Source organism: Gadus morhua, chromosome 20 (genome assembly GCF_902167405.1).
Source record: "Gadus morhua chromosome 20, gadMor3.0, whole genome shotgun sequence".
Taxonomy (NCBI): Eukaryota; Metazoa; Chordata; class Actinopteri; order Gadiformes; family Gadidae; genus Gadus; species Gadus morhua.
Genome location: NC_044067.1, coordinates 19614088 through 19758266, shown reverse-complemented (window position 1 = coordinate 19758266; position 144179 = coordinate 19614088). Strand labels below are relative to the sequence as shown.

The 144179-nt window shown below is 43.1% G+C and overlaps 5 protein-coding genes and 1 pseudogene across 7 annotated transcripts in view; 4 read left to right on the top strand and 2 right to left on the bottom strand.

Annotated features, from left to right (window-relative positions):
* Positions 1–39466: 39466 nt before the first annotated feature.
* Positions 39467–55749, top strand: LOC115533448 (uncharacterized protein C21orf62 homolog). Its single transcript, XM_030343983.1, has 3 exons — positions 39467–39603; positions 39801–39975; positions 50818–55749. The coding sequence occupies exon 3, from the start codon at positions 50882–50884 to the stop codon at positions 51716–51718; it is 837 nt and encodes a 278-aa protein (XP_030199843.1). The 5' UTR covers positions 39467–39603; positions 39801–39975; positions 50818–50881; the 3' UTR covers positions 51719–55749.
* A 532-nt stretch (positions 55750–56281) lies between these two features.
* faima (Fas apoptotic inhibitory molecule a) lies at positions 56282–60286 on the top strand. The gene is made up of 5 exons (XM_030344114.1): positions 56282–56391; positions 57263–57407; positions 57627–57855; positions 58674–58723; positions 59242–60286. The coding sequence occupies exons 2-5, from the start codon at positions 57294–57296 to the stop codon at positions 59389–59391; spliced, it is 543 nt and encodes a 180-aa protein (XP_030199974.1). The 5' UTR covers positions 56282–56391; positions 57263–57293; the 3' UTR covers positions 59392–60286.
* Positions 60287–60892: 606 nt separating this feature from the next.
* LOC115533556 (protein mono-ADP-ribosyltransferase PARP9-like) lies at positions 60893–65308 on the bottom strand (annotated as a pseudogene).
* Positions 65309–67542: 2234 nt separating this feature from the next.
* On the top strand, positions 67543–95013 carry LOC115532944 (protein mono-ADP-ribosyltransferase PARP14-like). Of its 2 annotated transcripts, none has more exons than XM_030343045.1 (16): positions 67543–67756; positions 68023–68123; positions 69140–69428; positions 69552–69776; positions 76616–78228; positions 78346–78573; positions 78685–78900; positions 79047–79119; positions 80583–80729; positions 81683–81745; positions 91724–91900; positions 92158–92361; positions 92703–93314; positions 93445–93590; positions 93774–93948; positions 94345–95013. In XM_030343045.1, exons 1-16 carry the CDS (start codon positions 67576–67578, stop codon positions 94623–94625), a joined length of 4731 nt encoding a protein of 1576 aa, XP_030198905.1. In that variant the 5' UTR covers positions 67543–67575; the 3' UTR covers positions 94626–95013. The 2 variants fall into 2 exon arrangements, with proteins under 2 accessions (XP_030198905.1, XP_030198904.1); XM_030343044.1 differs by having other exon boundaries at positions 69137–69428.
* A 4251-nt stretch (positions 95014–99264) lies between these two features.
* On the bottom strand, positions 99265–103659 carry LOC115532945 (protein mono-ADP-ribosyltransferase PARP9-like). The gene is given in 9 exon segments (XM_030343046.1): positions 99265–100143; positions 100449–100611; positions 100826–101268; positions 101372–101441; positions 101672–101887; positions 102325–102555; positions 102771–103199; positions 103202–103413; positions 103416–103659. Coding segments are annotated over 9 exon segments (2283 nt in total). The 5' UTR covers positions 103645–103659; the 3' UTR covers positions 99265–99853.
* A 16318-nt stretch (positions 103660–119977) lies between these two features.
* Positions 119978–144179, top strand: part of LOC115532943 (protein mono-ADP-ribosyltransferase PARP14) — a 26503-nt gene continuing 2301 nt past the window's right edge. The window contains exons 1-13 of one of the 2 annotated variants that reach the window (XM_030343043.1): positions 119978–120188; positions 120455–120555; positions 121153–121441; positions 121565–121789; positions 127283–128895; positions 129009–129236; positions 129348–129563; positions 129710–129782; positions 131269–131415; positions 132367–132429; positions 142506–142682; positions 142842–143045; positions 144069–144179. The exon at positions 144069–144179 is cut by the window's right edge and continues 501 nt beyond it. In XM_030343043.1, the coding sequence (XP_030198903.1) occupies positions 120008–120188; positions 120455–120555; positions 121153–121441; positions 121565–121789; positions 127283–128895; positions 129009–129236; positions 129348–129563; positions 129710–129782; positions 131269–131415; positions 132367–132429; positions 142506–142682; positions 142842–143045; positions 144069–144179 (3628 nt within the window). In that variant the 5' untranslated portion in view covers positions 119978–120007. Of the gene's footprint in view, positions 120189–120454; positions 120556–121149; positions 121442–121564; positions 121790–127282; positions 128896–129008; positions 129237–129347; positions 129564–129709; positions 129783–131268; positions 131416–132366; positions 132430–142505; positions 142683–142841; positions 143046–144068 lie in introns of both variants that reach the window. The other variant, XM_030343042.1, reaches the window with a different exon arrangement.

The window sequence follows — 144179 nt, the reverse complement described above, 5'->3', positions numbered from 1 at the left end:
AATAGTTCCGCCCCCACAACATTTAGGCATTAGTTCATTGCATAAGTCTTTACATGTAAAATGGTTGAACAAGTTGTCATAATATGTCAAGCATATTTCTATACATTAATTCAATTAGACTTTTTTTCAAAATCGGTCCTCAATTGGTCAAATGCTACCAGGTGAATCTTGAGTTTGGTGGATCTCCTGAACCATGAACTGGCAAGTATATATATAGCTTGAGCACAACACAATGTTACATTGTCTGACAATGGAATGACAAGGAATTGGACATGGTCAACAGCCAGAGAGAAGAAGAAGAGGAAGAGGAGTGAGGCTGCCTGAGAATTTGTGGCCCAACAGACAGGAACGTCAGGAGGTGTAGGAAAACTGCACTGTAATTCCTACAGCAATGCATGCACAGTTTACCCTAAGGAGATTTTCCTATGTTCACATTTCTAGCAATGAGATGATCTGTCAACCAATTACCGTACAAACAGTCAAAGCGTAAATGTGAATCTTGTCCAGTCTCTTGCAATCAATCTCCCACATACACTAAGGTGTAACTTACAATTTACAATAATTGTCTTCAAAACTTTAGCCATAGTTTACATCCAGAGTACACTGTTATATTGACAACATGACTAAGCAATTTGACTGTCTTATCCGTACACAACGACACAAGGACTTGTCATTGTGATGGCACTGACATGTTCTTTGACACAGATATTTACTTTTGAGAAACAAACTGAGGATTTTGAGCAAGAGACTGGCTTTTGCATGAAATCCTTGGTGTTTTTCTATTTGTCCGAATTGTTTTGAGAAATGCACTTGCTGTTTTGCAAATTTCAATTCTGATCTGAGAAATGTTCCAAAGCGACTGAGAAAAACTGTAATAAATGTTTTCGAAGTTCATACGTCTACATTTTAACAAGCCTATAAATCTCTAATTATTACACCTAGACAGGACTGCGGCCCAGCAATGTTCTGTGGTTTTCTATGAAAAACACTGCCAAGCAGATTGTGTTTCTTTGATAGAATGTCCTCGAAGAATGGATGGTTTGGATTGTTTCTATATTTGGATTGAGATCCATAAATATTATTCAACACAAAAGTGGCAACATTTCAAATAGGCCAGCATTAGGCAGTGGGACAAATACAAACAAAAAAACATTGGCTACAAACAAACAAACAGGATTAAACATGATTACATGATTAGAGACTATGATCAGTGTCATTCAAAGAAAATAGTTTGTTGCAGCTTGAGAGCCAAAGTAAACATAGAGATCATCTCATACATACTCAGAGTGCATGTAAACATGGTTTGGCTTTGAACCCGTTTATACAGGTTTATACTGGATAGACGTTATGAGGCTTTATTTGACATGAAAAAACCTTAGCTAATATCTTGTAGATTCTAATCACTTGGTTTCTTCTTCTAACCACATCTCCCATATAATTAGGACAGTTTCTCTTCTTAAATGTGTTCAATGAGAATTTTTTAACTAGAAAAACAACGAACAAAGTAACACTCTGGGTATTTTAGTCCCAGAGTGCAGAGCTGCATATTCTAAATCTTGCAAGAGCGAGAGCGCCAGTTGTATAAAAACTACAACCACAACTCTTCCCTCTGCGTCCTCATCCCGCTTCTTCCTTGCCCGGTGTGTGTGTGTGTGTGTGTCTGTGTGTGTGTGTGTGTGTGTGTGTGTGTGTGTGTGTGTGTGTGTGTGTGTGTGTGTGTGTGTGTGTGTGTGTGTGTGTGTGTGTGTGTATGTGTATTTGCTATAATGCTTCTAGCATGTACTTATTCCCCCTTTTAGCGTGGCATTTTATATGGCTGCCAGAGATTGGCAAACTAACTCTCTCTCTCTCTCTCTCTCTCTCTCTCTCTCTCTCTCTCTCTCTCTCTCTCTCTCTCTCTCTCTCTCTCTCTCTCTCTCTCTCTCTCTCTCTCTCTCTCTCTCTCTCTCTCTCTCTCTCTCTCTCTCTCTCTCTCACACACACACACACACACACACACACACACACACACACACACACACACACACACACACACCCTGAATGCTCCCCCAAGTTTAATAGTTTAACAAAACTTTACAGTTTTTCTCGATTGTATACACACAAAAAATGGAACTATGCACACGATTCTGACAACAAGTCTCCAGAATGCTAAACTCTAGTAAGCACAATTCCACTGTTTTTACATTTTTGCAAAAACTCAAAACTCAAAAGCACAAATCTCATCATTTAGCACACTTGGTTCCCCTGGATCACACTGGCCTTTAAAACGCAACAACTATATATATATAACTACGTATCTACCTATATATACCATCAAATCATAGACGATAATTTCGCCGGGGACGCTTGGGACGAGTTTTCTTCAAGATTAATTTTGTACCCCAAAACCCGATTTGAATTATTAAGTATTATTTTGGACAATGAATGAGGTATTAATACCAATACTCTTTGGCTGGGACGATGTCAACATTGGGTATATGGAGCAGAACATAGTGGGTCACACTTCGGCACTTCCGCATTTCCTTTTTCCCGCAACGATAACACCAGCTGTTGGAGGGAAGGCTTTTTCTTTGCTTAATACACTAGTTACAGAGTTTTAGTGAGCTAATGTAAAAAAAAGAAATGCGCAAATGTTTTACATATGTATGTTACTCAGTGTTTTTTTTAATCCTCACTAGTGCCGAAGATAAAGCTTTTCTTTTAGTAACGACATCGCTACTGATTTCTATCTAGTGCTAGCTGCTATCAGCTGGCTGGCTGCTGGCTGTCGGCTGATTATCTATCTTTCTCCTGAAATAGGAACCTGGATTTGAATCATAATTGTAAGACTGCATTAACTTAGTTTACATCAGTAAACAATCTCCTAGAGAGCACAGTGTTCTGTACTCCTCCTCATGCCTCTTCCTTTCTTGATCTCTACAGTTGGACCTTGATGCTGTGACAACGGACAAGTCTTCTTCCTCTGTCCTTTTTCCCTTCCTCTGTTCAGTATGTTCAGTGTTGTTAAATCATTTCTGATTTTTTTATTTACTATTAGTTACTGTTCTTATTGTGTTCTTGTTAGTGTGATGTTTGAATAAACTTGCCTGTTGCAATGTTGGTATAATTTTTGTATAATTACTGTTTCAATGTGACCCAGACCATATTTCTCATTGAACAAACATGTGTAGCTTATAATGTGTTGCAGGGCAGAGAATTAAATTCAAGGGCTCAAAACAAACCCATCTGTAAAGATCAGTGAATGCATAGAAATCAATGACAAGTGGTGTAGATGGTTTTCTCTCTGTGCAAGGTCATTAGCCCATGACCTAGTAAGTCCTACAAAAAAAATAAGTACAGTAAAGCATGTTTCAGAAATCAGCCCATTAAGATAAATGTAGTTGTCACACAAGCTATTGTTAATTTTTTGTCATATGGAATTATTTCAGGTGGGAAAATGCCGTGAAATGCACAGTGCATTCAGGATTAGGACTGATATATGTCGGTTTAAGCCTAATCAATTGTGTTTTAATGTCTTTAGCATTCATATAATTGCAGTCTATTTTTTCCGTAGGCTACTCTGCTGTTGTCCTTGATGGGGATATATTTTAACCCTTTTTAACACAATTTTCCTGCGACATTCCTGCGTCTCCCCCTCCTACGGAGCCCATTTCAGCACCGTGTCAGTAGACAGTTACAATCCTACGACGTCGTGAGTGCAGCGAATGCGCGTTCACGTTAAGAGGAGTTTCGGGAAACACGACAAAGAAATTATCGATGGATCGCAAGATTCATCGGGAAAATGATCGTACGAGCGAAGATCCATCGTTATCGGGAAACGGGGCCCAGATCATTTATGTTACGCCCCCTGGTGGTGACTCATTTGAAGGGCGCAACATAAGGTAACAGACGTAGGGTGAGGGTGCAGTGGCACAAAACCGCGAAACCAGGTATCACACAATGATATTTATTTACAAAAGAAAACAAGCAACCCAGGGGTCAAGGAGGACCAACAGTGGCACCAAAGGAAACAAAAGGAAATAATAGTTAGTTTCTAACATTTCGTTTTAAGAAGAAGAATAAAAGATGGAAGTAATGCATCACATGAATTCTTTCATTCAAAATGGTTCATGCCTAAATCTTATCACTATTTTGGGTATTGTTTGTTATTGTTAAGTGAAGCCGAAATGCCCAGTGAAAAGAGGAGGATTCAGGAGAGAGAGAGACAACTAAAGGAGGCAGCAAAGATGAGCACATCACTACCCTGTCCGAAATCCGAAATCAGTGTGGTCAAGAGCAGCTGTCTGACCTCCTCCTGCTGTCCATAGAGAAGGACATACCAATCGACAAAGAAGAGGTTCTGAAGGCTTCTCTTTTGAAGCTTTGCATTTTTAATATGTCAATTTGGAGAAACTTATCAGTGACTTGATAGGATGTTGTTTAATTATGTTTGTGTTCATGTTATGTTCTTCTTCAAGTCATGTTTTTCTGCATTATCGTTAGTAGTAGTTATTTCAGTGTTTTGCTTATTTGTATTAATATACTAATGAAGACCCTTTTATTCTCAGTCCTTCATATAGCCTGTCAGTTTTTTTTTTTTTGGGGGGGGGGGGTGCCCTTTTTTGCAGGTCAGAGCAACTGCCCCTCAAAATTCCTGTGCACGTCCCTGAAGGGGACTATATATCAGGTGAGGGGAAGCTTGATTGCTGATCAGGAACAGGTGGGGCGATTGATGAACTCAGGGGTAGATCTGCGAAAAGTGACAGGAGGGAGACAAGAACACCACAAGACAGAACCAAACAAGACATGCCTACAAACATACAGCATACATAACCCCCAGACGTAACACTCCCCCCCATAAAGAGTCAGCCCATGGCTGACGATAACCCACACCATCCCCATGCAACCATATTCCATCATTGTTCCCCTTTTACAAAATAACAACCTGCAACAGGCTAAACACGAGAAAGGGCATCAGCAAAAACATTATCTGCGCCTTTCTTATGGCGGATTACTAAATTCTAACTTTGCATAACCAGAGACCACCGCATTAAACGGTGGTTGTGGTTATACATACAGTGCAGAAAAACCAGTGGGTTGTGGTCTGTGTATACAACCACAGGCTCCACACTAGCCCCCCCATATACCTCAAAGAACTGCAGTGCAAGCAGTAAGGCCAACGTCTCCTGCTCTATTGTAGAGTAGCGTGTCTGGCTGCTGTTGAACTTCTTTGAGAAGTACCCTACAGGATGGACCAAACCCACGGAATCCATCTAGGTTAGAACTGCACCTGCCCCAACCTGACTAGCATCAACTTCAATAGAAAAGGGTTTATCAAAATTAGGAGCGCTAAGGACTGGGGCATTGCACAAAAGGGCTTTACAGCTGCAATGTTCTTCTTGGAAAGAGGGGTCGAATCCAAAGGAATAGCTTTAACGAGACTTTATTTGTATAAAGTATTTTCGGTATGGTAAACTGATGCTCTGAAGTAAAGAGAGATTGAAGATGTGTTCTAAGCACGTGCGAGAGTGTTCTCCTAGCTGATCCTAGCCACAAACCCACGTATGTCTAATCGCTGCCGAGAGAGCTCTCATGTTTTCGTGGCCAGGTGGTCTTCTTTATGGACTCAGCGAGGACCGGAAGACTTGGAGAGGAACCGGTGTGACGTAATCCTCGGTTTTCCTCGCCTGGTCTGTGATGCTGCCCTCTGTGACTAAAGTATCTATTGCAGCCTTCAGTAATGTCCTGCTTTCCCTTGTGGCTATGTGTAGTATTTACGGCTTATATATTTGGTCCTACCCCCTATTGGTTAAGTGAGGGAAATACAGCTTGTGTTCCTAAAATACGTAACACAGCTTTCAAAAGCTGTCTGACACCTATCTGACCACACAAAAGACACTAAGGGACTGATCGGGTCAGAGGGGCTGCAACCGAGGAGAAGTTCCTACAGAACCCTCTGTAGTAACCGGTCATCCCGAGAAAACGGCGCAACTCCCGCCGTGTGGTTGGCACTCGGAAAGATGTGATGGCCTCTACCTTGGCCTCAAGGAGACGCACTTTTCCACCGCCGACCTGTTTTCCCAAGTAGGTCACTGTTGCTTTTCCAAACTCACATTTGTCCAAGTTCAAGGTCAGAGAAGCGTCTGCCAACCGCTGGAACACTGTTCTCAGTGAACCCATGTGAGCAGACCACTCTCTTGAGTGTACCACCACATCGTCAAGATATGCGGTACAGTTGGGCACATACCCCAGCACTATAGTTACTAGCCGTTGGAATGTTGCCGGAGCATTTCGCATTCCAAACGGCATAACTTTATATTGGAGGAAACTATCAGGTGTAGCAAAGGCAGATATTTCTGAGGCTCTAGGTGAAAGTGGCACCTGCCAATAACCTTTCAAAAGATCCAGTTTGGTAACATAGGAGGCGGACCCAATGGTATCTATACAGTCATCAATACGCGGCATGGGAAAGGAATCAGGAATTGTGACCGCATTTGCCTTACGATAATCCGTGCAGAAACGGGACGTAGTATCAGGCTTTGGAACCAACAGACAAGGGGAGCTCCATGGACTTGCACTCTGGTGTGCCAAGTGATGCTCCAACAAATAATCAACCTCCTGCTTCATCACTGATCTCTTCACTGTGTTCACTCGGTAGGGATGCTGCTTAATCGGCTTTGCATCACCCACATCTATGTCATGTTGCAGCACAGTAGTGCGAGTTGGAACATCTCCAAATAATAATACATTTTACATTTAATTTAGAGGCGCCTTTCAAGACACCCAAGGTCACCTTACAGAGCATATAGTCATCATACATTTTTCAAATAGACAAGGAAAATTATGAATGAGCCCCACCATGTCAGCTTCCTGCTCTTTACTTAAGTGTGGCATTAAGGAAGGAAGGTTCAACAACATCTCAGAGTTAGATAACCGAGGACTTTGTTGTTGGACCTTGTGACCGTTCAGACCATCCTCATCACTCACTGTGAGCGTAGTTGGACTAGAACTCACAGCTGCTGGCACCGCAGCTCCCACAGCGGCCACAAGGGGCGCACTGCGTCTCTCAGGCTGCATGTCGCCTCTAGGATGGTAACGTTTTAACATGTTTATGTGACACACTCGAGTTTTCCTGCGCCTATCAGGAGTCCTGACAACATAGTCAGTATCACTTAACCTCCTCTCAATAGAATAAGGACTGAAGAAACGAGCACACATAGAAGAACAAGGGATGGGAAGTAAAACTAAAACCATATCATCTGATTGGAAAGAACGTTGGAGTGCCTTTCTATCAAACTGCCGTTTCATGGAGCTCTGAGCAGCTGAGAGACTCTCCTTAGCGACACTACAAGCCTCATGCAGCCGCTCTTTAAACCTGCTCACATAAGACAACACATTTCGTTTGGCGTGTTTGGTGTGTGGAGACTCGTCCATAAGCTGCTCCTTTAACACCCTCAATGGGCCTCTTACTGCATGGCCAAACACCAGTTCAGCTGGGCTAAAACCCAGTGACTCTTGAACTGTTTCTCGGACTGCGAATAGAGCTAGGGGAACACCTTCATCCCAGTCTCTACCGCTCTCCAGACAGTACTTACGCAAAACAGACTTGAAGGTCTGATGCCACCTTTCAAGGGCACCCTGCGACTCAGGGTGATAAGCACTTGAGATTCTGTGAGAGATGGACAATGATTTTAACACCTGTTCGAATATACCTGAAAGGAAGCTAGTACCTTGATCGGTTTGTACTATCTTAGGCAGTCCAAACGTAGAAAAAAACTTGATCAGAGCTTTTACTACAGACTGAGATGTTATCTTCCTAAGAGGAATAGCCTCAGGATACCGTGTAGCTAAACACATAATCGTCAACAGGAACTGGTTACCAGACTTTGTTTTCGGCAGGGGACCAACACAATCTAGCAGCACGTGCTCAAACGGCTCCCCCATAGCCGGAATCGGGTGAAGTGGGGCAGGTTTAATAAACTGATTAGGCTTCCCTGTAACTTGACATACATGACAGGTGCGACAGAACCTGGTTACATCCCTCTTTAACCCGGGCCAGAAGAAGTGCTTTAAAACTCGGTCATAGGTTTTTGTGATCCCTAAATGTCCAGACCAGAGATGATCATGAGCCAGAGATAAAACAGACTGTCGATATGATGTAGGCACGACAACCTGAACCACATAACTCCAGTCATTCTCGGAATCCACCCGAGTTTTCCACCTGCGCATCAGGACATGATTATCAACAAAAAAAAAGACACTTCCTTGTTTCTAACCATCTCTGGAGCAAGAGCAGAGGCAAAACATTGGGCTAGACTAGCATCTTCCTTCTGAGCCATGATAAGATTACCACGAGTCATAGGCAACTTAGTTGTCTCAGAGGTAAGCTTATCCTACTGAAGCGTTTCTTGGTCACTCGTCTCATCAGAGAGGCCAAACCGCGTGGAAATATCTGCGTTTTCCCTTCGTGTAAACGGGGCCCAAATCTATCCGGACCTATGCGGTTTCGTGTTAGGATTCATGTGGACTCCTGAAACGCAAACGATGACGTCATTAGCCCCCCACCAGCTGGGGGACGTCAGAGTGGCGTTGAATTTTTTATTCATTATTTTATTTTTATTATTTTGTAGCTTGAAGTAAATCCCCTTGATACATTTAATTACCAACTGTACATTAAAAAGTCTTTCTGCTCAATTTAAAATGTTGAATCTTATGACTAAATGTTTGTATACAGCGCGCAGGTTGCATGCGTGCAGGCTTGATGCGCTCCACTTTTTTCTGTGGAGAACCAGCGCCTTGAATATTTACTAGAGCGTTTCTACAGCTCGATGCGGTTTCGCAATGACTCTGTCTTTACGGAGATATTCCTGAACCACATAAAACGGAACCGGATCGTTTTCGCCTGTTTCGGCTCTGTTAAATGATGTGTTCTCATAATGTTATTTAATTTGTTAATAATATACCCCTATATTATGTGGATTGCAGCCTATTTTTGTATCCAACTTTATGCACACCGATGTGATTGGTTGTTTCATTTGTTTCTGTATAGAAGTGCATTCTGGGTCATTGACCGTTAGTTAAGACTAAGCACATGCCGTGGCTGCTGATGATGCACCGGAGCTGTGAAGAAAAAGGAACAGAAAAAGGAAGAGATGCAAGACGTGATTCTTTATCAACATGACAGACGAACATGAAAACGCAACAGGTTATGGGCCCAGATGTGATACAAGAGGAGGAAGATGGCAAAGGTTAGTCTTCAACGGAGATGAAAATAACTACAAACTGTGGGAAGTGAGGTTTTTCGGCCACATGCAAATGCTCGGCTTAAAGGACACAATACTCTCAACGGATGATCCAGATCAAGAAAAGAACGAAGAATGCTACGCGGAACTAATTCAATTCCTGGATGATAAAAGCCTATCGTTGGTGATGAGAGAGGCAGCCGATGACGGCAGTTAAGCCTTGCAAATATTAAGGAGCCATTATGCCAGCCAGGGTAAGCCCAGAATTATTGCCCAATACACAGAACTCACTTCATTAAAAAAAGGAGTCGGGAGAAACTGTGACAGACAACATCATCCGAGCTGAAAAGACAGTCACTTCGCGAAGAAATGCAAAAGAGGTGATAAGTGACGGGCTGATAATAGCCATGATTCTGAAGGGACTTCCAGAATCATATAAACCGTTCGCCATTCATACGACGCAGAGCAGCGAGAAATTAACGTTTATCCAGTTTAAAAGTAAACTACGAAGCTATGAAGAGACAGAAAAGTTAGACACTAAAGCAAAATCGGACAATGTAATGAAAGCAGACATGTCGTCTATCGTTTGCTATGGATGTGGAAACCGTGGCCATATGTCAAAAGAGTGCCGCCAAAGAAGTGCGCCAAAATGGTGCAACTACCACAGAAGCTCCACACACAGTGACGAGACATGCAGGAGAAAAACAAATCACAAAGATAATGTCAAACAAATCGCGGATGGACAAAAAGACCAAGAGGAAGAACAAACCTTCGTATTCAATGTCAGTCAAAAATTCCTCCCGGACAATATTTAAAGTAATGGACTAATGGTAGATTGTTGAGAAACATCACACATCATCACTGAGGAAGACGCGTTCGCAAAATTTGACGAGACTTTTAACCCAAATGCACACTACATGGAGCTAGCTGATGGAACCAGGATGAACAACGTGGCATTGAAACGAGGGGACGCAGAGGTGTGTTTGCAGGACAGAGAAGGAAGATGCAACAAGGTCACACTGAAGAAGGCCTTATTCATACCGTCATATCCACAGAGCATATTCTCTGTGAAAGCAGCTACTACTAATGGAGCCATGGTGACATTCCAAGAGGAACGAGATGAACTGATTCACAAAGATGGGACTGTTTTCCCCATAGAGGTGCACGAGAGACTGTACTACTTGAAAACGGCAAATAACAAACGATGTGTTACAAATGCAGTTAATGATATGATGTCCACTGACAAAGTGAGTTTATCTTTTGATGTCAAAACATGGCATGAGATTTTGGGACACTGCAATATTAATGATGTGTTAAAATTACCAAATGTGGTAGAGGGTATGAAGATCACAGGTAACACCAAGATAGACTGCAATGTGTTCACTGAGGGAAAATTCAGCAAAAGCAAAAATAAGAGAGCCGATGCAAAAGCTAGTGCGCCCCTGGAGCTGGTACATACAGACTTAGCAGGCCCCATTGAACCAACTTCCCGAGATGGATATAAGTATGCTATTTCATTCACAGATGATTTTTCAGGAGCGGTGTCAGTTTACTTCCTTAAAACCAAAAGTGACACAACCCTAGCTACAAAGAAATTCCTTGCAGACAGTGCGCCATATGGCAGGGTCAAGTGTAATAGATCAGATAATGGCACTGAATACACAAGCGATATTTCTCAGTCACTGTTAAGGGAAAAGGGTATAAAACATGAAACGTCATCCCCATACTCTCCCCACCAAAACGGTACAGATGTCTCTTATTAGAGAAAGGGTTACCGAAAGTATTATGGCCTTATGCTGTACAACATGCTTCTCATGTTCGAAATAGATGTTACAATGACAGAACTGAAAACACCCCATATTTCATGTTAACAGGGAGAAAACCAAATCTGTCCAAAATGTGGGTGTTTGGATCTGATGGTTATGCTTACAAATATGACCATAAGAAACTAGACCCGAGAGGTGAAAGAGGGATATTTGTAGGACACAGTAAAAACAGCCCGGCATACTTGATCTACAACCCACACACAGAGAAAGTGTCAAAACACAGACTGGTGAAGTTCATTAAAATAAACCGTATTGAACAACAAACACAGACTGAATACGATTCAGAAGTCCAGAGTTACGAAGCCAAAATCCCCAGTACTGAGAATAATACTGATATGACACATGAGGAGAATCTGAGCACAGATTATACAGATGAGTCAAATGTGATGAAACAACAGAGAATGTAGTTCTAGAATCTCATAACAGTGCAGACCCCGAACCTTGTCATAGTCAAAATCTTCACCAAAAGAGGGAAAGAAAACCACCAAAATATTTAGAGGACTACATTACAAATGTTGATAATACAGATGTATCCCATGTATGTATTCATTATTGTTACAGGGCAGTACATGGAATCCCCCAGAGCTACATTGATGCCCTGAGGTTACCTGAGGGGCCAGGATGGGAACGGGCTCTGAAGGAAGAGCTCAACTCACTTAAAGAAAATGACACATTTTAACTGATGCCAAAGGGTAAAAATACAGTGGGGGGAAATTGGTCTATGCCGTTAAAGAAAATGTTGAAAAGGGAAAAATATTTAAAGCAAGATACGTTGCAAAGGGGTACAGCCAAACAGAGGGCATAGACTACCATGAAACATTTGCTCCAACAGCAAATCTTACTTCAGTGAGAGCCTTAATGCAGGTAGCAGTTCAAAACAACTTAATTGTCCATCAGATGGATGTGAAAACTGCATACTTGCATGTGTGGGACTCTGGTTAAGCTAGGCTATAGTATTGGGCATTATGGGAAAAAGTTCATTGTTCAGTGCCGGGAAACATCTACACCCCCTGTATATTTTATTTGAGGTTTTGCTTATTGATTTATTTTAAGTTATGCCGTGACTGAATATGTACATGCAGAATGAAAGGAATTAAGACATAGTAATTGTAGAATTGTCAGGAGTTATGGGGATGCCACATACAGGCACATAGGGGCAGCCCGTGGGGGGTCTTAGTAGTCCTGACTGTAGAGAAAGTTAGCTAGAGAGCTGCATATGGAGAAGTGTGGTTATCCGACCGTATGTTTAATGTGTTACAGGTGAGCCTAATATGACAATTTACTGTGTATTCTTCATCACTATTATTATCATTATTTTGCATGCGTCTTAGTGGTCCTGACTGTAGAGAAAGTTAGCTAGAGAGCTGCATGGAGAAGTGTGGTTATCCGACCACCGACGACAATAAATGCCACGAAAGATCATCCCATGTCTGATTAATCCAACCATAAGTGTGCTACACATGCTCCAATAGATGAAGAGATTTTCTTAGAACAACCACAGGGTTTTGAAAAGACATCTGAGACGGGAGAAAAATTAGTTTACAAACTAAAGAAATCCATTTACATACTAAAACAGTCCGGAAGAAACTGGTATAAACTTCTAAATTATAATTTAGAAGAAAACAACTTTGTGAGAAATGTATCTGACCACTGTGTGTACAGAAAGCAAACATATAGTGAAACTATCATTGTGTTAACCTGGGTGGATGATTTTATCATCGCAGCTAGCAATAATGATCTGCTCAGCAGGTTCAAAGACACTATGCAATCCCAATTCAAAATGAAGGATTTGGGGAAAATATCTTGCTTCTTGGGCATTGATTTTGAACCAGAGGGAAAATAAATAAAAATGAGTCTGAAAAGGTACATCCTAAAATGTTTGAAAAGTTTGGAATGTCAGACTGTAAACCTAGATCTTGTGACCGGGTACACGTGTACACGTGTAACCGCTTAGTAAATCATAACCGTTTAGGAAAAATCAGGTTGCGAAAACTGAAAAAAATATATATATAATTAAATCAAAAATAACACATACTATTTAGCAATTAATAAAGCTACAAATGTTCCACTTGGACAACATTAAGGATTTAATAAATGCACGCGAAAAATGTTGGGTAACTGAACACCGGGCATTAAGGTGCGGCCACACCAGACGCGTATCTCACGTACCTCGCGTATAAAATCGCCATTTTTTCCATAGGGAACCATTGGTTTACGCGCGTATGAGACGCGTACACGCGTTACACGCGTAAAAGCAACATTTTACGCGCGTATGAGGCGCGTATATTTACGCGCGTAACGCGCGTAAAGCGCGTATATCGCGTACATTTCAAGAGTTCAAAAAATTGAACTTTTTACGCTCATACGCATGACGATTAGCCGCGTTGCCCAATCAGCGTTGAGCTTGACCCGACGTCACTGGCAGTGAGTAGTGAGCTTGGACAGAAGCATACGGCCGACATCTTTCTTTATTCTGTGTGGAAATAGTAACATAGTTACGCCATTAAATGCTTTTATGGAAACATTTCTAGCGAGAAATGTGCATTTTACTTTCATAATGTTCGCTCGGTGAATGTGAAGGATGTTTGGTTTGATAGTTATGACGAAGAGGGAACGCTCCGTTCACTTGCATGGACAGAGTCTCTGGTTACTAAGCAACCTCAACGTCTTGGCGGACTATATATCTGCTGATCAACACTACGAATGCTGGAAACACACCAGACACACCATGTGAAGTTATTTAACCCGATTATTGTTATTTATATCCGAGATTATTTAATCTAACCCGATCTAAACTCTATCGCCCAAACACGGCGGCGTTTGGGTTTCCTACCTCGGACTCCAGCGCAGCCACGGCCGACAACTTTCTTTATTCTGGGTGGAAATAGTAACATAGTTACGCCATTAAATGCGTTTATGGAAACATTTTTAGCGAGAAATGTGCATTTTACTTTCGTAATGTTCGCTCTGTGAATGTGAAGGATGTTTGGTTTGATAGTTATGACGAAGAGGGAACGCTCCGTTCACTTGCATGGACATGGACTCATCTAGGCGAGTGACGTAAGCGCGTATGGCGCGTATGGCGCGTATGCGAACATTTTTGACACAAAATGGTCAAGCAACATTTTACGCGCGTATCTCGCGTAAAAATTACGCGAGATACGCGTCTGGTGTGGCCGCACCTTTAGGCTACGTCATGTAATGTGTAAGTTCACGGTTCCAGTGCTGGCCTCACCGTGCGTTCACACCAAACGCGACGGGGCGACAAGATCCCATACAAAGTGAACGTAGAGGCGCGTATCGGGCGAATTTTTCAGGAGAGAAAACCGGCGACAAGTTTTGATTTGTCGCGCCACACTTTTCCCGTGCACAGGTGAGCGCATACACGAGAATTTGTTGGGCGAAAAATTCGCTCAAGTTCAAATATTTGAACTTTGACGCGAATTTCGCGTGATGACAGCCAATCAACGTTCAACAGCGTGGCCACTGAGTCACATGTGTAACGTAACAGCCAATCAGCGTTCTACCGTCAAACTCAGTGCAGTGCAGTCCGGGGTGAACTGCAGCATGGAGGAGAAAGTAAATGTTGCCGTTTGCGACTCCCGGAGCTCTATATATAATATAATAGTATGCAGGGCTCTCAAGTTTTGAACTGAGTTCAGAGTGAGATTTTAGCGGCAGGGGGGGGGTATATTAACATGTGAATGCATACAAATGTGTCCACAGACATGGTGACTAATGTATGATAGTAAGCATTATTGGCCCTTAATACTAGGGGTGGGGGAAAAAATCGATTTTCAGATTTTAATCGATTCTCTCTAGAACGATTCGTTCTCGATTCAGAAAGGTTCATAATCGGAATTTTAAAAATGAAATTAGTTCGCCTGCTGCAACATTCTGTTCGCCCGCTGCAGAACGCAACAAAAAACTCTCCTCTCTGCTCCGCTATACACGCATGCGCACCAAGCGCACTAAACGCACATGTTGAATGTTTATAAACAAAGTTTAAGCGGCACCAAAATGTCTGCCATGGAAAGCCCTAGACCTATACACATTTTGGATTCTATGAGAATAATGGCAAGTTGGACAAGACCTACACAATATGTAAGGTCTGTAGAAGTCAGATTAAATACTTCGGAAATACCACTAACCTGTACAATCACATTTCGCGACACCACCCAGAGTTGGGAGGTAAAAAGGGACCCGTTCCTGATGGCAGACCCAGCAGCCAGATGACTATAGAACAGGCACTGGGACAGCTGCCACCGAATTCGGAGAGGGCACAACGGATAACTAAATCCATTGCAAAGTTTATTGCAGTGGATTTAAGGCCGTATTCAGTGGTGGAGAAAATGGGTTTTCGGGAAATGGTTAAAACACTGGAGCCTAGAATAGATACCTTCTCGGCGATTCTTTACTGAGACAGCAGTACCCACGCTGTACAGTGAAACCAAATCCAGAGTTTTGGGCACTTTGGTGGAAGCGGGTAGGGTAGCTTTAACTTGCGACGCATGGACATCAATTGCCACGGTGTCCTACGTTACCATTACTGCGGATTTCGTAGACAAAGATTGGCAGCTCGTGTCACTGGTGCTCCAAACAAGAGCAATGCATGAGAGTCACTCTGGCGCAAACGTGGCTGAATTGTTAAAGAGGGTAGCAGATGAATGGCATCTCAATGACAAAGATTTAGTTTTAGTGACAGACAATGCCGCTAATATGGTTGTTGCAGCCCAACTTGGTGGGCTTCCGCACGTGAGGTGTTACGCCCACACCTTAAACCTGGCTTGTCAGCGAGCACTCAAGCTGCCGTCTGTGTCCAGGCTCCTGGCCAGGATTAGGAGAATTGTTTAGTTTTTCCACCGGAGCACCGTCGGCGCATGCGAGTTAGGAGAAAAGCAGAAGCTGCTGGGTCTGCCATGCCACAAACTCAAAACAGACGTCAGCACCAGATGGAACAGTGCCTTTGAAATGGTGGATCGCTTTTTGGAACAGCAGCCTGCTATCTGTGCCACTTTACTCTCTCCCCAGGTGAGAAAAGGACCATCACAATCTGATCTCTGCACTCTCAATGAGACCGATGTCGCCAATGCAGAGCATTTAGTTAAGGCCCTCAAGCCAATGAAGGATGCTACTACGCTTATATCAGAGGAGAGTAGCCCCACTGTGTGTTTGATTGCCCCACTGCAAGCTCAACTCTGCCAGGAAACGACGGGCAACATTGCAGAGTCATCAATTACCCGCGATATAAAGAAGGCGATCAATGAGGACCTCAGCAAAAGGTACACGTCTGACCTAGAGAGAAGAACACTTCGTTCAGCTTCTGCTCTGGACCCGAGATTCAAGGGACTGCCTTTCCTTTCTGAAGATGATGTAGCGGAAACATTTGGAAGAGTTGTTGCTGAAGCTGCATCACTTGAGGTAAATTTCATTTTATTGTATGTAGCATTATTGTACGATTTTAGGCTGGCCTACTTAATGCATAATACGGGCTCATGTATTGTCCGGAGGTCATTATCCAAAAATATTTCCCGACGGGGCGAACAGCACCCCGACGCGCAGCATACGACGGACAATACATTATCCCGAACATTATAGCCTACGGTTACTTGCCAAAATGATAAAAGACATTCCTCCCAAACACCTAATTTTAATGATTTAGTTGCCGTTTTGTGATTTCCGCTAAGAAATAAATAGTTCTTCAAGCAAATAGAACTTTTAAGTTCCAGGCGTTGCGAAGAAAGCCATTACTTGCTGACTTCAAATTACAATGAGTCTGTTACATTAAATGACCGTACCACTTTCGGAATTATATGAAATATGTGAATTAGAGGCACAAAACACAATATTGAATAGATATTGAACAGTAACCTAATACCTAATTTATGGTTTGACTTGTTTTATTTCGTTTTTTATTTTATTTTATTTATTTCTTATATGGTTAGGATTGGAGATATTTACATTATATGGCAATGTAAAATGAGGCTACTGTGGTGATCTGTTCTTATTGTGTTTACCTACAGCAACAGGTAAGAGTGGAAGAACATGAAGTCACAGAGGGCACCCAACCTACAGAGGAGCAGAACCAAAGCTCCCCCCCTGCCAAGAGAAGAGCACCATCCTCTTTGTTGGAGAATCTGCTGGGGAATACCTTCTCTAGTGCAACTCAGCCCATCTCTGCCTATGCTCAAGCTGAGGAGGAGGTTAACAAGTTCCGTGGTGCTCCACCAGTTCCTCTCTCTGAGGACCCTCTCAGCTGGTGGAGGAAAAATGAGATCATGTATCCCCTGCTCTCCAAGTTGGGCAAGCGATACTTTTGTATTCCGGCCACCAGTGTTTCTGCAGAAAGAGTGTTCTCTACTGCAGGAGATATTGTGACTGCCCAGCGGAGCACACTCACACCAGAGCATGTAGACCAGCTCCTGTTTTTACACAAGAACTTGCATATGCCATGAGCTTGTTTTCTTTGTCAGATCACAACACTTCATTACTTAGATATGTTAACACATTTCACCCCCTTTTCTCTGGCAACTTTTGTTTTGTGTGCTAAAGATGCAGAGACACTGCCTCGTTTCTGTGCTTTGAGAACTATGTATATATGCTATTTTGTTGGTCCAAGTTGTGTTTTGCTATTTATACAGTGTGAGATGCAGTTAGCTCTACGTTAGCCTAATGATTGGGTAGGAATATTGCCCTCAATTTAATGTTAGTCACATGAATATGAGAACTTGCATATTCCATGAGCATCCCCCAGTTATTAACTGGAAATGAAGCGCCTTTAAAATGCAAGCGCCATAAAGTAGCGTATTATTGTGTAGCATTATTTTCTTTCTCAGGGACATGCTGCTTATTATCAAAAATAAAAGTGGCATATTGTGTTTGAAGTCTTATTCTTATCATTGACTAAGAGCAGCTTTTTCTTTAATAATTTAAAAGAAAAATTAATGTATTTACAGTTTAACTAGGCTACTTCCATATTGTGTTGAAATGCAAGCTGCATTGGTTATTGTGTTGTCGATAGAAATTCAAATTTGTGACAAAGATATTTTTTCTTTTATAAAAAGGTAATTCATCTATTGATTTTTTTGAGCAATGCAATAATCGATGCAGCTTGCATTTCAACATAAAATGGATGTGTTAAATTTTTTTTTTTTTTTATTACAAAATCGATTTAAAATCGATAATCGATTTTAAATCGAATCGTTGACCTCTGAATCGATTTCGAATCGAATCGTGAGGTGCCAAGAGATTCCCACCCCTACTTAATACTAATATTCAGAAACAACACTCCCTCAAAAGGCTATTGTTTTAAGCAACACTAGTAGAGGCATATACTTTCCCCTGAACTTTTAAACGTTGCAAACCTGCATTGCAAAACAGTATTGTAACGACCTGTGTTCTCATCAAGTGTTCGTTCTCTTCCGGGTTTGTGCAGGGGGATTCTGGGGGCGCATGTTGTTGTTATTGTTGTTGTTCTGGGTCCCTTGCTAGTTATTGGTGATGTGGATGATCAGTGGGGTTAATGGGTTGGGATTGTTCATTGTTGTGTGTTGTTCTGTTGTGTGTCGTTGTTGCCACCATCACCGAGAATGACTTGTGTTTTAGTTAGGTGTGCTGTTCTATGTACGTGTTGCTGGGTTAATAAAAAGGTGGTCTCTGTAGTCAAGCGGTGTATGAGGCGCATTATATATTAATGTGGCATTCAGTCCAATGCTTAAAATATATCTGTGGCATTCAGTAGATGCTATGGAAAAGTGTGTAAAGTATGACCAAGTGTTTCTCTCTTTTCAATAGATAGAACTTTATCAATCCCCTGCAGGAGAAATGTGTTAATGTTTGTCCCTATAAAACAATTATGGTAAAAAAATAAATACAAAACATGACGGTAACTAAGTAAGTCAAACCGTCCAATCTGAAGGCTCTACTTAACCACTCCACCTTTCTCACTTCCACCAATGCAAAGCAAACAGAACTGAGTAGGGGAGGGCGTAGCCTAATTAGTTTGTGAACGACCCAGGGAAACGCAACGCAAATTCAATGTGAACATGTATGAGGCTTTAATAAAATCCCCTACGATTTTTAAATTCCGACCCACATTTCTCTCCAAAAGAGGGCATGTCCGGGCAAAAGAGGACGTCTGGTTACCCTATGTACGGGAAACCCATTTGATTCCTACCTGTTCCACTTTTAAATAGCGGCCGAAATTGGTGGGAGCTATCCTGGTAATTTTTCTCTGCGTGAGAAATACGAAGTGTGGCGTGTGAGCGTGTGCATGGGTTGAATTGCGTGTGACTCACGCCGCATGCGTGAGAGTTGAGAGCCCTGAGTATATAATATAATATTTGTATATATAATATCAGTGCCAAAAGCCCTGTGCGCCTCCGGATGGCCGTAGCGCGGGGAGCTCTCATAGGGATTGGGCTTCTCGGGGTTTGTTTACCGGCGTTGCTATGTTTCCGGTTGTGTGTTCCAACGGTTTATTAGGTAGGCCTATCTAATAAATCTGTCTATTCAAGACTTCATTCACTGCCTCTTCCGTGGTCATTAAAATATTATGAATATACTGCGTCGGGTCCTCCGACGTCTCCCCCTCTTCCACAAAAGGTAAAGACATGCAAAGGTGGTTATCTTGTTGTGGCGCGACAAATTCAAAATTAGGCCTACCTAATAAACCGTTCGTGTTTTTTTTTTATCATTGCTTTATTGGCCTAATCTGAGGAGAAATCTATGCCATAAACAGAAATATTATAGGCCTTTATTACACGGGTCATCTCAATGGCGTGGAAGGCTTCGTTCACTTGCATGGGTAGTAGTCCGGTAACTTGTCAACCAAAGACATTCAGCTGACTATTTCTCTGCAGATCAACACTACGAATGCTGGTAACGAATTATAAATTGTAAAAAGACACACCATGTGAAGTTATTTTTTCATTTTGGCAAGTAGCCGTGTAATAAGCGGGATAATGTAGCCTATAGAACGTCGCCGGTCATTATCGAAAATAAGCCCCTTCGGGGCGAAGCAAGACACCTCCGCTGTGAGTCGGTGTCCTGTTCGCCCTGTTGGTGCTTATTTTTCCCGATAATGACCGGCGTTCTATACATTATCCCTTAGCCTACATATATATTTAGCAGAGTATAGATACGTAGATAGAACGTGCACGGGCCGGGTCGGGCTTGATTCTCTGGGCCCGATCTAAACTCTACCCTCCATTGGTCGTGTAGCGCGACTGCGGTCCACTTGAAAAATAAAAACGGTTAACAAAAGAAAAGGGTTTGTGTAACCGTTTACAATTTTTTGTAACCGTTCACACCCCTAAGATCTACCCCATGTGAGCTAAAGGTGGAGAGTGACAGCAAGGAGGAGGACAGCAACAATGAGGTGTTAAATCCAAAAGTATACAGGGAAATTGTAGGCAGTCTGATTTATGAGATAACCTGTACGAGACCAGATATAAACTGGATAGTAAGTAAACTTTCACAAACACTGGCAAAGCCAAAATCAGAGAACTAAGAGGCTGCCAAACATGTTTTGAGATACCTAAAAGGTACTTATGACTACGAATTATGTTTCATTAAAACAGATGAGGACTTAAAACTAATAGCCTTCAGTGATTCAGACTGGGCATCTTCTGTGGAAGATAGAGGTAGCACTACAGGATACTGTTTTAGTTTAACCAAGCAAGGCCCTGCCACCTCATGGAAATCAAAGAAACAAGCCACAGTAGCATTATCAACGTGTGAAGCTGAATACAACGGCATGGCAAACACTACTCAGGAAAGCATGTATCTAACCCAACTGTTAAATGGTATGGATAATAAAGTCTACAGTTGCACTAAGATCCATGGAGACAATCAGGGTGCCATCGCACTAAGTAAGAATCCAGTGCACAGACAGAGGTCTAAACACAGATGTAAAATATCACTTCATTCGTGATGCACAAAGGGAGGGCAAAATAGTCACTCTTTACTGCCCATCAGAAGACATGGGGCCTGTACTACGAAGCTTGATTAGAGGGTTAGCGAGGTATGTTGAGCGCAAAGCCTGGGTTAGCTGGACCACGAAAGTTGATCTCTTTTAGCATCACTGTATCACCATGGTGACTTATGCTCGCAACCAAACCTGGTCGGGAGCAGGTTTTCATATCCGGAGATCGGCTACTTATATCGGCGTGCGCAGCTTCCTAGCCCCTCCTCTGACAATGGCGTCACCATTTGTGGGTGCTCTCGTGGACCTCGGCGTACTAATGCTGCTATCCATTTGGATGGTACGCTGGTACGAACGACCAGCTTCAGCGAGAACGTGACGTATTTGCCTTGCTCCAGCCTTCCAGTTTGCCATTTGTGTTTCTGTCGAGCCACGAGGGGGAGTAGTAGCAGGCTAGTCATCATTAGCAACATAGCCTCTTTAGCAAACCAGCTTCAAAACAAAACTTTACATTGAATTGCACGCAAAGCAAGACCGTGCAATGCATATATTGGTGACCGGATTAAAGCAGCAATGAAATCAAGTGTGTAAGAGGTTTTAAAAACGACATTAAAACCACCAACGTGGTACAAATAGAAAGAAAATACATCTCATCCCCCATTAACTATGGGCGCAGCCATCTTCTTTGCGAGTTGTACAGCTCTGCTCGCTCTACTTTGAAAGCGACGAGATACAACGACCAAAAGGGGGCGTGCCTCAGTGAAATGCCGCAAGAAAGCTGGGACATTTGCGACTTTACCACTTCGTAAATCCAAATGGATAGCAGCATTATCATACAGTCGTCTCTCCGGAGACAGAGGGTTTTTCGGGACAGAACCGATCCCTTGGCATTGTCTGACGATATTCTTACTGTGGTAAGATGGCCGCCAGTGGTGACGTTCGACTCCATTGGCCAGCACCGCGGACGAGGCATCTAGTTAATATATCTATGCCTATGGCTGCTTCCCCTGCTTCCCCTCCTTCTCCTCCTCTACTTCTTTCCTTCTCCTTCGTTAGGTTCTGGCAGGCTAGACGTTGCAAAGGCGCATTACTGCCCCTACAGGCCACAAATAGAAGTTCGAATAGCTCACAAATCTCAAGAGACAGATTTTTTACGCGACGGGTAATATCGTCGAGTTTAATCTCGCGAGATCTCGTGGCACGGGATCTCGTCACACCCCATACTTATTTTTACCTTTTGCGGAAGTGGACGCTGTATTACTGTATAGGCTGTCTGTATTTATTTGTATTGTGTAACCTGCTGGATTATGAAAGTTAGTTTGGGGTCAATAAAGTGTCTGTCTGTCTGTCCGTCTGTCTGGGGGAAAATGCCATGAAAAATGTGCGCACGGTGCTTTCAGGATTAGGACTGATATAGCTTATGTCGGCCTAGGCCTAATCAATCGTGTTTTTTAGTATTTGAAGCATTCATATTAGTCTATTCTTTTCATAGGCTACTCTGCTGTTGGCCTTGATGGGGAGATATTGTTTTGCTGCCATGCAAAAATAGTTGAATCCAACAACATTCCTGCGTCTCCCCCTCCTACAGAGCCCATTTAAGCAAAGTGTCGGACAAGTTTTGGGAAAAACTGACATTTTTTACGAAGGTTCGAAAGAATGATGGGCTGATGGGCCTCTTAAGCCTATCAGTTAGGCTATTTGGCTCCCCATTTCATCAGTGTCTTTCTCTATGGCTCCCACTCACTCCTTTCCACTGTGTATTTATATCGATTGAACAAGAGAGGATGTAACGATAACTCAACGAAAATAAAGGCTCCATGGCTTTAATAATTTAAATATAATTGACTTATAAAGCGTGTAACAAGACACTGAGATGATCTGGCTGGCTGACTAAAAAGGCACTGAAGTTGGAACTTATAACACAGGAGGTCTGGCTTGCTGACTAAAAAGCATTGCGATCATAAAAGGTGACCATCTGAGAAAAGCACAGATCTGACAATAGATGGACTCGATCCGACAACCTCTTGCCTACAGAGTAAGCGTCTCTATCCATTCGGATTCACTGAAATATATCTATATGACGCTACAACTAATAACAAATGAGAGGAGAAATCGTCTCAAGCAGATCTGTGCTGAACTTATTTGGTCTGCTTGTCTTGTTCAGCGATTGGGCACAAACACTTCAAATGCATTGGCTGAGAGAAAAGAAGGGCGGAGATTATTAGCATACTAGAGAGACGCCCTATTTTACGCGCGTTGTGATGTGCACAAACGTATGGAATGCCCAGGGCCACTTAATTCGACGTTATTTTCGCCTATCAGCACGCGTTCTGAACAACTTTACTATGGCAAGCCAACCCCGCCAGAAACCGCCATCATTTAGTCGCGTATCACCTTCATTACGCCATTCCTTTGTGATGTGCACAAACGCAGCGTATTTTACGCACGGTTTGATGTTCAAAACGGCGCTTTATACGCGCGCTCTTGAAAGGCTTAATTGCGGCGTAAAAAGCAACGCTTTTTTGCGCATGACGGCATAAAATACACAGTTTTTCTACATTTTACGGCGTAATGAAGGTGATGCACAGCTAAATTATGGCGTTTTCTGGCGGGGTCGGCTTGCCATACAGAACGCGTGCTGATACGCGTAAAATAACGTTGAATTAAGTCGCCCTGGGCTTGCCATACAAAACAGTGTTTTTTGCGCGTGCTCTTGAAAGGCTTCATTGCGGAACAAAAAAAGCGGCGCATTTTTGCGCATGACGGCGTAAAATACGCTGTTTTTCTACAGTTTACAGCGTTTTTTACGGCGTAATGAAGGTGAGTAGTGACTAAATGAGGCCGTTTTCTGTCGGGGATGGCTTGCCATAACGCAAGGCCAATGTTTGCGGCTGCACTAGCGTTAATGCCCGTTAGCTCTGTCACCAAAGCTCCAACCACTGACTGGCAGTGAGGTCGCGGCAGAGACGGGCAATGCTGCTGCCCCGGGCCTCTCCATTCGGAGAGGGGAAGCCGGGCAAGACGCCCGCTCCTCGTCGCGGTCGGAGTCGTCCGACTCCGAGCTGACAAGGAGAGAGAGAGGGCATCGTCGAGCGGAACAGTAAAGTCGTCGGCCCATTCAGCAATGGCGGCGGCAGTCTGTCGTCCGACGGCAGCGCCGCACAATGCCGAAGCAGACAGAGCGGCGAGAGCGCCAAGACGGCATGTTCATGCCCAAGGCAGCCCTGGCACACCTCATGGCCGCCATACGGCAAGATGTAACCCGTGTTACATGTCTTGCAGATGCTGAATCGTCTTTGAGTCCATAATATCTATTTATTTACATCAGTATGCTACAGGATCGTCCTGAAGAAAATGGGAGCAGAACGTCCGCCGGCGCCCGCGTATATTTGCGGACCCGCGGACGTGATTGAGGCCCACGCTGTTGGTGGGCGGGGATTACAAATTTTTCAGTGCTACGGCTCACGCCTAGGGATAACCCAAAAGCCTATACGACATAGAACGCCAGCTTCTTCGGTTGCTAAGCGACGTCAACGTCTTTGGCTAACTATTTCTCTGCTGATCAATACTACGTATGGTAACAAATCAATTGTAAAAAGTTTTTTTTTCGTTTGGCAAGTAGCCGCTCATAATCGAAAATAAGCCCCTTCAGGTCGAAGCACCTCCGTTTTGCGTCGGTGTCCGGTTCGCACTGTCTGAGCTTATTTTCATAAAGACCGGCGTTCTATTATCCCACTTAACGTCAATATTACTCTGCATGGGGAAGGGAAATAGCTTTATTTGTAATTACAATATTATGCTGCTGTATTTTCAGAGACTCCCACAGATATTTGAGTTTGCCGCTTTCATGGAAGCCAGAACTCTCTCTATGGGAGCTCAGCTCCCACTGGCTATATGTCTTTTTACACTGCCAAGCCGGTTCGGTCGCAGCTTGGCACAAAAAACGGCAGCATGATGCATGTCTAGTAGCCTATGTCTTCTGTCATTGTGTACGGATAAGACAGTAAAATTGCTTAGTTATATTGTCAATATGACAGTGTACTCTGGAGGGATGTTCTGATGTAAATTAGGGCTAAAGTTATGAAGAGATTTATTGTCAATTGTAAGTTACACCTTAGTGGGAGATGGATTGCAAGAGACTGGACAACATTCACATTTACGCTTTGACTGTTGACAATCTGCTGTAGGAATTACAGTGCAGTCTTCCTACACCTCCTGACGGTCCTGTCTGTTGGGCCACAAATTCTCATTCTCACGCAGCCTCACTCCTCTTCCTCTTGTTCTCTCTGGATGTTGACCCCGTCCAATTCCATGTCCTTCCATTGTCAGACAATGTAACATTGTGTTGTGCTCCATATACTTGCCAGTTTATGGTTCATGAGATGCACCTTTGAGCTATTTAAGTAAACTGGTTGATCGTTGGTTGATCTAACACTTCACACATTTCACTTCCTTAGAGAGGGTCAAGATTCACCTGGTAGCAATTTAGTCCAATGAGTAATCCAATGGAAATGTATAGAAATATGCTTGACATATTATGACAACTTGTTCAACCATTTTGCATGTAAAGACTTACGCAATGAACTAATACCTAAATGTTGTGGAGGTGAGACTATACAATAGAGACCCATTGCAATACATTTTGATCAACATGACATAAGCCATTGATAATGTTGGAAAGAGCCGAGAATCGTACATAATCATTTGCATGAATGTACCAAAGCATTTGTAACTTGTAGAAGGAATGAAAAACTTCTATTTTGATGTGCAGAAGTGACACAATGATGTGAAGATTGAACAGGTAGTTTTGAGAATTTCAATTCTGATCTGAGAAATGTACCAAAGCAACTGAGAAAAACTGTAATACCCTTATTATACTACCAAAGAAGTGTCTGGCTATTTCTAGCCTTTAAGTGGTTTAAAACAGCGATTTAGTTTTTACCATAACACATGCCCCCATCATTCCAAGTTTATAGCGTTTTGGTAGAATCGGCTATAAACAGCCAACTTAAGAATACGTCTACATGCACTTTTTTGCTCCCAAACGAACATCCCATTTAGTTATCATATAAATAATATCCCAGATCCATTTTACACAAGATTTCTCCTTTAATACGCGCAGGCTTGATGCGCGTATTTTTTTTCTGTGGAGAACCAGCACCTTGAATATTATTTACCACAGGGTTTCTTCAGCTCAAAGCAGTTTCGCAATGAATCTGCCTTTACGGAGATATTCCTGAGCAGCATTAAACGAAACCGGATTGTTTTCGCCCGTTTCGGCTCCGTGTGGACGGGGCCTGAGAGAAAGATATATATATATATATATATATATATATATATATATATATATATAGAGAGAGAGAGAGAGAGAGAGAGAGAGAGAGAGAGAGAGAGAGAGAGAGAGAGAGAGAGAGAGCATAATAAAGAGGGACAGAGAGATAAACTATAGAGAGAAAGAAAGAAAGAAAGAAAGAAAGAAAGAAAGAAAGAAAGAAAGAAAGAAAGAAAGAAAGAAGAGTGTCGCGTCAGACTAGGTCTGCAGCGTTTTGGTTTGAATTCACAGGAAAAATGCAAGGGAAAAATTAAAAACAGAAAAATGAAATAGAAAAAATAGGTGGTGTGTTAGCCGCGGTAAATGAGAGTTTATCAAGATTTAGAGAAGCGCGAGTCAACTAATGAGTGTCAGCTGTCCGCGGTTCTACTGATTTGGTTGTGCTGCATTCAGCTCACAGGTGCTTATTTATCTGGTTGGCGTTTAGTTGGTGAGACACACTGGTGAGAGTAACACGGAAATTAAACTGTGCTTGCTCTCAGTTTGGAAAAAGTGCTGTGCAGGAACGTAACGCTGAAAATTGGAGAGGCTGCCGGTAAGCGCTTGACTCGTTTGGTTGGATTTGTGGCGTATACGGTCGGCATTTTTGGAGCTTGGCGTTTGCAATGATTGTCACCATTGTAGTGTTTTAATGTTGGTTAAAAACGGGACGAAAGCTTAATGGGCTGGGCGCATTGCATCTGAGACTTTGCAGTCTATTAATTGTGGTCCCAGCGAAATAGCTGTAACTCTTTTAACCACGCATCTCCAGTTGCGCACGGGCGCTTCATATTTCATAGTGGGGTTGCTCATGTTCAATCTAATGTATACTCACTTTGCACAGGATTATAGCATATTTGCACATTTCATCCATGTATTTGCATTTTGCTCATTTATTGCATTTTGCACATTTATTCAAGTGACAACTAACTACTGATCTGTGTATCTTCATGTCTGTTTATCTTAGGTTTTTTACCTAAGGACTAAGGACTAAGGGCTAACCATTGCAAACCTTTGGACTTGTGCTCTATATTCTAAATAAAAAGAAAAAAAAAGAGGAAAGACCAAAAACGGAAACAACTGTTGTCTGTCCAGTCCTTGAGTGAAACCCAGTGCCTTCAGAACTCCTTCAGTGTAACATCCTTTTCGAGTTGTGGAAAAACACAGTGCTTAAAACCAACCAAACAAAACTGAAAAACTCACCAAAAAACCAAAACAAAACCGTACAACTTGACAGTAAAAAACCGCCGCCTGCCGCTGAGTCCACGCCCAGCCCGCCTGCCGCTGAGTCCACGCCCAGCCCGCCTGCCGCTGAGTCCACGCCCAGCCCGCCTGCCGCTGAGGCCACGCCCAGCCCGCCTGCCGCTGAGTCCACGCCCAGCCCGCCTGCCGCTGAGTCCACGCCCAGCCCGCCTGCCGCTGAGTCCACGCCCAGCCCGCCTGCCGCTGAGTCCACGCCCAGCCCGCCTGCCGCTGAGTCCACGCCCAGCCCGCCTGCCGCTGAGTCCACGCCCAGCCCGCCTGCCGCTGAGTCCACGCCCAGCCCGCCTGCCGCTGAGTCCACGCCCAGCCCGCCTGCCGCTGAGTCCACGCCCAGCCCGCCTGCCGCTGAGTCCACGCCCAGCCCGCCTGCCGCTGAAAATCCAGGCCCATCGATCTTCCCAAAGCCCAAAATGGCAGATTCAAAGTCTCTACAACAGCTGAAAAGAGAGAGAACGACTGCCAAGCAGAGGTTCACCCGACAAGCAAACTCACTTCTGAAGTCCTGCCGGAAAATGTCGGCGGAAGAACTGATGGAAGCATTCAGCAAGGTCAAGCTTGAGGCTGAAAAGGTGATGGAGGCAAATGAGGAGGTGGAAATCTTCACAGACGAGTCGGAGCTCGAAGCCACTGCGAAAGCAGACATCAATGCTGAGGTGAAGAGAACGACGGAGGACTGCGAACAGAAACTGGAAGAGGTAGAGGATGTCGTCCAAAAGGTGCTGTGGCAAAGTTTTGGCTGCGCTGAACTCGCTCTGGCACTGGAGGCAGCTGAAAAGGACTGCAAGCGGCTGACGGGAAGAAAGTCCGACCTGAGGCTGGAGGTTTATGAGCTGATGCTCAGCAACCTTGAGCGGCTGGTGAAGAGAACGAAAGACACCATGCGGCAATGGACTCGGTGGGTCCCAGATGAGGAGCGACCTGACTTCCAGCAGCGCATCAGGAATCTGGAGGGCTCACTGTTGGAGTTAACCTCTGAGAAGGCTGGCCTGCTGCAGACAAAGCTGGACAGCAAGTCCTCAGAAAAAACATCACAACAGTCACCCACCATCAAGCTGAAGCCAACAGCGCTTCCACAGTTTGATGGCAACAAGCGCAACTTCTACCTCTGGAGGAGGGAATGGGAGGCACTCCAAAGGCAAGGAGAACCAACCGGGTCCAAAGAGGTGAAGAAGATCCAGCTGTTGGGCAGCCTGGAGGACAAAGTGGCAAGAGATCTGCACCTGTCAATTTACTTCTATTGCACTGGAAATCATTGAGGAACTACAGGCGCTGCCACCAGTAAAAAGTCACCAACCTAGGAAGATTGTGGACTTAAAGGTCCCATGACATGAAAATCTCACTTTGTGAGGTTCTCTATCATAAATATGAGTTCCCCTAGCCTGCCTATGGTCCCCCAGTGGCTAAAACTTGCGTTTGGTGTAAAACGAGCACTAGCTGTTCTGCTCGCCTTTGAAAAAACGGAGGCTCAAGCGCGCTGATTTGGAATGTCTGTGCTCATGACGTCATGAGGAATCTCAGCTCCTCCCCTTACTCTGCCTGGCCCGCCCAGAGACGTTGGCCCGCCAATGAGACTCGACCGTGCGAGCGCCACATGTGTGTGTGTGAATACACACACTGTAACGCAAGTGTTTCTTGTCGGTTCTTTTACGTGTCTTGTATTTCCACAACGAGACTGTCGTGGGGGTTATCTGAGCCATGGTTGAGAAGGAATTGGGGGAAAGGAACTTTGGTTTGACTCGCTGAAGTACATGAACTGCGACATGCCGCCGGTTGCCGCGAGGCACCATCGCCCGGCAGCGGGCAGCCGGCAGCGCGCGGTTCAGTCGACTTCAGGTTGATGTGAAAGTGGAAGAACCAGAGACGTCGCAGAACCCGACAAAGTCGTTTGTGATTCTTAATATCGTCTGGAGGCGCACACAATATGTTATAGATATCTATGTATTATATGATATTATTTAGATATAGAGCTCCAGGACTGTAACGCAAGTGTTGTACACTTCCTTGTTATTTGGATAACCGTTCTGCTGTTGGTGTGATGGCGCATAACACGTCGGACTCTCGTCTCTGGTATTTCTACAACGAGACTCGTATTGGGGGTTATCTCAGCCAAGGTTGAGAATGAATTGGGGGGAAAGAACTTTGGCTTTGACTCCCTCAAGTGAAGAACATGAACCACGACAAGGAGGCACCTCCGCCTCCGGCGGTGGTCCCTCAGCGGGGCTCAAGCGGGAGACATTCGCCGCCAACAATCCCTTTCTCCTCCATGTCGTGGTTCATGTTCTTGAGGGAGTCAAAGCCAAAGTTCCTTCCCCCCAATTCATTCTCAACTTTGGCTGAGATAACCCCCAATACGAGTCTCGTTGTAGAAATACCAGAGACGAGAGTCCGACGTGTTATGCGCCATCACACCAACAGCAGAACGGTTATTCAAATAACAAGGAAGTGTACAACACTTGCGTTACAGTGTGTGTATTCACATTGATGTGGACGTTGAAGAACCAGGAACGTCGGAGAACCCAACGCGGTCGTTTGAGATTCATAATATCGGCTCACACAGCTTTTGGCCGTGATAATATATATTAGGCTATATGATATAGATATCTGTGTAGGCTATATGATAATATTTAGATATAGAGCTCCAGGACTCCCGTGTGTTCTAGAATATTTACAGAACACGGCTAAAGGCTGTGTGCGCCTCGCCATTGCGATACATCCACTGTAAACAGAGCGCATGGTACCGCACGTGGCTGCAAGCTGCTCAGGGCCACACCCCCACCCTCCTCCTTGACACGCCCACCGAAACAGCGCATTTGGGGGAAGCTCAATGTGCGACTGGCTCGGAGTGGCTGTAACTCTGCACCACGGCTGAATTTCAGGAACGTCTTTGAATACTGTGTTAGTTGCCCACTAATACCTATATTAAAGAATACATAAAATAGCATGTCATGGGACCTTTAATCCAAATCGTGGAAAGGGCCCTGTACGACCTCAGTGCACTGGGAAACACTGGCGCTCTAAAGAACCCACTCGTCACGAAGTCCCTGGAAAGTAAGATGCCAGAGGGCCTAAAGAAAGAATGGCTGCTCCATGTGGCAGAAGAGGAAGACTCTGAAGACGCCTCCCCAGAAGACAGGTTTGACATGCTCCTCAAGTTCCTGAGAAGTCGGGAGAAGATTTATGAGCAGCTAGACCAACTGAAGGATGATGAACCCAGCAGGAGAGACATTAGAGTCCCACAAAGGCATGCGCACACAAAGACCACCAACTCCCAAAGCACCCAAGCACCCTGCGTTGTCTGTGGAGAGAGGGGCCACAGAAAAAAGCTGTACTACTGCAAAAAATTCAAAACTCTCAAAGTACCTGAGAAGAGGGAAGCAGTTGAGCGGATCGGCGCATGTGGGAGGTGTCTCGAGGTCCACGACGTTTACGCAGAGTGCAAGACCACCTTCCTGTGCAAGAACGAGGAGTGTAAGGGTGCTCCAGGCCTGGGTCATCACTTCTACCTCTGTCCCAAAGCTGGAAGCCAAGGCGATGGGCCACGGCGGCCAAAGCCCAGTCCAGCACAAGGTGGAGGGAAAAAGGGCACAGAGGCCCAAGAAGAGTTCCTGAAGAGCCTTGCCCCCGACCTTGCTCAGCGATGTCGGAACGCGTTCTGCAACTCTGTCGCCAAGACGTCCACCTCTGCAGTGCCAGGGAGGAGTCTGCTGGCAGAAAATGTCCTTGAGGAGTTCCCTGTCATCATGATGATCCTGGAAGTCACCGCAAACGCTGGCCAAAAGATTGGGACGTTAATAGACTTGACGTCCGACACAAATTACATAACTCATGAAGCTGCTGGTGAGCTGAATTTGAGGAGTGAGGTGGTGACGCTCATAGTCCATGGAGTCGGTGGGATGCAGGTGACAGTGGAGACCAAGCGTTACCTCCTGAAGATCCGGGTCTCAACTTCAAAAGGAACCCTCAGATCCCACCAGCTCGTGTGCTACGGGCTGGACAGCATTGCAAAGGTCCGTAGTCATGTGCCACCCAAAACTCTGCAGAAACTATTCCCCGACGTCCCTCTCCATGAACTGGTCCGTCCCACCAAGATCGAGCTGCTCATCAGCCACAAAGAAGGGCAACTCGTCCCTCAAAAGGTGCGCTCTATCGGTGACCTTGTCCTGTGGGATGGCCCCCTCGGGAAAACAGTGGGCGGCTCTCATCCAGACCTCTTGGAGGAAGTCAAAATCACTGCCCACGGGTCCAGAACCCACTTTGCTCGCTCCATGCGCACAGCAGCTGTAGGGTACAGAGAGATCACCCACGGCCCAGTACAGCCACCTCAACTTGCCCAAGCCACTACATCTTCTGCCAGTCGAGACTTCATGAGACTCCCAGGTGCGGCGGCTGCAGGTGTGGAAATTGCCAGCCTGGAGGGAAGGAGATGTCAATCTCAGAGGAGCGAGAACTGGAGCAAATAAAGAGTGGACTGACATACACCACCGGAGATCGCCACAGCAAGAAACCACACTGGCATGCCAAATACCCCTGGGTGGAAGACCCAGCAACACTGCCGAACAACAGGAGAGCTGTCGAAGCAACATTCCTGAGGACAGAAAAACAGTTGGCAAAGGAGCCAAAATGGAAGGCGGCCTACAAAGCTCAAGTCCATGAGATGGTCGACCGGAGAGCTGCAGTCAAACTGTCCAAAGAAGATTCGGCAAGCTGGACTGGGCCTGTGTGGTACATCAGCCACTTGATTGCTCCAAATCCGCACTCTGTGACTACACCAGTCCGTTTGGTCTGGAATAGTAGTCAGAAATTCAAGGGCCAGAATGACCTACTCCTCAAAGGTCCAGACGTCCTTAACGACATTCGTGCTGTCCTCATCCGATTCCGGCAAGGGGTCTTCGCCGCACTTGGGGACATAAAAAAAATGTACAATTCTGTATGGCTTGAGGACCAAGAAGTGCATCTCCACCGCTTCCTCTGGAGAGACTCTGAGGAGGAGGACATCCAGGAATATGCCATCACGAGGGTCAATATTGGCGACAAACCAGCAGGCTGTATCGCACAAGTCGCCATGCGGGAAACTGCAAATTTGCCCATGTTCCACCATCTCGCAGAAGAGCGTCGAGTGCTGGAGCAAGACGCGTACGTCGATGACATCTTGGTCTCGAATGACAACCTGAACAAGCTCAAGCAAATCACGGCAAACGTTGAGCACATCCTGGAAGCTGGTGGATTCTATATGAAGCCATCAGTCTACTCAGGCCAAAGTGGGAGGTCAGAACCAGGTGACCCCCAGAAGAAAGAACCCTCAGTGATGGTCCAAAGTGGGAGGTCAGAACCAGGTGACCCCCAGAAGAAAGAACCCTCAGTGATGGTCCTCCCAAACCAACTCTCAGAGGAGAACAACAAAGCCCTGGGTCTTGGGTACGATCCAGAGCACGACAAGCTTCACCTAATGGTGGCTGTGTACTTCTCCAAAAAGAAGAAGAAAATGTGGCTGGGAGTAAACCTGTCAAAAGAGGAAGTCAGGGCCCAGGCACCAAATCCACTTACCCGGCGAGAGCTCCTCAGTCAAGTCTCTGGGCTGTATGATCCCCTCGGCCTTGCAGCACCGGTCAAGCAGAAGGGAGCCATCCTGGTAAGAAGAGCATTCCAGGAGGCAAGAGTTAAGTACAGTCCAGCTGAGGATACATGGGACGCACCTTTGTCCGAGGGCCTTCGGGAAGACGCCATCTGCCTCTTTGAAGACTACGCTGAGCCCAGTCGGGTGAAGTTCACCAGAGCCTTGACACCACCTGACTCTTGTGCCAAACCCTGCGGTATCACCTTCTCTGATGGCAGCGAGCGTTCCTATGGTGCTGTACTGTACCTACGGTGGGAAATGCCACACACTGTGACCCTACGACTGGTCGAAGCCAAAGCCAGGTTGACTCCTCTAGACCACAAGGGCGACGCTGTCAAGGCTGAAGTCTGCGGTGCCGTCTACGCTGGCCGTCTAAAGAAGTACTTCCAGAAGCACTGTAGTATCCGTGTGGAAAAGTGGTACCACCTGATCGACAGCCGGACAGTCCTGGGGGCCATCCAACGTGAGAGCTACGACTACCAAACGTTTTTTGCCAATAGAATTGGAGAAATCCAAGGCAGCACAAACGTCCAAGACTGGTGGTGGATTCCTGGGCCTCTCAACATCGCAGATATTATCTCAAGAGGGGCAAGCCCGGAGGAGCTGGATGAAGACACTGAATGGCAGCTTGGTCCCAAGTTTCTGAGCCTCCCCGAGCGTGAGTGGCCCGTGAAATCTGCAAAAGATGTTGCTGTAGAAGCCAGAGAGAACATCATGTGCATCCAGAAGAAGGCATTCGTTGCTGCACTGACCCGATCTGGAGCAAAGAAGGAACCCAAGACGGAACCAAGCTCAAACCCCACTAATCTGCACAGGCCTCCTGCTGGTTCCGCTGTCACAAATCTGGTGAAAATCCAGCGGTTCAGCAGCCTAACCAGACTGGTAAAGTCTCTTGCACTGGTCTGGAGGGCCGCAAAGAAATTTCTCAGTCTCAAAGCCCGGGGGAAACCAAAGTGGGAGGCAGTCCAAATGACCGGTACAGTCACTGTGGCCGAGAGAGAAGACTCGTTCCGAGACCTCTGCCTTGCGGCACAAGAAGGAGCTACCTTCCCTGACACCACAACAAACCGGCTGGTCACGTACAGGGACGAAGCCAGCGGGCTGTTGCTGTGCGGTGGCAGGGTCCAGCACTTTAAAGAAGATGGCCGTGCTGTTCCACTGATCCCCTTCAACACCTGGTTGGGGACTCTGCTGGCACGCCAAAGTCACCAAGAAGGCCATGAAGGAGTTGCTGGCACTCTACTAAGAATGCGGCAAATGGCTTGGGTTGTGCAAGGCAGGAGACTGGCTCAACAAGTCATCAATAAGTGCATCCACTGCAAAAAGGCCAGAGCTCAAGTCTGCCAACAAGTGATGGGTGACCTACCTGTAGAAAGGGCAAGACCTGCTGCGCCGTTCCAATTCATATCAGTCGACCTGTTCGGACCTTACCTGGTCAGAGATGACATCAAAAGAAGAGTCTCCATGAAAGTCTGGGGAGTCGTCTTCTGCTGCATGGCAAGCCGGGCTCTGCATATCGACCTTGTCAACAGCCTTTCAACAGAAAGCTTCCTCATGGCCTACCAAAGGTTCACCGCCATCAGAGGGCACCCCACCAAGGTCTGGTCAGACCCTGGAACCAACTTTGTTGGTGCAAAGTCTCTGCTGGAAGACCTTTACAGTTTCCTGGGTAGCCAATACATGCCAAACCTGGAAGAGTATGCTGTGAAGAATGGGACAAGCTGGACATGGAAAGTGCTCCCTGCCGATTCACCGCATCGAAATGGAGCTGCAGAAGCTGCCGTAAAGATCACAAAGAGAGCCCTTCAAAGTCTGAGCACCCAGGCAAACCTCACCTTCAGCGAGTTCCTCACATTCCTCCAGATGGCAGCAAACCTGGCAAATGAGCGGCCTATTGATGCAAGAGTGCGGTGTCGGGAGGACTGCGTTCAATACGTGACGCCAAACTCTCTCCTCCTTGGATGAGCATCGCAGACTGGTGACCTCAAGTCCTTTGACTTCCAGAATTACCCCTACAAGCGGCTCCGAGAGATCCAAACCCAGGTCAACGAGTTCTGGAAAGCTTGGTCCCAGCTCGCAGGCCCCAACCTGTTCGTCCGGTCCAAGTGGCACACCGCAGAAAGAAATGTTTCTGTTGGTGACATTGTTTGGCTCTGCGATCAGAATGCCTTGCGGGGGCAATTTAGACTTGGTCGAGTCGTCACCGTATCCTCTGACCCAAAGGGCATCGTTAGAGATGCTGAAGTTCTTGTCACCACAGGCAGCTGTGTCTCAGTTCACCCTCAGCAACCAGCAGTCCACACCTCTGGTGACCGGGAAGAGTTACGCAACTGTGTGGTACTGCGCAGAGATGTTAGGCGGCTCATAGTTTTATTGCCTGTTGAGGAGCAGTGCCCCTAATGGTGATGTAGTTTGCTTTTTGTGTGCGACCTTCCTGTCTAGGCACAGGAAGCTCGAGTGGGAGGTGTCGCGTCAGACTAGGTCTGCAGCGTTTTGGTTTGAATTCACAGGAAAAATGCACGGGAAAAATTAAAAACAGAAAAATTAAATAGAAAAAATAGGTGGTGTGTTAGCCGCGGTAAATGAGAGTTTATTAAGATTAAGAGAAGCGCGAGTCAACTAATGAGTGTCAGCTGTCCGCGGTTCTACTGATTTGGTTGTGCTGCATTCAGCTCACAGGTGCTTATTTATCTGGTTGGCGTTTAGTTGGTGAGACACACTGGTGAGAGTAACACGGAAATTAAACTGTGCTTGCTCTCAGTTTGGAAAAAGTGCTGTGCAGGAACGTAACGCTGAAAATTGGAGAGGCTGCCGGTAAGCGCTTGACTCGTTTGGTTGGATTTGTGGCGTATACGGTCGGCATTTTTGGAGCTTGGCGTTTGCACTGATTGTCACCATTGTAGTGTTTTAATGTTGGTTAAAAACGGGACGAAAGCTTAATGGGCTGGGCGCATTGCATCTGAGACTTTGCAGTCTATTAATTGTGGTCCCAGCGAAATAGCTGTAACTCTTTTAACCACGCATCTCCAGTTGCGCACGGGCGCTTCATATTTCATAGTGGGGTTGCTCATGTTCAATCTAATGTATACTCACTTTGCACAGGATTATAGCATATTTGCACATTTCATCCATGTATTTGCATTTTGCTCATTTATTGCATTTTGCACATTTATTCAAGTGACAACTAACTACTGCTCTGTGTATCTTCATGTCTGTTTATCTTAGGTTTTTTACCTAAGGACTAAGGACTAAGGGCTAACCATTGCAAACCTTTGGACTTGTGCTCTATATTCTAAAAAAAAAGAAAAAAAAAGAGGAAAGACCAAAAACGGAAACAACTGTTGTCTGTCCAGTCCTTGAGTGAAACCCAGTGCCTTCAGAACTCCTTCAGTGTAACATCCTTTTCGAGTTGGGGAAAAACACAGTGCTTAAAACCAACCAAACAAAACTGAAAAACTCACCAAAAAACCAAAACAAAACCGTACAACTTGACAAAGAGAGAGCATAATAAAGAGGGACAGAGAGATAAACTATAGAAAGAAAGAAAGAAAGAAAGAAAGAAAGAAAGAAAGAAAGAAAGAAAGAAAGAAAGAAAGGAAGGAAAAAAAATAATGAAACAGAGAAAGATTCAAATAAATAAAGGAAGCTGTATACCCAGAGGTCATTTCTTCATGGTTCACAGATTGGTCACAACAGTAAACCCTTTCTTTTTGTTACCCAGAGAGTAGCGCCAAACAACACGGTTTTGAAGTAGAGTTGCACAACAAGGTTTAAAAGTAGAATAAAACATCCCCTTTTAAAGAGAGGACATGTTGGAGGAATCCTAAGATGTGGACAGAGGAGAGGGAATGTAACGACACCTTTGGGAATACATTTGATCTGGAATGCAGATTGAGGAATAGTTAAGAAGACTGACCTCTGACTGACCAGGTATGTAGAAGATTATGTTTACATCTCACCTATGTGGCTTGAGTCCACTGGACCGGGCTGTGATTGAGTCCTACTATGTAATAATCACACAATCCTGGGTAGGATCTTAGTTCTGGTGCACCTGCTGTATTTTTACATTCCCTTTAATGTGTTTTGATTTGGTTTTCGTTTATTTTCTACTGTTTATGAATTGCACACTCGTCCATTTGTGGGAAAGTTTCTCCGATGTGGACATGAATTATCACAGTTAATGAGATTTGTCCATTTATAAAACACACATGTGAAGCAGATTCCAATGGACTCCTGAGTTTAGCAATCAGACAGTTCACTAACCAGACCATAGTGTGAGCTTACACACAGCTGTAGGTCGGCTGTATGACGATGGGTCTGGGGTGTTCCGGGTCCTGTTGCACCGTGAACGAGAATAAACACATGAAGGAAGGAAGGGAAGAAGGGAGTAAGGATAGCAGGGATGAAGTATGGAATGAAATAAAGAGTGAAAAGGAGAAAGGGAGAGAAAAAGAAGAAAGGAAGAGATGTACAGAAAGAAAGAAAGAAAGAAAGAGAGAAAACAATTAAAGATAGAGGGAGAGAAAGAAAGAATGGGTGGGTGAAAGAAAGATAGGGAGAGAAAGAAAGAGAAGTAAAGAAAGAGGGAGAGAAAGAAAGGGAGGGTGAAAGAAAGGTAAGGAGAGAGTATGAAAGAAAGATAAAGAGAGAATGAAAGAAAGAGAAATAAAAAAAGAGCGAGAGAAAGAAAGGGAGGATGAAAAAAAGATAGGGAGAGAGGAAGAAAGCGAGATGGAGAAAATAAAGAAAGCGAGAAAGGAAGAAAGACAGACAGAAAAGTAGAAGACAGAAGTGCCTGTATCAATGCCCTGGTGGTGTTGTATCTTAATAACTGTAAAGCGAATCAGTAGTGTAATAGGGTCATCACAGTAGTGAGCCCCATAATAATCCATTGAACAAAATAAATACAAATAGGTATAAGGAGTCAACCCATTTAAACACAAGGAATAGTCAAAGTAAAGCTGGATTAAACTTGATAATTTGCTGTATTTCTCTACGTATACAATGCAGTGTGTAATGGGTAATAACAGGAAACCAACGGCCTGGGTAATGCTATGGCTGGCTCCACTTGTACTTATTTTTAATGGCTTCTCTGAATTGGGCAACTCCTTCAACCCCCGTCTCCCTGGCTGCCATCTTGGCTGCTTCCCCACCAGGCATTTACAGGAACCCAACAGGAAGTGATCTCACTCCTCAAACCCTGAGAGCTGGCGAGAGAGCAGCCAGCCAGCTTTTCCATCTGCTATGACCTTATTTGGGATGGGGTTTCTTTTTAGGGTTGTGACTAGCAACCACTGTTGCTGCTGTAAACAAATAGTGTGATCGTAAACAAATGACTGAGTGTGTTCCTGTTTAAAAAAAGTCACGAGTCATGACTCGTGTCAACGTTATAACTTTAAATTAAATATATGTCCTTGATTGTCCCATGCTTCAGGTTGGACTGTGAATAAACTGTCAGACGGGGTTCAGTTTGGAGGCTTTTAGGGTATTATGGTCTGTCTTCCAGAGGAAGAGGTCGGTACAGGTTGGGTTCTCTTTCCTCAGGGGCGTGGAACTGGTCTGATCGCCCGGCCCGGGAGGATGTGGTTCAGTGTGTATGGCTGGCAGAAGGGGACAATGCTGCAGAACTGGTTCACAATGACATACCTGGATGACTCTTACTATTGAGGCAGTTGCAACACCATACAGACATACACACAAACTCATGCATACAGACACAAACAAACACACACACACACACACCTATAGACATACACACTGACATAAACACACACACACACACAAACACACACACACTGACACACACACACACACACACACACACACACACACACACACACACACACACACACACACACACACACACACACATTAGCGTAACCGAAAACAAGCAGAAGGAAAGAAGATTTACTGGCCGACGTAATTTTCCTCAATGATGAATTGCCATTAGAACCATTGACAGAACCCATCACACATGCATTGTAAGAACTCTATAAATAGCAGGGGTTAGGTGTTTGTCTAGTGAGCCACCAGGGGGCAGCAGTCTAAATCCCACCGCTCCGATTCAGATGAATGATTTGAAAGAAGGAGTGGTGGGTTCCAAGAGGGGAGGAGTGAAGGAGTGGGAAAGAGTGAGGGGAAAATAGGTTTAGAGAGAGAGAGAGAGAGAGAGAGAGAGAGAGAGAGAGAGAGAGAGAGAGAGAGAGAGAGAGAGAGAGAGAGAGAGAGAGAGAGAGAGAGAGAGAGAGAGAGAGAGAGAGAGAGAGAGAGAGAGAGAGAGAGAGAGAGAGAGAGAGAGAGAGAGAGAGAGAGAGAGAGAGAGAGAGAGAGAGAGAGAGAGAGAGAGAGAGAGAGAGAAGACATGCGGATGATGTGTGCCCAGTGTTTGCATTTATCGTGCCGTCACCAGATGGAGCTGGTCCTAGTGATCTGCTGTTAAACGAGTAAGAGAGCCCTCTTTACAGTAGCCTATTTATTTTCCTGACTCCTATATGCCGCCTCATGTTTTTTAAACCGCCTTTGCCTACTTTTCCGCACTTTTCTCTCACTCACTTTTTTCTCTCCGTCTCCCCATATGGCTATTTGATTTGCTCTGCCTTCCTCTGAAGTCTCTCCTCCGTTATGTTGATGTGTTCCGCAGAGGCAGCGGGCGGTTCCCTTTGATGTTGCCGGTAGATGTGAACGCTCCGACGGCCGCCTTTCACGCTGAGGGGGGAGGATGGGGGGGGGGGGGGGGGAGTGGGGGGGCGATGGATAAAACGCGTTGTGGACACGGAGCAGGCGACGTCATACTTCTTTGACCGAAAGTGCTCCCTGTAAGTACAAACACGCACACACAGGCACGCACGCACACAGACACAAACATGCACTTACGCACGCACATACACACACAAACACACACGCACGTACGCACGCACACAGACAACCACACGTGCACACACAAACACGCACGCCAGCAGACCCACCCACATTATTATGTGTACAGTACAAATGGCAAGTCTATACGTGTTGGCTTACTGTGGTGTGGCGTGCGCCACAGTCAAGTACTATTCCGCTTTATGGTTTGGAGAGCGAGGGGTCGGGGGGCGAAATATTTTTTCCAAAAACAGGCTTACCGCCTCGGATTGGTTAGAGGGGTTCCCCTTCAGATCGTGTTTCGATTAGTCCTAGCTGTTTGCGGGAGATTTTGGTTAGGGTTAGGGTTATGGTAAGGGTTAGGGTTATGGGTTAGGGTCAGTGTTGGGGTAGTTAGGCCTACTCAAAAAAAGTAATTTGTTACTCATTGCTAGTTACTTCTGTAAATTGTAATGAGATTACTTTACTAGTTACTGCATTTAAAAGGTAACTTCACTAGGCTACTTATTACTTTACTTTTCCCGTTTCTTAATTTACTGTGCAGATGAATTGACAAACACCGTCCATAGCTCTATCATCACCTTGTGTTTATTGTATACATGTATATAAAATGGCATATAAAACCATAGGAGACAACAATAAATCCACAACCAACAGGATAAAGGAGGCTGTGGTGGTCAATCAGTAGCAACAAGTTTCAAAACACAGCCTTTGGGAAACATGAGAACAAAACCAGCTTGTTATTAGATTCATGGTCAATAAAAATATAGGTCACTTATCCCTTAAAATTAAAACAAATGAACTTAAGCCCATAAAAAGGAAACATATGCAATTAATTAAATAAACAGAAAATTCCCGTCATCCCAAAAGCCCATAGTAATCGATTTCAGTTAAATCGATCACTATGATAGGCTTACGTGCGAGGCAAGAATCCCATGCCACAGGAACCTATAAAAGGTTTGCGTGGCATATGATTTCCCCTTGTTAATTTGGTTTGTGTAGAACCGAAAATCGGTTGCTATGGTACTCTATTGCCGGAGCATGGCTGACTGTGACCGCTACGCTAAGTGGCGCTGTTGCCCTTTCAACAAGTGGTAGCAGAGCCACCGGCTATTTACCTGACTCTGCATTTAAACGCGCAGACTTAAACAGATCATAACTTTACACACAGGCAAACACGGCTTGGGTAACGCAGGAAAGCGATTTACTATAGTCCAGTAAAGTATAGTTACCGATATTTGAAATGTAATGCGTTACTTTACTTCGTTACCCATAAAAGTAATATCGTTACTGTAACGCGTTACTTTTTAACGCGTTACCCCCAACACTGGTTAGGGTTACCCATTACTCAAACCCTAACTATAATTGGAGGCGAGCCATTCTAACCAATCAGAGGCAAGAAATGGTAAACCTGTTTAAAAAAAATAATAATCGCGGTCGGGGTGGCGTGTCTGGGAGACTGCCTGTGGCGTTGTGCTCTTTAGCTATTGAGTCCATACACGGAAGCGCACACACACGCACACACACACACACACAAACACACATGCACGCGCACACACACCGTTGTCAAAGACAAAGGCAGCGAAACACTCGCCGAGCTAAGACGTCATGTTTTTAAACATAACGGCTCCTCCATCGAAACACGTGCAGGTAAGAACACACACGCACACGCACAAACCGCAGCGACACTTGTCCAGGTAAGATGTTATGTTTTTAAACATAACGGCTCCGCCGTCGACACAAGCGCAGGTTAGAACGCACGCACGTGCACACACAGCAGCGACACTCGCCCAGGTACACAGGTTCTGTCTATAGACTGTATAAATTTCATTAAAATAAGGGAAGAGACTATGTATCACCTCGTCAAGCAACGGCGGGTCGTACATTTTGTCATATAAAAAACGGTAAATTCAAACATCGCATCGGCATATCAACACAGAAGTAACGTGATTGTTACAGAGACACTGTCCCTATAACACAGAACGAAAACATGTCAATTACACGGTATGGTTAATTATGTCTATAGAGTCCACCACAAGACTACACTTCGTTGCTCAAATGTAATATTACGCTCCTCCTTGAGCCTCCCGAAATGTCTTTACACTTTGTTGCACAAACTTAATATTACACTCCTCCTTGAGCCTCTGTCATGCCAAATTTGTACCGGCTGCCAAATTTGTACCGGGCGCGTCATCCACACGTAATCCATTCCAAACCTGCCTGGCAACAGATGATCGCGTCGTCCGTTGCCTGGCAACGGACGATCGCGTCGAATGACGTGAAAGGTTCACGAACATTCGCAAACCTTCAAGCTCGTTCATTCGCACTTGTCCGTTATCTGTATTGTGCTATTTCGTCCTTGACCTGCTTTAAACACTCAGTTTACTTGCTAAATTTGATTAAACAATTGAATACAATACAAATATAAAGTAAAAACAAGTGTTATCTAGCGATCCGTTTTCTGTATTATGTTATTTCGTCTTTGGCAACATGAGCGCGAATGTTTTTTGAAACCCGCTTTAAACACTCAGTTTACTAGCTAAATTTGATTAAACAATTAAATACAATACAAATATAAAGTAAAAACAAGTGTTATCTAGCGATCCGTTATCTGTATCATGTTATTTCGTCTCATGGCAACATGAGGGCGAATGTTTTTTGAAACCTGCCCGGCAACGGACAACCCTTACGTAATCAGTTGTCCGTTGCCTGGCAACGGACAACTGTTGACGTGCCCGGTACAAATTTGGCAGCCGGTACAAATTTGGCATGACACCTCCCCAAATGTCTTGCGATATTGATATCCCCCCCTCCCCCCTGTTTTAGTTGTTTTATTTTTCTTTTGTTTTGTGTGTATGCAATGTTGACTCTATGCTACTGCTGCCTGTCTTGGCCAAGACACTGCAAGAGATTTTTAATTTCATGATCATTATTTTCAACTAAACAGTTGCCTTGCATTTTAAAATGTCAATGCACTTTTCAGCCCTGAATAACACTAAAAGCTATTTGATAATTGATTTGCATGCATAGTATACTACACTTTCCATTGAACAATTACCCCTGACAGATTTTATAATGTAATCAAATGCTCACACACTGCTTTTAGACACACGTGTAAGTCCTGATCTTCTGCTGATGGGCCGTGTGTGTGAACAACATATGCTGACATTTGTACCCTGAAAAACTCCTGAATAATACTACCCCTGAGGTAGTATTTTCCCTGTAGGAAATGTAAATGACCTTATATGTGAATGAGGAGTAGAAAGTCGGTATTTCTCACACCACTTCAGTGGGCGTGTTGTTGACGCTTCTGCATATCATTGAGTGGCCCCCTCAATGATCCGCCTGTTGCCTTTTGTTCGCTGAATGGTTAAAAAATATTTTAATGTTGGCACTGCTTTTAAGAGTCATTTGTGGTGAACGAATGGTTTACATTGTAAAATTATAGGCAAAATGTTATTATATTATGTGTTCAGAAATGTCTTACATTATCGACTGGAGTTTCCACATTGTTGCTATGGGTTTAATTACAACTAGAGTTTGAGCTTGCGCAATGCGCGTGTGAAAATTCTAGTTTATATTGTTGATCAAATATTCTAAATTGATGATATCAACTGAAAATTGTCCCATGGCTTTGTAGCAAATACATGGTTTTAGTAATAGTAGGCAAACTGCAGATACCTCCCCAGTACACACTCTTTTATTCCTGTTGGACCGTGGTACTACATTTCTATATATATATATTAGTGCTGTCAAGCGAGTAAAATATTTTTTTGAGATTAATCGCATTAATGTCATAATTAACTTGTGATTAATCGTGATTAATCACACTTTTTTTTCTATTCTAAATATCCCTTGATTTCGTGCTGCTAGCCTTAGTGAGATCAGAGAGTGTTGAGCAGGACAGTAAGAAGAGAGACCCCCAGTGAATTCAACCCGGTCCACCTGACATCGGGTAGGTGCATGACAGTGGTAAGCCTACCGTAAAACTTCAATAACCCAGGCTTTCATTTGTTTCAATCACTGAACTTTCGAACAAAACTCTTGCTCAGCGAAGATGCGAAATATAATAAATATAACTATAAAAAAATCTTTGTAAACTAGTAGGAATATTCCTACTGTAGGCCTACGTAGGCCTATACACATTACCAGGCTATCAAATAATGCCTACACACACACACACACACACACACGGTGGCGAAGTGGCAATCGGGAGAGTCGGGAGAATTCCCGGTGGGCCGTTAACGTTTCGGGGCTGTCGGGCTGATTACTGCGGGATAACAATGTTGCGTTTATAAAAGTTCCTTGCAGCACCGTCCGGCAGCCTGAGCTGTGCGCCCGCTACCTCTCACTTATGGCAAGCCATCCCCGCCGGAAAACGGCATCATTTAGACGCGTATCACCTTCATTACGCCGTAAAAAACGCCGTAAAATGTAGAAAAACAGCATATTTTACGCCGCGATGCGCAAAAAGCGTCGCTTTTTACGCCGCGATTAAGCCTTTCAAGAGCGCGCGTAAAGAGCGCCGTTTTGAACATCAAACCGCGCGTAAAATACGCAGCGTTTGTGCACATCACAACGGCGTAAAATACGGCGTTCCTCTAGTATGCTAATGATCTCCGCCCTTCTTTTCTCTCAGTCAATGCATTTGAAATGTTTGCGCCCAATCGCTGAATAAGACAAGCAGACCAAATCAGTTCAGCCAGCACAGATCTGCTTTGAGGAGTTCTCCTCTCATTTGTTGTTAGTTGTAGCGTCATATATATATATTAGTAAATCCAGTTACAACAGTGTGGTCACCGTGGCCGTGGCCCTATCGACAGAGACGCTTGCTCTGTAGGCAAGAGGTTGTTTTAAAAAATAAATAAAAATGCATATGAAGACGTTTCAAACGTTCCATCGAGTCTCTCGCATTCTACAATGGCCAGCTTTATTGTTTCCCATGGGAGCCGGCGACTACTACTAAGTCTGCGAGTGGACGATCTGAAACTAAATCGGAAACTAGAATTCTTCTTTGAAGGTTGTGCTCCACACAGAACCTCCTCACCGTCATAACGGAGTACTTCAGGGCACCAGATTGCTGGTACTGATCACGTCGTGTGTCTTTCCAGTGTCAAATAGTTCACGAATAAAATCACCATAAGGTTCAAGTGCGGCCATAACCAAGGCTAAATATAATTAGACAGTCTATTGCTGGTTTAGGTGGTTGGCTCTTTTTTCTTCGCTGCGTTCTGCCTTCTGGTGTAGCTTATAACTATAGGCTACATCAGGGCTACTCAACCTCCTTAACAAGTTGGCCGAAAAGGAAAACCACTGGGGGTTCATGGGCCACACAGAGTAAAACTACGTGAATGAATCGCTACAAATAAATCGTACTTAAAGTAGTGTTAACTTAATATATATATTACTAGTACATGGAATAAACTTGTCGGACGCATTCTTCTTCTTCTTCATTTTTAATCGTATCATTATAAAAGATTTTGTTCTCACATATTTTGGACACATGTTTAGAATTAAACAATGTTGTTTGAATCATCACAAAACAGAACTTCTGTGCATATGAGACATTTTGAGCCAGTGAGTCAGTGAGAAAGATTGCACTGCCTTGTTTGCCTATTTTGGCTCATCCTGAGACACTCATGCAGCTTCTCATAGGTCGTGGAGTAACGTGCCCTTGTTCTGATGGCATTCATATGAGAAAAGCTAGACTCACACGTATCGGTTGAGCCAAACATTGTCAGAATAAGTGATGCCAGTTCCTGATTGTCGGGTACTGATACTGGCTAGTATCACCGGCTACACACAGAAACCTGATTTGCATGCAACTATGTTTCTCCTTTATTTTATTTATTTTTTGCACGCAACCTCTTGCGGGCCAGAAAAAAATTAAGAGGGGCCGCATTTGGCCCACGGGCCGCTAGTTGAATAGGCCTGGGCTACATGTATCTGTTTTTGTTTTTCTGTTTCGGGTTTATAAAACCAACACACAAACACAAATGCCGTTTATTTGTTTATTCCTTTTGCCCTTTTTCAGTTTCAAAACCAAATCAGAAAAACCAAAAAACAATCCTGTTAATTGTTTTTTCTGATTTAGTTTTAAATCTGAATATTCAAAGAATGAACCATACACGGATTCTCCTAGTGACAGGATCATTCCATAGACAAAAATCTTTCCATATAACTAATTTAATTTAGGATAGTCATTGCACAGCTGTAACCAAGTATTCTCATTATAGCCTAGTTATATCCTAGTTTTGCATATTTATACATTGTATCCTATTTTCATATTTAATGTGGCATCTGTATTTTTATGTAGGCTACAGCATCTGTATTTAAAATTTAGCTTATATCTTCTTTTTACATTTTGCTGAGGTGGTCGCTGTATTAGCCTACTGTATAGGCTGTCTGTATTTGTGTAAGAGTTATTTGTATTGTGTAACCTGCTGGATTATGAAAGTTAGTTTGGGGTAAATAAAGTGTGTGTCTGTCTGTCGGGGAAAATGCCGTGAAAATAAAATGCCGTGTATAATTTAAATATAATTAACTTATAAAGCGTGTTACAAGACACCGAGATGATCTGGCTGGCTGACTAAAAAGCATTGCGATCATAAAAGCGTGACCATCTGAAAAAAGCAGAAATCGGAAAATAAATGGATTCGATCCGACAACCTCCAGCCTACAGATAAAGCGTCTCTATTGATTGGGCCACGGCGACCACACTGTTGCAGCTGCATTTACTAATATACATATCTATATGACGCTACAACTAACGCCAAATGAGAGGAGAAATCCTCAAAGCAGATCTGTGCTGAACTGATTTGGTCTGCTTGTCTTGGTCAGCGATTGGGCGCGAACACTTCAAATTCCTTGGCTGAGAGAAAAGAAGGGCGGAGATTATTAGCATACTAGAGAAACGCCGTATTTTACGCCGTTGTGATGTGCACAAACGCGACGTATTTTACGCGCGGTATGATGTTCAAAACTGCGCTTTTTACGCTCGCTCTTGAAAGGCTTAACATGACGGCGTAAAATACGCAGTTTTTCTACATTTTACAGTGTTTTTTATGGCGTGATGAAGGTGATACGCGTCTAAATGATGCCGTTTTCTGGCGGGGATGGCTTGCCATACTCACTCACTCAACAGCCGCAACAAATGGTCAACGTCGCAACCAAGTTGATTTTGTCTAGAGGGGAGTAACTGAGCGGCCCCTCCCGAAGTGGTACAGCCCAGGTGGACCTTGAACTGCGATTGGTCAGAAAGATGTAACAGCTAATGACAATGTTGAACTCTCGTGCAGGCTCGAAACACACACACGGCGCTCCATATCCTTGCTAGCCCCACCAAGTTTCTGCGGCGTGCTTGTTGTTTTTGTTTCCGGTGTAGCTAGATCCGGTATGGTGTTGTAGTTTTTCTAACTTGACTAGTTGTTGTTAGATAGCAGGTAAAAAAACTACAACGTTTGCCAAGCCAAAAGAGCGTAAATCGCGTAATAAAAAAATTAACGCCGTTAAAATTGGTTTGTGTTAACGCCGTTAATAAAACTGACACCACTAATATATCTATAAATCTATAAATATATATATATATATATATATATATATATATATATATATATATATATATATATATATATATATATATTATTTTTTGAGAGGGAGAGAGAGAGAGAGAACAAAATGTGACTGTGATCTGGAGTCAAACATCTGACATCTGGAGAACAGGACATTCTCTCACACACACAGAAACACACACACAGACACACACACATACACGCACACTCATTGTGTCTTTTTAAACAGTCCCGTCTCTTCCCTGACACAGAGAGACGAGAAATCAGGAAGTTTCTTCGACGCTCTGTCGGGTTGTAGTTTTCATCTTCTCTGTTGTAGAGAATTGTATATTTTGATATACATTAATGTATATAGATGTAGCTTAATTTGAATCTCTGCACATTATAAACTTCCTGGACTTTGAAAAGTCCAAGTGTATTTTTCTTCTAGAATGAGATGACATCATCCAAGGCTGCAGCTGTGTTACAGCTTGGCCAATCAGATGAGAGGACAGTGTTTCTTAGGGACAGCCCAGAAACACCTGTATGCTGTAGTACACAAGTATATTACATCTTCAAATGACAATACAATTTGATGGTGTATACTCACTGTACTATACTATACTAAACTAAGCTATGCTATGCTACTCTATACTATCTAGTAAAGCTAGGCTTTACTATACGACTATATTATTACACAACCAAGCTTAAATATGAATGAAACCTAGAATGAAACCTTTTCTAACCTAGACTTAGTAGCATGGAGACTGGGAAAGATAGAGAGAGGGAGGGGAGGAGGGAGGGGGAAAGAGAGGTTGAAAGATCTTGAGGGATGGGAGGGAGCAGAAGCGGGAGAGAGTGGGAGGCATAAAAAGGGAATGGAATATGGAGAGCATTAGAGAGAGAGAGAGAGAGAGAGAGAGAGAGAGAGAGAGAGAGAGAGAGAGAGAGAGAGAGAGAGTTTTTGGTGTTAGTGGCTGAGTGTAGGATATGATGTCAGAGGAATGAGCTCCCAGACTCTCCTCCAACACACACACATGCATGCGCCCAAATGCATATTCACTCACCTATCCACACATAAACGTACAGACGCACATGTGAATGTGCGTGCCTGAATGCATCGGTTTGTGTATCAACGCAGCCCAATGCAATTGGGCACGCACTTGGAACAATGCATTTTTTCACATGCATGCGCACATATGCCCATACAGGTTCACATACACACATACTCTATATATCTCCCACTCTCTCTTGATCTCTATCTCTCTCACACACAAAAACACACACACACACACAAAAACACACACACAAACAAACACACATGCATACAGACACACAGCCAGTCCTCTTCACATACTGTATGTCTCTCCCGCTCTCTTTCTCTTGATCTCCCTTTCTCTCTCACACATGCATCCACACTCATTCCTTCTTGCTCTTCCCTTCTTACACGGTGTTCCGTTCCCTGTCTTATTCTCTCTCTATTTTTCACAATTAGTATCTCTCTCTCTCTCTCTCTCTCTCTCTTTCTCTCTCTCTCTTCATCCAGTCTCCTAGCTGAGGTCTGTTGCAGGGATTTGAGCAACAGGGAATGAGAGAGTGAAAGAAAGAGATATGAAGGAATCGGATGATGGGAGAGAAATAATATAAAATACGGCTAATGTAAAGACCACAAGAAGGGTCCACATAAAGAGCATTATGGAGCGATGATGAGAGAGAGGGAGGGAGAGAGAGAGAGAGAGAGAGAGAGAGAGAGAGAGAGAGAGAGAGAGAGAGAGAGAGAGAGAGAGAGAGAGAGAGAGAGCAAGGAATGGAAGTAGAGAGAGATAGATACTTTTACATGAGGAGGGAGAAGGGCTGGGTTTGGAACAGCTGGATAGACAATGACTAATATTAGCAGTGAGGTAAGAGGGAGCGAGTGAGAGAGTGTGTACGTTTGTGTGGCGTAGCAGGGAGTGGGGGGGAGACAGTGGCTACTGTAAACAAATTATCCAATCAGCTCCAGGTGTTACTCCGAGTCAGGTTGGACGTTACACACAAGCTACACAACAAGGTTACAACAAGGTTACATTTGTCAACCTAGCTTTGTGTTAAGTGTTATGTAACACACACACACACACAACCACTCTCACAGCTGGCTTATTGTTGCCCCCACACACACACACACAGACACAGATGTACAGGTAGGTACACAGACTGCTGTGTAATGCCGTGTAATAAGACGTTGTATTTTAACCGTGGGCTTGAGTCAAGTTGGCGTGCGCTAGACTTAAGGACGGTGTGCTGGGTCCAACCTGTGAAGAGAGAGCTCTGTATTAAGATTCATATATTGAGTGTGTTGCGTTGGGAGCCCTGGTGTGTTGCTATAAGCGGCTCTGCTCCATGCACCACCACATCAATCCACGCTCGTCTTTTTCCAGACGTGGTTTCATAGCGCTCCGTCCAGCTGTCCCGCCAATCACAACATCAGAAAGTCCTCTCCTCCTTTTAAAGTGAAAGAAAACAGGGGAAGCTGGGGGGAAAGTCAGGAGTGCTTATTCATCGCTCTATTCCTCCCTTCCTAAACGGTGGGGGGAGAAAGAAAGAAGGCACTGTTCTGTTTTTCCTGGACGTTTATAATTTGTCAGGCCCTCTACTTTACTTTTCATTTTTTCCTCTCTCTTTCTTTCATTTTTTCTTCCACTTGGAGAAGCACACAGTGTTACGGGCACATTTATGGACGGCCTTACGCCATCCACAGTAGCCGGGGGCCTGGAAGGACCTTTCCACAATAAAAGCGAGGGAAGAAAATAAATAAATAAGTCCAAGGAGCTTCAGTGAGTTGTGTGGGAGCCCAGACTGGAAGAGGAGAGAAAGGGCTGCATGGTTTCAATCCAGCATAGGTCCCACACTGGCCTGGCCGCCGCACTATAAAAACATGGGCAGGTTACTGTATACAGCAAACGAGAAACACAGGACTTCTTTGTGTGTCAATTTGGCTGTAAAAGAAAGCAGTAAATATGGAAGACTTAAAAAGAGAAGAGGAATTGATTTACATGGAATGGAAGTATTGAAATCATATTGAAAGTATCATTGAAGTTCTCATTGAGTTTCTTTTTGTATTTGTTTTATTTTGACTTCCAAGAATGTTTTAAAAAGGAAAAAGGAAAAGGATGGATGTATTTAAAAAGATAGTCTGCTATAAGGGGCTGTGTAAAAGGCTTTCTGTCACCGCAATGATTTTCTTAAATCCTGCTTCTCATTGGGTTGTCACAGGTAGTATTCACCGTCTCCAGTGGCTGCCCTCCGTGAAGATGTAGTCAGCTCGGTTGCCAGGGAGATGTCTTTGAACAAGATCTCCTCCGCCCTGTTACCGTGGTTTCTGTGCCTGTCCTTCCTGCCGTCCCGCATCGCCTGGACAACAGAGTCCACCCCCACTTCAGCGGCTGTCACCCCTGTCTCTGCCGTCGTCACCGAGCCGGCTATCATCAACAACAACAACAACATGCTGTTCTTTCAGGACAGCGCCCCCGGTGGCGGCCTCCGCTACTGCAGCTGCCCAGCGCCGGTGCTCCACTGCGATGAAACTCTGGCTGAACTTCAGTGCAGCTGCCGCAGCGTCTCACCCACCGCGCTGCCCCCTGCTGGCCTGAGCGAGCCCAGCGTTCTGGTGACGGTGTGGCTGAGGGACACGGGGCTCCTCCAGGACCTGCTCAACGGGAGCCGGGTCAGCCACCTGCAGCTGGTCTCCTGCGGAGGGAAGCCCCTGAACTCCCAGCACCTGGCTCTGCTGGGCCTCCTCACCCTGAAGATCCACAGCAGCGCCCAGGGGGCGCCCTACCCCGACCAGGAGCTGTCCATAGTCATGCCAGCTGCCCGGGTTTTGTCATCGTCGTCTTCTGTGGAGGAGTTGGAGGAGGAGGAGGGAGCGGGTAGGGGTGTGTCCCCCCCCCTCCGCCTGACCTTCCTGGACGTAGCGCTGCTTAACGGGCTGTCGGCCCTCAAGGCGTACAGTGTGACGGGGCAGTCGTTGTCCTCCCTGGAGACGCAGTTCCCCCGTCTGCCTCTGGCTCTCCTGCTGCAGTCCGCCGCCACCCCGACCCCTTGGGACAGCACAGGGTCACATGACCAGGTCAGAGACCCCGACGGCGAATGGGTCCTCACCTTTGTCTACTGACGGCAGGCTCAGTGACCGGTATGATGTGGGGGCTTTTATGAGGTGGGTGGATGCAGACCAGCGCTACTGCCAGACGCTCCGTTCACCCGCTATAACTGAATCTTTGCAAAGGAAATGCTTAACAGTTTGGAATGTGTAATTCTCTATTATTGGGTGCAGTGGAGGGAAAGAGTTGGATTATATTGGCTGGCCGGCAAAGTGTGTCGTTTGTGGAAAAAAAAAAGCTCAATTTAATTCTCAGGCATTTATTTATTTTTGAGAGAGAGATTGTTGAATTGGCACTTTTTACACGACTGTTCTAACACTGTGTTGTCCCCAAAAACTGAACAAGGGACAACATTGAAGTTATTCTGCTTTTTAACCAGAGCATGGCCAATGTCTGCATTGTTAAGCTAAATACACATCACAATGGTTTCATACCAGGTGTTCCTGCTGGAGAGAGAGAGAGAGAGAGAGAGAGAGAGAGAGAGAGAGAGAGAGAGAGAGAGAGAGAGAGAGAGAGAGAGAGAGACAGGGAGGGATAGTTTAAATTCCAGAACATTTCTGAACATAACGTTCAAATGACCTGCATACATTTCGTGGCTATGCTGGATAAGTTGTTTACATGTATCTGCTCTTTTTAATACAAACATTTCTGCCGGCATGTGTATACACAATATTCCTAATATATCAATGAAGTCAGAGAGAGAGAGTTTAAACAGACCAAAAAGTAAACAATATGTTCTCATGCCTCTGTATAGTTACATTGTTGTCTTGGCAACGTGTTGCCATGGAAATATATTCCTTTATCCTCCCTAGTGGGGTGAATAGCATTGATATATGGCTACAAGTATTGAGGTTATCTAATTTATTTCATTCAGTCCATTTTTTTTAACTGTTGCAGTTGAAAAGCCTAGAGTAGCGTTGACTAGTCATCGACGTCATCGGTGGTGGCCATACTTATATTTCCCATGAAAAAGGTGCTCTTGGAATAGAACAGGGTGTTCCTTACTGTGGATTGCCGACGGGTGCCAACTGAAATGTTTGGTTTCCTGATCCTCAACTCGAGCGTCCCCAACTGGGTTGTAAAATAACATCTTGACATCCTACCTGCTCTAATTAGTGTTCTGGTGCACACGTCTGACCATATAGTCATCATTGTGTACAGATAGATCTTATATAGATAAGTAGGTTGTCAATAATAATGATACCACTGGATTAGTGTTGAAAGTATGGAGGCAGTGACAGATGACATCATCGCTGAGATTAACCGTGTCGTGCATATGGGGTTGTGGGTATTGTTGACAGTAAGCTAAGGATATTTGGTAGTTCCTTTTTGATCGGTGAAACGTCATTTTGATATAATGTTCCTGCATATAAGAATCGACAAATGATTTGTGGCGATAAGAAAACTACTACCAAACACTTGGGATATTGGTCACTGAAACTGATGATGTTAAGAAGTCGATTGGGTTGAAGAGTAATTGTGCAGAAGCAGATGCAAGAAAAAATGTAAGAACCAAAATAAATCATATCAACCTAAAGATCGGGGCAGTAGAGGTTGGGAACCACGTGTTTACAGCATGTTCCGTCTCTGGCGCTGTTCACCAAAAAAGACTGTCCTGACGACATGAGAGTCAGAGGCCACGGCGGACCTCTGTGCCTGCTGTGGTATGTTTCCAGTATGGGACCAGTGTAGAGGCCCAGTAGGCGCTGTGCTTACAGACACCCCACCTCCCTGCTGCCTTGCTGTAGTTGTCCCAGCTGTCAGGCCTGGGCTAACAGACAGCAGATGGTCGTCAGATGAAAAAAAAGGGAATGATAATAATGAAGCATGCTGTTATGAAACAGGTTGAAATGGACGGCCTGCGACCAGGAGGCCAGGGGTAGGGGCTATAAATCCCTCTTTCCTCACTCTGGTAAAAACTAAAGAGGAAGCAAGAATCCTTCGTTGAGGCTAGTGGAGTCCAGATTTAGCAAAGGGAGATGAGGGTTTTCTCTGGTATTTAGTGCTGTTAGCTGTAGTACAGAGCAGGACATTTCAACACTATCCTGTGCGCTCTAAGGCTTGAGGACCTCACTTTCAGTATTGGGAGAGGCGTTGGCGAAATCGTCCAAAAAATCAGTTCACCACACAATATCGACTGCCAGATCTCTTTCCCTCTATCCCTTAGTCTCTCTCTCTATTTCTCTTCCACATTTATAGACTATACACATATGCGCTCTCTTTAACTATAATTTAGCTCTCTTTAAACACGCCCTCTCTCTCTCTCTCTCTCTCTCTCTCTCTCTCTCTCTCTCTCTCTCTCTCTCTCTCTCTCTCTCTCTTTCTCTCTCTCTTTCTCTCTCTCTCTCTCCTCCCCTTCCGCCCTGGCTTTTGGTTCCAGATTTTATCCTGCAAGAGAGAGAAAGAGAGAGACACTGTCTTAAAACTGTTCTCACAAACACTTTCTACAGCCAACAACATGTCTGTTCCACAGATCATTACCACAGCTGAGCCCGGGCCTGTGTGTGTGTGTTTGTGTGTTTGTGCATCCATGTGTTTTGAAGGTGTATGCATGTGTGTGTGTGCATTAACTCATGTCTGTCTGCATGTGCATGTGTGTCTAGTTGTGTGTATTTTCGAGTATGTGTATCTTTGTTCTTTCTGTCTTTCATACGGATAACTATGTTGATGGTTCCCTGTGCGCAACAAAGACACTTGTTAATTCCCAATGAGAAGTGACCGAACGACCACATCATTCGATGCAGGTGCTGCACGTACGAGTGTGCAGACGTAAAGAAAAACACATGTTCGCGAGATCGTTGACTTTTTGCTTGCCCTCTGTAATGTTTTCCCGATGAAGGCTCGAACAAAGTCTTGTGTTGATCCCAAGCTTCCAATGATGATTCATTATCACAGCCGCCCTCTGCACGTTATCTGGCGTGTGAGCGTGGGTTCAAAGCGGGCTACTCTGTGTCTGTGTGGCATTGTTTTTTTTCTGTTCAGATCATCTTTGATAATATTCAGTGTTCTGTGATTATTCTTGTGTGGTTAGAGGTGGTGGTTAGAGGTGGTGGTGTCAGGCAGTGCTGCAGTCTGGAACTGAACTGGCTGCCTGATGAGAACACCTTTAGGGACAGGAGATGATGGGATTTGCAAAGCAGATTTGTTAAAATAACATTCATTACAACATTGATGAATGTGAGTATGACTGAGTCTAGTACAAAATGGTTTGAACCTCTTTTAAGCATCAAAAACCAAATGTAGATGTTATCTGTTTATTTTTCTGAACTCCATCTTGTATTGATAGCACAACCAGTCTACAAAATATAACAATACATATTATTGGTGTAGTTGCCCTACCACAAATTAAACATAACTGTAGGCCTACCCTAAACTAATTTAAGGAGAAGGAGTATCTGTTGCTTTCAAAGTACCTTTTTTTGGCCACTAGTCCTTGTTCTAGCCAATTTGGTGGATGGGATTATCGTCCACGGACATTTTTAATAGATCGATTAGGTTTATGGTAATACCAGGTGTATTACCCTGACCACCGTGCACAGACATAATAGCTTTTTAGCCCTGCAGCACGCTAACATGTATCCATGTCTTTTTTATATAGATCTTTGAGAAAAAGAGACAGACGGATGGACTTTAGGCACTAATACAAGCCTGCCTGCCTTCGCTTTATTTCCTTCTTTATTTCTATTGCAGCACCTTAAGCGCGTGTCAGGGAATGTGTTTTTTTAATGAAAAGCATAAATAAAGAATAACTCAAGGCTATTTGCTTTAAGACGGAAATGGATGATATATGAAATAATTTCTTTTAAAACTATTTAGATCAATTGACATGATTGAATAATCAACAAATAATGTATTTTAGGACACTGAGTCTGCCTTTATTGGAAAATAGCTTGGCAAGTTTGATATGTATATAGTTTGGTCCTTGATGTGATGCAGAATGATATGTCAATGATATGGTTATATGGTAATTAAAGCAGAAACGATTTTGTTTATTAACCATTTTCTTTTGTATATTTTGTGACAATAAAATACAATTCCAATAGTAGCCTATATTGTTTTGCTGTCTCCCACACTGACATAATACGACGGTATGGGGGAGCACAGAGCAATAGAGAGTGTCCTCTCTATCATTCTGGGGGAGCAGAATGTCCCATTCTTTCACTGCCCTCTCGTGGTCATAACTTTTATTGTATATATATATATATTTATTTTTTTTTAACATCGACATCTTTCCAGGTAAAAAAGTGTATGTAGCTCACTATAGAGCTCAATACACATTGTATATTATTTATTTATTTATATTTTATATTTATGTTTCTTATATATACACATATTATCCCTAAAGCCCAACATAACATTAACAAGTAATACGTTTTAAAATGACATTTAAAAAAAAAAAGGTGCATGGAGTATTTACAGAATGTCTTGTTCTACTGATGCCTTATAATATAAACACAAACAAATATATAACTTCCATACATATCATGAACCTAAGACAACAATATAAAACAAAAATAGCATATTTGACAGTGTGAGTCTCTCAAGAGATTTTACGTCGGTTGGGAGTCGGTTTGCGGGCGGCGCAGTTTAAAGTATGGAGGTTGCTATAGTAACCAGGAAGCCACGGCAAGCTTGTTGAAGCTCTGGACAACAAACAGCTCTGCTGCGATACTGTTCAACTAACCCGGTAAGACACATTGAGAAATATTGAGGTATTCCTGCTTGCTAAAACAATTGACAAATGTGCCCATAGATAGTTAGCGAAGCGTGATTGGAAATTTGTTAAGTAACCTTATCCAAAACGAGTCCAGATTGGGCAAGATATACCGCCCAATCTGGCCCAATCTGGCATCACCGGTACCTTACAACGCCAAGCAAACCCAGGAGTGTCATCTCAGTTTATTTTACTTCAAAGTGAAAGCCTTCACATCACATCATATGCACCATATAGTAACAGTTTACAGATACAATGCTAATGTTTTGTAGCTGTTACTTAGCAAATCCACTATAGCACTATAGCATCCACTATAACAAATCCACTATATAAGTGTACCAAATAGACGTGTACAGTTTTTGGTCTATAGGGATTTAAATATAACATGATAGCAACTGTACGTTTCATTGTATTAGTCTTGTGAATAACAGAGATTGTGCACCGCTTTTCCATTTATGGCCACTGTCGAGTCTCATGTATTTGACTTGTCAGTTAAACGAGTCGAAAGACTTTCAACGTTGCTATAGATGCACCATTACTTTGGAAATAGTATATAAACCGGCACATATCTCATGCAGGCAACGCGAGATTTACTTTTGATGACTGACAGTGTTGCCAGATTGGGTCCGATTTCGCGCCCAATCTGGCAACACTAATGACTGATTATCTTTAGTATCGTCTCTCTTCGCTGTACCATGTGTTTATCGTGTGTTTAATTTATGTTGGTTGGATTGTAGACCGTCATATATCTGGCTCACGGTCAATAGATTAAAGTCTGTGCAGCCTAGTTGAGGTCTGCGAAAGATACCCTTCGGTCGTCCGAAATAAATGTCGCACTTTTCAGTTCTTCGGGCAGTCACGGAGGAGCGTTCGGGATGTCGAATGACCTGGTCGGAGTGTGGGAAGTAGCCCTGAGCGATGGAGTCCATCGCATTGAGTTTGAACATGGCACCACCACGGGGAAGAGGGTCATCTGCATTGATGGAAAGGTACTTGAATCGATTCCAATACACTTGTTATGAGCCCATGCATGCATGTTGCATGCATTGTGATTTCCATAGTAAGCACGGGGATGAGGGTCCTCTGCATTGTTGGAAGGTACTTGAATCTAGTCCAATATTCTTGTTATGAGCCAATGCATGCGTGTTGGTTGCATGCATTGTGATTTCCATAGTAAACATTGGTATTCTATTGTTTATTTTCTACAGGAAATCCTGCGGAGAGACTGGATGTTCAAGCTGGTGGGGAAGGAGACATTCTGTGTGGGCGGCTCGGACACCAAAGCGACCATCAACATCGATGCCGTGAGCGGCTTCGCCTACGAGTACACCTTGGAGATCAACGGCAAGAGCCTGAAGAAGTACATGGAGAACCGCTCGAAGGTCACCAGCACCTGGGTGCTCAACCTGGACGGCACAGACTGTAGAGTTGTCCTGGGTAAAAGAAGAGTTATCTCCATCCTGTATCCCCTATTAATGTAAAACACACACATTGGTTTCCTTCCCAAAAAGCATTCTGATTCAAACTTTTGCACAGTGTCCCTCCCACAGTTGTTATGTCAGAGTTGAAGCTAAGCCCATTAGCTGCTTAGGATCCTTTATCCACCTCCGCTCACTATTAAACAGGATAATCCCTTGTCTCACAGTAGCTGTGCACCTATTAAGATCATAGGAGGTTATGTGGTTGTTAAAATGTCCATGAGAATCATATAATCAACATATTGAAGTAGGTAATATTGATTTGTTACCCGTGTAGCTTAGCAACAGGTCCTACCTAGATAGGGGCGTGGCCTGTTCCCTGATCCCTCCTATACTACAACACGGCCATACTAACAGTCTGTACTTTGAACCGGATAGTGAAGTGGCTAGGGGGGACCAACTCCCTGCCAAAAGGTACTGGGTTTGATCCCCAACAACCACAGACGAACTGAGGGCATCCTTGTGCAAGGTGCTCGTACCTGCTCCCTAATCCTTAAGGCACAACGGCATGTATCTGAAGTCACCGTAGGCACTTCATGCATGTTTGGGGCTTAAGGCACTTAAGAAAGAAGTGTCTGCTTACTTAATAGCAGTTAATAGCAGTAATAAGGATCTGCATACTGCTGGCATACATGTGGTAATGTCAATTTAAATGTTCAGATTCAGAGGTGGTGCTCTTTATTGAGTTATCTTTGTCACAGCAAAATATTTATTTATTAATTATAACTGGCAGCACTCGTGTCTCTTTCTCAGTGTCTCTCATATCTCTTCCCCCAGAAAAAGACACCATGGATATTTGGTGTAACGGACAGAAGATGGAGACCGCGGTAGGCATGTTTACATCAGACTTCTTAGGGATTTACTGATGTATTGGCCAACGTGTCATAGCCGTAGATGGCTAGAAAAATACTTGTCACTTTCTGAATGCCATTCATTTACCTCCTCAAACCTGTTTATATATGCTCGCTTTTGAAGACATCAGGATGAAAATAAATAATCAGTAGAAACGTATAGAATGGAAATATTTGTACCAGCCAAGAAATTTCAAGTCGTTGGACCCATAGTATTTATCCAAGAACCTGATATATTCTGTATATAATCAAGTACATGTGTACATGAAACTGGTGAGCAGGTCTACATTCAAATATTTATAGCACCTGGCAGGCTCATCATTTTCCTTTAAGAATTCTGAACGCAGGCTCATAAAGAGATGCCATATATTCCCAAGAGACAAGGATACAATTTGTGGTTTAAGAAATCCTGCGTTTGTTAAGCCATGATTTGAACCAGAGCATGTGTCAAACCAAAGTAAATTGAACTCCTGTCAATCTCGGCGTGTGCACAGGGGGAGTTTGTGGAAGACGGAACAGAGACCCACTTCACACTGGGAAACCACGACTGCTGCATTAAGGCAGTGAGCAGCGGCAAGAGGCGGGATGGCATCATCCACACACTGCTGGTGGACACCACGGAGATCCCAGAGTGCATGGAGTAGCTCCTCCAACCTGTGTGTGTGTGTGTGTTTGTGTGTGTGTGTGTGTGTGTGTGTGTGTGTGTGTGTGTGTGTGTGTGTGTGTGTGTGTGTGTGTGTGTGTGTGTGTGTGTGTGTGTGTGTGTGTGTGTGTGTGTGTGTGTGTGTGTGTGTTTGTGTGAGAGAGAGATCTAGATGTGTATTTATGTAACTTAATGTAAGGGTGAACATTTCTAAGACATTGGGAGTCAGCCTTTAAGGGATCAAAATAGTCTTTGGCTGTGGTAGCTTTTACTGCGAAGTGAATACCAACATACGGTTGGACACCTTATTTATAATTCCACAGTTGAGGAAATTAAGGGGGGCAGACAGTTTTGCATAAGTTAGGTCTTATCATATTATTATTGTTCTCAGTCCATATGAAAATACGGCATACGTACATAACCCATTTCTTTCCGGTCATGCAAGGAGAACAACTTTATTATCCGGCCAGACGGTCACATTGTACTGTTGTGGTTTTCAATATGGATGGAGCTGGCTCGTACTGCAATAATGTACCAGTCCATGATTTTGTCTATCCTGCTGTATGTTTGTCACTGCAAATGTGTCAAACATTACAACTTACGCTCTTGAAAAATGTATTTTCAAAGTGTCACCCCTCAGATAGATTGACTGCTGACTTGAGGACGACGGGATCGTCCTCGTGTTTTTATTAGGAGTTGGTAGACAGGAGAAATATAATGTCAATAGAGAATATATATATGTATCCTTCAATTTAAGTCTTATTTATTGAAAAAAATGTCTCATGTTTATATACAATCTGTAAATATTTATCTTTGTGTTTAATGTGGTTACTTATTTGTAAAGCCTATATTGAGAACAATCTTTCAGATGTTTTATTAAAATTGATACACCATCACTCGAGTAGGATTCTCTTGCTTCATTTAGCTAAATCATCGCATGGTCTAGGCAGCCATCTTTAATTTGACGGGGGATGTGGTACTTTCACTCGGCCCAAAATCCTATATTGAACTCTTAAAGTCTTAAAGCAATTTAAGACTAGATAAGATGTGTTTGTGTTTGTGTGGTTGATGGCTGATATAAGCAGCCTCACCTGGCCCGAGTCAGGTGGTTTGGACTTGGACTGGGCGAGGCTGCACACCTGCAGTCACCTATCAGGGCACAAAGGTTAAACCAGCCATCACCACACACTCGAGAGAGAGCTCTGGCATGGCAGTATTCAACCCCTGATCTGCATGCAACAAACCCTCCAACTATACAATAACCGGTTTTCTACAACCTCTACCTGTGTCAGGGTTTTGGAGGAACCCAGTAAAGCTACCTAGGTTGGGTGTGGCTGCAATAATGAGTAGTCATACCCCCACTACACATACACACACATACTCTCATTGTAAAGCGCTTTGGGTTTCTTAAAAAGCCCTATATAAATGCAATCAATCAATATTTGCTACAAGTGCTTTGATACTGAATATCAAGTGCGACCTCAACAGTTCTACAAGCTCCATTTATTAGTTACCATTACTAAGCAACAGATTCAGATTTGTTTGTTAAAAAAAAAATCAGAGATATAGGTTCCCCCTTGCCTGTTAAATTGTTGTAGCGAACGAGTGGATCGTCACCAACGGGAGGAGGCATGATAAGGTCACGACGTTTACCTGGGGTGGACTTTCTTGTCAACACCTGGGCTTCAACGTAGTACTGATACAAATCCTGATTGCTCTGCTCTCTCCACAGGTCCACTGCACCCCTCACGAAAAGATAGATGCCCTCTCCGTACTTGGGATGGGCGTGAAGGGGGCATTGCCGTCAATCACCACAACCCATACAGATGTTCTTTCAATATTAAAACATTAATGTTTATTGGTAAAATGTTCATGAACTCCACATTTATTGACTGACATACCATAAGGTGGTGCATATACCCTCCGATGTCCTTGAGCATGGAACAAAACTGTGCAGGTATGCGTTTGTACATTCTCCGAGGGGGAGACGATGAGCCCAGCTGTTTATCTTAAGCTAAAAAGACCTCCTCGAGAGCAGCGTTATCAACTGGCAAGATCTACATTGGAAATATGCCATAAAAACAAAGTTTAAACAAGCTACACAGGGAGTAACAGCATACTCTGCTTCTATATGTCTTAACTTGGAGTATTAATAGTTTTTTCTGGGCATTTTTGTATGTAGATTGTTAGTTCATATTTTGTGAAACCATATGCAAGTTTTCATGTTTTCTCTTCTTTACTTTGTAGTAAAAAGTTTCTTTGCTCTCTGTCCCCTGGGTCAATCGACGCTGCATCAGACATACTTCCTCTAGTTGGCAGCATGGGCATGTGGGCCTTGACCCCTCTCGCAAACTCCTTCTGGACGGCACAGAGCAAGGTCTCTGCCTTCAACACATGCACAATGACATCTTTCGACGACTCCGCCTGGACTTTTATTTTTGCACAGCCCATCTCGAAGAACTCCTCAATCAAAAAAGTGGCCGGTGCAGCGCCTCTGTTCAGCTGGTGGAGATCTTCCATGCCGAGGTACTGGATGAAGTTATTGTTGACCGTTGCTGTGCCGGAGCAACGGAGGAGTTCCTCCAGCCAACTCTTGGCCTCCTCGTTTGCTTCAATCAAAGCACTAATTCCCTATAAGCACAGGGGTGTGGGGGGGGGGGGGGGAGGGCAAAAAAAACAACCAAAAAGTACAGTAAGCTTGAAGTAACATTGCTAAAATATTTGTAATGATGTGAAGGATTTTAATGTGGCTTTCGCTCACCCCGTGATAGCCCAGTATCAGAGCCGGGAGAGCTCTGTCCCTGGAGCCCTCTTATTTTAGCTTCAAAGGCCTAACGGGAAGAGATTTATAACATACATCTCACTTTATGAAAAACATAACATTTTTCATAAAGTTAGTATACAAACTATATCATACTAAGTTGTAAGGGTAGCACCCTAAAAAAAGTCCAGATGTCTTGTTGTTCAACAGTGATACATTCTAATTGTATTTAAACGATAAAAGATTTGACACGATCAATGTGAGTGGGATGGAAGGACGGCACGTCTTTGAGAGAACTAAACTATTAGGCGTAGAATAGGACTTTATGGTTACCATTTATCTGTCATTTTCAGGAGGATATTTGACAAAGTCAACCTCCATCTTTGCTGGCATCTTCTTGGCACTGTCTTCCACTGCCTTGGTCATAATCTGGGCCACCTCCTGTTTAGCGGAGCCCAGATGGCCAGTGCCGATAGCCGGACAGGCAATTGACTTGTGTCTCTCAGCGTTCGCCAGACTTAAACATAATTGCATTGCATTGTTGAGGATCTGGGAATCAGAATAGGTAGACAAATGGCTATGAGAGGACATATTATAATTTCACACACACAGACACACATGCACACTTCTAGCCCCACAACATATACGCACACAAACAATCACACACATACATACATGCATACAGACATACATACACGCCATGTACGCAACAAGGCACTCTCCCTCACACACACAACAATACATGTAAGCAAATACACACACACACAACCATACACAGCATGACATGCACACACGAATACACCAATATATAGATTTCCCAAGCATGAGCACTCTCAGGATAGATTAAAATGTATTATCCAACTAGGTGTAAGTGAGTCTTTAAATTACATGGTTCGGTTTTTGACTTTAACAGAGTAACGGAAAATGTTCAAATACAAATATATAGTTATTATAATATGCTTACCTCTCCAGCCCAGTCCACACCTTTTACAGGAACCAAAGTGTGATACACCTGTTTACAACCAAGACCATAGGAGTTTGTCTCCAACACAAGGGGAAGGGATGCCTTTGCTTTTTTATACTTACTGTTAATTTCTTGTTGCATTTTGCTGCCCGCCTTCTTCAGGATGACTTTGGAAACTTCTCCATTTGATGGACAAAGATTATCTCCTGTTGTGTTCACAATGACGTCGGTCTGAGAGGGGAGGACAATAAAGGATAAGGAAAGTGATGCATTATGAAAATGATCTTACATTTCCCGCACACTGACCGTAGTGGATGATGAGGTATATCATTAGTGTTCCTTTAGCATTAGTGTTTAAGGAAATTCATTAATCACACTGTAAAAATATAAAATATATAAAAATACAACCTATGACTTACTGAAAATAAATAAAGATGTATGCTCACCTCCTGTTCCTGAATGTAACCCTTCCTGAGGGTCAGATGGACATTCCCGATCTGAACAGTCAGGGGGGTTTGAGACGTTTTGGCTCCGCTCGTATTGGTTTAGCTCCGGACCGCTTGGCGGACTGGTGCATTTGTGCGGCCAAATGCTTGACGGCAGGCTCTTTCCATTTCTTTAACAGCAGGCTCGTCATTATTCACCAGGGCGATTTCGCATAGAATACCTCTTTGGTATCCGCATTCAATGTATTTTCTCACCGTGTCCACGATGATGTCGGTGCATTTATCCACGGGGAAGTTAAACACCACAGAACTCAAAGCAGGAATGGCCACAGACTTGAAATTGTTCTCTTCAGCCCTATCAAGGATGCTTTTCACTGTTCTCTTCAAATGCGGTTCAGCCCATTGAACATCATAGCTAAACCAGGACCAGGTGATAGACGTGGGCCGACAGCATGAATTATCTTCTGTTATGGGAGACACCCTGGATTACCGATAACTGCATCTCCTGTTTTCAAAGCACCATTCCTCTTTATATATTTGTCACTGTCACTCTGTATGTCAGGGCCGCCCGCCTCACAGAGTGCCAGAGCAAGACCACCATAATGTGGCAGATTCTCATTGGCAACATTGACGACAGCGCTGTGTGGAAACTGGGGAGGTCAGCCTTCCACACAGACACCTGTGTCCCTTTGAGTAGGAAGGAAAACCTTTTCTCTGCAGCCATTGGTTGATTTCTGGACTGTGCAAAGTCTTCGCCCATAACAGAGTCCATACCAAGGACATCTATGCTGCACTCATATTTGTATTTTAGGACGTCTTTAATGGCAGGACCGCATTGTCTCAGAATGTTGATCCCATTCCCATCAAGAGGCATTTTCAGTTGGTTTGTCTTTGTCATATTGAAGAAATGGCTTGAATGAGGTGTGCGCTAGAAAAAAAATGAATATTAAAACATCATTTGTGTCAGTAATGGGTTATGTTTCAAACAAAATCCCTTCTAACTACAGCTGAAAACAAATACACCCGTTGCAAACCCTGCCAATTCTAAAAAATACCCCAAATTAACATGAATCTTCTGATTGTAGTTTTCTAAATGCATCTAACAATGACTCCTGCATGTTGTCAAAATAAAATAATGCAATGAGGTAGATGTGACCAATGGTAGGCCTGGTTGGTTCACTGCGGTCAAGTGAGCCGCCATTCGTTTATCTGCAGTTAAGCCAGCTGTCACACAAAATCTTTGTGCGCCTTTACTCTAAAGAGCCTTTGTGTGGTATCTCGCAACGTTTTCAAAATAAAACCCTTCACCTACGTGTGTAGATATATAAAACACTAGATGTCTTACGGCGGCGTCTAGATTCGAACAGCGGTATTCAACTAAAATTCAAATAGGTCCAGTTAGAGAAAATTTCCTCAAGCAAAGGTCCGGAACATCATGTCTAACTTGCGTTATCATTCAGTGTGATATAGATTGAAGTAGCCTAGTAGTTGTATCAACGTCTGCATGTAATCAACAACTGACTGTCAGATCAATAGGTACAGGTAGAACAATTCAATAACATTTCGACAATGTTTATTGTCACTTTTATACAATTATACTCAATAATACTGAAGATATGTATTATTAAAGGAGGTTCAAATGACTCAACTGAAACTAATCTCTTCAAGATAAGAAGGGCTACATTTAAAATCAAAATGGTGAAAATAAATATAATAATCTTAAAATATAGATAAAATATATACTTTTCTTTTGAAAGATAAAATAAAGTATAGCAGCTGCTTGAGTTTCCCCTGTTTCTTTGTGAATGTTTTAACAGTTTCAACCAATTTCAAAAACATAACACAACACATCTTAACAATTGAACAGTTTTAGCTTCTCTTTCTTTCCCTTATCCAACTCCCCCACTTTCTGTTGTTCAGTGAGAGAACTGAGCTCTAGCTTGTCCTGCCAGGAGTTTAAATACCTAATGGCCAGGTAAGTCCTCTCCTTTTGTACTGGTCTTAAGGGGAGTTACACCTAACACATCTTCACAGAACTCTTTATTTTCTTGGTTGAAGAACCTTACAAAAATTACCAGCTGAGCATTGTCAGACACATCAGTAGACTCATCTACAGCTAATCATACACACCTAATGAATGGCTTCATCCAGCTGGGCTAGCACATCCTGGGTTAACATTTCACTTTTCTTTGTGGCTGATGATGCTGACATGGGTATTTTGTCACAAAGCTCTTCTTTTTGTTTCCCCTCAAGTAAGGTTTCAGCTACTGCACTCATGCATACCTTGACAACCCCTCCATCAGTAAATGGCTTTTTGTGCTGACCCTAAAGACTCTGAGGGAACGTTCATTAGCACGTTGTTGGGCAGTGAATGAATCGGTTAGGATCCGGTTGGATTGTTCATATTGGGTTCTGAGACTGCTTATTTTCTGTGACCGCAGTTCAGACTTGAGTATGGGTATGTTTGTTGAAAACCGTTTTGACTTGTCTCATATCGCGTTTCACGTTGGCACTTTTTATGAGTGCCACTGTCTCCGAGCATATGAGACAACCTGATTTTGTGTTGACAGTGGGAAGAATGAACATGAATGAGTCTGTCCATTCTGGGTTGAAAGCTGTTTTCTCTTCTTAGAGAGCGCAAAGTGTAGTTATTTTTCTGTCTCCGGCTCACTCTCTCACTCTGTCTCGCTGTATCTCTCACTGTTCTCCCGCTGTCTTTCTCACTGTTCTCCCGCTGTATTACTCACTCTTCTCCCGCTGTCTTTCTCACTTCTTCTCCCGCTGTATTACTGACTCTACTCCCACTGTCTTACTGACCCTTCTCCCACTGTCTTTCTCACTCTTCTCCCGCTGTATTACTCACTCTTCTCCCGCTGTCTTTCTCACTCTTCTCCCGCTGTCTTTCTCACTCTTTTCCCGCTGTCTTTCTCACTCTTCTCCCGCTGTCTTTCTCACTCTTCTCCCGCTGTATTACACACTCTTCTCCCGCTGTCTGTCTCACTCTTTTTCCGCTGTCTTTCTCACTCTTCTCCCGCTGTCTTTCTCTCTCTTCTCCCGCTGTCTTATCTGCCTTCTCCCGCTGAATTATTCACTCTTATCTAGTTATCTTACTTCTTTCTCTGTAATTCTCGCACTTCTCTCTGTCATCTTTCGCATTATCGCTCACTATCTGTGAGTCAGGCAACCTGTGCCGGGAATGCGCAGATTCGATTGGCTGAGTAGCATCACGTGGGATGGCTTAACTCGAATGCAATTGGGTCAATGGATTTCCTGATTCCCTAAACCAGTACCGTAATGTCTATAAACGCTGCGCCGGTCAAAATAGAAGCGCCCCGTCAAAATTAAAAATATTTGAATAATTGATTGACTATAGGTCCGGGTCCGTATAGGACGGCGTCTGGGTCCGGTTCCGGACCGCGGTCCGCGTGTGAGTGACCCCCGGTCTAGAACGTCCGCACTTGCGGCCATCTTGCCAGTCAGCTGCTCACCCATAACATTGTGTTGGTAGTGGTACATGTACTTTTTAAATAACCATAACTTGCTAAATTTTACGCAGTGTTGGTTCTTATCGCGATACCGAACCATACCAGAGCCTATCCCACTGACTGTATCATTGAGTTATAAAGCATATTAATCCTGACCCAGGTAATATGGCGTGTTCGATACATAAATGCTGCTTCTTTTTTTTTACCTAATATCACATCACTAAGCACCCAGGTTTCATATTACGAGCCCAGAAGCCAATGTTGATATAAAGTGAACTCGCAAAACTATGCCTTGTGTGCGCACTGACTGGTAAAAAGTAATTTGACTAAACGTCGAATACATAAGTGGTCTACCGCCTGATTAAAGTTGTTTTCTAATAGTTTGCATTCATTATAAACACATTTCTGAGAATCATGGTATTCACCAGCAACAGCGGTTTGAAGCGCATTGAAAGTGAAACAAAGTGAGGGACTCCACCCCCAGAAACGAGACGTGTTATAAAGAAAAACTAAACCGAAAGCTTTAACGATGGACGACGACGCGTACTCGTACGCTCTGCTCGTGAAGCTCGAAGAAAACAACGTTCCTAGACTTAAAAACAAACTGGTTAAATATTTCCAGAGTAAAAAAAGGGCCGGCGGTGGTGAATGTCAAATTCAGTATGAAGACAGAAATAGGACGGCAGTGCTGCGTTTCAGAAGGGAGGAAGGTAATGATGCCTCAACACATCCTTTGCATTGAAATCTAATGTTTCGCTAGGGGGCCCCATTGGTTTATCAGGCCCAGGCCCACGCCTCGACCCGGATTCGATTACAGCCCGCGGTCCTTGGCTGCATAACTCTTGTCTCAACTCTCTCTCTCTCTCCGATACTTTCCTGTCTTGCTCTACAATTATAGGGATGGACCTTCTAAAGCGAATCTTTAAAAAAAATATAATAAAATTGTGTGGCTAACGGGGTTTGGTTTCTCATCCAGACAGGGCGAGGGTTGTGGCTCAAGAAACCCATGAGATCGTCCTAGACGAAGGGAGGTTAAAAGTGACCGTGCACTTGCCTGAGGAGAGTCCCGGGAGGCCTGTGAGTAGACGACACCACCACAGACCGACTCTGAATCAGTTATTAAATTAGTCTCTTATCGGTTGACTTTGTAACACAAATGTTTATTGTGGTTTGAGTAAACGAAGCATTTTTTTATTTGTGTAATTTGTGTGAACAATGTGAATATAGGTAGGCCTATCTCGTATAAAGGAAGACGGGGCGGGGCGGGGCGTATATTAAACTGAAACTGATGGCATTTTTACAACTAGACGTCACTTGTTGACTACCCTAAAGAAGTATGTATCGCCGCGTTTAGTCGCCAAATACACCAAAAAAATTGATTCGCACAAAACAGAACATTTGTATTACAGCCGTTGGCTATAAAGTCGTAGGCAGGTAGGGACTCGTGGTCCTATATTATCTAATTTAAATGTAAAATCATATTTATTTCACATTTCCTTTGACTGTTGATATTTCCTGGATTTTAGGTTATTATAGTCAATAATAAAAATAAGTTTAACGTTGAACGAGCACTAGGGGTTATCCTATTCTAAGTAAATGGGAGATGTTTAAGCAACCCCTTTTTTCTTCTCTTTTTTTGTCTTGGAGTGTAGTGTTTCATTGATATACTGTGTATATATATATATATATATATAGTATACATAGTGTTCATTGTGCATTGGGAAAATCAACCTTGCATTTAAGGAACTGGTACGACATTGCAACATTACAACATGTAGGCCTACCTAAATATACTTAAGTATAAACAAACGTTTTGTTTATAATGAATAATGAATACAAAATATTAAATGTTTGAAATGAGGACTATTCAACCCTCAATTCTAGTTTTGAACTGTTATGGTCATTTTCTTGAGCTTATGAAATCTCATCGGAATAGAGATGTTTTGATGCAAATGTCACCAAATAAATATTGTTTATCACATTAGCAGTTCCAAAACAAAAACATGATACAAAGCACCATTACCTTAGGACAGATAATCGTATTTGTGTTTATATACGATAAGTCTTTTAAGTCTTACCATACTCCATAGCAGTTGACAACCTCTTCCAACAAAGAACAAAGCAACCCGGATGGACTTGCAGCGGAGGAGGAGACCCTGGTTGAGGCGGTGAGCAGGGAAGAAAAGACAGAAGAGCCAGCATTGGGTTCCACCTCCGCTGTCTTAGAGAACGTTCCCCAGGGCATGAGCAAGGAGTTCATGGAGATGTTGGTGGAAAACATCTGCAAGAACTTCAAGTCACCGATGACCACCCAACCTGAATTCAGTTTGGAGATGCTCTCCGACACATGCTCCATTGTGGTTACTTTCTCAAGTGCAAAAGGTTTGCTTTACTCTGTATGATCTAAAAAACACATTACTTCAATAATTCTTGTTATGATATTTGCTTACATTATCATGAGCTAATGTGCAGGTGTACTCTCTGTTCTCTATTCTTCTCCAACAGAGAATAATGAGTTCATTACATGCTGCCAGACAAACAGGATCTTCTTGAAGAAGAAATTAGCTGTCAGAGCTCTGGAAGTCACATCCCAAGTCAGAGTTGAGGATGTGTCAAACATCAAGGAAGACGTCCTCCTGCTGTACTTTGAGAATGAAGGTTGGGAGGTTGAACAAGTCACCCCAGATGAAGAGGAACAGTCTGCCCTGATCTTATTCAAAATGGCTACAGGTATTTATTTTAGTACTAAAAGGTAGTTGATGGAATTTAATTTAATTTAATTAATTAATTTAAAATACATAAATGGGTTAAGGCATAAAATGTATGCATACATAGGGGTGTAACGGTACACAAAAAACTTGGTTCGGTACGTACCTCGGTTTTGAGGTCACGGTTCGGTTCATTTTCGGTACAGTAGAAAATTAATTTGCTAAATATAAATGTGTTTCATAACATGTGCTTCAAGTTGTTCATAACACACTTTTGTGCTTTTACAATAGGAACATTAGACAATACAAAGCTAGAATTCTGCTCAAAAATATAAAGATTCCCCCCCCCCCCCCCAATCTTTAGCCCTGATGACTTTCACTCAATCTTTATGTTTTTTGCCAGAAGAATCAGCTTATCCACATTATTTGCAGGATAATAACACCCAAAATTTGAGTGTACATACGTTGTACCCTACATGTTACTCCCGTATACCACAATGCAATGCGGTCGTGTTTTTCGGAGGAGAAGAAGAAGCTGAATAACTGCGAAAACGAATACATTTAATGATGGAGATTCCGGCTTTCGTTTAGAAACGTCAACAATTTATTTGGGATTCAACATAGAATATTTAACATTCAAAATGAATGTTAATCATCCAGCTTTCCTCGTGAGTGCCCGGTTTGTTTACATGATGTGGTTGCATCTGTCTGCGTCACAGAAATACCCGGCGCATTTACTGACGCAAATGACGTTTAGAAATGTTCAGCGTAGTGTCCGAATTCTCGTTTGTTCGTTCCCTAAATAGTGCACTATATCATGAACACTATATAGGGAATAGTGAGTGAGTGAATAGGGAACGGTTTCGAACACGGCTACAGTGTGAGCAACTGTGCATGTGCAGCCGCAGCATGTTCCACACATGCGGTCCTCTACTTAATATGTCCGTATGGAAACTCGTTCAGTACGCCTCCGTACCGAACCGAGCACCCCGTACCGAAACGGTTCAATACAAATACATGTACCGTTACACCCCTAATACATACACAAATACATACAATACATTCATAGATGCATGTATACTAGGGCTTTAACGATTCCGGTCGAAAAGCAGTTCACAATGAAGTAGGTTCGGAGAGCAAATACGCACCGTTCAGGACGAATTGGAGTCATAGGTTATAGTCATAGTTTAAAGGTGCGGGACTTTTCAATGCTACACCACAAGTAACAATGACGACTATCAAACACGTGGGTTAATGTGCATCTCTGGTCAGTAGAGAGCATAAAGCTAGAGATTTGCGAGCAGAGTAAGCTAGGAGTTGTTAGATCCCCCAGCACCATTGAAGTCTGGGAACATAAGGATTCTGCATAGACAAATGCAAAGCCAAAATAGTGGTTGATGAATCAGTGACCGTCCTGTAATTAAACTAGTTTGAGTATATCCAACATGTTGAGCTGTATAGCGACACTATGCAAATGTAACCTAATCTTTTGGACCAAAAGATTAGGTGACACCCTGAAGATGAATATGGCGCTGGTATATAAAAGCAGCACTGCAGACTACATGTTCGGTTGTGCACAATATCACGTTTGTTGGGGAGATCTTGGCAACCCAGAAAACATCAAATGTTTAATTTTTATTTTAAATAATAAAAAAAGCTTTATTATTAAGCTAGCTAATTGTATTTCCAAACCAATGACTTGTGTCTAGATTGTGTACATGGCAACATATTTGTAATCAGAGTTTAATCTTTTTTTACAATCTGATCAGATTCATGTAGTGGGCACAGTAGCTCCCAAACACAAGGGATTTGACCTGGGCCCCGTTTCCCGAAAGCATCATTAGCCTAAGTGGATCTTGAAGTGCGTTGTACGAGCATCGTACAGTTTTCACACCGTTTCCCGTAAGCATCGTTGGTAACAAACATCGTGAAAACGCTCATAGCTAACGAGGACTCCAGGGGTACTCGTAGGATGCTAAGAGCATCGTTACCCTACTATAGCCTCAGTGGCGTCACCAGCGGAAATTCTGTGTATTGGACGCGTTTTATTAAAAAACATCCAATTCCATGGATTGCCCAGCTGGCGCAATTTCGCAACCAAAAACAGTGGGTACCACTGATGTATTACTCATAGATTACTGTTAGATTTAAACAGCAAAGTTGTTAGAAGTAAAAAAGAACATAATTAATTGCAGCAATTTAAAATTCCAAAAATATATGCGCATTGGAAATGTACAGATCCAACGCCACGTCACAAGGCATATAATAAAATCAAATGATTCCATTGCTCTTGTGTGGGAGGTCGCTTTCGAGCTGCACTTCCTGTCTCCCTCTGATTTTAATGCAACCATCGTGGTTAAAATGTCCTCATATTGATCAATGACAGAAGACATAGGCTACTGTATACATGCATCACGCTGAGACCAGAGAATTTCTGCAGGCGTTTTTTGTTGCGATTGTTTGAATTAAGCACTGTAGGCGCTTCGGTGAGGCTGTGATGAAGTATGCATGCGGGTGTCTTCATTCCAAAAAAAAATTAAAACATTCGGGATTATGCAATAATACAAATTATTCTAAAGAGGTCAGAGACTCCTAGCGCGGCCCCGCCCTCTCCACCAAGAAAGCCCATGCCGTGACAAACGGGGGATTTGACCCCCTCCGTTTTACACAGGAAACTTGAGATAAGAAGGTGAAATCGCCGGGCGTACCAAGCATGCGACCGAATCAGCTTGGCAGTGTAAAAAAGACATATAGCCTACTTCATCCTGCCCAACAATATGGGCAGGATCCAGACCAAGCTCTCCTAATCGGGTCAGCAATAGCCGTGTGTCAATGCCTAGCCTCTGCGTTTGAGTTATGGAATGTTGCATTTTTAATGTCTACAAATATTCTAGACTAGAGAGTGTGGGCCAATCAATGAAACCTTATGCGGAATCAGATAAAGTCAGATCTTTGCTGCGCAAAGAACGTTTCAGAAATCCGCACATTAAGATAAATGTGGTTGTCACGCAAGCGATTTTGTGAGTGCAGTGAACGCACGTTCCTGTTAAGAGGAGATCCGGGAAACGCTCCAGAGAAATTTACGATGGATCGCAAGATTCATCGTGAGAATGATCGTACGAGCGTGGATCCATCGTTATCGGGAAACGGGGCCCTGGTTCTTCTCTCTCCATACCCAATACAACAAACGAAAACAAAGATCACGTTCAAGATTGCGTTTGGGTTCTGGTAGAAAAGCAGACTGATTATAGCTCTAGGAAACGGGGGACGTGAACAGATAGCTTCTCCTCTATGTTCAATAGAAATCCGCACTGCAGAAATTACAATCCAGGTTGTAACGTCCAACAATTGGTTGCCGCATCAGTTCCAAATTATTTGCATAAAGTTTAAATGATTCAAACTCTCCTAGTCACTCTGGAAGTTGGATGTTTGTGCTCCTGAACAGCCACTCAGATACTATTGGGAGGTTAGCGTAGCTTCAGGGCGTCAAGGGGAGGTCAGAGGATACTATATCCTATGCACTGCACCTTTCATTGTCATATATAAATGTGAAATTTGAAAAAATTGAAAACATATTCAAACAAAGGTTCAGATGAAACCCATTTCAGCAAGTGTATCACTAGTGAATGAGATAGATTTTTTGTTAACATTATTGTTTCAATCTAATCTGACATGTAAGTGCAAATACCAGCCATAGTATTGGAATTTGTATCCAAAATCTTTATGGTTTCAGGGATTCTTTTAATCTCACCCAAGCCGTGAATGAACCCACTCAGTCTAAAGGTCATACACTAGATTTTGTTTTATTCAGTTGTCTTAGCCCAAATAATTTCAAATGTATGGATATCTGTGTGTCGGATCACAAAGCAATTTTATTCAACGTGTTCAACAGATCAGGAAACAGCTGTCTGCCACTGAGTTTTTAACCCTTTATCTGCCTTCAAGTTTTCTGAACTTTTTAACTCTTCTTCTTTTACTGCTTTTAACCAAAATTTTAACACAGAGGAGCTGGTATCCAATTTTTACCACCACCAGGTTGAGTGTGATTCGCCCTTACAAGGCTTTTTTGAAAATCTGCCCCTTCTGACATCACTAGTTGGCGTGTCCACCTAGATCTGTGCTGGATAGATGAGCAACGTTTAATTCAGTCCACTGGCTGGGCTGGTAGACTGATCTATCCAGCACACTTGTGGCCCACTTGTGACGTCATAAGGGGCAGATCTTCTAAACGGCTTGTAAGGGCTAATCACACTCATACCTGGTGGTATAATATGTCCCCTTTAACCCACGAGATCAAGAGAGAGTTTATATTTCATGAAAGTAAATGGAAAGAGGCCGGCCTCCAATTATTTTATTACATATGGAAAGTCTCAATGAAAAAAATTCTATCAGCAGTAAAAGAAGCAAGAAATTCGACTTTTCTAACCTGATTTAAAAAAAACGTTAGAACCCCAGAGTTTTATTTGAAGTTTTAGATTCAGTCACCCTCATAGATTCAGTCTCCCACCTTTTTTAATGATGCTATACAAGACAACTGTGAAGAGTTTTTACCTTTTTTTAAACACAAAGTTGATTTTATTAGGCATCAGATCACCCCTCCAGATAGCATTTTATCCACCAGTAGAGACATTTGTATATACTTTACCAATTTTCAACCAGTTTCACGGTCCTTTTAATCCGACATTTTAACATACATTAAACCAACCACGTGCAGCCTTGATTTTACTCCCTCCAAGTTTCTTTAAGAGGTTTCAAACACAGTCGAACCCTGCCTTTTATCTATTTTTAATAGTTCTTTAATCCATGGTGTTTTTCCATCTGCTTTTAAGCATTCTGCAGTCCAACCTCTTTTAAAGAAACCCAACCTAGACCCCTCGGATCTTAATTATTTTAGAACTATTTCTTTATGTCCATTTTTATCAAAAGTTATAGAAAAGGTCGTTTCCTTCCAATTTCTATCTTTCATGGCACAAAATAACTTGGAAAATATGGAAATAAAATAACTTTTCAGTCCAGCTTTAGAGTTATGCACAGCACTGAAACTGCCCTCCTCCAATGACCTGCTTTTAACTACTTACAGGGGAGAGAGTGCAATTTTAATTATTTTAGACCTAACTGCCGCTTTCGACACTAGGGGCCCTATCTTGCATCCGGCGCAAGTGACTTAGTCACTGGCGCATGTGTCGTTGCTAGTTTACAACTGGCGCAGAGCGTTCTTTTCCCACCACCGCCACTCGCCGGTAAATTAGGGATTGATCATGCGCCCCAAGGGGCGGTTCGGCGGAAGGAGGAGGCGTGTTCTGGCGCAAACGGTATTTTGCCGTTTCTGAATACCATTGCGCTACTGACCAGGAAATACCTGGTTTAAAGTCAGTGGCGCGTTGTTCAGATGCTATTTTAAGGGCGCATGCATACATGCGCATGCGATGCATACGGATTGCTTGTGCACCTCGCGCATACACTTTGCTTCTCCCATCTACCTAGCCGCACATTCTTGGTAAATTATTTGGGAAAGAACAGCTGATGCAGCGGTAATAAGTTGTACTTTTAAATCAATGCATCTGCAAACACCGTACAGCAAACACATGTTTTCTTGACAGAGACATTGTGTAGGCCTACATGCCCATAACTTTTAGGATTGATGAGCATTTGATCGTGAAAAACATTGTTTTACCGCGAGTGAGTGTTAAAAAGAATGAATGAATGCGGGCGCGCGTGTGTGCTCTATTTAAACACACGCAAACTAAACACGTAACGCATAATACAATCAATGGCAATGTCTATTACCGCGGGGACACATGCATATTAGGATAGCATACAATACTGATAAGAAACAATGTTTATAATGTATTGCGTATATCATTGAATAGAACCACAGTTACCGCATATCATATGTTATATCATATACGTTTTCTTTGCCTTAATTTATTTGAGGACTCAGTATTTCTGAAGTTGTGGAAGAAAACCCCTTATTCCATGTGTGAATTAGGCCATATTATTTGGCAATAAACTGAGCCATTTGCAGTTTGAAATTCATGTGCATCTGTCTCATCGGAGACTGCAGACGCGCTGTCAAAATATCAACTCGTCCGATTCAAATGCGCTCATGGCTCTTAAAGGGGATGGGAGCTGGCACTCTCATTGGTTTGTTGGACGTTACGCCCAAACCACACCTACGGGTAACTAGGCTGCTTCAGACCAACCCTTTTGACACTTGCTTTTGACACTTTTGACACAATTTTAATGAATTATCTTGAATCTTTTGTTTGTATCAGGGACGCTGCACTTAGTTTGTTAATTCTTATCTTTTAACAACCTGTGCGGTCACCATCGGCAACCACTCTTCCTCTACAACCCAATTTCTTTTCACTGCTATGCTAACGACACACAGATATACCTCCTGCTGAGACCCAACGAACTGCTGGATGGTCCATAACTTCCTCTAACTTAACAAAATCTTCAGATAATCTTCAGATAAAAAACATTTCACTAATTTTATCACTAGTGGATGGGAAACATTTTTTGTTGAAATTATCATTTTAAAGTGACATCTAAGTGCAAAAATCAAACAGCGTATTGAAATTAGTATCTAAAATCCTGTAAATTAAATGGTATTGTATCTAAGTTCAGTATTCTTATATCGTTACATCCCTAATACATACATATATATATATTTATATATATATATATAAATATAAATATCTATTAATAGATAAATATATTTACATATATAGTGGCAGATACTATACTCATATTTTATAATGGTAGTCTATTTAATTATATATTTTGTTGAATCAGGTGGATCTTTATTTCATATCATCAAGTGTATGTGAAGTTAAAATAATGTCTTTACCTCACTAGATGTTCAAGGGATAATCAAGAAGGAACATTGCATCGGGAAGAAATGGGTCAAAGTTTTTCCATTTTACGACTCCTTGGGAACGGCTCTTTATGGCAAAGACCGACCCACACCAAAACTACCCGCTGCCTTCACTCAAAGCATATATTCCCCGCTCTTGAAGTACCTCCACCAGAAGCAGGAAGCAGCAGAGATGGTTTGCGGTCACTTGTCAGCACTCTTCTGCAAGGTAGACCTCCTACCCTCATCTGTGAGTTTCAGCCCTCTTCCAGCACTGCTCGAGCAGAAAGATGTTAAAGCCAAAGACATCAAACAGTGGAAACAATCAGTGGAGCAGGCCTTCACACAGGTCTTGTCCAGGTTCAAAACTCTGAAGCTTCAGCCTCCATTATCAGCATGGGAAGAGTGTCAAGCGCAGATCAGAGAGATTGTTTTAGACAAGACCATGGAAGTCATCCCTGAGAAAGCTGAAGGTACATTTTCAGTGGTTGGCCTTGTGGACGATGTGACCAGACTGGAGCCCACGTTGAATGACCTCTTGACCAGGATTGAGAAAAGGGTGCTGAGGGAGAATTCAAGTATTACACAGGAAATTGAGATTTCCAAAGTAATGTTTCACTTACTCTGTCAAGATGGCCTAGCTGAGCAATTGAAAGATATTTACCCAGAACTGGAAATATCATTTCAAGATAAAATTATCTTCAATGGTTTTCAACAGGAGGTTAACACAGCAGCTACTATGGTTTTTAACAGAGTGATTGCAGTAAAACGGAAGAAACTCGAGTTGGACAACACTCTTTCCCTGTTTTTGAAGGATAAGGATGAGGAAGAGCTGACAAAAAATGTCTTCACATCTAATGGAATTCATGCAGCAGTTGAGAAAGATGCTACAAGCCTGAGCATCATTGCTTTTTCAGACAACATTCTGAGAAATGCTGAAGCTCAACTGAAGCAAGTGCTGATCTCTAAGTACATTGATACTCATGATAGTTATGTCTTGAAGAATCCGGAGTGGCAAAAACTAGTGAAATGTTTGGAAGAAGGCAACAATACAACCTCAAAGAAGATTGTTATAACAGCATCTAGTGATCATCAATTTGAGAGAATAACAGTAGTTGGCTACAAGGATAGTGTACTACCAGCTTTCAAAGAAATTGAAGAGCACCTCCACAAGTTTGCCCAAGTTAATGAAACTCATAGGGTCAAGTCTGACACTATTGTCACATTTATTGAATCTCAAGACAATACCTGGTCAGAAAAAGTCATGGACAAAGTGGATATTTCGTTTGAGAAGGAGGCTGTTACCTTCAGAGGTCCTAGAGAATATGTCATGAATTGTAAAAGCATCCTAGTTTCCATGATCTCTAAAGTTTGCTTTGAGGAATATCAACTCCCCCAGCCTGGGGCAAAGGAATACTTTCAAGAAAAAAAAGAAATGTATGTTTCTACATTAAAGAAGGAAACCGGTTGCTTTGTCCAGTTGGTAGAGGAGTCGGCTAGTGGACAAAATGACCTGTTTGGCAGTGTTCCTGACAAACAAAATAAAAACTTTGCCAAACCACGGGCGACCAATGTAGGATTGAGCATACAATTGGGGAATATTGAAGATGCTAAGGTAATTATTTATTTTCTATATTAATTAAAGTGTTTATATATGTACAATTGAGACAATTAAATAAAAATACTAGGAATGAATGAATGAATAGAGAGCATTCTGTTTTCCTGTTTTCAGACCCAGGTGATTGTGAATGTTGTGGGAGAACACCTTGATCTGGAAAAAGGAGCCGTTTCCAGAGCTATTCTCGGAGCAGCTGGACCAAAACTTCAGTATTTGGTCAATGAACAGAGGAAAACAGGAGACATTGGGGATGTTATCGTTACGGACGGTTGCAAACTGAAAAGCAACTGGGTTTTTCATGCTGTAGTCCCTGCCTGGGACAAGCAGGGCAAGGCTGTTAAGGTAACTCATTGAACAGTGGTTATTTATATGTACAGATTTTGTAGTGCGAACCCCACTTTCTTTTGGAGAATCGATTGTGAAGTGAAAATGCATGTGTGGTATATCCTACAGATAATTGAAGGGATTGTTGAAGACTGCTTGAACAGGGCAGAGGACCAAGGTCTTACCTCCATATCCTTCCCTGCCATTGGCACTGGAAACCTCGGCTTCCCCAAAGACCTTGTAGCATCTGTAATGATGGAGGCAGTCTCAAAGTTTAACAAAGAGCCACGGTGCTTGAAGACGGTGGTCATTGTTCTCTATCCGAAAGACCAAGAGACCATCCAGGTAAAAAAATATTTACATTGAAACATGTGAATCCGGATTTAAAAAATAGTTGTAAGCCTATGCTATGCAATATATTCTTGAGTTGATTTGCTTTTGGATTGTCATGATGAGTCATTGATGGTCGATCCTTTTTTGTTAACATGCAGGTTTTCACTGATGCATTAAACAAACAGCTCCCAAAAACCACAAAGGTTCCAGCCCCTACCCAGTCCAAGTCAAGTAATGTCATTTTGTATTGTTAAAATAATGCCAACATTCAATTCACGTCTCTCGTTTAGTTAATTACTTTTAACAGCTCATCTGCTCATCTTAAGACTCACTGGGCCCTATTTTAATAGTCTGAAACGCAAGTAAGAAGCGCCAAGCGCAAGTTGCTTTGGGGGCGGTTCTATGGCGATGTTACTATTTTATTGGTGCAAAAATGACTCTTGCGCCCGGCGCAAATCTAAAAAGGGTTGGTCTGAAGTAGCCTAATTACCCGTAGGTGTGGTTTGGGCGTATCGTGCAATGAACCAATGGGAATGCCAGCTCCCATCCCCTTTAAGAGCCATGGGCGCATTTGAATCTGACAAACTGATATTTGGCAGCGCCTCTGCAGTCTCCGGTGAGACAGATGCACATGAATTTCAAACTTGAAATGGCTCAGTTTATGGTCAAATAATATGGCCTAATTCACACATGGAATAAGGTTTTCTTCCACAACTTCAGAAATACTGAGACCTAAAATAAATTTCGGCAAAGAAAAGTTAACACACATGATATGCGGTAACTGTGGATCTATTTAATGATATACACAATACACTATAATCATCGTTCCTTATCAGTATTGTATGCATTATCGACTTTTGTTCCTAATATGCATGTGTCCCCCCGTTAATATACGTTGCCATGGACTGTATTATGCGTTACGTGTTTAGTTTGCGTGTGTTTAAACAGATGGACGCACACACGCGCGCCCGCATTCATTAATTATTTTACACATGCACACACGCACGCCCGCATTCATTCATTCTTTTTAACACTCACTCACGGTAAAACAATGTTTTTTCACGATCAAATCATCAATCCTCATCAATCCTAAAAGTTATGGGCATGTACACGATGTCTGTGTCAAGAAAATATGTGTTTGCTGTACGGTGTTTGCAGAAACATTGATTTAAAAGTACAACTTATTACCGCTGTATCAGCTGTTTTCCCAAATAATCTCCCAAGAATGTGTGGCTAAGTAGATGAGAGAAGCAAAGTGTATGCGCGAGGTGCACAAGCAACATTATGCATGCGCCGGAAACGTTTGCGCCGAACCGCCCCTTGGGGTGCAAGATCATTCCCTATATATATTTTTTTTTTTGTCAGTGTGTCAATGAAAGAACGTCGCGATTCCAGCCAAGAATTTCTTTTGATGAAACGGCAGGAAAATGAGAAGATGTCCATATTGTCCATGATTTTTTTAGTTAATATAATTTGTTTGAAATTGTAAATAATTATACTTGAAGAAAATACTTTTGTTTTCGTCGGTAGTTGCAAACTAGCAACGACACATGCGCCAGTAAGAAAGTAAATTGCGCCGGATGCAAGATAGGGCCCACTATGTCTTATTGTGAGATCAAGGTGTATTTTCTGCATGTGCATTTTATCCTGCAAGATTGTTTATCTTGTTCATGGTGATTGTTTTGTGTCACAAGGTCTCTTCTCCAAAGTCACCTCAGCTTCGGGGCTGCATGAGATTACAATCGGACATGTGAGAGTACAGGTTGTGTTGGGGGACATCACTAAGGAGACCACTGATGTCATCGTCAATTCTTCCAACGAATCATTCAGCCTCAAGTCAGGTAATACTAGTTCAGGAGACATGCTTGGGTAAAATAATATATCTTATTACTAGGGATGTGAATAACTCAAATTTTTCATTGTCGAATAATTGGTGGGTGTTATGAATGAATAATCGATTATTCGATGTGTGCCGACATTCACAAAGGCAGCCATGGATCGTTGGCAAGAAATTACAGTATCTTAAACGGAAAAAACAACTACCTGCTTAGTAGTTCCATTCAAATTGTCTGTTTAGCCATCAAAACGAGAGCTGGTAAATTGTGGAAAATGCATTAAACTGTAATCCGAAAACGCGGTTATATGCTATAGGATATAACCGCGTTGTCTGATTACAGTTTGAAGAATAATCACCGCGCCATTCGTTTCAATGGGAATCGCGACGGTCTATACTTTCAACATAAAGTGTACATATTTATAATTTGAAATTCATCCCAGCCTTTATACCATAGATACTCTAGGGTTCTTAGCATATAACCACGTTTTCGAATTACAGTTTAATGTAACAGTAAGCTGACAACATCGCTAATTAACACTGCAACTGCAAATTAACCACACAGAGATAACTGGCAAACTATGGCAACAAATTTTCTTTTTGTGATCATTCTGCGTGCGCATCCGCCGTGTTGATAAACAAATGATCCCCCTATAAATGAATGGTCTTAATTTATTTTCAAGTGACCATGGTATAAGCGGGATAATGCCCTTGGACACCTGTCCAACATTTGTTCCGTTCGTTAATACTTGTTTATTTGAATGGGTAAAAATGTTCGGTCCTAATTTTAAAAATCGACTTTGACCCTCGGGAACGAATAATCGAATAATCAAATATTCTGACCCATCCCTACTTATTTCAATGGTTAACTCTTACTCAGGTACAACTTATAGTTATACGGACATAAAAATGGATGGAGATTAGTATCTATGAATGTCTTTTGTCTTTCTCTTAACCCAGGAGTGTCCAAGGCAATTCTGGACGCAGCTGGTCCAACTGTAGAAAATGAATGCAAAAATCTAGGTAAGGACCATTCAATTTCACAGGCCAAGCCTTTGAATATATTTTTTATAGTTTATTTTTTTAATTTTTCCAAAAAATCAGAGAGCTGGGGCATAACAGTTATCTCGCTATCGCAGATCAGATACAGGATCAATGTGTTTCAACTACGTTTCCCAATACTTCCATAACTTTAGACTACTGAAACAAAGTTTAGAGATATATACTGTTATTGCTAATAACAGGGGTGTTTTTTAGGAGATTTAAAAGGATTTTGCCAGTTTGTAAAGACCCCAGTTGAATTATGACATTGAATATGTCAAGATGTAAATCAGCAGCGATTTTTGTTCCATATGACATTGGGCAGCTGACCCCAAACGAGTGTTTAGCGGCTACCATAGGTAGATTACCAAACCAGGTAAGTGCCTAGGAACTGTGTTTTGATCCTGTGTGTAAACAGGATCAAGTTTTGATCCTGTGTGTACACGCCACTGTTCATGCTATGTGCTATGTTATAGGCAGTGATAATCCTGAATTCTGAATACATGTATTGACATGCTACAATACCGGACTAGAGAAAAACATTTACATTTGTTTATTGGAATATAAAATGTTCTTTCATTGACACACTGACAAAAAAATATATATTTTAATGGTCTGAAACGCAAGTGGGAAGCGCAAAGCGCAAGTAGCTTTGTGGGCAGTTCTACGGCGCTATCGCTGTTTTACAGGCGGAAAAATGAAGCTTGCGCCACGGCGCAAGTGTCAAAAGGGTTGGTCTGAAGCAGCCTAATTACCCGTAGGTGTGGTTTGGGCGTAACGTGCAATGAACCACTCAGAGCGTTTTCTCGCATCCCCTTTAAGAGCGATCGGCGCTTGTTCCATGGCGGATTGCTATTATGATGGCGGATTTGCTAGGCGCACGCCAAGAAAGGTTCACAACAGATGATGTCCAGAGGAGGGAGAAAATAATTTATTTTTCGGCTAAATTTCCTTCAAATCTTTGCAACTTTTCATTTTTCGTTTTGTATTATTTTTTTTCATTTATGCCTACGAACATTTGGACAAGTCGAATAAAAAATGTCTCAAGGACATTCCGATGTTTTGGGCTCACTTTCTCTGAATCACAAGGTTATGAATGCATGGTAATAATTGTACAATGTAGCGGAGATGTCATTAGTTTGCGTACCTCACTATATACGATGCAGCTCCTCTGACAGATGAGCTCTCCTCTCCCGTGCTGCTGCTGGGGCATTTGGACGTAATGGCGTCGGCACATGCAGTTCAGCATCACGTCTCCATTAAGTCCTCTCTAATCTATCCTCATTAATGTCATCGACACATCCATGATTCATGGCAATGTTGTGTACAACACAACATGCCACAAAGAATGCTGCGACTTTTTGAGGACCATACTGTAAAGTACCACCTGACCTATCCAAACACCTGAAGCGCATTTTCAGTATTCCGAATGTACGTTCAATTACACTGCGTGTTTGTGTGTGTTTGCTGTTGAATACAATTTTGCGCACTGTTGCTGGCATAAGAAATGGGGTCATGAGCCATGTCTTCAACGGATAGCCGTTGTCCCCTAACAGCCACCCATCCAAGGGTGGATTCCCCTCGAATATGGCAGGAATGGTCGAGTTTGCCAATATGAAAGAGTCATGGCTTGAGCCAGGGTAATTAGCAAAGACATGATTTATTCTACTCATTCGATATTATTCGATATTAATCGAATGAGTTCCCTACCGGTTTATGTATATGAGTGCGTTTACTGATGGGGCACGTAGCTGCACATGGGTGCAGTCTATAGCACCAAGGACGCCAGGGAACCCATCCAAAACTCCCAAAAAAATTGAACTTTCAACGCTCCAACGCGTGATGCTTAGCCGCGATAGCCAATCAGCGTGGAGTTTGACCCGACGTCACTGGCACAGAGTAGTGATGCTTGCACAGAAGCATACGGCCGACATCTTTCTTTATTCTGGGTGGAAATAGTAACATAGTTATGCCATTAAATGCGTTTATGTAAAAAAATTTAGCGAGAAATGTGCATTTTACTTTCATAATGTTCGCTCGGTGAATCTGAAGGATGTTTGGTTTGATAGTTATGACGAAGAAGGAACGCTCCATTCACTTGCATGGACAGCGTCTCTGGTTGCTAAGCAACCTCAACGTCTTGGCGGACTATATCTCTGCTGATCAACACTACGAATGCTGGAAACACAACACAAGTTATTTAACCCGATTATTGTTATTTATATCCGAGATTATTTAATCGAACCCGATCTAAGCTCTATCATGCACCCGAACACGGCGGCGTTTGGGTTTCCTACCTCAGACTCCTAAATCCAGCGCAGCCACAGGCGCGTTAGGCGCGTTGAACCATTTTTGTGACACACAATGATCAAGCGTGAAGTTAGGCACGTTATACGCGTTATCCAACGCGAGTAACGCGTTTGGTGTGGCCGTAGCATTAGATCAGGGGTTCTCAAAGTTTTGACAGCTGAGGGCCAATTTAGGAACCCAAATTTTGACTGAGGGCCGCCAATGGAAAAAAAATCAGGCAGGAAACGCCGTCAGCATCCCAGTGGTGAAAAAAACATTGCTCCGTGGACCTCTGGGAGTGAGTTCAAGTGAGGTCTAAATTAGGGCTGCACGATATGGGCAAAATATGATATCCCGATATTTTTTGGCTGAATGGCGATATACAATATCTATCTCGATATTTTCTAGAGTGGGTTAGATGGTTTTTTTGTAAGTCAAAAGCCAAATGTGAGATGTTGCAAGCACTTTTATTAAAACATAGGTCAGTATTAATGCAACATGTGATTTTATATCGTTATTTTCAACAGAATTGAGTGAACATGTTTAAAAAAAAGGGATGTTTTTCACCTTCTTCACAAAATAGTCACCTATGCAAAACATTATAAAGCTGTAGGTTACACACATTAGCTACCAATAAGAGCTTTGGCTTCGTCGCATTGTCCTGCGTACTACGGTGAGGGTTTCAGTGCGCCGTAACTTTAATCCCCCGCCCCCTCCCTCCTCCGTTACATTTGGGAACATGTTTGGTTTCATTTCGCTTGTTTTGTATATTTTAATTAATTAATAAAGAGCGTCACCAGAGGGCGTCCCCAACACATTTGCAGAGCGCCGGCCCTGGTTTCGGGGCAGAAGAAACTGTCGCGGCCGGTGATGCAGCAGCACAGCCACGGAGTTTTACGCATTCCTCATACTGCACTTTGTGCCGCTGCTGTAAATGGTGGAACAGATTTGTCGTGCTTCCACTTTTAGTCGCAACGGTTTTGCTACAATCTACAGATGACCTGCAGCTGCTGCTCATCTGTTTTTTTTAAACCCAAACTATTTCCACATTATGGAGCCGTTGTTTCTCCTTTTTGAAACAATTTCGTCTCCCACCGCCGTCTCGTTTTCTTTACGGGTATCATCCATGCGTGTTGCGTTGTGAGGGGGCGGCGGGGGCGGGAATGAGGCGTCTTTGCACACGGCACGTTCGGAAAGACGGAGGGGGAGGGGTCGCGCTCACAGTCTCCAAGGCAAGCGCTGCAGACGCTTGAGGGGGAAACTGACCATTTTAACGCTTATCGATATAAACTACATTGTCAAATCTTGTATCCCCTTGGAAATTATATCGATATATCGTGCATAGCCGATATATCCTGCAGCCCTAGTCTAAATCACGAAACTGAGGTTCATCCTTTCAAAGTAATGTACAGTCGGATTAAAACTAACAAATGTAACAGGATTTAATTAAAAGCTAGAGAGAGTCGACTTTTCTCTTTATATTTGTTTAAATTAATATTGATATAATAATAACTTTTTTTTCTTTTTTTTTTTTTTTAATTACACCCGTATGTCATTGCGGGCCGCCAAGAATGTTTCTGCGGGCCGCTATTGGCCCACGGGCCACACTTTGAGAACCAATGCCTTAGATGAAACCTTCACAGGGTGGACTTGTGTACATGGCCAAGTACAGCATTGCCATCGTTCAACTATTTTTTGACCTGTGCAGTGAAGTAATGACTGAAGTCACTTCTGCAAATTCTGTAAATTATTATTACTAGAGTTAGAATAATGTTAGAAATAAAAATAAACCTTGCATCGCATGAGTCATCACGTTTTGAGGGACTACTTTCTCAGCAGCAGCGGAATTTAACCTAGGTATCAGTCCGCCGCTGCCGTAGCCTACTACCAGGAATGTAACACTGCTACTGAGACTAGAGTTGGCTCGGTCGCGAACGAATCAGTTCAAATGAACGATCTTTAAGACGAACAAATTAAACTGGTTCCTCTCTCTCATTCGTCTCGTTCATCTCGTTCGTCTTGTTCGTTCTCAGACTCGACTCCTCCTAGACCCACTAGTCGCTGACTCGCTGACACTTTGTTCACTGACTGTGTGAGTGGTGAGGAGGGACCGACTGAGAGATGTCACGACTCACGAGAGCCAGCCAATCGCATTCTGTTTTAGGACTGAGTCTAGGACGCTCTCATTGAATTTTAGCCAATGAGAGACAGATATCAACCGGTTTCTTGGGGAAAAACAAATGGGCCTAGTAATCTATTATTCACATTGGCTATCTGTTGCATTGACGTATTTAAAGGATACATTGAATATATTTATATTTTGAAATTCGTCCCAGCCTTTACACATCATTTTTCACAACCAACCAGCTCTCGTTGTGAAGACTAGTCACCGCGCCATTCGTTTCAATGGGAATCGCGATGGTATACTTTCAACATAAAGTGTACATATTAATCATTTGAAATTCGTCCCAGCCTTTATACCACATATACTCTAGGCCTAGGTTATATAGCATATAACCGCGTTGTCTGATTACAGTTTAATTCATTTTTTAATTCATTGCATCACGGAGAGGCCGTTTCATATGTTAACAATCAGACGAGTGTTACAGTGTGTGAAACCGGGTTCACCTCAATAGATTTGAAGGACGCATACTTCCACGTCACAGTGACCCCAAACACAGGAAATTCCTGCGTTTCTCATTCCAGGGGTCACACTACCAGTACAACCGTCTCCCGTTCGGCTATTCTCTAACCCCACAAACGTTTTCCAAGTGCGTGGAGACGGCTCTCCAGCCGCTGCACGCAACAGGAATAAGAGTATTGTTATACTTGGACGAACTACTTTTGCTGGCTCGCTCCAAGGATGAAGCAGCTATTCAGACAAAAAAGCTGGTAATTCACCTGCCAAATTTAGGCTTTGCCATAAATTAGAAGACAAGCTGCCCCTCCCCTCACAGAGTGTGATGTATTTGGGGGTAGAGCTGGATTGAGCTGTAATGAGAGGACGGCTCTCCCAGCAAAGGATGGAGACGCTGTGGTCTCTCCTCCACCGCTGTTCCCCGGGCAGTGTTGTGACAGCCCTCTCTGTCATGAGGCTGCTGGGCATGATGTCAGCCGCTCACACGCTGGTGCCGCTGGGGCTGCGGCGGCTGCAGAGACCCCGATTTGACCCACTGGGGCGATCCCCGAACCCTCACGAGAGGAGTGCCGTTGGGCAGAGCAATGTCACACATCTCAGTGTTCACGGATGCTTCTCTGTCAGGCTGGGGAGGAACACGTGAGTTTCATGTAGTGGGCGGCGTTTGGCCGCCCCCCGTGACCATGCATATAAACGCATTGGAGGTCCTCACTGTGCTGAAAGTGATCCAACACTTTGCCCCAATGTTAACGAATCAACACGTAATGATTCGCACGGACAACAAGGCGACAGCATTGGATTTAGTCTTGAGCTGCACAGGGATCTGTTTATGAGAGCCTAATGCCGCGTTTCCACTGCAGGGTGCGGTACAGTTCGGTTCGCAAAGGTGCGGTACGGATTGTGTTTCCACCGCCAAAAGTGGGCGTGACCCGGACTGAGCCGTACTCGTTTTGCCCTCGTTTTCAGTACTCCTCCGTTGGGGTACTGAAAACGAGACGAGACGCCTGAAAGGGTACCGGAAAATTCGAGCTACACACCCCCTCCGTTGATTGGTTGACAGAACCGTCACTTCCGGGCGACGTGGGGATAAAAACAAACAAACAGTAGCCTCGAGGTATTATTCTTTACAATGAAAATGTCGCGTAAAACGCTTGCTTGGGCGAACAAGGAGGTGGAGACGTTCCTCTGCATTCTTGGGGAGAAAGACGTTGTTTACGTTGTTTACGTAGCTGCCGCGGCGATCGACATCCGGCCTACCATAAAGGGTACTGCCGGCGGTGGAAACGCGACCTCAGAACTGAGCTGGGCTATACCGCCCCCTCCCTCCCGGACTGAGGCGATCCGAACCGTACCGCACCCTGCAGTGGAAACGCGGCATAAAACACCCGGGACCCCCACCATCATTGCTAAATCAAGTCTATTATCTTGCTGATATGTTAAACATCCAATAATCAACTACACCACCATCCCGCTGCGTTTGGTTAAAGTTGTACTGTTGACTTTTGAGAATGAGAAAGAGTATGGAGGTAGATTTGTGTCTTTATTATGCAATCAAAAATAATAGGTTTGAGAGCAAAACTTTCCACACTGCAATCAAAAAATAGGTTTGAGAGCAAAACTTTCCACACTGCAATCAAAAAATTGATTTGAGAGCAAAACTATCGACACTGCAATCAAAAAATGTTTTATTGCAAGATAAATTAATGTGATAAAAAAATTATTAATGGGAATCCAAAAGTTTTGTTTGCAAATCCAAAAGTTTTGTTTGCAAATCCAAAAGTTTTGTTTGCAAATCCAAAAGTTTTGTTTGCGTATCAAAAAGTTTTGTTTGCGAATCCTAAAGTTTTGCTTGCGAATCCAAAAGCTTTGCTTGCTGTTGAGCTGAATCTCGTGGGCGGGACCTATGCCGAAAGATGTAAGACACGTCTCTATTGGCCAGTCTCGATCGGAGTGACAGCTTGGCAACATCCACAGTTAGTAACGAGAGAGGGAGTTTTGAAGTCCATGATGTTGCAGAGCGGGAATCGGGAGCTCCCTCTCTCGTTACTAACTGTGGATGTTGCCAAGCTGTCACTCCGATCGAGACTGGCCAGTAGAGACGTGTCTTACATCTTTCGGCGTAGGTCCCGCCCACGAGATTCAGCTCAACAGCTAGCAAAGCTTTTGGATTCGCAAGCAAAACTTTAGGATTCGCAAACAAAACTTTTCGATCCGCAAACAAAACTTTTGGATTCACAAACAAAACTTTTGGATTTGCAAACAAAACTTTTGGATTCCCATTAATAATTTTTTTATCACATTAATTTATCTTGCAATAAAACATTTTTTGATTGCAGTGTCGATAGTTTTGCTCTCAAATCTATTTTTTGATTGCAGTGTGGAAAGCATTGCTCTCAAACCTATTTTTGATTGCAGTGTGGAAAGTTTTGCTCTCAAACCTATTATTTTTGATTGCATAATAAAGACACAAATCTACCTCCATAAAAGAGAGAGGCGCTGAGTCTGAGAACCATGCATTCCATGATCCGTTTCAAAAAACTTGACTGAACAGACGAACGAACGAACGATTCGCGAACGACCCCTCTTGGCGAACTGAATGACGCGAACTGAATCACGGAAACGAATCACAAAATCCAACCCTAGCTGCAATGCAATGCAATGCAAGGTTGGTTTTATTTCTAACATTATTCTATCAACACAGACATTTACCGTCTGGTGTTATGCATTAGTTGATTTGCCTCGGATGGAGTGGGTAAGACTGTTTTATTAGCAGGCTAGTATTGCCCGTACCGTGCGCTGGCCTAGCACGAGCAAACTCTGCAACTAGAAGGACTGAATGAAATGTGTTGAAAACCGTCTCCAATGATAAAGAACACCAAGGCTAAATTGAGAATCAGGCCCTGTGTCCAAAATTCCGAACTACCCCTTTAATGAGCGAGCGTACGATAATATGATTCAATATCAGCAATACTTCATTTGAGCCGGATCCTGCTGGAACCAGATCCGGCACCTCTTAATTTTGGCTTCCTTGTGTTCCGGTACTTATTTTGGCAGATCCGGTACCTCTCAAAAAAAATAAAAACATATTTTAAATGAAATAATAATATGCATATTTAAATTTACAGAACAAAGAATTTCATGTTGTTTATTAAGATTTAACGTCATTTGAAACAGTCGCCCGAAACTTTTGAAATTCGCCGCATCTGAGGAGCAAGCAGAGAGGAAAAAACAGTTACCATGCATGACCACATGCGTGTGCACCGCCGCCACGCACAAGTTAATAGAAATTATAAATATCACAGAGCAGGACTGTGAACGTTTACAATATTTCATGTCCATTTAAAATCAGTTAAATGTGTCAGCGTTGGCCGACTAACTATTTTTAAATAAGATATTGATCCTGCGCACCTCCTCTCCTCAACGGAATTTGTTTAAGATATAAAACAATTGAATTGAACATTAAAACAGATATATATTAGTTTTTAAATAAATATTTGGAAATGAAACTTCAAGTTTCCCGCAGGTCTGCCTCTCTGGTATTGAGTGGGTCTCCAGGATCGCACTCTGCACAACCCAGTCGGTAAAAAAGTCACTGTCACGCATGACTCCGTAATCAACGCTTTCCAAGCATCGGTGGTGATGGCAACTTTCTCCGCTAAGGACAGGATCTCACGGAGGGAGGCTGCTGCTTCGCTGTACATTCTCTCCAGCCGCAGAGTCGTAGTTTGGCGACATGGCACTGTGTAATCCGGCTCAAGAAATGCGATCAGATCGCGGAAGACTAACACGTCACGTCTCTAGGCTGCCGTGTTTAAAATAGCATTCATATGCATCAGTTATATTCTAAATTTAATTTACAGAGCAATCCCTGCAAAGTATTTAGGTTAACTATATAAGAGACTAGGATTAGTGTGTGTCTGGCAGGGGGGGGGGGGGGGGGCGTGCCATCACGACGGTGGCCCTCCATCGGGATGTCAGTCAGCCATCACGACGGACGATGACATCGTCCATCGGCACAACCCTAGCAGGCAGTGTATTTTTTTTTGTTCCATTACCTCTAACCCCGTATTAAGTTGCCGGATCCACCCCCCCTATGCGTTCCGGGACCTCCCACTTTACAAATTTACGCAGTTACGCAGGAAAGCAATGAATATCAGTGAAATGGTAAATGCATGCTGTTGAATGTCAATCTGTCTCGTTCTTTCATGGTTCGTTCTCCACCCGGGACCCCCGCCATCATTGCTAAATCAAGTCTATTATCTTGTTGATATGTTAAACATCCAATAATCAACTACACCCCCCATCCCGCTGCGTTTGGTTAAAGATGTAATGTTGTGTTGATTGATGACCGACTTCCACGACCGTTTGAGAATGAGAACGAGGGAGCAGCTGAGTCTGACTGACTCAGCTGAGAACCGTGCATTCCATGATTCGATTCACCGTTACCGGAAACTCGACTGAACGAACAAATGAACTAACTATTCTGAACGACTCTTCTAGGCGAACTGACCGACGCAAACTGAATGAAGGAAAAGAATCATTGAATCAATCCATCACTAGTGTGTGTGTGTGTGTGCGCACGTGTGTGTGCGCTTCCGTGTATGTGTCGCTGCCTTTGTGCTGACGTGCGGTGTGTGCGCGTGCTTGTGCGTGTAGTGTGTGTGCGCATGTGTGTGCGTGTCCGTGTATGTTCGTACACATGCGCGCTTGAGTAACTTCAGTAACTGGTGCAACAGGCCTGCTATTATTTTATAGTAGTAAGATGTGTTGGAGCTCTTTTAATAGTGGAGAGACAGCACGCCCACTATCTTTGTCGCTATAACCCTCATTCTAGAAGTTACATTTATAAACACACACTCATTTTAGTTTGCAACCCATTCTGTGTTAAATGTGTTCAAATGAATAGAACCACCATAAAAGTACTTTTGAAATGTTTTGAGGTGAAATATGTCAGTCAAAACACAATGATCACTGCAGATGATTGTTCTTCTTTACAGTTAATAGTAAAAATTTAAATTATATTATATGAATAGGTGGACAGCCAAACACCGGAATGATATTGACAACGCCAGGAAACCTGATGTGTAAAAAGATACTCCACTTGCCTGGACGTCGCAACCCCCAGGATATCCAAGATACAATGAAAGCTGCTCTTGTATTGGTTGAACAAAACCAATACACTTCTATCTCTTTTCCTGCTCTGGGTACAGGTGAGATGGAGCGTGTCAATTTAATGCTTAGAGACCAGATGTATGACTATTTAATAGTATGTTCCACTATTATTAGTAGTCCAGTACCAGTAATTATTACTACTTCTAATAATATTTTATCTCATTCTTGCTTTATTCCATCATCATGGAATTTTGCTTACTTTTTTTTATTGCCTCATTGATTTTAAATGACCATGCCAACACCAATCATTTTTAAATGCTGACCTAAATAACTAATATTGTGTCGAATTTTTAAGGTCAGGGTAATGCCCAGGCAGGGAAGGTAGCCGATGCCATGTTAGATGCAGTGGTGGACATGGTGTCACAGAGTGCTTCGGGTTGCCTGAAGGAGGTCCGCATCATCATATTCCAACAGGCCATGATGAAGGACTTCCACAGTAGAATGGAGAAGAAAGCAGGCTCTGACATGCCCAATAGTTCGCTAATTGGAAAATTGAAAGGTAAGCAACTTAATAATCCGTATGCTTTGAAACAGCGGTCAGCAACCAATGGCACACGTGTAATAGTTATTTCCTTGAATGGGTGTCACCATGCCAAAGCATGGGAACGTGGTCACTGACTATAATAATTATTATTACCCGATTACAATGATTTCTATAGAGAATAATGGAATATTTGCAGGTTCATTGTCAACAGCTACATTTTGTCATGAATCGGAATCAGAATTATATTCTGGATAATCAAGGAAGTGACTTGGTGAGATTGGTGCATAAACAGTTGTCAAGTAAAAGCACTTTAACTGTTGTGTTTTGTTTTTGATGGTTGATGATTGATGGTTTAGGAAGCATCTCAGCATTTTTCACAGGTGGAGGAAGTGAAGCCAAGCAACAAAAACACAATGACTTTCCCTACGAAGATCGCCAAATTGAGCCGGCCCACTTCCACATATGTGGTAGTTCACAGGCTGAAGTAAACAAGGCGAAAACATGGATCAAGGATCTGATATCCAAGGAGCATACCAATAACTCCATTAAAGACAGAGCAATTCTCAGTTTATCCGATGCAGACATCCAGCGCATTATGGACATTCAGAATACCATGAACGTTAGAGTGCAGATTGAATCTAACGATGCATGTATTAACATAGAGGGGCTCACAAAAAACGTGCTTAAAGCCAACACTGAAATACAGGAGATGTTGAAGAGAGTCAGAGATAAAGAAGAGATCGAGAAGATTCTAGAAACCGTTGACTGGCAGTACCAGCTTCAGGGGCTTCAATTCCAGACCTTTGACGACAACTCCAAATTCCTGCTTGAGCAAGCTCACCACAATAAGCAGAATTGTGTAGATGTAGACATCCAGGGCCGACTGCACACGGTTAATCTGCAAAATGGAACTGCCACCGACAACCAAGGCAACAGCATAGATATCAAACGCCATGATTTGCTGAAAGGTACGTTTTTCTAACTATGAATAATTAATGGTTGGTAAAATGGAAGATAGAGCAATGATATGAAAATTGTATAATTTTGAATCTGAGATTGAATACATCTCCAAAATAATGTATGATTGTAACAATACAGATCAAGATGTTGTAAACTTGCCAAAGCAGTGGGAAACAATGCCAAGCGGCATTTCATGTCAAAGTTTCACCGTCCTGCCCGAATCTCCGGAATACAATGAAGTACTACAACTCTTCAAGGCCACAGTCCCACAAAATGTTATTAAGGTACATTGAATTGGTCAAGGATAAGAGTTTACCTGAAGGGACGTGACTTTTCCAAGTTATTAATGTTTAACTCCTACCTACCGTCAATGAATTAATTTCCAGTGAGAACAATCAATCAAGCTTTTAAATACAATACAACACAATACATTTTCGTACATTATATAATGTGTTTTCAACCATCAGATTGAAAGGGTTCAGAATCCCGTTTTGTGGAAGAGCCTTCAGCTTAAAAAGGCTGAAATGGAAGCAAGAAACGGTCACCAGAACAACGAGAAGCGCCTCTTCCATGGAGCCAGCTCAACCTCTATCCAAGATATCAACCAATACGGTTTCAACAGGAGTTACGCAGGAAAGAACGGTGAGATAAGACTTGACCATATTATTGCAAGCACCACACTAGCTTCTTGTTTCTGAGACAATAGGTATGGAAACATGTTATATAACCCTCCCCACTGTCAAAGGAAAAGCACACTTTGAAAAAACGTATTTTAGATAAAGTGATTTAAGCCGGTAGGTTACATATAAGTGACATGGATTGATGGATTGCTTTCTATCAATAGTCTAGTGAAAGCTTGAACAGCATATAGCATTGCCCCTACATGTCAAAATGTGTCTACCTTAAGTGTGGCAGAGGATTTTTAATACATTTTGATAATGGGTAGGGTCTGACTAAAACAGGGTGTTTTGTTAACCCTTCAATTCAGCTTCATCCCAGCTCAGCCAAATAACTCATCATTATTTCTCCCAATTTCAGCTGCCTACTATGGCAATGGCACATATTTTGCTATCAACGCAAATTATTCTGCCCATGATACTTATTCTAAACCAGATGCTCAAGGGCAGAAGTGTGTGTACCTGTGTCGTGTTCTGACGGGAGATTTCACCACAGGAACTCAGGGCATGGTCGTGCCTCCAACAAAAGCCTCCTCCGCTTTGCAGTACGACAGTGTTGTCAATGATATCAACAGCATTCAAATGTTTGTCATTTTCCATGACACTCACGCTTATCCGGAATATTTAATAACATTCAAGTAGGAGAACACATGAGAGAGATTGCCAAATGACGCTTATTTACACACATTGACTGGCTATTGTTTTATTTTTATTTTTTTATTTTATTTTAAAAAGGTGAAGGCTGTAATGTATAATACAAAATCATGACTGGTGATGTATCTGATGTTGTAAGCAGGAGGATATAAACTCATGCAAGGCTTTATCAATGTGCATGGGCCATTCCCAAATCCAAATGTAATGATAACATTTTATAGTACACAGGTTAAGATTTGATTTTTTTTGCTTCCTTTCCTATCTGTAAACATGAGAAACTTGAAAAAAATCCCCAATCCCTACCTTCTCCTTAGCCTGACTAAACCACGTCTGAGCTTTCTAACTCTGAAACCAAATTAAAGCTTTCTTAAATTGCCTGGGCTGTTCTTTTTGATGTTCTAGTTTCCAAATAGAAGGTCAATCTTGAGAAAAAACGATTGAAAGCAGTCTGATCTGGTGCTCAAAGCCTCACATAGAAACTTGAAAAGTAATGATTGCAGCATTGAATTTCATTCTTCTTACCATAATTATTACTATCACCATGAAAAATATAACATGATTTCTCATGTTCTGTCAACGAGTACAAAATAATAGCCTAAGTTCATAGATACACTGCGCAGCAAGTGATGTTAAGTATTTACAACTATTTATAAAGAACCTTTTCAAAAGGCAATGTTCCAAAGGACTTAAGCAAAATAAATACAGAAAGATACATTGAGGTCATTTGACAGATACACACATATGTCACATACATAATACAATTACTGAAAACACAGATCATTCTTTTTTTATTTTGGGGGTAAACAGAATAATTTCAATGAAAGCTATTCTAAAAATGTGGATATTCAGAAAGGATTTAAAACGACTGTGGATCGGATTTTACAGGGCAGCTGCCCTTTTAAGACGGGTCCAAAGAGGCCCGGTTTAGTTTGGAGCTTTCTTCAAGGGGACCAGGAATTGGGGCCCGACCATGAAGTACTTTAAACGTAACAACCACCTTTCTACACAAAGTTGCATTGACAGCCAGTGCAAGGCGCATGTCAAAGGTGACGACTTTCTGGCTGTGGGACCTTGCCTGGGTGTATGGAGCCAAGACAGTGAAGCACCACTGCCGTAAGTCTGACAGTACATGGATTGGTACCTGCTACGTTGGTGAGAGAGGGGGAGGTTGTGCATCGTGTCAAACTGGCTCCCAGAGTTCACTCAGTGGTACTGCACCAGGATGGGATGGCGCCGTTCCAGTGGGATCAGAAGCCAACCTTCTCAATGAGACCTACCAGAGCGCAGATAAGGTCACAAAAGAAGCCCACCAATGCAGCACCCAGATGTTCCTTAAGGAGAAGTGGTGAAACTGCTTGGTGCTATACTGCCAAGGATTGATGAATTGATGATTGATCATTGGTAGGTAAAATGACACTAGTGAAATTAACATTATAAATAATCATGGTAGGCCGCAATGGCCAAAAATACCAGGGCCATTTTTTGGTCCCAGTCCAGCCCTGGTGGGGGGCAGCAGCACGCACGACCTCAGCCCCTCCGCGGTCAACCAGATGCTGATGGAGTTTATGATGTACGCCGGACAGGCGTTGGTGGTCTTCTACCTGGTGTACCTGACGGGGCACCTCAGCATCAGCTGGGTGCTGCTGGGCATGATGATGGTCACCTGGTGGAAGAAGAATCTCCAGTAGAAAGACGTCCGGATCGGAACTGCAATAGACTTAGCGGATAATGAAGCACATGAAATCAATAGGGAGTTGAGCATGGCCACATGGGAACGCAGAGTGTTGTGTTGTGTTATGATTGGGTGAGAAGAGGAAAGATTGCAGACTGATGATTTCACACACTCCTAACCATTGGAAGAGCCCACCAACTCGGGGCCATTATGAGTTCATGGTTTGATCCCCAACAACCACAGAAGAACTGTAGGCATCCTTGTGCAAGGTGCTCGTACTTGCTCCTTAATCCTTAAGGCACAACGGCATGTATCTAAAGTCACCGTAGGCACTTCATGTATGTTTGGGGCTTAAGGCGCTTCAGAAAGAAGGGTCTGCTTAATAAATAGCAGTTATTAGCAGTAATAAGCATCTGCATACTGCTGGCATACATGTGCGAATGTCAATGTACATTTTCTGATTCAGGGGTGGTGCTCCTTATTGAGAGTTATCTATGTCACAGCAAATTATTTATCAATTGATTATAAATGGCAGCACTCGTGTCTCTTTCTCAGTGTTTCTCATATCTCTTCCCATAGAAAAAGACACCATGGATATTTGGTGTAATGGACAGAAGATGGAGACCGTGGTAGGCATGTTCAGGGGCGGACTCAGGGGGGCGACCGCCCCCCCCTCGTGCCTCCATGGTTGAAAAAGTGCCCTCAAGAGTGGCGAATACGAGAGGAAGTGCCTTATTGGCTGCACTTAACATGTGAAAAAAATTATTGGATGCCCTCTGGTGCCCCTTCATACAATAAATTATGATGATGAGCCCTCAAGATAAGAAAATTCGATAACGTGCCTCAATGAGTGCCCTTACAGTGCCGCCCTCCATGGTCGAAAAAGTGCCCTCTAGAGTGGTGTATACGAGAGAAAGTACCTTATTGGCTGACCTTTACATGTGAAAAATATGAATGGGTGCCCTCGAGTGTCCCTTCATACAATAAATTATGAGATGTGCCCTCTAGAGCAAGAATGTGTCCTTTTTATTTTTTCGCCCCTGCCCTTCAGTCTTGATTCCGCCAATGGGCATGTTTACATTTCATAGCCGTAGATGGCTAGAAAAATACTAGCCACTTTCTTAATGCTATTCATTTGCCTCCAACCTGTTTATATATGATTGCTTTTGATGACAATGAAATAATGATGAAAATAAATAATCAGTAGCGACAAAATATTTGTACCAGCCAAGAAATTTTAAATCGTTGGACCCATAGTATTGATCCAAGAAACTGATATATTGTGTATATAATCAAGTACTGGGTACATATGAAACTGGTGAGCAGGTCTACATTCAAATGTTCATAGCACCTGGCATGCTCAGCATTTGCCTAAAGAATTCTGAACGCAGGCTCATAAAGAAGTACCATATATTCCCAAGAGATAGGGACACAATTTGTGGTTTAAGAAATCCTGCGTCTGTTAAGCAATGATTTGAACCAGAGCATGCGTCAAACCAAAGTAAATTGAAATCCAGTCACTGTGTGTGTGTGTGTGTGTGTGTGTGTGTGTGTGTGTGTGTGTGTGTGTGTGTGTGTGTGTGTGTGTGTGTGTGTGTGTGTGTGTGTGTGTGTGTGTGTGTGTGTGCAAGACATCCAAACGTGGATTTATGTAACTCAATGTATAGGGTGTGGGGGTGAACATTTCTAAAAGACAGGGAATCAGCCTTTAAGAGATCAAAATAGTCTTTGTCTGTGGTAGCTTTTACTGGGTATTCTTGCGAAGTGAATACCAAGCATATCATTGATACAGTTGGACACACTCTGGGAAATTAAGGGGGTCAGACAGTTTTGCATAAGTTAGGTCTAATCATATTGTTCTCAGTCCATATGAAAATACGGCATACGTACATAACCCATTTATTTTCGGTCATGCAAAGAGAACTGCTTTATTATCCGGCCAGACGGTCAAATTGTACTGTTGTGGTTTTCAAGATGGATGCAGTTGGCTTGTACTGCAATAATGTACCAGTCCATGATTTTGTCTATTCTGCTGTTTGTTTGTCATTGCAACTTTGTCAAACCTTACAGCATACGCTCTTGAAAAAATTATTTTCAAAGTATCACCCCTCAGATAGATTGAATGTTGACATGAGGACGACAGGAACGTCCCCGTGTTTTTATTAGGAGTCGGTAGACATAGGGGAAATATAATCTCAATAGAGATTATATATATGTATCCTTCTTATTTATTGAAAAAAATGTCTCATGTTTATATACAATCTGTAAATATATATATTTTTGTGTGATGTGGTTACTTATTTGTAAAGCCTATATTGAGTACAATCTTTCAGATGTTTTTCTAATAAAATTGACCATCACTTGAGAAGGATTCTCTTGCTTCATTTAGCTAAACCATCGCATGGTCATAGGAAGCCATCTTTAATTTGACGGGGAACTTGGAACTTTAACTCTGCCTAAAATCCTATATTGAACTCTTCTAAGTCTTAAAGCAATTTAAGACTAGATAAGATGTGTTTGTGTGGTTGATGGCTGGTATAAACAGCCTCACCTGGCCCGAGTCAGGTGGTTTGGACTTGGACTGGGCGAGTCTGCACACCTGCAGTCAATTATCAGGGCACAAAGGTTAAACCAGCCATCACCATACACTCAAGGGAGAGCTCTGGCATGGCAGTATTCAACCCCTGATCTGCATGCAACAAACCCTCCAACTATACAATAACCGGTTTTCTGAAACCTCTAACTGTGTCAGGGTTTTGAAGGAACCCAGTAAAGCCACCCAGGTTGAGTGTGGCTGCAATAATGAGTAGTCGTACCCCCCACCACACATACACACATACACGCATTGTAAAGCGCTTTGGGTTTCTTAAAAAGTCCTAGATGAATGCAATCAATCAATATTGTTTTTGCTACAAGTGCATTTATACTGAATATCAAGCACGACCTAAACAGTTGTACAAGCTCCATTTGTTTGTTTAATCATTTATTTGTTTCCCCCAACACAAATATCTCCACAACTGGGACTGGCCTGGTTGCCGAGCGACACATAAACATTAACAGATTACAAATCAAATCATTCTAGATATTTCAAATACTAGATGATTGAGTTAACAGCTTAGGGTTTTGATTGTAATAATAATAATAATAATAATAACAATAATAATAATTGATCAGTTATTTGTAGCGCTTTTCTAAATACTGAACTCTGTCTTTTGATAGAAATCAACCATACCTATTCATTGTTTCTTGCTATTAAGTTATTGTAAAAGTTGATGAAAACATACAGGCCTTAAAATATTTTTTATATTAAGACCATTGCCTGTGTAAAAGTGTCACAGTATATCTAAGACCAAAAAAAGCAGAGGTTTGGGCGGGACGTAGCTTTTCAAAAAGTGGGAGCATTACATGCTTGTTATATATTACAGAAATAACAAATATGAAATGGAGCATGTGACATTTATACATAATTTCTACCCATAATTAATTTAACATTGGTGTAGCACCTATAGTGCGGTTGCTCCTGACTGTCGAGACAAAAACACACTCAAACAGCGTCATAACTTTTGCAGATGATGATGCACTCTGGCAGGGCTTGGTGACCGTTAAAAATCACACAGATATCGGTTCCCCCCGATAAACTTTCGAAGCGAACGAGTGGATCGTCACCAACAGGAGGAGGCATGATAAGGTCACGTTTACCCGGGGTGGACTTTCCTGTCAGCACCTTGGCTTCAACGTAGTACTGATACACATCCTGATGGCTCTGCTCTCTCCACAGGTCCACTGCACCCCTCACGCTGCCGGAAAAATAGATGCCCTCTCCGTACTTGGGATCTGTGAGTGAAGGGGGCATTGCAGTCAATCACCACAACCCATACAGATGTTCTTTCAATATTAAAACATTATTATTATTGTTATTTAAGCATACTTTTATCAAAAGTGTCTTGAGTGAAGATGAAAGTGAATTCACGATACATGCCATTGAGGAGCAGGGTACATTGTGTACAAACCCCAGACCTTTCGACCGGGAATCGAACGCACCACACTACACCCCCCCTGCCCCCACCCCAACTCAGCATTTTCTCGGCGCAACATCTAGGTAAACTGTTTATGAACTTCACATTTATTGACTGACATACCAGAAGGTGGTGCGTATTCCCTCTGAAATCCGATGTCCTGGAGCCTGGAACAAAACTGTGCAGGTATGCGATGGTACATTCTCCGAGGGGGAGACGATGAGCCCAGCTGTTTTTTCTTAAGCTCAAAGACCTCCATGAGAGCAGCGTTAACAACTGGCAAGATCTACATTGGAAATATGCCAAAAAAAGTTTGGCATATTTTTAAACAAGTTACACAGGGAGTAACAGCATACTCTGCTTCTTTATAAATGTCTTAACTTGGAGTATTAATAGTCTTTTCTGGGTATTTTTGTATTGTTAGTTCATATTTTGTGAAACCATATGCAAGCTTTCATGTTTTCTCTCACTTCTTTACTTTGTAGTAAAAAGTTTCTTACCCTCTGAATGGATAGCCCCTGTTCTTTGAATTGATGCTCTCTGTCCCCTGGGTCAATCGACGCTGCATCAGACATACTTCCTCTAGTTGGCGGCATGGGCATGTGGGCCTTGACCCCTCTCGCAAACTCCTTCTGGACGGCACAGAGCAAGGTCTCTGCCTTCAACACATGCACAATGACATCTTTCGGCGACTCCGCCTGGACTTTTATTTTGGCACAGCCCTTCTCGAAGAACTCCTCAATCCAAGTGGCCGGTGCAGCGCCGCTGTTCAGCTGGTGGAGCTCCTCCACGCCGAGGTACTGGATGAAGTTATTGTTGACCGTGGCTGTGCCAGAGCAACGGAGGAGTTCCTCCAGCCAACTCCTGGCCTCCTCGTTTGCTTCGATCGAAGCACTGCTCATCCTGACTTCTGGTGCTGAAGATGTATTCTGCTCATCAAATCCTAATAAGCACAAAAAAACAACCAAAGAGTACAGCAAGCTTTCAGTAACATATCTAAAATATTTGTAATGATGTGAAGGATTTTAATGTGGCTTTCGTCTCACCCCGTGATAGCCCAGTATCAGAGCCGGGAGAGCTCTGTCCCTGGAGCCCTCTTATTTTAGCTTCAAAGGCCTAACGGGAAGAGATATTTATATCATACTTTTTTCATAAGGTTATGATATAAACTATATCATACTAAGTGGTAAGGGTAGAACCCTAAAACAGCCCGGATGTCTTGTTGTTCAACAGTGATACATTCTAATTGTATTTAATCTATCAAAGATTTGACACGATCTATGTGAGTTGGATGGAAGGACGGCACGTCTTTGAAATAACTACACTCTCGCACTAGAATACGTTACCATGAATGTGTCATTTTCAGGAGGATGTATGACAAAGTCAACCTCCATCTTTGTTTGCATCTTCTGGGCACTGTCTTCCACTGCCTTTGTCATAATCTGGGCCACCTCTTGTTTAGTGAAGCCCAGATGGCCAGTGCCGATAGCCGGAAAGGCAATTGACTTGTGTCTCTCAGCGTTTGCCATTTTTACGCATTCTTGTATAGCATTGTAAAGGATCTGGGAATCGGAATAATTAGACAAATGGTTATGAGAGGACGTATTATACTTTTACACACACAGACACACATGCACACATCTACCCCACTGCATATACAAACACAAACAATCTCACACACATACATACATACAGACACACATGCACGCAATGTACGCAACAAGGCACTCTCCCTCACACACACACACACACATACAACAAAACATGTAAGAAAATACACACAAAAAAACGTACGCATATACACAAAGAAAGACATGCACACACAAATACACACAATATAGATTTCCCAAGCATGAGCACTCTCAGGATAGATTTAAATGTATTATCCAACTAGGTGTAAGTGAGTCTTTAAATTACATGGTTTGGTTTTTTGGCTTTAACAGAGTAACGGAAATTGTTAAGATACAAATATATTGTTATTATAATTTGCTGTAGTTACCTCTCCAGCCCTGTCCACACCTTTTACAGGAACCAAAGTGTGATAGACATCTTTACATCCAAGACCATAGGAGTTTGTCTTCAACACAAGGGGAAGGGATTTCTTTGCTATTTTATACTTTTTGTCAATTTCTTCTTGCATTTTGCTCCCAGCCTTCTTCAGGATGGCTTTGGAAACTTCTCCATTTGATAGACAAAGATTATCTCCTGTTGTGTTCACAATGACGTCGGTCTGAGAGGGGAGGACAATAAAGGATAGGGAAAGTGATGCATTATGAAAATGATCTTACATTTCCCGCACACTGACAGTAGTGGATGATGAGGTATATCATTAGTGTTCCTTTAGCATTAGTGTTTAAGGAAATTCATCAATCACACTGTAAAAATATAAAATATATAAAAATACATCCTATGACTTACTGATAATAAATAAAGATGTATGCTCACCTCCTGTTCCTGAATGTAACCCTTCCTGAGGGTCAGATGGACATTCCCGATCTGAACAGTCAGGGGGGTTTGAGACGTTTTGGATCCGCTCGTATTGGTTTTGCTCCGGGCCGCTTGGCTGACTGGTGCATTCATGCTGCCAAATGCTTGACGGCAGGCTCTTTCCATTTCTTTAACAGCAGGCTCGTCATTATTCACCAGGACGATTTCGCATAGAATACCTCTTTGGTATCCGCATTCAATGTATTTTCTCACCGTGTCCACGATGATGTCGGTGCATTTATCCACGGGGAAGTTAAACACCACAGAACTCAAAGCAGGAATGGCCACAGACTTGAAATTGTTCTCTTCAGCCCTATCAAGGATGCTTTTCACTGTTCTCTTCAACTGCGGTTCAGCCCATTGAACATCATAGCTAAACCAGGACCAGGTGATAGACGTGGGCCGACAGCATGAATTATCTTCTGTTATGGGAGACACCCTGGATTACCGATAACTGCATCTCCTGTTTTCAAAGCACCATTCCTCTTTATATATTTGTCACTGTCACTCTGTATGTCAGGGCCGCCCGCCTCACAGAGTGCCAGAGCAGGACCACCATAATGTGGCGGATTCTCATTGGCAACATTGACGACAGCGCTGTGTGGAAACTGGGGAGGTCAGCCTTCCACACAGACACCTGTGTCCCTTTGAGTAGGAAGGAAAACCTTTTCTCTGCAGCCATTGGTTGATTTCTGGACTGTGCAAAGTCTTCGCCCATAACAGAGTCCATACCAAGGACATCTATGCTGCACTCATATTTGTATTTTAGGACGTCTTTAATGGCAGGACCGCATTGTCTCAGAATGTTGATCCCATTCCCATCAAGAGGCATTTTCAGTTGGTTTGTCTTTGTCATATTGAAGAAATGGCTTGAATGAGGTGTGCGCTAGAAAAAAATGAATATTAAAACATTATTTGTGTCAGTAATGGGTTATGTTTCAAACAAAAACCCTTCTAACTACAGCTGAAAACAAATACACCCGTTGCAAACCCTGCCAATTCTAAAAAATACCCCAAATTAACATGAATCTTCTGATTGTAGTTTTCTAAATGCATCTAATAATAATAATAATAATAATATCTTCATTTTATAATGCGCTTTTCAGGTACCCAAAGTCGCAGATTACAAAGTCATAGGGGGGGGGGGGGGGGGGGGTATTACAGACAGGGGGACAGTACAAGCAGGACACATGTACATATACAGGCAAAGAAGTGGGGGGGGGTATTACAGACAAGGGGGACAACGCAAGCATACACAGCACAGGCAGAGAAAGAAAAACAAAACAAAAAAAAAAAAAACAGAGTTATTGAGATGTAACGGGGTAGAAGTGTAGGCAGTTATGGTGTCTAGGGATAGGGAAGATCATAGGCTTGGGTGAAGAGGTACGTTTTGAGGCGGGACTTGAATGTTGTGAGTGAGGGAGAGTGGCGAACAGATTGGGGGAGGGAATTCCAGAGTCGGGGTGCTGTGCGTGAGAATGCTCTGTCGCCAAAAGTTTTTAATCGGGATATTGGTATAGTCAGGGTGAGAGTGGAGGAGGAACGGGTGGCTCGGGAGGGGCGGTGGGGGAGGAGGAGGTCAGACAGGTAAGGGGGGGCTAGGTGGTGAAGAGCTTTGAAGGTGAGGAGGAGTATTTTGAAGTTGATGCGCTGCTTGATGGGGAGCCAGTGGAGAGAGTGGAGAACGGGAGTGATGTGTTCACGGGACCGGGTGTGGGTGAGGAGGCGGGCAGCAGAGTTTTGGACCATTTGGAGTCTATGGAGGGAATGGGAGGAGATGCCAGTAAGGAGGGAGTTGCAGTAGTCGAGGCGAGAGGAGATGAAGGCATGGATGAGGGATTCAGCGGCAGGGGGGGGGAGGCAGTGTCTGATTTTGGCGATGCGGCGGAGGTGGAAATATGAGGTCTTGACGATGTGGCTGACATGGGGAGTGAAGGTAAGGGTGGGGTCCATGATGACACCGAGATTGCGTACCAGGGTGGAGGGGGTGATGGTTGAGGAGTCGATGGTGAGTGAAATGGGACCAGTTTTATTGAGAGTGGATTTGGTGCCAATGAGGAGGAGCTCAGTTTTGTCACTGTTCAGTTTGAGGAAGTTGTGAGTTAGCCAGGTTTTTATTGTAGAGATGCAAGTTTCGATGTGGGTGAGGGGAGGATTTTGGGGGGATTTGGTGGTGACGTATATCTGGGTGTCGTCGGCGTAGCAGTGGAAGTCCAGGGTGAGTTGGCGGAGGATGTGACCAAGGGGGAAGAGGTAGCAGATGAAGAGGAGGGGGCCGAGGACTGATCCCTGGGGGACCCCCTGCGTAACTGGGGAGAGGGTGGATGAGTGACCGGAGAGGGAGATGAACTGTTGCCTGTTTGTGAGGTATGATGTGAGCCAGTCAAGTGCAGAGCCCTCAACACCCAGTTGGCGCAGCCTTTGTAGGAGGATGGAATGGTTAATAGTGTCAAAGGCTGCGCTGAGGTCTAGTAGTAACAGGATGTTGAGGGCACCGGAGTCTGCAGAGGTGAGGAGATCATTAAGTACTTTGACCAGGGCTGTTTCGGTGCTGTGAAGTGGACGGAAACCAGATTGGAGGGGTTCGTAGAGGTTGTTTGACTGGAGGTGGGTGTGGAGTTGGGCGGCGACAATGCGTTCAAGTGTTTTGGAGAGGAACGGCAGGTTGGAGATGGGGCGGTAATTGGAGAGGTTGGTGGGGTCGAGGGTGGGTTTTTTGAGGATGGGGGTGATGGAGGCCAGTTTGTAAATGGAAGGAACATGGCCAAGGGATAGAGACTGGTTGAAGAGGGTGGTGAGATGGGGGATGAGAGCAGGGAGGCAGGCCTTGGTTAGGGTCGTTGGGAGGGGGTCAAGAGAGCAGGTGGTGGTTTTAGAGGCAGTGATGATGTCTAAGATGTGAGAGGAGTCAACAGGGGAAAAGGCGGTGAGGGGAGGGGAGGGTGGGTGGTCAGGGAGAGGGGGGGGGTCAGGGGTGGGGGGGGTGATAGAGTTGACGGCGACGGCAGTCAGGGAGCTGTTGATTTTGGAGATTTTGTCATTGAAGGCAAGAAGGAAAGAGTTGCAGAGGTCAGGGGAGGAGGGTGGTGTGGTGTCCAGTGGCTGGAGCAGCTTGTTGACGGTGGCGAACAGGGAGCGGGGGTTCCGGTGAGAGCTGTTGATGAGGGTGGAGAGGTGGGCAGATTTGGCGGCTTGGAGAGCATCACGGTAGGAGGAGATGTGTTGCTTGTAGGCTTCGGCGTGGACAGAGAGGCGGGTTTTTTTGAGGAGTCGTTCCAGTTGGCGGCCCGTCTGCTTCATGGTGCGGAGTTCCGGGGTGTACCAGGGGGCAGGGTTGGTGTATGAGACAGAGGAAGTTTTCCAGGGGGCAAGAGAATCGAGGGAGTCGGAGAGGGTGGTGTTTAGCATGGCAGCATAGTCATCGGGGGAAGGGGGGGCGGAGTCAGGGGGGAAAGCAGAGGATATGAGCTGGGAGAGCGTGAGGGGGTTGACTGACTTGATGTTGCGGTAGGTAGTGGTGCGTTTTATGGGGTTGTGGGGCGAGGGTAGGGGGGCGGAGAAAAGGATGCAGAGATGATCAGAGAGTGCGAAGGGGAGGGGGTGGGGGTTGGATATTGGTAGGAGAGAGGAACAAACTAAGTCGAGAGTGTGGCCTTTGGTATGGGTGGGGAAGTCGATGTATTGGGTGAGGTGGAAGCAGTCCAGGAGAGAGAGGAAGTCAGACGTCAGTGGGGCGTTTGGGCAGTCAACGTGGATGTTGAAGTCACCAGAGAGTAGGAGGCGGGAAGAGAGAGAGGATGCGATGGTGAGGAGGTCAGACATGTCAGTGAGAAAAGAGGGGTGGGGCTTTGGGGGACGATAGATTAGAATGGCGGTGATAGAATTGGGGAGGGAGAGAGCGAGGTATTCAAATGATGAGATGGATGGAAGGTTGAGGTTCAATTCAGTGATGGATGTAGATTTTTTGTATATGACAGCAAGACCTCCCCCACGCCCGGAGAGGCGGGGTTTGGCAATGTACCTGTAGTTGGATGGAGTGGCTTGGTTGAGAGCGTAGAAGTCCAGGGGCTGTTGCCAGGTTTCACAGAGGAAAAGCAGGTCGATGTTGTTGTCGAGTAGCAGTTCAAGTAAAATAGGTGATTTGTTGGAGAGGGAACGGCAGTTCAGCAGTGCAAGGGAGATGGATGGGGGCGCAGGGGTGGGGTGGCGGAGGTTGCTGAGGTTAGCAGTGCGGCTGGTGGGGGCGACAGGGGGGCGAACACTAGTCCAGAGTGAGGGGATAGGTGAGCCATCTTTGGAGTGTTGGTTGTGAGAGAGCCCAGAGCGCCGGTGGATGTAACGGGGCCAGCGAAGGATCCCAGCTGAGCTGGCTGCAGAGGCAGCAGCAGCTGGGAGACGGTAGTTGTGGTTGAGGAGGTGAAGGTCGGCAGCAGTGTAGGTGAGTGGACGAGAAGTTGGTGGTGTAGTGGTAGTCTGTCCAAGGAGGAGATGTAACGTAGCGGCAGATGAGAATAATCCGTTTAGTAAACTGGCGGTGGCTAGAAGCTGGTTAGCTAGAAGCTGGTGGGCATGGAGTTGAGGGAAAGCGGCAGTGGACCGGGTGTTGAAGTTGGTGGAGTGGGTGGCGTTGGTTGCCCCGGACCATGTCTGCACGGCAGGTAGGACACGCAATGCCATGGCGGGCCTCAGCAGGCTGTAGCAGGCGAGCTGAGAGGGAGTGGAGGCTCCCTCCAAGAACGCCAGCAAGATAGCCAGACAACCGAGCCCAGATCACGCAGTCCACACACTCGAAGCCAGGAGAAAACAGATGAGTCCAGTGATGAGGTGAGTCCGGAGATGGAGAAAGTTAATCCAGCTGCTAGCTAGCTGGCTAGCGCAGTAGATGGTCCAGGAGTGAGGGAGGAGAAGAGTAAAAACGGGTGCAGCAATGACCGATGAAGTTGAAGGAATACGGATATGTAGACTGATATATAGACGGGAACAAAACAAAACACTAGAAACGACTAACGACTAACAAAACACGAACGATTGGGACAGAAGCGGCAGTCAACAAACTAGACGCCAGCGTTGCTCTAGCCCAAGGGAATCACGACACAACGTAACGCGACACGTAACGCGACGCATCTACAACAGGTTAACATTAAGTATCTAGAACACAATTAACAACTGCATTGCAATGACTAACAATGACTCCTGCATGGTGTCAAAATAAAATAATGCAATGAGGTAGATGTGACCAATGGTAGGCCTGGTTGGTTCACTGCGGTCAAGTGAGCCGCCATTCGTTTATCTGCAGTTAAGCCAGCCGTCACACAAAATCTTTGTGCGCCTTTACTCTAAAGAGCCTTTGTGTGGTATATCGCAACGTTTTCAAAATAAAACCCTTCACCTACGTGTGTAGATATATAAAACACTAGGGGCCCTATCTTGCATCCGGCGCAAGTGACTTAGTCACTGGCGCATGTGTCGTTGCTAGTTTACAACTGGCGCAGAGCGTTCTTTTCCCACCAGCGCCACTCGCCGGTAAATTAGGGATTGATCATGCGCCCCAAGGGGCGGTTCGGCGGAAGGAGGAGGCGTGTTCTGGCGCAAACGGTATTTTGCCGTCCCTGAATACCATTGCGCTACTGACCAGGAAATACCTGGTTTAAAGTCAGTGGCGCATTGTTCAGATGCTATTTTAAGGGCGCATGCATACATGCGCATGCGATGCATACGGATTGCTTGTGCACCTCGCGCATACACTTTGCTTCTCTCATCTACCTAGCCGCACATTCTTGGTAAATTATTTGGGAAAGAACAGCTGATGCTGTAATAAGTTGTACTTTTAAATCAATGCATCTGCAAACACCGTACAGCAAACACATATTTTCTTGACACAGACATCGTGTAGGCCTACATGCCCATAACTTTTAGGATTGATGAGTAGGCCTATTTGATCGTGAAAAACATTGTTTTACCGCGAGTGAGTGTTAAAAAGAATGAATGAATGCGGGCGCGCGTGTGTGCTCTGTTTAAACACAGGCAAACTAAACACTCTCATCATCATCTCATCTTCGTTCGCTTATCCGGGGTCGGGTCGCGGGGGGAGCAGCTCAAGCAGGGGGCCCCAGACTTCCCTTTCCCGGGCCACATTGACCAGCTCTGACGGGGGGATCCCGAGGCGTTCCCAGGCCAGTGTTGAGATATAATCTCTCCACCTAGTCCTGGGTCTTCCCCGAGGTCTCCTCCCCACTGGACGTGCCTGAAACACCTCCCCAAGGAAGGCGCCCAGTTGGCATCGTTACCAGATGCCCGAACCACCTCAGGTGACTCCTTTCTAAGTAAAGGAGCAGCGGCTCTAATCCGAGTTCCTCACGGATGGCTGAGCTTCTCACCCTATCCCTAAGGGAGACGCCAGCCACCCTTCTGAGAAAACTCATCTCGGCCGCTTGTACCCGCGATCTCGTCCTTTCGGTCATCACCCAACCCTCATGACCATAGGTGAGGATAGGAACGAAGATCGACCGGTAGATCAAGAGCTTTGCCTTGCGGCTCAGCTCTCTTTTCGTAACAACGGTGCGGTAAAGCGAACGCAATACCGCCCCCGCTGCTCCGATTCTCCGGCCAATCTCACGCTCCATAGTTCCCTCACTCGCGAACAAGACCCCGAGGTACTTGAACTCCTTCACTTGGGCAAACTAAACACGTAACGCATAATACAATCAATGGCAATGTCTATTACCGCGGGGACACATGCATATTAGGATAGCATACAATACTGATAAGAAACAATGTTTATAATGTATTGCGTATATTAAATAGAACCACAGTTACCGCATATCATATGTTATAGCCTATCATACGTTTTCTTTGCCGAAATTTATTTGAGGACTCAGTATTTCTGAAGTTGTGGAAGAAACCCCCTTATTCCATGTGTGAATTAGGCCATATTATTTGGCAATAAACTAAACCATTTGCAGTTTGAAATTCATGTGCATCTGTCTCATCGGAGACTGCAGGCGCGCTGTCAAAATATCAACTCGTCCGATTCAAATGCGCTCATGGCTCTTAAAGGGGATGGGAGCTGGCACTCTCATTGGTTTGTTGCACGTTACGCCCAAACCACACATACGGGTAATTAGGCTGCTTCAGACCAACCCTTTTGACACTTGCGCCGCGGCCCAAGCGTCATTTATCCGCCTGTAAAATAGCGATAGCGCCGTAGAACCGCCCACAAAGCTACTTGCGCTTTGCGCTTCCCACTTTCGTTTCAGACCGTTAAAATAGGGCCCTAGATGTCTTATGGCGGCGTCTAGATTCGAACAGCGGTATTCAACTAAAATTCAAATAGGTCCAGTTAGAGAAAAATTCCTCAAGCAAAGGTCCGGAACATCATGTCTAACTTGCGTTATCATTCAGTGTGATATAGATTGAAGTAGCCTAGTAGTTGTATCAACGTCTGCATGTAATCAACAACTGACTGTCAGATCAATAGGTACAGGTAGAACAATTCAATAACATTTCGACAATGTTTATTGTCACTTTTATACAATTATACTCAATAATACTGAAGATATGTATTATTAAAGGAGGTTCAACTGACTCAACTGAAACTAATCTCTTCAAGATAAGAAGGGCTACATTTAAAATCAAAATAGTGAAAATAAATATAATAATCTTAAAATATAGATAAAATATATACTTTTCTTTTGAAAGATAAAATAAAGTATAGCAGCTGCTTGAGTTTCCCCTGTTTCTTTGTGAATGTTTTAACAGTTTCAACCAATTTCAAAAACATAACACAACACATCTTAACAATTGAACAGTTTTAGCTTCTCCTTCTTTCCCTCTTTTATCCAACTCCCCCACTTTCTGTTGTTCAGTGAGAGAACTGAGCTCTAGCTTGTCCTGCCAGGAGTTTAAATACCTAATGGCCAGGTAGAAGTCCTCTCCTTTTGTACTGGTCTTAAGGGGAGTTACACCTAACACATCTTCACAGAACTCTTAATTTATGTAAGGTTCTTCAACCAAGAAAATAAACAGCTGAGCATTGTCAGACACATCAGTAGACTCATCTACAGCTAATCATACACACCTAATGAATGGCTTCATCCAGCTGGGCTAGCACATCCTGGGTTAACATTTCACTTTTCTTTGTGGCTGATGATGCTGACATGGGTATTTTGTCACAAAGCTCTTCTTTTTGTTTCCCCTCAAGTAAGGTTTCAGCTACTGCACTCATGCATATCCTTGGATTGTTCATATTGGGTTCTGAGACTGCTTATTTTCTGTGACCGCAGTTCAGACTTGAGTGGGTATGTTTGTTGAAAGCCGTTGTGCTTTGTCTCATATCGCGTTTCACGTTGGCACTTTTTATGAGTGCCACTGTCTCTGAGCATATGAGACAACCTGATTTTACCTGTGTGAAGTTGGCCCCCCGTCTGATTCAAAATATTAAAATGACACTGCTGTTCGTTTGTGCTAGGTTTGTGCTGGTTTGTGCCGTAAAAATTATCGTTTGTGCTGGTAAGGATTTTGAGTAATTCAAAATTGCATTTTCTGGCATGTGACGTCACCCAGCCCCCCGTTCACGCCCAAATCTCATCAAAATAGTCCCAATCGTTAGTGCTACGTTTGTGCTGGTTTGTGCCGTCAAAAGAAATTGTTTTGCTATTATGGTTTCTTAGTTGTTCCCGTTTGATTTTTCACACATGACGTCACTCAGCCCCCCGTCCTCCTTCAAATCGCGTCAAAATGGTCTCTATCGTTAGTGCTACGTTTGTGCTGGTTTGTGCAGTCAAAATAAATATTTGTGCAACTATAGTTTAAAAGGTATTCCAGTTTGATTTTTCTCACGTGACGTCACTCAGCCCCCCCTCCATCTTCAAATCGCGTCAAAATTGTCTCTATGTTTAGTGCTACGTTAGTGCTGGTTTGTGCTGTTAAAATAAATGTTTTTGATACTTTACTTTTTAAGTAATTAATACAACTTTATTTTCCCTTCTTGTTATGTAAACAGTCCACTTGTTATGCAACCATCACCCCTAGAACGCTCAAATCGTGTCAAAATGGTCTCTATCGTTAGTGCTACGTTTGTGCTGGTTTGTGCAGTCAAAAGAAATGTTTGTGCCACTACAGTTTAAAAGATATTCCAGTTAGATTTTTCTCACATGATGTAACTCAGCCCCCCTGTGCATCTTCAAATCGCGTCAAAATGGTCTCTATGTTTAGTGCTACGTTAGTGCTGGTCTGTGCTGTTAAAAGAAATGTTTTTGATACTTTACTTTTTAAGTAATTAATACAACTTTATTTCCCCTTCTTGTTATGTAAACAGACCACTTGTTATGCAACCAGCACCCCTAGAACGTTCAAATCGCGTCAAAATGGTCTCTATCGTTAGTGCTACGTTTGTGCTGGTTTGTGCAGTCAAAATAAATGTTTGTGCCACTATAGTTTAAAATATATTCCTAAAATATATTCCTGGTAAAAATAGATACCCAGGCAGTTTCTTCTGCTTTGCCGGTCAAGTGGTACAGTGGTATGGTTGCCTGCTGTTCTGGCTGAGTGCACATTCTGTGCATCTATTTGTTTGTGTTTCATCTCATGACCCTGCTACTTACAGCAGATACCGTGACAAGTGGCTAATAAAGAATATTACATCTAAATCAAAACCTGACTGAAGTGAACCAAACTCAAATGTATTTGAAAATAACGCACAAAAAACAAGCAAACACCTCATATAAACAGGACATACAAATGTGATGATTGGGGAACAATCAATTATTTTGACGGCACAAACGATAGAGCCTATTTTGAGATTTCAAAGTGGACTGTGGGCTGGTGAGGTCAAACGTGGGCATAATAAAGCTTTAACATTAACTTAAAAACTATAGTTGTTAAGAATTGAAGGTCATGTGCAGAACTTAAATGCACGACTCAGAACTCAGTAGTTGAATAAAGAACAAACGTTTACTGGCAGGATACGGTACACAGGTAAGCAAACATAATCCAAATAGGGCACACAGGTTCAGTCCGAGGTCAGAAACACGAGTAAACAATGAACATACGTAGCATGGAGAAATACAATGAACACAACCTGAAATGACGAGAACGCAACGAGTAACAAGAATACAAGACAGCACAAACCTGGCACAAACGATAGAGACCATTTTGCCGCGATTTGAAGGTTGACGGTGGGCTGTGTTGCATAACAAGAGGGCAAAATTAAGTTGTATTAATTACTTAAAAAGTAAAGCATCAAAAACATTTCTTTTAACAGCACAAACCAGCACTAACGTAGCACTAAACATAGAGACCATTTTGACGCGATTTGAAGATGCACAGGGGGGCTGAGTTACATCATGTGAGAAAAATCGAACTGGAATATCTTTTAAACTGTAGTGGCAAACATTTCTTTTGACTGCACAAACCAGCACAAACGTAGCACTAACGATAGAGACCATTTTGACACGATTTGAGCGTTCTAGGGGTGATGGTTGCATAACAAGTGGACTGTTTACATAACAAGAAGAGAAAATAAAGTTGTATTAATTACTTAAAAAGTAAAGTATCAAAAACATTTATTTTAACAGCACAAACCAGCACTAACGTAGCACTAAACATAGACAATTTTGACGCGATTTGAAGATGGAGGGGGGGCTGAGTGACGTCACGTGAGAAAAATCAAACTGGAATACCTTTTAAACTATAGTTGCACAAATATTTCTTTTGACTGCACAAACCAGCACAAACGTAGCACTAACGATAGAGACCATTTTGACGCGATTTGAAGGAGGACGGGGGGCTGAGTGACGTCATGTGTGAAAAATCAAACGGGAACAACTAAGAAACCATAATAGCAAAACAATTTCTTTTGACGGCACAAACCAGCACAAACGTAGCACGAACGATTGGGACTATTTTGATGAGATTTGGGCGTGAACGGGGGGCTGGGTGACGTCACATGCCAGAAAATGCAATTTTGAATTACTCAAAATCCTTACCAGCACAAACGATAATTTTTACGGCACAAACCAGCACAAACCTAGCACAAACGAACAGCAGTGTCATTTTAATATTTTGAATGAGACGGGGGGCCAACTTCACACAGGTCCTGATTTTGTGTTGACAGTGGGAAGAATGAACATGAATGAGTCTGTCCAATCTGGGTTGAAAGCTGTTTTCGCGGTCCAGTTTTCTCTTCTTAGAGAGCGCAAAGTGTAGTTATTTTTCTGTCTCCGGCTCACTCTCTCTCAGTCTCGCTGTATTTCTCACTGTTCTCCCGCTGTCTTTCTCACTCTTCTCCCGCTGTATTACACACTCTTCTCCCGCTGTCTTTCTCACTCTTCTCCCGCTGTCTTTCTCTCCCTTCTCCCGCTGTCTTATCTGCCTTCTCCCGCTGTATTACTCATTCTTATCTTACTTCTTTCTCTGTAATTCTCGCACTTCTCTCTGTCATCTTTCGCATTATCGCTCACTGTCTGTGAGTCAGGCAGCCTGTGCCGGGAATGCACAGATTCAATTGGCTGAGTAGCATCACGTGGGATGGCTTAACTAATAATAATAATAATAATAATAAATTTTATTTATAATGCACTTTATATTCAAGAATCTCAAAGTGCTTCAGAGAAAAAAATACCAAAAAACTATTAAAAAGGGGGAACCTCAAAGAAAGTTTAGCTAAATGCTCTTTTAAAGAGATGGGTTTTGAGGTTCCGTTTAAAAAGAGCTGTAGTCTGTGGAGCCCTCAGGTGGTCAGGGAGGGCGTTCCATAGTCTAGGGGCAGCAGCAGAAAAGGCCCGATCACCCATGGTGCACAGCTTCGTATGTCGGGTTTGGAGGGTGTGAGTGGATCCTGAACGGAGTGTACGTGAGTTTGTCGGCGGGGTGAGGAGTTCCTGAAGGTAGAGGGGGGCAAGTCCGTGAAGGCACTGGTGGGTGAGGAGGGAGACCTTGTACTCAATTCTGAGTGAGACAGGGAGCCAGTGCAGTGATTTCAGGATGGGGGTGATGTGGTCATGCTTGCGCACCCTCATCAGGACCCTGGCAGCACTGTTTTGAATGTATTGGAGCCTCTGGATGCTCTTGCCAGGGATCCCAATGAGGAGTGCATTGCAGTAGTCCAACCTGGAGGAGACAAAGGCATGGACGAGCTTCTCTGCATCAGCCAGGGTGAGTGATTGGCGGAGTTTGGCGATGTTCCTGAGGTGGTATAAAGCTGTCTTACAGAGGCGTTTGATGTGGGTGTCAAAATTAAGTTGTGGGTCCATTTTAACACCGAGGTTGGTGACGGATGTGGAAAGGGGGATGTTTTTGCCAGAGAAGGTGATATTGGTGATGGTGGGGGAGCGGAGCTGATGTGGCGTATGCCACATCAACTCGAATGCAATTAACTCGAATGCAATTGGGTCAATGGATTTCCTGATTCCCTAAACCAGTACCGTAATGTCTAGAAACGCTGCGCCGGTCAAAATAGAAGCGCCCCCTCAAAGTTAAAACTATTTTAATAATTGATTGACTATAGTTCCGGGTCCGTATAGGACGGCGTCTGGGTCCAAGTACCCCTGACTGCAGCCCGCAGACGGAGCCCACATGGAGGGGGCGGGCACTCAGTCCACATGGAGGGGGCCGGCACTCCGCCCACATGGAGGGGGCGGGCACTCAGTCCACATCGGGCGGGCACTCCGACCACATTGACGATTGAGCAGATTTCCGCTGCTCTTGTTAATGCAAGAGTAAACGGTAATACTATGTTAAGCTAGCGGGAGCCCATGCTGTTAATTAAATTATACAAACAGATGGTACGGGAGTATTGTGACTGGGTATCTTTCTTGCTGCGTACCATGGAACTATTATAAAGTTAAGCATAGCCTAAACGACTTGCAAATACATTTTCTCTTGTTTATTTTTTTTTCGCTTAACTGTTCCACTCATGGACCTATTAAGGTTCCACTTAGGAGTTCACGTTACTACCGTTCGCCGTTGCTCCATGTTTAAATCACAGTGCCTTGTTCGTGACCTGTCTCAAATTCACTAAGTGAAATAGTGCCCCCTAGTGATCTTTTTTTTTTTTACTCAGTATTAATAGCCCTACTATTGCCGTTTTCGCTTGAATTTTTGTGTTTCTCTACTGATTGCTTTGACAATGCAACATTAAAAGTTACCAACAGCGACTTCACACAGAAGCTCTGGCTTAGGGCCGCCCTTGGGCCCCTGGGCATGTGCCCGTGCGGTAATCCACCCTTGCCTGTAAACAATGCAACGTGTCCGAACTCCTGTACCCGTCTGTCTGTGAGAGTTACAGGCCCAGTAAGAGCCAAAATAAGATTTGGGGAACTATGAAGACTGGGACCCAAAGGTATGACCTTAACAGATGTAATGTGAGGAATAACGAAGTGACCACATCTAAGGGCAATAAATGTACCTCAATAGACATAATGAAAAGCTACATGTGTGAAGCACATTAAGTTACACCAATCACAGGGGCACTAACAACAGTCTTTTTATTCAACAAAACAATTAAAAAATAACAACTACAAAAAATAGATTTTAACTATTAACATAAAAGATAAATCAATAAAGAGTAGAACAAACAAAGCCCTCAACGGGGGGGGGAGGGGGGGGAACACACTGACGCCTTCCTCAGTGAGGTGGACGCCACTCTTGCTTCACGCTCTATCGCCCGACATCGCCGTCACCGCCGCCATAGCTGCCAAGCGCCGCCATTATGCTGCATCATAAGACTACATTGGAGTCGTGTGGCGCAGGCGTCACGGGGAGGGGGAGAGGTGTTTGACTCAAAAGAGGCAAACACCTTCAGGTTTCTCCTGTCCAACATCTCCACACAGAACAGTTCATAGTCAGTATGTAATCTGAACGAGAATTGGAATGGTTTCCACGTTTCTTCCTCATCCCCGCCGTCATGGGATTTGCGCTGTGTTGATGCTGCCATCTGCTCCCAACCTTCCATCCCAATGACCTCTGGGAGAGAAACGCTGTCCTTGAAGGACTGTAAATGGCACCATGCTGCTGCCTGAATTGTGTCCTTCAGGACAACATAATCTTCCTTGAAGAAGAACGAAAAATTATTTGTGTCTGTACTTAACACCCTACTCTCCCAAAACCACAAAATGGTATGCAAACAAAGGCTACTACTACTGATGAGTTTTCAGTGATAAAAAACACTATTCAACTAGTCATCAGACTATTTCATCTGGCTATACATACAACCTCCAGCATTACACACATATTACATACCAGGTTCCCAGGTTTCAGTTCCTGGTCTTCAGTTTTGTCTGGAAATAAAACAGATTGTTGTCTGTAATGTTGAGTAGGCCAATACAATGGAATAATAAAAGTAGGCCCTAGTATGCAATAGATCAGCCATGGAGTAGGCTATAACTTGTATATTGATGGAGATATGTGTACAACTTAATTTGGAAGTAGAAGCCTAATAGAATCAATCATATCTCACAAATACTCTGAATATGTGTAGGCCTACATGGATTCACCTGGATTAACAGTCTATACATGACCTGATCCTTCAGAGCTGGATGCTGTTGGAGCAACTCTAGCCCTTTTTGTGCAGAGATCTTTATCCTGAAATGTATTAGTGGTGGGACTATAGTCTTTCACAATTGCTCTAAGACAACATCACACATTACAGTATATGACACGTACCTGTAGCTTTTTTTCCTCCCGTCTTCTCTTCCTGCTTCCTGAAAGCTCCTCTGCAGACCTTGGTGAGTAAACGTCATACATTACATACATACAAATATATAATAACAATAATAATATAAATAATAATAATAATAAAAAATTAAGAAAATGTACCTCTGTATTTAACCGAGGCATGCCATTTAATGTGATGGTCGATATCACATTTTGACCCTTTGTATCTGCAGAAGGGGCAGTGATGTAGACCGCTGCTGTCCAGCTGTATTTCAGGGCTCTCGCCATCCACAATTACACTGACTTGTCTCTAAAAGTCAAAGAAAACCAGTATAAACATAAAAGCAGTTTTCTACAAAAAAACATTGCAGCGTTTCGGTTTTCTATTTTTCGGCTGCTTTGTATAAGAAAGGATATCCACAACGACGATACAGTTAGAATGGACCAAGGGAGGAGGAGGGTGAGGGGGGCTATTTTGACCTAAGACACTAGGATATATTTGATCTATATTCACTAAACATATTTATTCCACCGAATGGTTGACATTGGTTGACATTCCTGAGATTCTAAGCTTTCAAACGGTGTATGACATGACTATATCACTCAACCTCATGATGCTGAAAATCGACCTAGCATGTTGGGGGGAACATGCTAGGTGTAACTAAAACTTAAAAGACGATTAAGTAGTTAACAAGACATAATACATAATTGCATGAATATTACTAAATATATTAAGTCTTTTGACAGTCTCACTTACTTGCATGTTTTAGGCATCACTCGCTCGGGCGGGCACACTCTAATTTCAGGTAATTTCAGGTACATTTCAGCTAATTTCAGGTCAGAAACGGGATCAGAAATGCTGTTTGACCAGTCCTCAAAATGTGAACTGATGCCGCTTTCACACCAAAAAGAAACGAGAGCCAGTTCCGGGCTGGTGCTAGGGCCAGTTCCAAACTGGTTCCAGCCTTACCCCAGTTAAGAACCGGTTGGTTTCACACCGGCCAGAGCCAGCCATGGAGCCGGCGTGAACAACGTCATGACGTCACTGCAAACGTCTCCGCTAGTGAGCTTGGACAGAAGCATACGGCCGACATCTTTCTTTATTCTGGGTGGAAATAGTAACATAGTTACGCCATTAAATGTGTTTATGGAAACATTTTTAGCGAGAAATGTGCATTTTACTTTCCTAATGTTTGCTCGGTGAATGTGAAGGATGTTTGGTTTGATAGTTATGACGAAGAGGGTACGCTCCGTTCACTTGCATGGACATGGACTCATCTGGCTGCGTTGGCGCGTTGACGCGTTGAACCACCACACAATGATCAAGCGTCAGGTTAGGCGCGCAGAAGAACCCTCGCGCCAGTTTCAAACACAACAACAACAATTTCGTCTTCGATTCAATCCGTGTATGGTTCGTTCTTTGAATATTCAGATTTAAAACAAAATCAGAAAAAACAAAAAAGAACCATACACGGATTCACGTCCATTGTTTACTTCGGTGTTTTAAAAAATGCCGGTCTTCGTTGGTCTTCCTGTTTATGAAGGTACGGATAACTCCGCCCCCTGCCCCCGGCGTAAAAGCGGTTCTAGTTTTAGCCCAGCTCTAAAGCGGGGCCAGAGTTGAACCGGTTTTTAGGGGCCGGAGCCGGTTCTTTGGCGGTGTGAAACCAAAGCCCTGGCCCTAGCTCCGAACTGGCCCGGAACCGGCCCCGATTTTGCGGCGGTGTGAAAGGGGCATGAGTGGCCTCCCCCTCGATGTGGACGGGCGTGGCGTCAGATCCGAGATCCGAGTCGGTTCGCAGAGAATACTCGAACGCAGCATGAGTACCCGCCCCCTCCATGTGGGCGGAGTGCCGGCCCCCTCCATGTGGACTGAGTGCCCGCCCCCTCCATGTGGGCTCCGTCTGCGGGCTGCAGTCAGGGGCTTCTCTCTGGGTCCGGTCCCGGACCGCGGTCCACCTGTTAGTGACCCCCGGTCTAGAACGTCCGCACTTGCGGCCATCTTGCCAGTCAGCTGCTCACCCATAACATTGTGTTGGTAATGGTACATGTACTTTTTAAATAACCATAACTTGCTAAATTTTCCGCAGTGTTGGTTCTTATCGTGATACTGAGTGAACCATACCAGAGCCTATCCCACTGACTGTATCATTGAGTAATAAAGCATATTAATCCTGACCCAGGTAATGGCGTGTTCGATACATGCTGCTTCTTTTTTTTTAACCTAATATCACGTCACTAAGCACCCAGGTTTCATATTACGAGCCCAGAAGCCAATGTTGATATAAAGTGAACTCGCAAAACTATGCCTTGTGTGCGCACTGACTGGTTAAAAGTAATTTGACTAAACGTCGAATACATAAGTGGTCTACCGCCTGATTAAAGTTGTTTTCTGATCGTTTGCATTCATTATAAACATATTTCTGAGAATCATGGTATTCACCAGCAACAGTAGTTTGAAGCGCATTGAAAGTGAAACAAAGTTAGGGACTCCACCCCCAGAAACGAGGATGTTAAAGAAAAACTGAACCGAAAGCTTAACGATGGACGACGACGCGTACTCGTACGCTCTGCTCGTGAAGCTCGAAGAAAACAACGTTCCTAGACTTAAAAACAAACTGGTTAAATATTTCCAGAGTAAAAAAAGGGCCGGCGGTGGTGAATGTCAAATTCAGTATGAAGACAGAAATAGGACGGCAGTGCTGCGTTTCAGAAGGGAGGAAGGTAATGATGCCTCAACTCATCCTTTGCATTGAAATCTAATGTTTCGCTCGAGGGCCCCATTGGTTTATCAGGCCCAGGCCCACGCCTCGACCCGGATTCGATTACAGCCCGCGGTCCTTGGCTGCATAACTCTTGTCTCAACTCTCTCTCCCTCTCTCCCATACCTTCCTGTCTTAGTCTACAATAATAGGGATGGACCTTCTAAAGCGAATCTTTAAAAAATATAATAAAATTGTGTGGCTAACGGGGTTTGGTTTCTCATCCAGACAGGGCGAGGGTTGTGGCTCAAGAAACCCATGAGATCGTCCTGGACGAAGGGAGGTTAAAAGTGACCGTGCACTTGCCTGAGGAGAGTCCCGGGAGGCCTGTGAGTAGACGACACCACCACAGACCGACTCTGGATCAGTTATTAAATAGTCTCTTATCGGTTGACTTTGTAACACAAATGTTTATTGTGGTTTGAGTAAACGAAGCATTTTTTTATTTGTGTAATTTGTGTGAACAATGTGAATATAGGTAGGCCTATCTCGTATAAAGGAAGACGGGCGGGGCGTATATTAATACATACATAGTGTTCATTGTGCATTGGGAAAATCAACCTTGCATTTAAGGAACTGGTACGACATGGCAACATTACAACATGTAGGCCTACCTAAATATACTTAAGTATAAACAAACGTTTTGTTTATTGGGTGGAATAATGAATACAAAATATTAAATGTTTGAAATGAGGACTATTCAACCCTCAATTCTAGTTTTGAACTGTTATGGTCATTTTCTTGAGCTTATGAAATCTCATCGGAATAGAGATGTTTTGATGCAAATGTCACCAAATAAATATTGTTTATCACATTAGCAGTTCCAAAACAAAAACATAATACAAAGCACCATTACCTTAGGACAGATTATCGTATTTGTGTTTATATACGATAAGTCTTTTAAGTCTTACCATACTCCATAGCAGTTGACAACCACTTCCAACAAAGAACAAAGCAACCCGGATGGACTTGCAGCGGAGGAGGAGACCCTGGTTGAGGCGGTGAGCAGGGAAGAAAAGACAGAAGAGCCAGCATTGGGTTCCACCTCCGCTGTCTTAGAGAACGTTCCCCAGGGCATGAGCAAGGAGTTCATGGAGATGTTGGTGCTCAACATCTGCAAGAACTTCAAGTCACCGATGACCACCCAACCTGAATTCAGTTTGGAGATGCTCTCCGACACATGCTCCATTGTGGTTACTTTCTCAAGTGCAAAAGGTTTGCTTTACTCTGTATGATCTAAAAAACACATTACTTCAATAATTCTTGTTATGATATTTGCTTACATTATCATGAGCTAATGTGCAGGTCTACTCTCTGTTCTCTATTCTTCTCCAACAGAGAATAATGAGTTCATTACATGCTGCCAGACAAACAGGACCTTCTTGAATAAGAAATTAGCTGTCAGAGCTCTGGAAGTCACATCCCAAGTCAGAGTTGAGGATGTGTCAAACATCAAGGAAGACGTCCTCCTGCTGTACTTTGAGAATGAAGGTTGGGAGGTTGAACAGGTCACCCCAGATGAAGAGCAACAGTCTGCTGTGATCTCATTCAAAATGGCTACAGGTATTTATTTTAGTACTAAAAGGTAGTTGATGGAATTTAATTTGATTTAATTAATTAATTTAAAATACATAAATGGGTTAAGGCATAAAATGTATGCATACATAGGGGTGTAACGGTACACAAAAAACTCGGTTCGGTACGTACCTCGGTTTTGAGGTCACGGTTCGGTTCATTTTCGGTACAGTAAAAAATTAATTTGCTAAATATAAATGTGTTTCATAACATGTGCTTCAAGTTGTTCATAACACACTTTTGTGCTTTTACAATAGGAACATTAGACAATACAAAGCTAGAATTCTGCTCAAAAATATAAAGATTCCCCCCCCCCCCAATCTTTAGCCCTGATGACTTTCACTCAATCTTTATGTTTTTTGCCAGAAGAATCAGCTTATCCACATTATTTGCAGGATAATAACACCCAAAATTTGAGTGTACATACGTTGTACTCTACATGTTACTCCTGTATACCACAATGCAATGCGGTCGTGTTTTTCGGAGGAGAAGAAGAAGCTGAATAACTGCGAAAACGAATACATTTAATGATGGAGATTCCGGCTTTCGTTTAGAAATGTCAACAATTTATTTGGGATTCAACATAGAATATTTAACATTCAAAATGAATGTTAATCATCCAGCTTTCCTCGTGAGTGCCCGGTTTGTTTACATGATGTGGTTGCATCTGTCTGCGTCACAGAAATACCCGGCGCATTTACTGACGCAAATGACGTTTAGAAATGTTCAGCGTAGTGTCCGAATTCTCGTTTGTTCGTTCCCTAAATAGTGCACTATATCATGAACACTATATAGGGAATAGTGAGTGAGTGAATAGGGAACGGTTTCGAACACGGCTACAGTGTGAGCAACTGTGCATGTGCAGCCGCAGCATGTTCCACACATGCGGTCCTCTACTTAATATGTCCGTATGGAAACTCGTTCGGTACGCCTCCGTACCGAACCGAGCACCCCGTACCGAAACGGTTCAATACAAATACATGTACCGTTAGACCCCTAATACATACACAAATACATACAATACATTCATAGATGCATGTATACTAGGGCTTTAACGATTCCCGTCGAAAAGCAGTTCACAATGAAGTAGGTTCAGAGAGCAAATATGCACCGTTCAGGACGGTCATAGTTTATAGTCATAGTTTAAAGGTGCGGGACTTTTCAATGCTACACAGCAAGTAACAATGACGACTATCAAACACGTGGGTTAATGTGCATCTCTGGTCAGTAGAGAACATAAAGCTAGAGATTTGCGAGCAGAGTAAGCAAGGAGTTGTTAGATCCCCCAGCACCATTGAAGTCTGGGAACATAAGGATTCTGCATAGACAAATGCAAAGCCAAAATAGTGGTTGATGAATCAGTGACCATCCTGTAATTGAACTAGTTTGAGTATATCCAACATGTTGAGCTGTATAGCAACACTATGCAAATGTAACCTAATCATTTGGACCAAAAGATTAGGTGACACCCTGAAGATGAATATGGCACTAGTATATAAAAGCAGCACTGCAGACAACATGTTCGGTTGTGCACAATATCACGTTTGTTGGGGAGATCTTGGCAACCCAGAAAACATCAAATGTTTAATTTTTATTTTAAATAATAAAAAAAGCTTTATTATTAAGCTAGCTAATTGTATTTCCAAACCAATGACTTGTGTCTAGATTGTGTACATGGCAACGTATTTGTAATCAGAGTTTAATCTTTTTTTATAATCTGATCAGATTCATGTAGTGGACACAGTAGCTCCCAAACACAAGGGATTTGACCTGGGCCCCGTTTCCCGAAAGCATCATTAGCCTAAGTGGATCTTGAAGTGCGTTGTACGAGCATCGTACAGTTTTCACACCGTTTCCCGTAAGCATCGTTGGTAACAAACATCGTGAAGACGCTCGTAGCTAACGAGGACTCCAGGGGTACTCGTAGGATGCTAAGAGCATCGTTAGCCTACTATAGCCTCAGTGGCGTCACCAGCGGAAATTCTGTGTATTGGACGCGTTTTATTAAAAAACATCCAATACCACGGATTGCCGAGCTGGCGCAATTTCGCAACCAATAACAGTGGGTACCAGCGCTGATGTATTACTCATAGACTACTGTTAGATTTAAATAGCAAAGATGTTAGAAGTAAAAAAGAACATAATTAATTGCAGCAATTTAAAATTCCAAAAATACATGCGCAGCCGAAATGTACAGATCAAACGCCACGTCACAAGGCATATAATAAAATCAAATGATTCCATTGCTCTTGTGTGGGAGGTCGCTTTCGAGCTGCACTTCCTGTATCCCTCATATTGATCAATGACAGAAGACATAGGCTACTGTAGACATGCATCACGCTGAGACCAGAGAATTTCTGCATGCGTTTTTTGTTGCGATTGTTTGAATTAAGCACTGTAGGCGCTTCGGTGAGGCTGTGATTTAGTTCACTATTTATTTGACTGTGTTAGACAGTAACAAACATCCCTGACCAAAGTTAATCGTATTTGTATTCTACACTCAGACGTGAACTCCTTATTGCATGCGGGTGTCTTCATTCCAAAAAAAAATTAAAACATTCGGGAGTATGCAATAATACAAATTATTCTAAAGAGGTCAGAGACTCCGTACACAGCCCCGCCCTCTCCACCAAGAAAGCCCACGCCGTGACAAACGGGGGATTTGACCCCCTCCGTTTTACACAGGAAACTTGAGATAAGAAGGTGAAAACGCCGGGCGTACCAAGCATGAGACCGAATCAGCTTGGCAGTGTAAAAAAGACATATAGCCTACTTCATCCTGCCCAACAATATGGGCAGGTGCAGACCAAGCTCTCCTAATCGGGTCAGCAATAGCCGTGTGTCAATGCCTAGCCTCTGCGTTTGAGTTATGGAATGTTGCATTTTTAATGTCTACAAATATTTTAGACTAGAGAGTGTGCGCCAATCAATGAAACCTTATGCGGAATCAGATAAAGTCAGATCTTTGCTGCGCAAAGAACGTTTCAGATATCAGCACATTAAGATAAATGTGGTTGTCACGCAAGCGATTTTTGATTTTGTGAGTGCAGTGAACGCACGTTCCTGTTAAGAGGAGATCCGGGAAACGCTCCAGAGAAATTTACGATGGATCGCAAGATTCATCGTGAGAATGATCGTACGAGCGTGGATCCATCGTTATCGGGAAACGGGGCCCTGGTTCTTCTCTCTCCATACCCAATACAACAAACGAAAACAAAGATCACGTTGTGTTTGCGTTTGGGTTCTGGTAGAAAAGCAGACTGATTATAGCTCTAGGAAACGGGGGACGTGAACAGATAGCTTCTCCTCTATGTTCAATAGAAATCCAGAATGCAGAAATTACAATTGTAGTTGTAACGTCCAACAATTGGTTGCCGCATCAGTTCCAAATTATTTGCATAAAGTTTAAATGATTCAAACTCTCCTAGTCACTCTGGAAGTTGGATGTTTGCGCTCCTGAACAGCCACTCAGATACTAGTGGGAGGTTAGCGTAGCTTCAGGGCGTCAAGGGGAGGTCAGAGGATACTATATCCTATGCGCTGCACCTTTCATTGTCATATATAAATGTGAAATTTGAAAAAATTGAAAACGTATTCAAACAAAGGTTCAGATGAAACCCATTTCAGCAAGTGTATCACTAGTGAATGAGATAGATTTTTTGTTAACATTGACTTACCCCCACCTCTGCCACCAGGTGTGAGTGTGATTCGCCCTTACAAGGCTTTTTTGAAAATCTGCCCCTTCTGACATTACTAGTTGGCGTGTCCACCTAGATCTGTGCTGGATAGATGAGCAACGTTTAATTCAGTCCACTGGGTGGGCTGGTAGACTGATCTATCCAGCACACTTGTGGCCCACTTGTGACGTCATAAGGGGCAGATCTTCTAAACGGCTTGTAAGGGCTAATCACACTCATACCTGGTGGTATAATATGTCCCCTTTAACCCACGAGATCAAGAGAGAGTTTATATTTCATGAAAGTAAATGGAAAGAGGCCGGCCTCCAATTATTTTATTACATATGGAAAGTCTCAATGAAAAAAATTCTATCACCAGTAAAAGAAGCAAAAAATTCTACTTTTCTAACCTGAAAAAAACCTTAGAACCCCAGAGTTTTATTTAAAGTTTTAGATTCAGTCACCCTCATAGATTCAGTCTCCCACTTATTTTAATGATGCTATACAAGAGAACTGTGAAGAGTTTTTACAGTTTTTTAAACACAAAGTTGATTTTATTAGGCATCAGATCACCCCTCCAGATAGCATTTTATCCACCAGTAGAGACATTTGTATATACTTTACCAATTTTCAACCAGTTTCACGGTCCTTTTAATCCGACATTTTAACATACATTAAACCAACCACGTGCAGCCTTGATTTTATTCCCACCAAGTTTCTTAAAGAGGTTTCAAACACAGTCGAACCCTGCCTTTTATCTATTTTTAATAGTTCTTTAATCCATGGTGTTTTTCCATCTGCTTTTAAGCATTCTGCAGTCCAACCTCTTTTAAAGAAACCCAACCTAGACCCCTCTGATCTTAATTATTTTTGAACTATTTCTAAATGCCCATTTTTATCAAAAGTTATAGAAAAGGTTGTTTCCTCCCAATTTCTATCTTTCATGGCACAAAATAACTCGGAAAATATGGAAAAATAACTTTTCAGTCCAGCTTTAGAGTTATGCACAGCACTGAAACTGTCCTCCTCCAGTGCAATTTTAATTATTTTAGACCTAACTGCCGCTTTCAACACTAGATCACACAATTTTAATGAATTATCTTGAATCTTTTGTTGGTATCAGGGACACTGCACTTAGTTTGTTAATTCTTATCTTTTAACAACCTGTGCGGTCACCATCGGCAACCACTCTTCCTCTACAACCCAAATAGCCTATGGTGTACCGCAGGGTTCCATTTTAGGTCCTATTTTATTTTCAATACATATGCTCCCACTCGGCCAAATTATCCAGTTTCTCCTCCTGCTGAGACCCAACAAACTGCTGGATGGTCCATAACTTCCTCTAACTTAACAAAATCTTGTCAAATATAAATGTGAAATTTGAAAACTTAAAAACATATTCAAACAAAGGTTCAGATAAAAAGCATTTCAGTAATTTTATCACTAGTGGATGGGGAACATTTTTTGTTTAAATGATTGTTTCATTTTAAAGTGACATCTAAGTGCAAAAATCAAACAGCGTATTGAAATTGGTATCTAAAATCCTGTAAATTAAATGGTATTGTATCTAAGTTCAGTATTCTTATATCGTTACATCCCTAATACATACATATATATATATATATTTATATATAAATATAAATATCTATTTATAGATAAATATATTTACATATATAGTGGCAGATACTATACTCATATTTTATAATGGTAGTCTATTTAATTATATATTTTGTTGAATCAGTTGAATCTTTATTTCATATCATCAAGTGTATGTGAAGTTAAAATAATGTCTTTACCTCACTAGCTGTTCAAGGGATAATCAAGAAAGAACATTGCATCGGGAAGAAATGGGTCAAAGTTTTTCCATTTTACGACTCCTTGGGAACGGCTCTTTATGGCAAAGACCGACCCACACCGAAACTACCCGCTGCCTTCACTCAAAGCATATATTCCCCGCTCTTGAAGTACCTCCACCAGAAGCAGGAAGCAGCAGAGATGGTTTGCGGTCACTTGTCAGCACTCTTCTGCAAGGTAGACCTCCTACCCTCATCTGTGAGTTTCAGCCCTCTTCCAGCACTGCTCAAGCAGAAAGATGTTAAAGCCAAAGACATCAAACAGTGGAAACAATCAGTGGAGCAGGCCTTCACACAGGTCTTGTCCAGGTTCAAAACTCTGAAGCTTCAGCCTCCATTATCAGCATGGGAAGAGTGTGAATTGCAGATCAGAGAGATTGTTTTAGACAAGACCATGGAAGTCATCCCTGAGAAAGCTGAAGGTACATTGTCAGTGGTTGGCCTTGTGGACGATGTGACCAGACTGGAGCCCACGTTGAATGACCTCTTGACCAGGATTGAGAAAAGGGTGCTGAGGGAAAATTCAAGTATTACACAGGAAATTGAGATATCCAAAGTAATGTTTCACTTACTCTGTCAAGATGGCCTAGCTGAGCAATTGAAAGGTTTTTACCCAGAACTGGAAATATCATTTCAAGATAAAATTATCTTAAATGGTTTTCAACAGGAGGTTAACACAGCAGCTACTATGGTTTTTAACAGAGTGATTGCAGTAAAACGGAAGAAACTCGAGTTGGACAACACTCTTTCCCTGTTTTTGAAGGATAAGGATGAGGAAGAGCTGACAAAAAATATCTTCACATCTAATGGAATTCATGCAGCAGTTGAGAAAGATGCTACAAGCCTGAGCATCATTGCTGTTTCAGACAACATTCTGAGAAATGCTGAAGATCAACTGAAGCAAGTGCTGATCTCTAAGTACATTGATACTCATGATAGTTATGTCTTGAAGAATCCGGAGGGGCAAAAACTAGTGAAATGTTTGGAAGAAGGCAACAATACAACCTCAAAGAAGATTGTTATAACAGCATCTAGTGATCATCAATTTGAGAGAATAACAGTAGTTGGCTACAAGGATAGTGTACTACCAGCTTTCAAAGAAATTGAAGAGCACCTCCACAAGTTTGCCCAAGTTAATGAAACTCATAGGGTCAAGTCTGACACTATTGTCAAATTTATTGCAACTCAAGACAATACCTGGTCAGAAAAAGTCAAGGACAAAGTGGATATTTTGTTTGAGAAGGAGGCTGTTACCTTCAGAGGTCCTAGAGAATATGTCATGAATTGTAAAAGCATCCTAGTTTCCATGATCTCTAAAGTTTGCTTTGAGGAATATCTACTCCCCCAGCCTGGGGCAAAGGAATACTTTCAAGAAAAAAAAGACATGTATGTTTCTACATTAAAGAAGGAAACCGGTTGCTTTGTCCAGTTGGTGGAGGAGTCGGCTAGTGGACAAAATGACCTGTTTGGCAGTGTTCCTGACAAACAAAATAAAAACTTCGCCAAACCACGGGCGACCAATGTAGGATTGAGCATACACTTGGGGAATATTGAAGATGCTAAGGTAATTATTTATTTTATATATTAATTAAAGTGTTTGTATATGTACAATTGAGACAATTAAATACAAATACTATGAAACCTTGACTAGAGAGAATTCTGTTTTCCTATTTTCAGACCCAGGCGATTGTGAATGTTGTGGGAGAACACCTTGATCTGGAAAAGGGAGCCGTTTCCAGAGCTATTCTCGGTGCAGCTGGACCAAAACTTCAGGATTTGGTCAATGAACAGAGGAAAACAGGAGACATTGGGGATGTTATCGTTACGGACGGTTGCAAACTGAAAAGCAACTGGGTTTTTCATGCTGTAGTCCCTGCCTGGGACAAGCAGGGCAAGGCTGTTAAGGTAACTCATTGAACAGCGGTTATTTATATGTACAGATTTTGTAGTGCGAACCCCACTTTCTTTTGGAGAATCGATTGTGAAGTGAAAATGCATGTGTGGTATATCCTACAGATAATTGGAGGGATTGTTGAAGACTGCTTGAACAGGGCAGAGGACCAAGGTCTTACCTCCATATCCTTCCCTGCCATTGGCACTGGAAACCTCGGCTTCCCCAAAGACCTTGCAGCATCTGTAATGATGGAGGCAGTCTCAAAGTTTAACAAAGAGCCACGGTGCTTGAAGACGGTGAACATTGTTCTCTATCCGAAAGACCAAGAGACCATCCAGGTAAAAAAATATTTACATTGAAACATGTGAATCCGGATTTAAAAAATAGTTGTAAGCCTATGCTATGCAATATATTCTTGAGTTGATTTGCTTTTGGATTGTCATGATGAGTCATTGATGGCCGATCCTTTTTTGTTAACATGCAGGTTTTCACTGATGCATTAAACAAAAAGCTCCCAAAAACCACAAAGGTTCCAGCCCCTACCCAGTCCAAGTCAAGTAATGTCATTTTGTATTGTTAAAATGATACCAAGATTCAATTCACGTCTCTCGTTTAGTTAATTACTTTGAACAGCTCATCTGCTCATCTTAAGACTCACTGGGCCCTATTTTAATAGTCTGAAACGCAAGTAAGAAGCGCCAAGCGCAAGTTGCTTTGGGGGCGGTTCTATGGCGATGTTACTATTTTATTGGTGCAAAAATGACTCTTGCGCCCGGCGCAAATCTAAAAAGGGTTGGTCTGAAGTAGCCTAATTACCCGTAGGTTTGGTTTGGGCGTATCGTGCAATGAACCAATGGGAATGCCAGCTCCCATCCCCTTTAAGAGCCATGGGCGCATTTGAATCTGACAAACTGATATTTGGCAGCGCCTCTGCAGTCTCCGGTGAGACAGATGCACATGAATTTCAAACTTGAAATGGCTCAGTTTATGGTCAAATAATATGGCCTAATTCACACATGGAATAAGGTTTTCTTCCACAACTTCAGAAATACTGAGACCTAAAATAAATTTCGGCAAAGAAAAGTTAACACACATGATATGCGGTAACTGTGGATCTATTTAATGATATACACAATACAATATAATCATCGTTCCTTATCAGTATTGTATGCATTATCGACTTTTGTTCCTAATATGCATGTGTCCCCCCGTTAATATACGTTGCCATGGACTGTATTATGCGTTACGTGTTTAGTTTGCGTGTGTTTAAACAGATGGACGCACACACGCGCGCCCACATTCATTAATTATTTTACACATGCACACACGCGCGCCCGCATTCATTCATTCTTTTTAACACTCACTCACGGTAAAACAATGTTTTTTCACGATCAAATCATCAATCCTCATCAATCCTAAAAGTTATGGGCATGTACACGATGTCTGTGTCAAGAAAATATGTGTTTGCTGTACGGTGTTTGCAGAAACATTGATTTAAAAGTACAACTTATTACCGCGGTATCAGCTGTTTTCCCAAATAATTTACCAAGAATGTGTGGCTAAGTAGATGAGAGAAGCAAAGTGTATGCGCGAGGTGCACAAGCAACATTATGCATGCGCCGGGAACGTTTGCGCCAGAACATGCCTCCTCCTTTCGCCGAACCGCCCCTTGGGGTGCAAGATCATTCCCTATATATATATATTTTTTTGTCAGTGTGTCAATGAAAGAACGTCGCGATTCCAGCCAAGAATTTCTTTTGATGAAACGGCAGGAAAATGAGAAGATGTCCATATTGTCCATGATTTTTTTAGTTAATATAATTTGTTTGAAATTGTAAATAATTATACTTGAAGAAAATACTTTTGTTTTCGTCGGTAGTTGCAAACTAGCAACGACACATGCGCCAGTGAGAAAGTAAATTGCGCCGGATGCAAGATAGGGCCCACTATGTCTTATTGTGAGATCAAGGTGTATTTTCTGCATGTGCATTTTATCCTGCAAGATTGTTTATCTTGTTCATGGTGATTGTTTTGTGTCACAAGGTCTCTTCTCCAAAGTCACCTCAGCTTCGGGGCTGCATGAGATTACAATCGGACATGTGAGAGTACAGGTTGTGTTGGGGGACATCACTAAGGAGACCACTGATGTCATCGTCAATTCTTCCAACGAATCATTCAGCCTCAAGTCAGGTAATACTAGTTCAGGAGACATGCTTGGGTAAAATAATATATCTTATTACTAGGGATGTGAATAACTCAAATTTTTCATTGTCGAATAATTGGTGGGTGTTATGAATGAATAATCGATTATTCGATGTGTGCCGACATTCACAAAGGCAGCCATGGATCGTTGGCAAGAAATTACAGTATCTTAAACGGAAAAAACAACTACCTGCTTAGTAGTTCCATTCAAATTGTCTGTTTAGCCATCAAAACGAGAGCTGGTAAATTGTGGAAAATACATTAAACTGTAATCCGAAAACGCGGTTATATGCTATAGGATATAACCGCATTGTCTGATTACAATTTGAAGAATAATCACCGCGCCATTCGTTTCAATGGGAATCGCGACGGTCTATACTTTCAACATAAAGTGTACATATTTATAATTTGAAATTCATCCCAGCCTTTATACCATAGATACTCTAGGGTTCTTAGCATATAACCACGTTTTCGAATTAGTTTAATGTAACAGTAAGCTGACAACATCGCTAATTAACACTGCAACTGCAAATTAACCACACAGAGATAACTGGCAAACTATGGCAACAAATTTTCTTTTTGTGATCATTCTGCGTGCGCATCCGCCGTGTTGATAAACAAATGATCCCCCTATAAATGAATGGTCTTAATTTATTTTCAAGTGACCATGGTATAAGCGGGATAATGCCCTTGGACACCTGTCCAACATTTGTTCCATTCGTTAATACTTGTTTATTTGAATGGATAAAAATGTTCGGTCCAAATTTTAAAAATCGACTTTGACCCTCGGGAACGAATAATCGAATAATCAAATATTCTGACCCATCCCTACTTATTTCAATGGTTAACTCTTACTCAGGTACAACTTATAGTTATACGGACATAAAAATGGATGGAGATTAGTATCTATGAATGTCTTTTGTCTTTCTCATAACCCAGGAGTGTCCAAGGCAATTCTGGACGCAGCTGGTCCAACTGTAGAAAATGAATGCAAAAATCTAGGTAAGGACCATTCAATTTCACAGGCCAAGCCTTTGAATATATTTTTTATATTTTATTTTTTTAATTTTTCCACAAAATCAGAGAGCTGGGGCATAACAGTTATCTCGCTATCGCAGATCAGATACAGGATCAATGTGTTTCAACTACGTTTCCCAATACTTCCATAACTTTAGACTACTGAAACAAAGTTTAGAAATATATACTGTTATTGCTAATAACAGGGGTGTTTTTTAGGAGATTTAAAAGGATTTTGCCAGTTTGTAAAGACCCCAGTTGAATTATGACATTGAATATGTCAAGATGTAAATCAGCAGCGATTTTTGTTCAACTCACCTACTCTCATATGACATTGGGCAGCTGACCCCAAACGAGTGTTTTGCGGCTACCATAGGTAGATTACCAAACCAGGTAAGTGCCTAGGAACTGTGTTTTGATCCTGTGTGTAAACAGGATCAAGTTTTGATCCTGTGTGTACACGCCACTGTTCATGCTATGTGCTATGTTATAGGCAGTGATAATCCTGAATTCTGAATACATGTATTGACATGCTACAATACCGGACTAGAGAAAAACATTTACATTTGTTTATTGGAATATAAAATGTTCTTTCATTGACACACTGACAAAAAAATATATACCGATACAGTTCCTGCCATCTAGCACAATGACAGGGTAGGTTTAAGTTCTCTCTTTCTCTCTCACAATCACACATAGGGCCCTATTTTAATGGTCTGAAACGCAAGTGGGAAGCGCAAAGCGCAAGTAGCTTTGTGGGCAGTTCTACGGCGCTATCGCTGTTTTACAGGCGGAAAAATGAAGCTTGCGCCACGGCGCAAGTGTCAAAAGGGTTGGTCTGAAGCAGCCTAATTACCCGTAGGTGTGGTTTGGGCGTAACGTGCAATGAACCAATCAGAGCGTTTTCTCGCATCCCCTTTAAGAGCGATCGGCGCTTGTTCCATGGCGGATTGCTATTATGATGGCGGATTTGCTAGGCGCACGCCAAGAAAGGCTCACAACAGATGATGTCCAGAGGAGGGAGAAAATAATTTATTTTTCGGCTAAATTTCCTTCAAATCTTTGCAACTTTTCATTTTTCGTTTTGTATTATTTTTTTTCATTTATGCCTACGAACATTTGGACAAGTCGAATAAAAAATGTCTCAAGGACATTCCGATGTTTTGGGCTCACTTTCTCTGAATCACAAGGTTATGAATGCATGGTAATAATTGTACAATGTAGCTAAACAATAGAGCGGAGATGTCATTAGTTTGCGTACCTCACTATATACGATGCAGCTCCTCTGACAGATGAGCTCTCCTCTCCCGTGCTGCTGCTGGGGCATTTGGACGTAATGGCGTCGGCACATGCAGTTCAGCATCACGTCTCCTTAAGTCCTCTCTAATCTATCCTCATTAATGTCATCGACACATCCATGATTCATGGCAATGTTGTGTAAAACACAACATGCCACAAAGAATGCTGCGACTTTTTGAGGACCATACTGTAAAGTACCACCTGACCTATCCAAACACCTGAAGCGCATTTTCAGTATTCCGAATGTACGTTCAATTACACTGCGTGTTTGTGTGTGTTTGCTGTTGAATACAATTTTGCGCACTGTTGCTGGCATAAGAAATGGGGTCTTGAGCCATGTCTTCAATGGATAGCCGTTGTCCCCTAACAGCCACCCATCCAAGGGTGGATTCCCCTCGAATATGGCAGGAATGGTCGAGTTTGCCAATATGAAAGAGTCATGGCTTGAGCCAGGGTAATTAGCAAAGACATGATTTATTCTACTCATTCGATATTATTCGATATTATTCTTATTCGATATTAATCGAATGAGTTCCCTACCGGTTTATGTATATGAGTGCGTTTACTGATGGGGCACGTAGCTGCACATGGGTGCAGTCTATAGCACCAAGGACGCCAGGGAACCCATCCAAAACTCCAAAAAAAATTGAACTTTCAACGCTCCAACGCGTGATGCTTAGCCGCGATAGCCAATCAGCGTGGAGTTTGACCCGACGTCACTGGCACAGAGTAGTGATGCTTGCACAGAAGCATACGGCCGACATCTTTCTTTATTCTGGGTGGAAATAGTAACATAGTTATGCCATTAAATGCGTTTATGTAAAAAAATTTAGCGAGAAATGTGCATTTTACTTTCATAATGTTCGCTCGGTGAATCTGAAGGATGTTTGGTTTGATAGTTATGACGAAGAAGGAACGCTCCATTCACTTGCATGGACAGCGTCTCTGGTTGCTAAGCAACCTCAACGTCTTGGCGGACTATATCTCTGCTGATCAACACTACGAATGCTGGAAACACAACACAAGTTATTTAACCCGATTATTGTTATTTATATCCGAGATTATTTAATCGAACCCGATCTAAGCTCTATCATGCACCCGAACACGGCGGCGTTTGGGTTTCCTACCTCAGACTCCTAAATCCAGCGCAGCCACAGGCGCGTTAGGCGCGTTGAACCATTTTTGTGACACACAATGATCAAGCGTGAAGTTAGGCACGTTATACGCGTTATCCAACGCGAGTAACGCGTTTGGTGTGGCCGTAGCATTAGATCAGGGGTTCTCAAAGTTTTGACAGCTGAGGGCCAATTTAGGAACCCAAATTTTGACTGAGGGCCGCCAATGGAAAAAAAATCTGGCAGGAAACGCCGTCAGCATCCCAGTGGTGAAAAAAACATTGCTCCGTGGACCTCTGGGAGTGAGTTCAAGTGAGGTCTAAATTAGGGCTGCACGATATGGGCAAAATATGATATCCCGATATTTTTTGGCTGAATGGCGATATACAATATCTATCTCGATATTTTCTAGAGTGGGTTAGATGGTTTTTTTGTAAGTCAAAAGCCAAATGTGAGATGTTGCAAGCACTTTTATTAAAACATAGGTCAGTATTAATGCAACATGTGATTTTATATCGTTATTTTCAACAGAATTGAGTGAACATGTTTAAAAAAAAGGGATGTTTTTCACCTTCTTCACAAAATAGTCACCTATGCAAAACATTATAAAGCTGTAGGTTACACACATTAGCTACCAATAAGAGCATTGGCTTCGTCGCATTGTCCTGCGTACTACGGTGAGGGTTTCAGTGCGCCGTAACTTTAATCCCCCGCCCCCTCCCTCCTCCGTTACATTTGGGAACATGTTTGGTTTAATTTCGCTTGTTTTGTATATTTTAATTAATTAATAAAGAGCGTCACCAGAGGGCGTCCCCAACACATTTGCAGAGCGCCGGCCCTGGTTTCGGGGCAGAAGAAACTGTCGCGGCCGGTGATGCAGCAGCACAGCCACGGAGTTTTACGCATTCCTCATACTGCACTTTGTGCCGCTGCTGTAAATGGTGGAACAGATTTGTCGTGCTTCCACTTTTAGTCGCAATGGTTTTGCTACAATCTACAGATGACCTGCAGCTGCTGCTCATCTGTTTTTTTTAAACCCAAACTATTTCCACATTATGGAGCCGTTGTTTCTCCTTTTTGAAACAATTTCGTCTCCCACCGCCGTCTCGTTTTCTTTACGGGTATCATCCATGCGTGTTGCGTTGTGAGGGGGCGGCGGGGGCGGGAATGAGGCGTCTTTGCACACGGCACGTTCGGAAAGACGGAGGGGGAGGGGTCGCGCTCACAGTCTCCAAGGCAAGCGCTGCAGACGCTTGAGGGGGAAACTGACCATTTTAACGCTTATCGATATAAACTACATTGTCAAATCTTGTATCCCCTTGGAAATTATATCGATATATCGTGCATAGCCGATATATCCTGCAGCCCTAGTCTAAATCACGAAACTGAGGTTCATCCTTTCAAAGTAATGTACAGTCGGATTAAAACTAACAAATGTAACAGGATTTAATTAAAAGCTAGAGAGAGTCGACTTTTCTCTTTATATTTGTTTAAATTAATATTGATATAATAATAACTTTTTTTTCTTTTTTTTTTTTTTTAATTACACCCGTATGTCATTGCGGGCCGCCAAGAATGTTTCTGCGGGCCGCTATTGGCCCACGGGCCACACTTTGAGAACCAATGCCTTAGATGAAACCTTCACAGGGTGGACTTGTGTACATGGCCAAGTACAGCATTGCCATCGTTCAACTATTTTTTGACCTGTGCAGTGAAGTAATGACTGAAGTCACTTCTGCAAATTCTGTAAATTATTATTACTAGAGTTAGAATAATGTTAGAAATAAAAATAAACCTTGCATCGCATGAGTCATCACGTTTTGAGGGACTACTTTCTCAGCAGCAGCGGAATTTAACCTAGGTATCAGTCCGCCGCTGCCGTAGCCTACTACCAGGAATGTAACACTGCTACTGAGACTAGAGTTGGCTCGGTCGCGAACGAATCAGTTCAAATGAACGATCTTTAAGACGAACAAATTAAACTGGTTCCTCTCTCTCATTCGTCTCGTTCATCTCGTTCGTCTTGTTCGTTCTCAGACTCGACTCCTCCTAGACCCACTAGTCGCTGACTCGCTGACACTTTGTTCACTGACTGTGTGAGTGGTGAGGAGGGACCGACTGAGAGATGTCACGACTCACGAGAGCCAGCCAATCGCATTCTGTTTTAGGACTGAGTCTAGGACGCTCTCATTGAATTTTAGCCAATGAGAGACAGATATCAACCGGTTTCTTGGGGAAAAACAAATGGGCCTAGTAATCTATTATTCACATTGGCTATCTGTTGCATTGACGTATTTAAAGGATACATTGAATATATTTATATTTTGAAATTCGTCCCAGCCTTTACACATCATTTTTCACAACCAACCAGCTCTCGTTGTGAAGACTAGTCACCGCGCCATTCGTTTCAATGGGAATCGCGATGGTATACTTTCAACATAAAGTGTACATATTAATCATTTGAAATTCGTCCCAGCCTTTATACCACATATACTCTAGGCCTAGGTTATATAGCATATAACCGCGTTGTCTGATTACAGTTTAATTCATTTTTTAATTCATTGCATCACGGAGAGGCCGTTTCATATGTTAACAATCAGACGAGTGTTACAGTGTGTGAAACCGGGTTCACCTCAATAGATTTGAAGGACGCATACTTCCACGTCACAGTGACCCCAAACACAGGAAATTCCTGCGTTTCTCATTCCAGGGGTCACACTACCAGTACAACCGTCTCCCGTTCGGCTATTCTCTAACCCCACAAACGTTTTCCGTGGAGACGTGGAGACGGCTCTCCAGCCGCTGCACGCAACAGGAATAAGAGTATTGTTATACTTGGACGAACTACTTTTGCTGGCTCGCTCCAAGGATGAAGCAGCTATTCAGACAAAAAAGCTGGTAATTCACCTGCCAAATTTAGGCTTCGCCATAAATTAGAAGACAAGCTGCCCCTCCCCTCACAGAGTGTGATGTATTTGGGGGTAGAGCTGGATTCAGCTGTAATGAGAGGACGGCTCTCCCAGCAAAGGATGGAGACGCTGTGGTCTCTCCTCCACCGCTGTTCCCCGGGCAGCGTTGTGACAGCCCTCTCTGTCATGAGGCTGCTGGGCATGATGTCAGCCGCTCACACGCTGGTGCCGCTGGTGCCGCTGGGGCTGCGGCGGCTGCAGAGACCCCGATTTGACCCACTGGGGCGATCCCCGAACCCTCACGAGAGGAGTGCCGTTGGGCAGAGCAATGTCACACATCTCAGTGTTCACGGATGCTTCTCTGTCAGGCTGGGGAGGAACACGTGAGTTTCATGTAGTGGGCGGCGTTTGGCCACCCCCCGTGACCATGCATATAAACGCATTGGAGGTCCTCACTGTGCTGAAAGTGATCCAACACTTTGCCCCAATGTTAACGAATCAACACGTAATGATTCGCACGGACAACAAGGCGACAGCATTGGATTTAGTCTTGAGCTGCACAGGGATCTGTTTATGAGAGCCTAATGCCGCGTTTCCACTGCAGGGTGCGGTACAGTTCGGTTCGCAAAGGTGCGGTACGGATTGTGTTTCCACCGCCAAAAGTGGGCGTGACCCGGACTGAGCCGTACTCGTTTTGCCCTCGTTTTCAGTACTCCTCCGTTGGGGTACTGAAAACGAGACGATGAAACTTTAGGATTCGCAAACAAAACTTTTTGATTCGCAAACAAAACTTTTGGATTCACAAACAAAACTTTTGGATTTGCAAACAAAACTTTTGGATTCCCATTAATAATTTTTTTATCACATTAATTTATCTTGCAATAAAACATTTTTTGATTGCAGTGTCGATAGTTTTGCTCTCAAATCTATTTTTTGATTGCAGTGTGGAAAGCATTGCTCTCAAACCTATTTTTGGTACTGTCGGCGGTGGAAACGCGACCTCAGAACTGAGCTGGGCTATACCGCCCCCTCCCTCCCGGACTGAGGCGATCCGAACCGTACCACACCCTGCAGTGGAAACGCGGCATAAAACACCCGGGACCCCCACCATCATTGCTAAATCAAGTCTATTATCTTGCTGATATGTTAAACATCCAATGATCAACTACACCACCATCCCGCTGCGTTTGGTTCAAGTTGTACTGTCGACGTTTGAGAATGAGAAAGAGTATGGAGGTAGATTTGTGTCTTTATTATGCAATCAAAAATAATAGGTTTGAGAGCAAAACCTTCCACACTGCAATCAAAAAATAGGTTTGAGAGCAAAACTTTCCACACTGCAATCAAAAAATTGATTTGAGAGCAAAACTATCGACACTGCAATCAAAAAATGTTTTATTGCAAGATAAATTAATGTGATAAAAGAATTATTAATGGGAATCCAAAAGTTTTGTTTGCAAATCCAAAAGTTTTGTTTGAAAATCCAAAAGTTTTGTTTGCAAATCCAAAAGTTTTGTTTGCGAATCCTAAAGTTTTGCTTGCGAATCCAAAAGCTTTGCTTGCTGTTGAGCTGAATCTCGTGGGCGGGACCTACGCCGAAAGATGTAAGACACGTCTCTATTGGCCAGTCTCGATCGGAGCGACAGCTTGGCAACATCCACAGTTAGTAACGAGAGAGGGAGTTTTGAAGTCCATGATGTTGCAGAGCGGGAATCGGGAGCTCCCTCTCTCGTTACTAACTCTGGATGTTGCCAAGCTGTCACTCCGATCGAGACTGGCCAATAGAGACGTGTCTTACATCTTTCGCCGTAGGTCCCGCCCACGAGATTCAGCTCAACAGCAAGCAAAGCTTTTGGATTCGCAAGCAAAACTTTAGGATTCGCAAACAAAACTTTTTGATTCGCAAACAAAACTTTTGGATTCACAAACAAAACTTTTGGATTTGCAAACAAAACTTTTGGATTCCCATTAATAATTTCTTTATCACATTAATTTATCTTGCAATAAAACATTTTTTGATTGCAGTGTCGATAGTTTTGCTCTCAAATCTATTTTTTGATTGCAGTGTGGAAAGCATTGCTCTCAAACCTATTTTTGATTGCAGTGTGGAAAGTTTTGCTCTCAAACCTATTATTTTTGATTGCATAATAAAGACACAAATCTATCTCTATAAAAGAGAGAGGCGCTGAGTCTGAGAACCATGCATTCCATCATCCGATTCCAAAAACTCGACTGAACAGACGAACGAACGAACGATTCGCGAACGACCCCTCTTGGCGAACTGAATGACGCGAACTGAATCACGGAAACGAATCACAAAATCCAACCCTAGCTGCAATGCAATGCAATGCAAGGTTGGTTTTATTTCTAACATTATTCTATCAACACAGACATTTACCGTCTGGCGTTATGCATTAGTTGATTTGCCTCGGATGGAGTGGGTAAGACTGTTTTATTAGCAGGCTAGTATTGCCCGTACCGTGCGCTAGCCTAGCACGAGCAAACTCTGCAACTAGAAGGACTGAATGAAATGTGTTGAAAACCGTCTCCAATGATAAAGAACACCAAGGCTAAATTGAGAATCAGGCCCTATGTCCAAAATTCCGAACTACCCCTTTAATGAGCGAGCGTACGATAATATGATTCAATATAAGCAATACTTCATTTGAGCCGGATCCTGCTGGAACCAGATCCGGCACCTCTTAATTTTGGCCTCCTTGTGTTCCGGTACTTATTTTGGCAGATCCGGTACCTCTCAAAAAAAATAAAAACATATTTTAAATGAAATAATAATATGCATATTTAAATTTACAGAACAAAGAATTTCATGTTGTTTATTAAGATTTAACGTAATTTGAAACAGTCGCCCGAAACTTTTGAAATTCGCCGCATCTGAGGAGCAAGCAGAGAGGAAAAAACAGTTACCATGCATGACCACATGCGTGTGCACCGCCGCCACGCACAAGTTAATAGAAATTATAAATATCACAGAGCAGGATTGTGAACGTTTACAATATTTCATGTCCATTTAAAATCAGTTAAATGTGTCAGCGTTGGCCTACTAACTATTTTTAAATAAGATATTGATCCTGCGCACCTCCTCTCCTCAACGGAATTTGTTTAAGATATAAAACAATTGAATTGAACATTAAAACAGATGTATATTAGTTTTTAAATAAATATTTGGAAATGAAACTTCAAGTTTCCCGCAGGTCTGCCTCTCTGGTATTGAGTGGGTCTCCAGGATCGCACTCTGCACAACCCAGTCGGTAAAAAAGTCACTGTCACGCATGACTCCGTAATCAACGCTTTCCAAGCATCGGTGGTGATGGCAACTTTCTCCGCTAAGGACAGGATCTCACGGAAGGAGGCTGCTGCTTCGCTGCACATTCTCTCCAGCCGCAGAGTCGTAGTTTGGCGACAGGGCACTGTGTAATCCGGCTCAAGAAAAGCGATCAGATCGCGGAAGACTAACACGTCACGTCTCTAGGCTGCCGTGTTTAAAATAGCATTCATATGCATCAGTTATATTCTAAATTTAATTTACAGAGCAATCCCTGCAAAGTATTTAGGTTAACTATATAAGAGACTAGGATTAGTGTGTGTCTGGCAGGGGGGGAGGGGGGGGGGCGTGCCATCACGATGGTGGCCCTCCATCGTGATGTCAGTCAGCCATCACGACGGACGATGACATCGTCCATCGGCACAACCCTAGCAGGCAGTGTATTTTTTTTTGTTCCATTACCTCTAACCCCGTATTAAGTTGCCGGATCCACCCCCCCTATGCGTTCCAGGACCTCCCACTATACAAATGTACGCAGTTACGCAGGAAAGCAATGAATATCAGTGAAATGTTAAATGCATGCTGTTGAATGTCTCGTCAATCTGTCTCGTTCTTTCATGGTTCATTCTCCACCCGGGACCCCCGCCATCATTGCTAAATCAAGTCTATTATCTTGTTGATATGTTAAACATCCAATAATCAACTACACCCCCCATCCCGCTGCGTTTGGTTAAAGATGTAATGTTGTGTTGATTGATGACCGACTTCCACGATCGTTTGAGAATGAGAACGAGGGAGAGGCTGAGTCTGACTGACTCAGCTGAGAACCGTGCATTCCATGATTCGATTCACCGTTACCGGAAACTCGACTAAACGAACAAATGAACTAACTATTCTGAACGACTCTTCTAGGCGAACTGACCGACGCAAACTGAATGAAGGAAAAGAATCATTGAATCCATCACTAGTGTGTGTGTGTGTGTGTGTGTGTGCGCACGTGTGTGTGCGCTTCCGTGTATGTGTCGCTGCCTTTGTGCTGACTTGCGGTGTGTGCGCGTGCTTGTGTGTGTGCGTGTAGTGTGTGTGCGCATGTGTGTGCGTGTCCGTGTATGTTCGTACACATGCGCGCTTGAGTAACTTGAGTAACTGGTGCAACAGGCCTGCTATTATTTTATAGTAGTAAGATGTGTTGGAGCTCTTTTAATAGTGGAGAGACAGCACGCCCACTATCTTTGTCGCTATAACCCTCATTCTAGAAGTTACATTTATAAACACACACTCATTTTAGTTTGAAACCCATTTTGTGTTAAATGTGTTAAAATCAATAGAACCACCATAAAAGTACTTTTGAAATGTTTTGAGGTGAAATATTTCAGTCAAAACACAATGATCACTGCAGATGATAGTTCTTCTTTACAGTTAATAGTAAAAATTTAAATTATATTATATGAATAGGTGGACAGCCAAACACCGGAATGATATTGACAACGCCAGGAAACCTGATGTGTAAAAAGATACTCCACTTGCTTGGACGCAGCAACCCCCAGGATATCCAAGATACGATGAAAGCTGCTCTTGTATTGGTTGAACAAAACCAATACACTTCTATCTCTTTTCCTGCTCTGGGTACAGGTGAGATGGAGCGTGTCAATTTAATGCTTAGAGACCAGATGTATGACTATTTAATAGTATGTTCCACTATTATTAGTAGTCTACCAGTAATTATTACTACCAACACCAATCATTTTTAAATGCTGACCTAAATAACTAATATTGTGTCTCATTTTTAAGGTCAGGGAAATGCCCAGGCAGGGAAGGTAGCCGATGCCATGTTAGATGCAGTGGTGGACATGGTGTCACAGAGTGCTTCGGGTTGCCTGAAGGAGGTCCGCATCATCATATTCCAACAGGCCATGATGAAGGACTTCCATAGTAGAATGGAAAAGAAAGCAGGCTCTGACATGCCCAATAGTTCGCTACTTGGAAAATTGAAAGGTAAGCAACTTAATAATCCTAATGCTTTGAAACAGCGGTCAGCAACCAATGGCTCACGTGTAATAGTTATTTCCTTGAATGGGTGTCACCATGCCAAAGCATGGGAACGTGGTCACTGACCATAATAATTATTATTCCCCGATTAAAATGATTTTTTTTTTTTTCTGGAAATGTGTCTGAAAAGGTTGGGTCATCACTTTACCAACTTCATCTGGTTCTATGATGCTTCCCTTTCCCGTAAGAGCTGGTCCAGAACAGTTAAAGTCTTTTGATTGCTCTCTACTCTGTTGCGGTGTGCGGGCAAGGTTTCAGGAGAACGACACAACTTGTTGTTCTCCTGAGAGCTGTTGCGGTGTGCGGGCAAGGGACCTTGCCCGCACACCGCAACAGTAGCATACTTTATTAAACAGCTAATTGCGTCACTGTGTATGGCTTAAGTTCCATGAACTTCCTTTCCTAAGAACGCTTGGATTCCGTGATCTTAGCGGAGGTTATTTTCCTGCAGTGCCGGTCTGGCGTATGTGCGCACCCCTCCTCAGCTCTCTCCTCTGTATGGAGTAGTAGTTTATTTGTATTTGTTAATAGCTCATTAACAAAATATACAGCCACTAAACTGAAAGAGGGGGAACATACAGTTAAATGAGTATAGCATACATTCAAATATATAAAATATAAAATATGCAATACCAATCCACATTGGATAACCATGCATTTCTTTAGGACATTAAATTAATTGCTGACCCTTGTTCTAAAGTAAATGACAATTAGTCTGGGAGGAGTTTTCTAGGTGGATTATTTTAGAGAAAGCTATTAATAAAACATCAGTGTCTTACTTTCTATAGAGAATAATGGAATATTTGCAAGTTCATTGTCAACAGCTACATTTTGTCATGAATCGGAATCAGAATTATATTCTGGATAATCAAGGAAGTGACTTGGTGAGGTTGGTGCATAAACAGTTGTCAAGTAAAAGCATTTTAACTGTTGTGTTTTGTTTTTGATGGTTGATGATTGATGGTTTAGGAAGCATCTCAGCATTTTTCACAGGTGGAGGAAGTGAAGCCAAGCAACAAAAACACAATGACTTTCCCTACGAAGATCGCCAAATTGAGCCGGCCCACTTCCACATATGTG

Bases quoted from the DNA above. Each gene is read 5' to 3' on its own strand.
- LOC115532944 (XM_030343044.1), top strand. From the start codon at position 67,576: ATGGACGACGACGCGTACTCGTACGCTCTGCTCGTGAAGCTCGAAGAA. The intron at 69,429-69,551 runs GTTTGCTTTACT...CTTCTCCAACAG, and splicing joins TACTTTCTCAAGTGCAAAAG to AGAATAATGAGTTCATTACA. The intron at 78,574-78,684 runs GTAACTCATTGA...TATATCCTACAG, and splicing joins AGCAGGGCAAGGCTGTTAAG to ATAATTGAAGGGATTGTTGA.
- faima (XM_030344114.1), top strand. From the start codon at position 57,294: ATGTCGAATGACCTGGTCGGAGTGTGGGAAGTAGCCCTGAGCGATGGA. The intron at 57,856-58,673 runs GTAAAAGAAGAG...CTCTTCCCCCAG, and splicing joins AGACTGTAGAGTTGTCCTGG to AAAAAGACACCATGGATATT. The intron at 58,724-59,241 runs GTAGGCATGTTT...GCGTGTGCACAG, and splicing joins GACAGAAGATGGAGACCGCG to GGGGAGTTTGTGGAAGACGG.
- LOC115533448 (XM_030343983.1), top strand. From the start codon at position 50,882: ATGTCTTTGAACAAGATCTCCTCCGCCCTGTTACCGTGGTTTCTGTGC.